The 105295-nt window shown below is 35.6% G+C and overlaps 4 protein-coding genes and 1 non-coding gene across 5 annotated transcripts; all 5 read right to left on the bottom strand.

Moving 5' to 3' along the window:
* Nucleotides 1-681: 681 nt before the first annotated feature.
* Nucleotides 682-8351, bottom strand: LOC132558104 (uncharacterized). Its single transcript, XM_060222631.1, has 4 exons — nt 8297-8351; nt 3102-3228; nt 1425-1498; nt 682-701 (listed from the first exon to the last, which is right to left on the bottom strand). Exons 1-4 carry the CDS (start codon nt 8349-8351, stop codon nt 682-684), a joined length of 276 nt encoding a protein of 91 aa, XP_060078614.1.
* A 9314-nt stretch (nt 8352-17665) lies between these two features.
* On the bottom strand, nt 17666-44131 carry LOC132558124 (uncharacterized). The gene is made up of 16 exons (XM_060222655.1): nt 43963-44131; nt 43057-43207; nt 42615-42772; nt 42109-42201; nt 39174-39248; nt 36599-36753; nt 35188-35271; nt 31154-31521; nt 29942-30012; nt 27481-27534; nt 23090-23247; nt 21384-21469; nt 19428-19580; nt 18946-19174; nt 18748-18827; nt 17666-17855 (listed from the first exon to the last, which is right to left on the bottom strand). Exons 1-16 carry the CDS (start codon nt 44129-44131, stop codon nt 17666-17668), a joined length of 2274 nt encoding a protein of 757 aa, XP_060078638.1.
* A 3936-nt stretch (nt 44132-48067) lies between these two features.
* LOC132558112 (homocysteine S-methyltransferase YbgG-like) lies at nt 48068-53567 on the bottom strand. Its single transcript, XM_060222641.1, has 7 exons — nt 53402-53567; nt 52892-52959; nt 51948-52117; nt 50240-50340; nt 49435-49596; nt 48971-49173; nt 48068-48289 (listed from the first exon to the last, which is right to left on the bottom strand). The coding sequence occupies exons 1-7, from the start codon at nt 53477-53479 to the stop codon at nt 48151-48153; spliced, it is 921 nt and encodes a 306-aa protein (XP_060078624.1). The 5' UTR covers nt 53480-53567; the 3' UTR covers nt 48068-48150.
* On the bottom strand, nt 53135-53208 carry Trnat-agu (transfer RNA threonine (anticodon AGU)). The gene has a single exon. It is a non-coding gene; the product is annotated as a tRNA-Thr (tRNA).
* An 8892-nt stretch (nt 53568-62459) lies between the features above and the next one.
* On the bottom strand, nt 62460-92582 carry LOC132558120 (guanine deaminase-like). Its single transcript, XM_060222650.1, has 13 exons — nt 92466-92582; nt 77241-77332; nt 76971-77142; nt 76699-76786; nt 76180-76282; nt 75186-75213; nt 67149-67256; nt 66463-66570; nt 65177-65274; nt 64328-64395; nt 63963-64112; nt 63075-63221; nt 62460-62545 (listed from the first exon to the last, which is right to left on the bottom strand). The coding sequence occupies exons 1-13, from the start codon at nt 92580-92582 to the stop codon at nt 62460-62462; spliced, it is 1365 nt and encodes a 454-aa protein (XP_060078633.1).
* Between the last annotated feature and the right edge of the window lie 12713 nt (nt 92583-105295).

The following is a 105295-nucleotide window of genomic DNA, read 5'->3' as shown; positions in this document are numbered from 1 at the left end:
CCAATATGACACTATACTAGGACACATGCCATCTCCCAATATGACACTGTCCTGGGACACACACCATCTCCCAATATGACACTGTCCTGGGACAAACACCATCTCCCAATATGACAGAAATATAAGAAACACTGGGATTCAATACAATGAGCTAACAACATTACCAATCATAGCTACAAAAATAGCTGACAACAATACTATATTCCTGAGTAGGAGGCTGTGTATTAGTAATATTATTATATAGATCTCTACTTCAAGTTTTTGGGAAAAGTCATTAATTAAGGACAGTATGACAACCATTAAGTACGATATGTAATTATTTATTGAGATTAATACGATAAAACACAAAGATCAGATTAGCTAGTAACATCAACACATGCCAGCTACAGTTTTCGATTTCACCAAGACAGATTCTAAACGTTTAAAGAAGCGACAGAGTTAAATAGATTTTAGCGCGCAATCATTTAACTGTTGGGTATATCAGTATACACTGTAACTTACTCCTACTGCAGACAAGGGATGATCAAACAACACTAACACTAAACCTTGATGTCAACAATATCATTCGTCTATACAAAAATCCTATTCAGCATGATGGTGATATAAAGATGCAAGAAAGACGGAAGAGTTGTATGCCTTCCCCACATGAAGGATTTTTCAGGACATGGGTATTCATATGATCTATACATTCCTGTTGCGGCCTGCAAAAGAAAAAACATGTTTACAAAAAATAATAATAATAATTCCACAATTTTTTTAACTAAGATTAAGAGTTAAGTTAGCTCTCTACCTTTGATGCCTTTTTGACAAGAACTTATTTAGTGCTGCTGAAGATTAAATTTCCATTGCGTATATATTCATCCTCGATACTCCAGGGGTTACACGCACTATCGCTCTCTCATCCTCGATACTGCAGGGGTTACACTCACTATTGCTCATTGCATCCCTGGAACATGTCATGGCAAAATGGAAGGGTTCCATATTTGACACCTTGTGGACAAGACTAGTATGATTCTTTGATGTACATCAAACAAATCTGGACGTAATGACTTTGAAATTGGGTGTCGCTCCTTTGTAATCTTCTAAGGAGTGTATCAACCTGTGATTAGTAAGTTCTGGAACCCACTATAGACCAATTAAATTACTTTGCTTGTGCCTTCAAGTTTTCCATGACATGTTCCATAGATGTAGAGAGCAATACCGACTTATCCACTGGAGTAAAAATAGAGGATGGTGTATATACTGGACGAATTTTTGGGCTAAAATAACAAAAATGGCCTTTATACCTTCTTCGACTCTGCAGGCCTGAAGACCTCAAGAAGGCCGTTAGAGTCTGAGAACAATGTTGAGTTTATGTTATTCTATTCCAATTATTCCTCCTTCTACCTCATTTTGATTGCTAATACGACATTTTCTATACTTACACTTCCTTCTGTATATGAAGAACGCGATACCGATTGCTAATACGACGAATCCAACACAAGGTCCAATGATGACACTGAAACAAAGTGTATTTATCAGGGAACAAATAGAGTAAAAATGAATCAAGGATGCACCCTCTCTTTTAACCGTTTAAATCCAAAAACAGATAAATAAGTCATTCCATGTTGCTGCTCATGTCTGACTGATGGAGCACCGCTTAGATAATGTCAGTTTAACACGAAACAATAATAAATACATAGTACTGAACAGCTGATATGACCTTTATAGGACGTATTACTTTTTACATTTATAGCAAATCGATGTGCCGTTTTAGAATTTCTGAAAAAGTTCACTGACAAATAAAAAATATGATTTTGAGATCTCCTTATGTATTCAAACCTGAAATACAAATTTCTGACTTCGTTACTACTTACAGTATCAAGCACAACGAACATTCATTATTGAATAATAGAAAAAATAGCAGTTTTACTCTGACGAGATGATCCTTGTACTTTTCGATCATAAAACTGGAAATTTGGAAGCGATTATTTTTTGTTGCCGTATATTTGTATAGTTTCTGTACCCTTTTAGAGGTTTGTAACGTAACAGGTGTGTTTGTATCAATAAATAATTAGTCTTCCGTTGTAAACCTTGATGTGTAGATGCTATTTGTTTTGGAAACTCATTCGGACAACATGTGGAGATTTTTGTAGCAATAATGGCTTTCGTAAGATTTGTTTAAGTCTATATCAGAACGTTATTTTTATTCAAGATTTTACTAAAGACACACAACTGATTAGCACCTTTCAGGACGCGTCAGTGATGCTAGGGTCTAATGCCTAGAGGCGAGTTAAGAATATCTAAAATGATCACAAGAAAAGTCAAAACCTAAATTGATGGGTACACTAGCTCGAAAATTCAATATTTGTAATTTTCATATACCTGAGAATGAAGAGTAACGTCAAGTTCATGTGTACATTCTGGAACATGTCATCAATGAAAATGTGACAAGCAGGTAATGGCAAACCTCAGGGACTTTAAGTCCACATACAATGTCTGCCAAGGTAATGTTCTAACTTTACAATGACAAAATGGAACCCAATGCCATAAATCTGAAGTTATTCGTTCCAACATTTCTAACATTAAGATAAGTAATATCTATATTGGCAAAATTCTTTCACAAACAATTTATATCCAACTTCTCAATTACCATTCTATGGTTACACTGGGTCCTATCGAAAAAAGCAACGAACATCTTAAAATAAAAAATCGTTTATAGTAGTAAATGAAATATATAGTGGATCTCACACGAGTTTCCATCTAAATGAGACTTATGAACGAGTTTTTTTTCATTTTATTGAGCCTCAACGAGGTAAAATGAGAAATTCGTAACGCGTGTCATAAAGTCCATAAACTATGGCAACGAATATACGACTGTGTTTATATATGTATTGCATTGTTGATATTCTTGTACAAACATTCGTGAAAACAGCATTTTATCAAATTGGTACTTAAATCAGAAATATTTCGTTCTTTACTTTTTTGTGATGTCACAATGCATATGAAGTCTCAAAGGAAACAATGACAACTTACAGCTGTCGTTTGTCACATTACACATGTTAAATAACTGTGCAATAGGGATTATAACACTGACAACATTGTAGTTATATGATATATACCCATAACTGATGCACGTGCCTGATCCAGTACACATGTACCCATCCTCACAACAAAAGGGCGTGTCTTTACAGCAGTGATAACCAGTCAGCAAACACTCAGAATCAGACGTACATACATCTAGCTGACCTGGCAGGCGAAAAATAAACACCAGTGTAGCTTAATGTAAACAAATGCATATCTACAAAGTAAGGAAAAAAGACAGAAAATATACGTTGTCATCATGTACTTAATTTCTGGGTCTTAAAATACACATTGTCATCATGTAATTAATTTCTAGATCTTAAAATACACATTGCCATCATGTAATTAATTTCTAGGTATTAAAATACACATTGCCATCATGTAATTAATTTCTAGGTATTAAAATACACATTGCCATCATGTAATTAATTTCTAGGTATTAAAATACACATTGCCATCATGTAATTAATTTCTAGGTTTTAAAATACACATTGCTATCATGTCATTAATTTCTAGATCTTAAGACACACATTGCCATCATGTAATTAATTTCTAGGTATTAAAATACACATTGCCATCATGTAATTAATTTCTAGGTATTAAAATACACATTGCCATCATGTAATTAATTTCTAGGTCTTAAAATACACATTGCCATCATGTAATTAATTTCTAGGTATTAAAATACACATTGCCATCATGTAATTAATTTCTAGATCTTAAGATACACATTGCCATCATGTAATTAATTTCTAGGTTTTAAAATACACATTGCTATCATGTCATTAATTTCTAGATCTTAAGACACACATTGCCATCATGTAATTAATTTCTAGGTATTAAAATACACATTGCCATCATGTAATTAATTTCTAGGTTTTAAAATACACATTGCTATCATGTCATTAATTTCTAGGTATTAAAATACACATTGCCATCATGTAATTAATTTCTAGGTATTAAAATACACATTGCCATAATGTAATTAATTTCTAGGTCTTAAAATACACATTGCCATCATGTAATTAATTTCTAGATCTTAAGACACACATTGCCATCATGTAATTAATTTCTAGGTCTTAAAATACACATTGCTATCATGTCATTAATTTCTAGATCTTAAAATACGCATTGCCAACATGTAATTAATTTCTAGGACTTAAAATACACGTTGTAACCATGTGATTGATATCTAGGTTTTAAAATCCACATCGCCAGCCTGTGATTAAATGTATAAAGGATTGTTATCATAGCTCCACTGGCGGTACAGAACCAGTATAAAGAATTGTTATCATAGCTCCACTGGCGGTACAGAATCAGTATAAAGAATTGTTATCATAGCTCCACTGGCGGTACAGAATCAGTATAAAGAATTGTTATCATAGCTCCACTGGCGGTACAGAATCAGTATAAAGAATTGTTATCATAGCTCCACTGGCGGTACAGAACCGGTATAAAGAATTGTTATCATAGCTCCACTGGCGGTACAGAATCAGTATAAAGAATTGTTATCATAGCTACACTGGCGGTACAGAACCAGTATAAAGAATTGTTATCATAGCTCCACTGGCGGTACAGAACCAGTATAAAGAATTGTTATCATAGCTACACTGGCGGTACAGAACAAGTATAAAGAATTGTTATCATAGCTCCACTGGCGGTACAGAATCAGTATAAATAATTGTTATCATAGCTCCACTGGCGGTACAGAATCAGTATAACGAATTGTTATCATAGCTCCACTGGCGGTACAGAATCAGTATAAAAAATTGTTATCATAGCTCCACTGGCGGTACAGAACCAGTATAAAGAATTGTTATCATAGCTCCACTGGCGGTACAGAACCAGTATAACGAATTGTTATCATAGCTACACTGGCGGTACAGAATCAGTATAAAGAACTGTTATCATAGCTCCACTGGCGGTACAGAACCAGTATAAAGAATTGTTATCATAGCTCCACTGGCGGTACAGAATCAGTATAAAGAACTGTTATCATAGCTCCACTGGCGGTACAGAATCAGTATAAAGAATTGTTATCATAGCTCCACTGGCGGTACAGAACCAGTATAAAGAATTGTTATCATAGCTCCACTGGCGGTACAGAATCAGTATAAAGAATTGTTATCATAGCTCCACTGGCGGTACAGAATCAGTATAAAGAACTGTTATCATAGCTCCACTGGCGGTACAGAACCAGTATACAGAACCAGTATAAAGAATTGTTATCATAGCTCCACTGGCGGTACAGAATCAGTATAAAGAATTGTTATCATAGCTCCACTGGCGGTACAGAACCAGTATAAAGAATTGTTATCATAGCTCCACTGGCGGTACAGAATCAGTCCACTGGCGGTACAGAATCAGTATAAAGAATTGTTATCATAGCTCCACTGGCGGTACAGAACCAGTATAAAGAATTGTTATCATAGCTCCACTGGCGGTACAGAATCAGTATAAAGAATTGTTATCATAGCTCCACTGGCGGTACAGAATCAGTATAAAAAATTGTTATCATAGCTCCACTGGCGGTACAGAACCAGTATAAAGAATTGTTATCATAGCTCCACTGGCGGTACAGAATCAGTATAAAGAATTGTTATCATAGCTACACTGTAGGTACAGAACCAGTATAAAGAATTGTTATCATAGCTCCACTGGCGGTACAGAATCAGTATAAAGAATTGTTATCATAGCTCCACTGGCGGTACAGAACCAGTATAAAGAAGTTAATTGTTACAGAACCAGTATAAAGAATTGTTATCATAGCTACACTGTCGGTACAGAATCAGTATAAAGAATTGTTATCATAGCTCCACTGGCGGTACAGAATCAGTATAAAGAATTGTTATCATAGCTCCACTGGCGGTACAGAATCAGTATAAAGAATTGTTATCATAGCTCCACTGGCGGTACAGAATCAGTATAAAGAATTGTTATCATAGCTCCACTGGCGGTACAGAATCAGTATAAAGAATTGTTATCATAGCTCCACTGCTCCACTGGCGGTACAGAATCAGTATAAAGAATTGTTATCATAGTTCCACTGGCGGTACAGAACCAGTATAAAGAATTGTTATCATAGCTCCACTGGCGGTACAGAATCAGTATAAAGAATTGTTATCATAGCTCCACTGGCGGTACAGAATCAGTATAAATAATTGTTATCATAGCTACACTGGCGGTACAGAACCAGTATAAAGAATTGTTATCATAGCTCCACTGGCGGTACAGAATCAGTATAAAGAATTGTTATCATAGCTCCACTGGCGGTACAGAACCAGTATAAAGAATTGTTATCATAGCTCCACTGGCGGTACAGAACCAGTATAAAGAATTGTTATCATAGCTCCACTGGTGGTACAGAACCAGTATAACGAATGGTGATAAAACCACGGAAATCAAATTTGCTGCTAATGATAAACGTTATCTACAGTATATCAGGGGAATATAGGGAAATATTTATTCTGGTCAGTATTTGGACTTTGTTTGAGATAAAACCTAAATTCTCATCTTTGTTGATGTCCTATGAAGACAAATTAAGCAAGACCCAAAACAGATTCTTTAACATATACTATATAGAACGTTATGTTCCAGTTCATTTGTTTAGATTGTTTTTGCATGTGAATCTAGCAAAGTTCTAAATTTACTATATTATGCGCAGGTTTTGATTCCTTATAAGATAAAGTTTCATTTGTTCCAAAAGTAGATATTTTATTCCACCTGTAAACCTCGAATGTGAGTGTATTGATACAATGCCACAAACGCCTTTTTTGGGAGCATTCTTATGAAAAAGGGAAAGCTGTAAAGTGAAGGTTTGATAGGAAATGAAATAATAAATACGTATAAAACCAGTAAATTAACATAACTATCTACAGGAGAAAGAGAATCAATGAAAGTCCAGCGATACACTCCGTCTCGAACATAAACAAAATCGATTTCAAACATGACAAGTATGAACGAGGCAAATATACCGAGACAGTGGAACAAGTACGAGGATAGTAAGACATTGTGTTTCTAGTGTCAATATGTTTTCATAGATTAAAACTAAGGTTAATATAATACAAGCGAAACGTCGCTGAAATTGTCTGCGGAAATTTAGTAGCATCATGATGGTCCAATATCAATAATTCATTTAATGACGTCACTAATTCTGGATATTTAGTGATATCAACCATTTGAATTAGTGGTATTTTTATTGCCATCAAACAACCGGGATTAGGCACAAGTTAAAACAACTTACTGACGCCTTCTCCCGAAAACAGTACATTAATCAACATATTTTCAATATAATAGACTTAAAGTTTGGTAATCAAAATAAATATATATCAAAACAGAGGGGAGTTGAAAAAAATGGAAAAGAATAGAGAAAGATTAACAGAGCCAGGGAAAAAGCAAAGATGAGAATATGATTATGAACAACGTATAAGCATATATTTTTATCTGCCATTGACCTTAAAACCGATTAGTGTTTTTTTTATAAAGGTATCAATACTTAATTTCATGATACCAATAATTCGATCTTTACTCCTTAAAAGTTCCTGTGTGATGATGGAGGGTTGATAAGGTTTTCAGTAACCATGCGGTATGAAAACGGCCTACATTGAACCACACTTATCACTCCGCATTATATACTGGCAAACATAATTTGTATTGAAGAAATAAGTTTTAAGAAAAATAACTATTTATAATTACCAAAATACCAACTTGCAATGTGTTGTTTATTCTAGAATACATGCTTCATTTATGTCAATTAAAGCATTGAAAATAATTTCAGGATTTGCCCGTTAAAATCCATATGTCTTTAAACTTCGATAAAACAGACAAAACAATAGAAGAAAACAATAAATTAAAAATAACAAAAAAGATGAAAAACAAAAACACAGTTGTACTGTGTAATACAGTATTCACTTTTAAAACTTTCCCTTGGATACTATGTCCCCTATGTCTCTTAATGAAATCGAAAAAAAATGAATGAAAAGATGAACGTGCAATAACGAGCGGTTTGCTTGTATCGGCTTTCCGTTAATATCAATTATTTTCCAACTGACCATTTAATATGAAGTTTGAGTGATAAATGGTTAAATGGTTGCTTTGAGTTTATACAAGAAACATCAGAACAGAACTACTGCTCGTTCAATCTAAGGAAAAGTCTCATAAAATCGAATGTGGAAATCTATATAGTTGTTTCCATGCGATATTCAAAAGTAGATAAATATAAAATAGAACTTACCTAAAGCAGCTGGGAAAAGGACTGCTACGAATGATATTAATATAAAACTGTTCATGTCTGTTGTTAGAGGCGGTGTTTCGGGAGTACTAAGATCTTCTATCGTCAGCTGACTAGTACGTGACCAGGATCAGACATGTACTGACACATACTAAACGTCATAACTATTTCACAATAAAGTCGTGGTCTTTCGAATTAATAACGGGAGTGTAAGCGTTTTAAATCTATGCATAGCATGTATTCATTTAAATGTTAGAAGATAGAAATGATGAACCAGGTGTAGGAGTTCGGATAGGTAAGTGTACAATAAAGCGTGTGTTTGTGTGTTCGTGCGCGCGCGTGCGTGTAAGGGGGGTGGGAAGTGTGTGTGTGTGAAAGGGGGGATTGTTCATTTTGGATGTGAATATGTTCAGAATTATAAAGAATCGTGACAAATTACATTATTGATGCTATATAATTTCAAATTGCCGATTCAAATAAATAAAGTATAGAAAAAAAGAGCAAGTAACATTACAACATAATCATAAAAAGGCTTGGGAAATCAAGCATTCCACGATACGCCCTGAAATTATTCGTCAATTGGAAAGACTGTTGTGGAAAAAATACACAATAGAAAAATAACGAAATGTCAACAGAATCTAGAATTCAATAGAACGAGGGCAAAATATTAACAAAACAAAGAATAACACATAAAGAGAATCATATCAATCCAAGGCATACATGCAACGCACACATTCAGCTTCATTTCTAACAAAGAATTAAAACTTCCCGATAGTCTTATCTTCTCTGGAAAAAGTAGACAATTTGTAGGTGGGCCTAATTATTTCTGTATGTAGTAAATATAATCGTGTTTGAAGAAAAGTGTTACAATATGTTTTATCAGCAGGCGCCATAATATATCTTCACCATGCATATCGTCAGGTGTTGTTTCAATATCACATATTCATTTAATATTTTAAGCTACCGGCTCTTTTGAGAATGGCAGAATAAATGGATTAATCCACACTGCATGAGAATCCTGCTCAGTGCGCTGTCGTTTCACTTTCTATCTGACATTCTATGGAATCCATTGATATTTTGAAATGGATATGCACATTTATGGAAGGGGCTTTTCGAAATTTGTGCCCTTCATGAAAGCTCTCGTAGCTGACGTTTTGTGTAATACTTTAATTGTGTCCAGTTGGGCCATGGTCTACATTACAACAATGTTATTTTAGCGTGTTTATATCAACATACATATAAGTTGCTCACTTCATCTTTTTGTGGGTAAGAATGTACATTATGCCTCCATTGTATGACCACAGAAGGTGACTAAATTTGGGATTATGATATTCTCTCTTCTTTATACCCCACTATGTCCTAATGCCTCGTCATTGTCTCACTTTAGGTCTTTTATTGAACATTCGCGCTTGTGAGAAAGACTTTCAGTTCTTTAATATGTTTTGCAGCTAACGTCATTGCATGGATTGACCAAGTTTTACATGGTGGGTATCGTCGGTGAAGTAGAAGACGTTTACTCTTTGGGAACACCTGGTCTTACTCGCCTTATGCTTTCAGGAATCTCCGTGTAAATCTTTCTTTTTCCATATTTTGCCCTAGTTTTATGGGATTTGTGTTTTGATTATGATTATGTTAACATGTTGGTATTTCCGTCTTGTTTTTTCGTTCGCCTGTGTGAGGAAGATTTAATGTTCAGTCCCAATGCTTTACAAGTCATTAATATTGTACCCAATCCTATCTGCTTGATGATCTAATTTTAAATGGGCTGAGCAATCAAATCGCGCCAAGTCCGATGTCAGCAGAGATCAGAGTGAGGGATTCTGTCAATATGTCCAAGACATAATATTTCGGTGACACTTTAAACAGTGACCCCTCAGATAAATCTGTGCCGGCTTTGAAGTTTGTAAATATGTTGACAGTAACTCTCTTTCGCGGGACCTCCAGACTATCATGACCGATATATAGTGTGTCATCTCAAAGTCCTTGTCAGAAATTAGAGGGATGTTGACTTCTTGATCAGTTATCGCGACCGAGTTGACATACATACAGTGTAGTTCTCGATAAGATACATTCATCTTAATTTACAATCCTCCCACTTAATCTCAAGAAGATGAAATAATTAAGCTATATCCTTTTTGGTGTTTGTTTCCGAATATCAAGAGAACTTCAATGTCTGGAGTTGACTCCTTGTCAAAAGTAAAAACGTCCTGACTATGTATTGATATTGTTATTTAGATTTACCACAATCAGAAAATCATGACGTGGCATCAAATCATAATCCAAATTCAAATTCAATAAAACTAGGGATAAATAAATAAAAAAACAGAAAAGTTTTACGCGCAGACTCCTGAAAAAGTACAAGGAGAATAAGACCAGGTGAACCGAAAGAGTAAGCGCCTTCCGATTGGTCAATCCAAGTGAGTGTCAGTCTCTCAAATGGTATACAAGGTATACAACAACGTAATTAACAGGCAAGTTTTATCAACCTGCATCTTTTGAGACACTGGGCTATGAGTTTATCAGTCAGCTGACGACTTCTTGTACGAAAATTGTGATGATGGTAACAGGCCTTTGAATATCGAATCAACTGTGACGTGTAAACACCAAAGGCTGGGGATGCAGGAATGTTGTTATCCAGAAATTCACGATAGAGATAATGATTTGATCATGGTTATCATACAGCTTCATGGAAAGCTGTCCATCCACGCTGGTTTCGTTGTAAGAAAATATCGAGATAACCGGCTGATTTAATCTCCCGTGTTCTCGATTTCTGATTCCTGTGGATATAAACGATAGACGTGGTAATGAAATTTCTTATCACTTTAAAGACTTTATCAATATGTATGGAAGTGAAATTAAACGACTTTGTAAGATCTCTTTGTGACCTGTATAGGTGCACTCTTCCATAATTAAGGTTTGTATGAAAACAAATATAGTCAACAAAGGGCTACAGTTAGTTCTCTTAGGTATACCAGTAACTTGTTGGAATATCCTATCAACAAACTCGACGAAGGTGTCGTCAACTAGAAACCTGGCCCATTTTTATGATGATTTGAACGCAAGTTTCACGAAAATCGTGGCGATACCAACAACTGTTTTTGAATTCGTATGAGGATTAAATTTGGCCTGTTTTCGGATTTAATATCCTGCATTTTTGTTTGGTACGATCATTGCCTTACGTACTTATAGCATCTATGGCGGTTAAAGAACAACCTCTCTATGTATTTCACGTGAGTGTGTGTTTGTGGGAGCCTGTGATATGGTGGTGTAATGTATGTCAGGTGAGTGTAAGTGCTGAGTGTTTGTGGGAGCCTGTGATATGGTGGTGTAATGTATGTCAGGTGAGTGTAAGTGCTGAGTGTGTGTTTGTGGGAGCCTGTGATATGGTGGTGTAATGTATGTCAGGTGAGTGTAAGTGCTGAGTGTTTGTGGGAGTCTGTGATATGGTGGTGTAATGTATGTCAGGTGAGTGTAAGTGCTGAGTGTTTGTGGGAGCCTGTGATATGGTGGTGTAATGTATGTCAGGTGAGTGTAAGTGCTGAGTGTTTGTGGGAGTCTGTGATATGGTGGTGTAATGTATGTCAGGTGAGTGTAAGTGCTGAGTGTTTGTGGGAGTCTGTGTTATGGTGGTGTAATGTATGTCAGGTGAGTGTAAGTGCTGAGTGTTTGTGGGAGCCTGTGATATGGTGGTGTAATGTATGCCATGTAAGTATAAAGTCTCCTGATGACAGCGACTAGTATATAGTGCTATCACCCTGAAGTGTACTGTCGAACGTCCCCAGCAGGATGTTACAAAGGTCATATTACAGTGAAAGCTTGCAAACAGAATGTTGAGATCACCATCATCTGACGATGGGCTTTTCAAATCGCCATTTGTTTGGGATATGCCCGAATGACCTAAACAATTAATCTGATTATAACTATAGAGAAGTATTGATTGGATTTACAACAACTTTCTGTGCTAGATCTACCTTGGTTCTTAGTTATGGATGTTTAACTTTGGAATAATTTGAACAACGAAATGGTTAAATAGACGGTCACATTGAATTTGGTTGGAGTTTATTTAAAGCTACTTCTTGAGAAGTTCCGGATGGATTTTCATCTAATTCCAAAAGTATAAAGTACAAGAATATTTTTTCTCTTGTAGTAAGTGAAGTCCCATCTTAGTCTGTTATTGTGCCTGTTCAATTTTAAATACTGACCAGGAAATTAAAAGACAACTGTTGGACATCTTGAAGTTCGTTTTGGTTTTTGGTTGGGTTTTGTCAGTGGTATTTTTTAGAACTATTTGTGATAATGCTCAGAGTTATGTAAGTTCCACTACTTAAGTGTTTTGCAGTATGGGACAGATTATAATAACAAAAAATGCCACCTTGGATTACGACTGCTGTCGTTGTCTAACGCTATATCTTGAGAAATTTAGGACGGATACTTCTCAAATTTCATATGTACAGGTTTCCAATGGCCCTTAGATGAGCATATACACTTCTTTGCTGTAGGTCAAAGTTCAAAATGTAGGTCACAATGACCTGCTTATGATACATGAGACACTGCCATACCAAAATAAACAATTACCCCATGTATAAAGTTCCAGTGACGAGTAGTGTAGGAAATAGAGCTCAGATAAACCTTTACTTTGATAAATGTGAAAGGTGAAAGGTGAAAATGTAGATTAGAGAAACTTACTATGACAATAATACAATGCCTCACCTGATGAAACCATACCCCAAGTCTGACATTCCAGTAGCAGGAAGTTAGCAGATGGAACCCAATTAAGATAGAGAAAGGACCGACAGAAGACAGAAATACAGACAACATGCATCAGATTCAGGTGCTAAAGATTAACTTGATGTGTAGATAATTGATAAAAAAACAAGTCTTAATCATTATTTCACATTTATTCAATAATAACAACACTATTTGTTGACTTACAGACACAAGGCCCAAGTCATTAAAAACAGGAGACCACTGAAGTCACATGACTGTTGTCCATCAACAGAAGTCAGAGGATTCAGTCACATGATTGTGAGTCACAACCCTGTCAAAACATTAATCAAATACAATATACATCTGTAACCAAAACTGATAAAGTTTTTTTTCTTACAAAAAGCTAAAATAGATGTAAATATCTAATATATATTAAATAAAATACTTGCTTCAAAAGAAACTGACGACAGAAAATATTTCCAGACTTTGGTGTAATGTAAACAATGAACTCAAAATTCTTAAAATCAAATGTTTTATCACTATTACAATAGATGAAAGATGAAAGTAGGGAGAACAAAAATTAATACTTCATAAATATTTTTTTCTTCAAACTCACCACTTAAAAAAACTTCAATAATTCTTTTTGGCCCCCTTCAAAAAATTTTAGCACTTAAATGTGTAGAGTGACATTGATTGTTCTATGTCTAAGGTATCCTTAGTTACAAGTTATATGTGTGACATCTAGCAGAGTTATCTCCCTCTCCTTAGTAACAAGTAATATGCATGATAGCTACCTCCCTTACCTCATTATATGTGTAGTGTGATGAAGAGTTATCTCCCTTACCTTAGTAACAAGTAATATGCATGATAGCTACCTCCCTTACCTCATTATATGTGTAGTGTGGTGAAGAGTTATCTCCCTTATTTTAATTACACATTTAGAAGTGTGATATGATGAAATAATATATACATACACATGTATACCATAATGCCAAACTTTCATAAGCATAACTTCATAATAGATAAAAGCATCAGACCTGAGGGGAAGTAACTCTGTATATAACTACATAAAAGGACAGCAGAAAAAAGCTGGCATACCTAAACTGTCCTAATCCTTATTTGGACGGACATCCTCACATTATAAAATCTATTGGAGTACAGGTAGTCATACACACAATGTATTTAAATTAGGTACAAGTAGCCATTAGTGCTAAACACTCACATAAAAACTGAGAAAAAATATAAAAGGGAACAAATTGATGGTATGATTTTGAAGGCTTAGGAATATAACAGTGAACAGAGTTTACATGAATCAACAAGATTCACTGTTTCTATAAATAAGACATCAATGTTGGATTTCTCTGTATAATTAATATTATCAACAGAATTATCCTGATTGAAGTAAACATGTATGACATTTATATACTGTAAAAAACATGTGGTGAGGGAGGAAAATGTGATGATATAAACCTCTACAGTGATAAACATTAAACAGTAAGGGACAGAATCACGCAATGTTTGAACAAATCAACAATACAATATCACATGTTTCCATATAGTGCATATTGTTTATATATATATATAATGTACAATGGTTGTTAAATTTCAGCAGTTTCAGCTAAAATTTATACATTTTTAGTCTTAAAAATAAAATTTCCAAAATTACATAACCTTGAAAAAAATCACTATTCCAAACTACAGTTCATGTTAGACATGAAAGTTGTCTGACTTTGTTTGGTTGTGATTTTGTACTCAGCAGCGTCATTAACATCATCAATATCAACACCAAGTGAAATAGTTATGCAATTGCTTAACTTGGCAGTTGCACCAAAGATTTTGAAAAAAAAAAATGTTTCAGATCCAAAAAAATCTCCATATAAAACAGCTGCTCATTTTCACTGTTATGTACAGAGAAATAAAGTCCACAGAAATTCAAACCGATAATGACTGATTGCCATTTCATAATGGACACATAATAAGTTGCTGGATAATTGTGAGACAAACTTTGATGATTTGTTACGGCGTACTTGTTAAAAAACATATATCCCTGACATCATGCCATCAAGTTTATTATAGAATAAGGTTTGATAAACATGAAAATCAGGGATATAAAATCATGATTTCACAAATATATCAAAATCTTGTATTAAACCTAAACATATCTCTTTGTATAAGCATTATTATCACTGGTATCTGAGATCTGCTGTCAATGTTTACATGTTTCTTACAATCATTTCAACAGGAAACAGAACTTCAATAACATGCAGAGAACACAACATACACAGTGAAGTAAACAGAGAACATACATGTTTTAATAACAAGTTCAAAATATTTTGGTAAACATACCATAATTTTGTACTATATACTATATATAATACCATGTGTACAGCTGCTTCTCATTTTCTATTCAAAAATGTTTTTAAAAAAATTAATTATAATGCTTTCTATTCTTCAGCAGTTTCCCACATATAATAATATAACTACTTATTCTTCAGCAGTTTCCCACATATAATATATTACTCCCTAATTCTTCAGCAGTTTCCCACATATAATATATTACTTCCTAATTCTTCAGCAGTTTCCCACATGTAACATATAACTACTTATTCTTCAGCAGTTTCCCACATGTATTATATAACTATTATTCTTCAGCAGTTTCCCACATATAATATATTACTCCCTAATTCTTCAGCAGTTTCCCACATATAATATATTACTTCCTAATTCTTCAGCAGTTTCCCACATATAATATATTACTTCCTAATTCTTCAGCAGTTTCCCACATGTAACATATAACTACTTATTCTTCAGCAGTTTCCCACATGTATTATATAACTACTTATTCTTCAGCAGTTTCCCACATGTAACATATAACTACTTATTCTTCAGCAGTTTCCCACATATAATAATATAACTACTTATTCTTCAGCAGTTTCCCACATATAATATATTACTTCCTAATTCTTCAGCAGTTTCCCACATGTAACATATAACTACTTATTCTTCAGCAGTTTCCCACATGTATTATATAACTACTTATTCTTCAGCAGTTTCCCACATATAATATATTACTTCCTAATTCTTCAGCAGTTTCCCACATATAATATATTACTTCCTAATTCTTCAGCAGTTTCCCACATATAATATATTACTTCCTAATTCTTCAGCAGTTTCCCACATGTAACATATAACTACTTATTCTTCAGCAGTTTCCCACATGTATTATATAACTACTTATTCTTCAGCAGTTTCCCACATGTAACATATAACTACTTATTCTTCAGCAGTTTCCCACATATAATAATATAACTACTTATTCTTCAGCAGTTTCCCACATATAATATATTACTTCCTAATTCTTCAGCAGTTTCCCACATATAATATATTACTTCCTAATTCTTCAGCAGTTTCCCACATGTAACATATAACTACTTATTCTTCAGCAGTTTCCCACATATAATATATTACTTCCTCATTCTTCAGCAGTTTCCCACATATAATATATTACTCCCTAATTCTTCAGCAGTTTCCCACATATAGTATATTACTCCCTAATTCTTCAGCAGTTTGCCACATATAATATATTACTCCCTAATTCTTCAGCTGTTTCCCATATATAATATATTACTTCCTAATTATTCAGCAGTTTCCCACATGTATTATATAACTACTTATTCTTCAGCAGTTTCCCACATATAATATATTACTTCCTAATTCTTCAGCAGTTTCCCACATATAATATATTACTTCCTAATTCTTCAGCAGTTTCCCACATATAATATATTACTTCCTAATTCTTCAGCAGTTTCCCACATGTTATATTTTACTACCTTATACTTCAAGTTTCCAAAATGATGTATATAAGTTGCTTTACAGTCGACAAGCAGCATATATTCTACAGAGGAATAGTATACAGAATTTCAACCTGAAGTCATAAGGTTTCTGTTGTCAGCACAGCATCATATCAACAGTGAGGTTATAACATATCTTAACTCTCAGTATTCTGTAAGTGTGTGCAAGATTTACATCAGGTAATATCACAGACATTCGTAGAATAAGATAAAAATACAAAACTGACAGAGCTACAAAGTTTTCACATATTGTAACATAATTCTTACATAATCAGACAGGAAAATGGCAACATGGGAATCTATACTCTGATTCTACAAAATCTATGTTCTCATCGTGTTCTAATACACAAAATAATCGTCAGATTTATCTTAAAAATGAATCTCAATAGAGCAATAGATTAACAGTAATATTTAATAAATCTATACAAAAAGATCTGACAGTTTCATAAGCTCCAGCTTAGCAAAGGCTTATCTGTGTAGGGTCAGTATCGCAGTCAAACTAGTATCCCAGTCACTTTAATACACCAGTCAAAACTAATACCCAAGTCAATTTGATATTCCAGTCAAACTAAGATCCGCGTCAGTTTAATAGTCAAATTGAAATATCTCAGTTTAATATACCTGTCTCTTTAATCAGCAAAAATTTGAATCTGAATTAAAATGGCTGTTAAATAAAGACTACAATAGACATAAGGATGATAAAGTGCAGGATGATGTTTATTTATCACACTGAGGTATTTGTATACTAGTTCAAGCATTTCCTCTGACAGATGACTATATTACCAGACCTATGGTGAGTCTACATTACATCTACTTAGTTGACTGTTACAATGCCAGGTTGTTTTGTTTTCTTTGCTTCCATAGCTGCAATCTGTTGTGCTCTTTCTTTCTTCATTTTCTCTGTCTTTGTTACTCGTGATGTTAGGCTTAGAGGTGGCAAGATCTTCTCAAGTTTGGGAGACTTGGGAAATTTAAGTAAAGTAGAAACCCGATCCAGCAGGGTCCTGTAATAGACAATATACTTCATAACACTTAATACTGGTGAATATTATATATCCTGCCACAAAGGTTAAGCCAGAAATTCCTCAAAATTCTCTGAACTTCTGGAATATTTTTCTGTTTGGAATTACCTCCCCTGAACAGCTCTCCCAATTGCCAAGGTACATAGATGCATGAAGAGCATCCATATACAATGGCAGATTTTCAAGCCTTTGCAAAAAACTAAAGCATGTGTTACCCAAACATGACAAACCAGGAGACTCAATTTTCTTGACTGAGTGACATGATGATATCTTTTATGAAATATCTTAACTAGATATATAGGTTTTGAAGGTATTTACACCAAGTCCTACTACATGTATACTGTATAGATTCTCTACTGACTATGAATGCCATCAGTCTTGTTAAGAGGGTAACACCAAGTCCTACTACATGTATACTGTATAGATTCTCTACTGACTATGAATGCCATCAGTCTTGTTAAGAGGGTAACACCAAGTCCTACTACATGTATACTGTATAGATTCTCTACTGACTATGAATGCCATCAGTCTTGTTAAGAGGGTAACACCAAGTCCTACTACATGTATACTGTATAGATTCTCTACTGACTATGAATGCCATCAGTCTTGTTAAGAGGGTAACACCAAGTCCTACTACATGTATACTGTATAGATTCTCTACTGACTATGAATGCCATTAGTCTTGTTAAGAGGGTAACACCAAGTCCTACATGTATACTGAAACTTGTGATACAAGTTCCATACATAATATATAGATTTGTCGAACAATAGGGTTTATGTTGCAGGCTTTCTGTATAGCTGTTTACAGTGTATAGTAAGTAATCATCCTGACAAGCTAAACGAGATGGAGTAGACTATGAATCTCCATACTTACTCAACACGGTTCTTCTTATCATCTAAAAATATCAAAGTGTCGTCTAGTTCTTTAGAGGGAACACTCTCTGGATTTATTAACTGTAACAGAAAAAAAAATATATTATAAAACTTTTAATTTTTCTTTCTTCGTTTTACTTTATTTTACATGTCATTACTACACAATGATGATCCGAGATTAAACTTTGGTATAACATACCTTAAGTTTAGCGCCTACATTGAAGCGACAGCTACGCTGTTTGGCACTGAGTGTGAGAGCTATCCTATCCTGGCTCATCACACGAACTCCTATGTATCGATTCAGACCAAAGTGGATTGGCTGGAAAGGAGGGGCATGAACATGAGTCTCTTGGTCTTTCCAGCTCCATCGACGTTTGCGGTTCCCTAGGGGATCAAGTTCTATTCCACCGATAGGCTCCATACACAATCTGATGACACAAAAAGATAAAACATTAACCTCTATATTCAGCTCATTATTATGTTTGGTGATCACTTCTTTCATTATATTTTAATTCAATAAATCTTTAAACATCGAGAGGGAAATCATATTGTTTATGTCAAACATCTACCTGTTATATAGGTTTGAATACTGAGGATGATTCTTAATAAGTCCAGATTGACAGGGTATTATTTTAAACACAACACTCTAGTTTTAACAGAAAGTATGGCTAACAACTTGACCTGATCACATTGTTAGGATGATAACATGTGGCGTATCCATTAGGTTCAAACACTGAGAGGACGATTGGTCGGTCTGTGTCCTCCTGTACCACGTAGGTGTACTGGCCCAAGGTCACAGAGGATATTGATATTGCGAGGTTCCCAGAGGGATAACTGAGCAGTGTTAAGGTAACTTCTGACACCAAATGATACTTTGTTACATTGATGGAAGGCAAAAAGATCAATCCTCTGTCTGTCACATCATCTTACTTAACTAAGTAGTGTTAATCAATCGCAGAAAATAATTTCCAACAAGAAAATAAAAAACACAAATTTCTCACATTTTCAACAAGAAAAATAAATTAGATATATATATCACAATTTCAATTGGAATGAAACAAGACACAAAATTCTCACATACTTCACAGGGTGATCCTGTGGTTGTTAGGGATAGGATAACTCTGACCCTGGACAGGTAAATCCGTGCTTTTTACTGGTCTGAGATTTCCTTGTCTCTTACCCAGGACAGGTAAATCCGTGCTTTTTAACGGTGTGAGATTTCTTTGTCTCTTACCCAGAACAGGTAAATCCACGCTTTTTACTGGTCTGAGATTTCCTTGTCTCTTACCCTGGACAGGTAAATCCACATTTTTCCCAGTGTGTGATTTCCTTTTCTCTTACCCTGGACAGGTAAATCCACATTTTTCCCAGTGTGTGATTTCCTTGTCTCTTACCCTGGACAGGTAAATCCACATTTTTCCCAGTGTGTGATTTCCTTGTCTCTTACCCTGGACAGGTAAATCCACATTTTTCCCAGTGTGTGATTTCCTTGTCTCTTACCCTGGACAGGTAAATCCACATTTTTCCCAGTGTGTGATTTCCTTTTCTCTTACCCTGGACAGGTAAATCCACATTTTTCCCAGTGTGTGATTTCCTTTTCTCTTACCCTGGACAGGTAAATCCACATTTTTCCCAGTGTGTGATTTCCTTTTCTCTTACCCTGGACAGGTAAATCCACATTTTTCCCAGTGTGTGATTTCCTTTTCTCTTACCCTGGACAGGTAAATCCACATTTTTCCCAGTGTGTGATTTCCTTTTCTCTTACCCTGAGGTGCAGGAAAAGTCACTGTTCATATGCCGTCTGTGTTCGACAACTTACTAATCTCCCCCAAGGGTTGAGAGCCCCTATATAAACCTAAAGGGGCTGAAAGATTCTATTATTCTAATCCATCTGACAGAAATATACACACTTCTGTTGAGGTTATGATATCTTTATCTAGCTGGGGTAAGACAGCTTGTACACACAGAACATAAACATGTGCTGGACCAGAAGTTAAAACTTTTGAGATGCAAGAGACGTGACTGATAGATATTGACAGTTTTGATAAACTTGATATCATTGTTAGACAGCATCTGATCATTTCTGTTTATTCAAACCAGTTTAAAATGCTTTATGACAATGATTTATTATTACAACTGTCTCTGTCGAATGTAAAATGAAGATTAAAAATCAGTCACAATTAAATCAAAATTCATTATTTGCCTGATTTCGTTTCCATATTTGTCAGCATATATTTGTCTTATTCCTATATTTCTAGTATGTTCTGGATAAGGGGTAGAAAAAGGATCTTTCCCTAGCTTTAGGGTAGGACCGAGAAATCTTCACCCTCCAAGGAGATTCCTGACAGTCTAAACCGAGGCTTTATAGACATTTGTGAATCTTCTTCTCGGGTAGAGATTAATTTGTCCTACCCTCAAACTAGGGAAAGATCCTTTTAATCATACATGGGGTAGGAAAAGAGAGCTGACTCAAGCTGACAATAGGACAGCATCGTCTTGTTATGTAATGTAACATGTTGCAGTTTTAGAGTCTTTAACTTCAATACACATTTCATGGTACATTGGTGATGGTGCGAGGAAAACGTTTTACAACAACTGAAGTTATAAAATGTTTCTTTTTTAGTATACAAAGGATACAAAACATTTCCAGTTCCATCAGGGAACATGGTTAGGAACTTCTGTCCATCTTCATAGAACTTCTCTATCAGGGGTCGGTCATACAACTGGAATTAATAAATCATAGTTAGATGTACATAGGACTTCTCTATCAGGGGTCGGTCATACAACTGGAATTAATAAATCATAGTTAGGCGTACATAGAACTTCTCTATCAGGGGTCGGTCATACAACTGGAATTAATAAATCATAGTTAGGTGTACATAGAACTTCTCTATCAGGGGTCAGACATACAACTGGAATTAATAAATCATAGTTAGGTGTACATAGAACTTCTCTATCAGGGGTCAGACATACAACTGGAATTAATAAATCATAGTTAGGTGTACATAGAACTTCTCTATCAGGGGTCAGACATACAACTGGAATTAATAAATGTACATAGTTAGGTGTACATAGAACTTCTCTATCAGGGGTCAGACATACAACTGGAATTAATAAATCATAGTTAGGTGTACATAGAACTTCTCTATCAGGGGTCAGACATACAACTGGAATTAATAAATCATAGTTAGGTGTACATAGAACTTCTCTATCAGGGGTCAGACATACAACTGGAATTAATAAATCATAGTTAGGTGTACATAGAACTTCTCTATCAGGGGTCAGACATACAACTGGAATTAATAAATCATAGTTAGGTGTACATAGAACTTCTCTATCAGGGGTCAGACATACTACTGGAATTAATAAATCATAGTTAGGTGTACATAGAACTTCTCTATCAGGGGTCAGACATAAAACTGGAATTAATAAATCATAGTTAGGTGTACATAGAACTTCTCTATCAGGGGTCAGACATAAAACTGGAATTAATAAATCATAGTTAGGTGTACATAGGACTTCTCTATCAGGGGTCAGACATAAAACTGGAATTCAAAAATCATAGTTAGATGTACATAGGACTTCTCTATCAGGGGTCAGACATAAAACTGGAATTAATAAATCATAGGTAGATGTACATAGGACTTCTCTATCAGGGGTCAGACATAAAACTGGAATTAATAAATCATAGTTAGGTGTACATAGAACTTCTCTATCAGGGGTCAGACATACAACTGGAATTAATAAATCATAGTTAGGTGTACATAGAACTTCTCTATCAGGGGTCAGACATACAACTGGAATTAATAAATCATAGTTAGGTGTACATAGAACTTCTCTATCAGGGGTCAGACATACAACTGGAATTAATAAATCATAGTTAGGTGTACATAGAACTTCTCTATCAGGGGTCAGACATACAACTGGAATTAATAAATCATAGTTAGGTGTACATAGAACTTCTCTATCAGGGGTCAGACATAAAACTGGAATTAATAAATCATAGTTAGGTGTACATAGGACTTCTCTATCAGGGGTCAGACATAAAACTGGAATTAATAAATCATAGTTAGATGTACATAGGACTTCTCTATCAAGGGTCAGACATAAAACTGGAATTAATAAATCATTGGTAGATGTACATAGGACTTCTCTATCAGGGGTCAGACATACAACTGGAATTAATGAATAAAGCCAGCTATTTTTTGTGCCAATTTCAATTCATGGCATGTCATTGTCCACATTATGACATCACAATCAATTTCTGATTGGTGCTGCTAATAAATAATATACGTCTAATTAGGAGTTAATCATTGTATAATGTCCATTGTTTAATCACTCACATTTCCTGAGGCTATCATGGCTGGATTAAGGGGCTCAGGGACAAATATGTCTTCATGTTCCTCTGGCAGCAAGGGGCTCGGAGCACGGATAGTCCATCCCTCCTCCAGGCATCGCTGGGAGGATAACATGTAGTTTATAGTCTTCATCTGCCGGGCCACTACAAGGAGGCAGATTTCATTTAGATGTATTTCAGTGAGAAATGTATCATATAGTTGAAGATAAATTCAAATTGATGAAATTGATTAAATCATAATTTTATTTAATGAAATATATTGAGTTTTGAGGGTAAATTAAAGATAATAAACATTTATACAGTTGTATAGTGAAGATGTAGAAATGACATGTCAAGAATGTTACAAACATTTAAAACTCTAAAATCTGATAAAAAGATAACATCACAGTGTATTTTCTACAGAAGACAAAGCTACATGAGAAATGTAAGGGAAACTGAATATGACTTAGTATCAAATGACTGAATCTGTATGGCATAATGTATAATGAAGGATGTGATACCTTCCCTAGAACCTCTCACACCATTCATATTCAACACAACAACATATCTCATTTCACTACCAAACACTTAACAATCACATAACTTTATACATACAAACATTTTAAATCATGACCTGTACTGATACCTTGAAATCCTGTTTTTCCCGCGAAAGATTGGGTAGTGCCCAAAAATTTACGTTTCGGCCCACTTTTGGGCTTGTCTGGTTTCACCCGAGGGGGCGGTTGCCGTGCCCTGTGAACTTTAGGTTTTGCCTTTTTTGTCTTTTTTGACACCTTGGTTTTCGAAACCGGTGAAACCGGTGAGGCAGATGAAGGCATCGGGGATTCAGCAGGTGATGCGATGCGTAGCTCTTCGTCTGAATCTTCTAGATTGTGTGATAAACATCTTATACTTCTCGAACTTTACTGACAAGTTTGCTATTCCTCAACTTTGTGAAATTGTAAATTTATTTTTCTCTGATCATGATGTTTACTCATTCAACAACAGATTACGAAAATAAAACTTTAACATTGCCAGCACTTTGTATTTAGAAAACACGATTTTAAATTAATTTCTCTTTCTTTTCAAAGTTCTTTCTTCCCAAATTATTTGATTTCAGTGAAATGATAATGAATAATTTAAACAATAAAATAATTATCTATTGTTATTATTAATAATTTTGGTAGTCAGTTTTATCATTATTAGGTTATAATAGTGTTGGTTATTGATTGTTTTTTATTTATTTATTATTTATTTATTTTTAATAATAAGCATTATCCTAACATCCTGTTACATTTGTTTATCGGGATATATACCCTATATAACCAGTTAAAGTGCGGGAACATCTGTACGGCCTCGTACATGAAAACATCTCTTTAGAGCTCGACTGAACTTGTTCAATGAAGTTAAATGTTAGCTGGTTTTTTATTTGTAATCTTGATTGTCATTGGTCAAGTTCAAATCAACAAAACTCAAAACAAGATATTTCGATCGAGGCCGGTTTTTATTTTAAAGATGTTGTTAATGCAGCACCGTGTATGATACTCACACAGAGACACCTACTGTCACATCCAACAACCAAGGAAAGACAACAAAGCGTAGTTTATAGATTCAGGGATATTGTTCCTTTGAACACTCTCATGATTACAACTTAGCACCAGGTCTTAAAATCGTCTTCCAAGTTTTCTACAAGAAAAAATCTTATTCACAACTTGTTAATTTCATAGGTTGAAATAGAGTTTTCATAACTTCAACCATTCAAATTAACTCAAAGGTTTGAATCTGATCTTTCATGAGATAGAAAACTTGAAGGAATATTAGGACCAGATATACAGGGTTGACTGACCACACATACACCAGCTTCACTCTCATCAATATTCAATCTATATACATACACTACCGTCCCTCTCATCAACATGTCATTCTCACCATTCAATGTTTGAAGAATGATCCTAACCTTCAGTTTCTTACTGATATGAAACCATGACCAGAAATATCATGTTATTATGACAGACTCTATGTTGATGCTATGATGGTGGGTAACGTAGTTCACTGTTAAAGATTCCTGTAGTGATCGTTTGTGCCCATCATGCTATGATGGTGGGTAACGTAGTTCACTGTTAGAGATTCCTGTAGTGATCGTTTGTGCCCATCATGCTATGATGGTGGGTAACGTAGTTCACTGTTAGAGATTCCTGTAGTGATCGTTTGTGCCCATCATGCTATGATGGTGGGTAACGTAGTTCACTGTTAGAGATTCCTGTAGTGATCGTTTGTGCCCATCATGCTATGATGGTGGGTAACGTAGTTCACTGTTAGAGATTCCTGTAGTGATCGTTTGTGCCCATCATGCTATGATGGTGGGTAACGTAGTTCACTGTTAGAGATTCCTGTAGTGATCGTTTGTGCCCATCATGCTATGATGGTGGGTAACGTAGTTCACTGTTAGAGATTCCTGTAGTGATCGTTTGTGCCCATCATGCTATGATGGTGGGTAACGTAGTTCACTGTTAGAGATTCCTGTAGTGATCGTTTGTGCCCATCATGCTATGATGGTTGGTAACGTAGTTCACTGTTAGAGATTCCTGTAGTGATCGTTTGTGCCCATCATGCTATGATGGTGGGTAACGTAGTTCACTGTTAGAGATTCCTGTAGTGATCGTTTGTGCCCATCATGCTATGATCTTTATCAAGTCTTTACTAGTCTGATCTTGTCCCTTTTTACCTCTTCTATCCTTTTAACTGCTTTGAACATTGCACTTGGACAATATCGCACAAAGGGAAACCTACATGTGTAGACATTGTTCCTTCTAGTGTTTCAAGTGTTGGTGATAACAAAAATTACTGTCAAAAATCTAACATAGCCAACAATCTTGGTGTTTTTTTCTATTGATGAATTTTTCTATTAATGAAAAATAAACGTGGAAAATAAATGTGTGACATGGGAACATGGGAAACCTTGATATAATATATAGGAATGTAGGTTTGTCCAGTAGTTCTCCAGAAACAGTGACAACAAACAATTACTATCAAAATCTACGATGGCAGCATGTTCGCCATTTTGTTTTTGCGATCAGTCCCAAAATGGATAAAGCATGACAAAGGGGAACCTATATATGAAATTTGAGAAAAAGCTGTACCATGTCTCTCTAAAATTATCAATAACAGAAATTGATTACATATTGGTGGACGGAAGGATGAATGAAAAGACAACAGATTACGGGTGAAGAGCAATTAAAACGGCCCATCGTCTGATGATGGCCGACAGGCTAATAATTACATCATCTAAAGACTATGAACAAACTCTCACATCTATGGTAAAGCATGCACGCATTATACATAGCTACATCACTTTATACTTCATACACACAAACTCTCACTACATTCAAAGTCTATGCATGTGCACACGATAGCTACATTACTATTGTATATACACAAATTCTCTCACATCTATGGTGTAAGCCTGCACACATGATACCTATAGCTACATCACTATGGTGAACAAACTCTCACATCTATGGTGTAAGCCTGCACACACGATACTTTTAGCTAGCTTCTAAGCATGCAACACACAACAGGTAAAACATATAGAAATGAAACGTTTTACCTGAACAGTAGATTCTGTTCAGTATTGAGCCTGGCCTGGTCACTCAATATAGTGTGATTATATAGCAGATATATAGCAAATAGCAAACACACAATGTATAGTATAAATATATATATAAACAGCTGGCCTACAGGTCACATCACAATTCAATACATCTTACACCAGCAGACCCCACACTTATATGGTACAAAGTTTCAAAAATCACCCTCTTCCTAAGCAGGGTATATGTTAATTTCTTGATAAAATCAATATATTTATATCATTGATAAAAATGTTCCCCAGAGTTGTGAATCATATGTGAAAAGTTGGGACATGCTCCTATGAAGTATCAAAAGTGCTAAAATACAATACAATATGCTGACACGAAGAGGATGTTGTGACATTCTGTACAGTACCTACCACACTGTCCTACTTTAGAACAAATCATTGGAGGAAGCATGACTGCCTTTATCATGCCAAGTTTTCAAATCTACAGGTGTATACAATGAAAGTTCAAACTCAAAGAGGATTAGTGACTGAAGTCATAAAAAGCAATGTTCATATGAAATTTAATAAGCAAACATCTACCAAAATGTCAGAATCTGGGCGGTCTAAGGTAAGGCATTTAACCCCTTAATGGATTCACCTCAGAACTCAGGAAAATCCTTAACTTAATATGGACCCTTGTGGTCAGGACTGACCCTTACATCACAGGGTATGACCCGTGTTAAAAAGCCTTGACCTTCCCCCAGTGCAGTGCATACAGGACGATAGAAGCGAGAGTGTATGACCCAGTGTAGAGCGCCACCTACCACTGTCTTTATACAGCTGCTGTCCAGGGAGGCTGCCCAAGCCTTTAGATTTTCCTGTCACACAAAGTCAAATCACCATCACAAAAACCAACATCTAGGACAAGCATGAGGAGAAATACGATCGTTAGGGACCGGTCAGTGCTGACCTTCCCAACCCACGTGACTACATCCAAAATTTTTTTATATGGAAAGTTGAAAAGTAACCATGTGGGTTAAAAAGATTAGTAAAGATCAAAAGGCTGAAATTAAAAAGAATTCAAATTTTATATTTTCCTGGTCAGTGATTAGCAAAGGTAATTGTAAATCTGACCAATGATCTCAGATAACCTGGCAGTCAAAAATATGCTGCTTCAATTGTTTAAAACACGTTTATCATCATTTTTAAGTTTAGCCTTTAGATGGAAAGTTACATGTATTAAGAAAGATAAACAACAAAACAGTGTGAAATTTCCCTGTAGAATTCTTAACCACAAATAGCAATACAAAATTATAAGAGAAGAAGACTTTTTTTTTAATTAAAAAAAAAAAACAAGAAAAAAACCACAGAGGAAGAATTCTAAGATGATTTTGTTTTTAATTACAGTAGTAGGGTAAACAAAGAAAAAAATCATGATGCATCAAGTTGTCCTGTTGTACTCCTGGGAGGAAAAGGAGGAGAGGAGGGTGATTTAGGAGGAGGAGGAGGAGGAGGAAGAGGAGGAGGAGGAGAGCAAAATTAAAATGCAAACAATAGAATAACTTGGGGGAAGGAGGATGAGAAAGAGGAGGAGAAGGACTGTAAGATTAAAATGCAAACAATAAATTTAACTCTATAATAACCTGTTTCAATAACAGATATTCAGATTAATTACATATGATTGCATAATTTTGCAATTCCTCTCAATATAATAGAGGAAAATAAAAGAAACATTTTATAAATGCCTTTTAAACATTTTAACTGTTTGTATTTGCTGGGGTTACCACAGATTTTTTGAAATTTCAGTCCATTTTCAGTTCATTTTTGGCCGTGCCCATCAACTCCGGAGGGGCAGCCATGGTCAATATGTGCATACCATCAAATTGTCATCCTAACAATTCTAACCAAGTTTGATCTATTACCAATAGAAAATAAAGCAAATTAAAATGTAATTTTCCTATATCTACTATAGTAAACTTTACCACCTCCACAGGGGAAAATGTGAGACCTGGGGACATGAAATTTACAATTTACAGGGACAACAATCTCACTCAGTAAAAAGGATTAGTTCCGAGATGTATTTCAGATTTCTAGCAAACCATAGCGTATATAGATATACATAAGATCTAGTACACATAACTGGCAATGAATCTTAGAAACTCTCTAATTCTAGCCAAGTTAAAGCAACTTCTCAAACCACAGCAAAATCAAGCGCTATTTATAGAAAAATGACCAAAGTAAGAGATAAAGAAGGAGACAGAGAAACATTGGCTGTCCTTGATCTGATGCTTCAGAAATGGGTAGGGTAGAATATCAATTAATAAATTGAGAGAATATTGCAGGATTATTGGGTAGGGTAGAATATCAATTAATAAATTGAGAGAATATTGCAGGATTATTGGGTAGGGTAGAATATCAATTATTAAATTGAGAGAATATTGCAGGATTATTGGGTAGGGTATAGAAGAAAATTGTAAATTATTAAATTGAGAGAATATTACAGGATAGAGGGGTAGGGCAGAATATCAATTATCAAATTGAGAGAATATTACAGGATAGAGGGGTAGGGCAGAATATCAATTATCAAATTGAGAGAATATTACAGGATAGAGGGGTAGGGCAGAATATCAATTATCAAATTGAGAGGATGTTACAAGATTGATGGGAAGGAATACCAATTATTTGATAGGGAGAATACTATAAGATTAATGGGTAAAGCAGAATATGAATTATTATGAATAATTATTAAGCAAAGAAATAACTGTATTTTACCTGAAATTTGAAATAGACCGTGTTATAGGAGTAATATTCAGTATAAATATGGGCAGGAATAGGTTATAAAATATTGAGTTTTGTAGAAACCTGTGTTATTTCTACAAAAGGGAGAAAAAATATCTATATGTATATAAACATGATGTAAACAATATTGTGGTATAAATAAAATACTATACTTTGTTTAAACTATTATGTTACTTTAGTTACATCTGTTGGTCCAATCATGTGACAGAGTTAGCAAAACTTGTATTAGTTTGAAATAATCAAAAATTTAGTGATAACATCAGAAAAGATAAATTGTTATACCAATGTGAAGGGAGTTAATAAACTTAATCCCAAACTCAAAACATGCAAGGATTTAAACACAACTTTGGTTGGTGGGTCACATGTTTAACCAATATAATGATCACACAATCATCAACATGAAGATTGTATTTCAGAAGTCACATGATCAGACTATCCAATCACGTTTCCTTGTCTATACTACATGACGACACAGTCTTTACGTACCTGCCATAAAAGCCTGCTGCTGCATACCCGATACTTCCTGTTGTCTGCGCTGCATTTCACGTTCTCTGATCCTGGGGACAGCCAAGAGAAATTATGACTTTACCATCCTGGTTACAACCAGGGGGTATTATGACTACAATTTCCTTGGGACAACCAACAGGTATTACGATTAAAATTTCCTGGGACAACCAAAGGGTATTACGATTAAAACTTTCTGGGGACAACCAAGGGGTATTACGATTAAAACTTTCTGGGGACAACCAAGGGGTATTACGATTAAAACTTTCTGGGGACAACCAAGGGGTATTACGATTAAAACTTTCTGGGGACAACCAAGGGGTATTACGATTAAAACTTTCTGGGGACAACCAAGGGGTATTACGATTAAAACTTTCTGGGGACAACCAAGGGGTATTACGATTAAAACTTTCTGGGGACAACCAAGGGGTATTACGATTAAAACTTTCTGGGGACAACCAAGGGGTATTACGATTAAAACTTTCTGGGGACAACCAAGGGGTATTACGATTAAAACTTTCTGGGGACAACCAAGGGGTATTACGATTAAAACTTTCTGGGGACAACCAAGGGGTATTACGATTAAAACTTTCTAAGGACAACCAAGGGGTATTACGATTAAAACTTTCTGGGGACAACCAAGGGGTATTACGATTAAAACTTTCTGGGGACAACCAAGGGGTATTACGATTAAAACTTTCTGGGGACAACCAAAGGGTATTACGATTAAAACTTTCTGGGGACAACCAAGGGGTATTACGATTAAAACTTTCTGGGGACAACCAAGGGGTATTACGATTAAAACTTTCTGGGGACAACCAAGGGGTATTACGATTAAAACTTTCTGGGGACAACCAAGGGGTATTACGATTAAAACTTTCTGGGGACAACCAAGGGGTATTACGATTAAAACTTTCTGGGGACAACCAAAAGAATTCAAATGACTGATACTTTATCACAAGACTTATACTGTATCATAAGACTGATTTCGTATCACATGACAACTGAGACTTTATCACATGACTGATTTTGTATCACATGACTGATTTTGTATCACATGACTAACACTAACGAAACATTATAACATGTTGTCTACAATGCAGACATGAAAATAACCTCCTTAAACTCAAATGTTAATCAATTCATTTTTCCATTATAACTGATTATAATGAATGATTAGATGGTGCCACTCACCTCCTTTCAGCTCGCTCCCGAGCAGCTTGTCTTGCTTGTTTGTCCCCATGGCGAGGATGAGACTTCACACTTATCATCTTGTTTTTTTTCTTGTGTTCCTCTTCCATAATAGCTGACTGGCTGGTTGCAAACTCAACAAACTCACGGTACTGATTACAACAATACAGCTCCTCTGGGGGCTGACTTTGTTGCTGTTCCAGAGATGGGAACCGCTTGATTTCTTTTTCACAGAACTCACAATTTCCTCCGAGCATGCCGAGGGAACGGCCATGTTCATCTACTGGGTAATCCTCTTCTTCCTCCGATACCAGCTCCAGAGCTCTAGGATCCTCCACATCTATGTCCTGCTTCTCCGATTCACGGATGTACTGATCAACAAACCAGAAAATATTACAAGACATCTCTTTCAATAGTTGACAAACACGAGTAACAGTGATTTTTTAGACTTAGATATTCTAGTCCTTGACTCATGCCTTTCCAGGGGAATTCCCAATGGGTCTTGAAAGTAATTTAAGTAACAGAATTCAGTAAAATTTGGAAAAATGGGATCTTGACTTACCTTGAAAATATACCCAAAAGTACTGTATAGAATTAGAGATAAAGGTATCAATTTATTCTCTTATAAACAAATGTTCTGCTGAACCCTTAAACAGACATGAGGAAAGACTTCAGTGATTCATTCTGAAGGTAACTATGGTTTACCATGAAATAAAAAAAATAATATTACAAGGATAAAAGACACAAAGATATCTGAAAAGCATGAGAATTCCAGATACATTACTAACATTGCCAGTTATACCATTATTGAATATAGATAATTTAGGTAAAATCCAATGTCACATTATCATTGAAGGATTAATTTGGATGTGTACACTGCAGTTTTGGTGCCATGGCTTCATAGCATAAAAGATATTTCAAGTTAATAGCTTTTTAGCTAATTACAAGTTTCTTTCAGTACAAACAATGACATCAATCTGATGTTAAGGGTTGATAATTTTTCTAAACAACAGAAATGTTTGTTGACAGCAAATAAAGTTTAATGATAACAAAGATAAATTCAATTAAATTCACTTTTGGATGATTTCAAAAGAACTTCAAGTATATGTGTAGCATCTTTCAAAATAAATTTAGAATTAGATACAGTATACCAAATTGAATGGAAGCAATCTGCAACAGTGTTATAAAGAGCAATTACATTAACAGAAGTGTTATAAAAAGTGATTACATTAAAAGGATATTACTGTGTATCACAAGATATTCTGATGTCACAACTACAATATTTAGTGAAGAGTTACATGCAGTAGACGAATTAAGATATGTAGCTGATGTAGTTGAAGGGTATGAAGGATTAAAAATGAAACTTAAAGGGATGTGATGCAGGATATATAAGTAATGAAAATAAACATGAAAGATAGATAAAGGAAAAGAAATCAGTGGAAAATCTCTATCTACAAAAGATAAAGTCACATGTAAGAATAAGCTATGGTATCAGGATCAGCTAAAACAGTTATCTGTGAAAAGAAGATTAGTTTGATTGACAAGCTATGGCAACCCTGTTAAAGAAAAGCAAAAAAAAAACCATCTGCTAGATAGATGTGGAAGGATTATCAGGCAGGACGAGCTGGAAGGATTATCAGACAGGACAAGCTGGAAGGATTATCAGGCAGGACGAGCTGGAAGGATTATCAGACAGGACTAGCTGGAAGGATTATCAGACAGGACAAGCTGGAAGGATTATCAGACAGGACAAGCTGGAAGGATTATCAGACAGGACAAGCTGGAAGGATTATCACACAGGACGAGCTGGAAGGATTATCACGCAGGACGAGCTGGAAGGATTATCAGGCAGGACGAGCTGGAAGGATTATCAGGCAGGACGAGCTGGAAGTATTATCAGACAGGACAAGCTGGAAGGATTATCAGACAGGACAAGCTGGAAGGATTATCACACAGGACAAGCTGGAAGGATTATCACACAGGACGAGCTGGAAGGATTATCACACAGGACGAGCTGGAAGGATTATCAGACAGGACAAGCTGGAAGGATTATCAGACAGGACAAGCTGGAAGGATTATCAGACAGGACTAGCTGGAAGGATTATCAGACAGGACTAGCTGGAAGGATTATCACACAGGACAAGCTGGAAGGATTATCACACAGGACGAGCTGGAAGGATTATCACACAGGACGAGCTGGAAGGATTATCAGACAGGACAAGCTGGAAGGATTATCAGACAGGACAAGCTGGAAGGATTATCAGACAGGACAAGCTGGAAGGATTATCAGACAGGACAAACTGGAAGTATTATCAGACAGGACAAGCTGGAAGGATTATCAGACAGGACAAACTGGAAGGATTATCAGACAGGACAAGCTGGAAGGATTATCAGACAGGACAAGCTGGAAGGATTATCAGACAGGACAAGATGGAAGGATTATCAGACAGGACAAGCTGGAAGGATTATCAGGCAGGACGAGCTGGAAGGATTATCAGACAGGACAAGATGGAAGGATTATCAGACAGGACAAGATGGAAGGATTATCACACAGGACAAGCAGGAAGGATTATCACACAGGACAAGCTGGAAGGATTATCACACAGGACAAGCTGGAAGGATTATCAGATAGGACAAGCTGCAAGGATTATCAGACAGGACAAGCTGGAAGGATTATCAGACAGGACAAGCTGGAAGGATTATCAGATAGGACAAGCTGCAAGGATTATCACACAGGACGAGCTGGAAGGATTATCAGATAGGACAAGCTGCAAGGATTATCAGACAGGACAAGCTGGAAGGATTATCAGATAGGACAAGCTGCAAGGATTATCACACCGGACAAGCTGGAAGGATTATCAGACAGGACAAGCTGCAAGGATTATCAGACAGGACAAGATGGAAGGATTATCACACAGGACAAGCAGGAAGGATTATCACACAGGACGAGCTGGAAGGATTATCAGACAGGACAAGCTGGAAGGATTATCAGACAGGACAAGCTGGGAGGATTATCAGACAGGACAAGCTGGAAGGATTATCAGGCAGGACAAGCTGGAAGGATTATCAGACAGGACAAGCTGGAAGGATTATCACACAGGACAAGCAGGAAGGATTATCAGACAGGACAAGCTGCAAGGATTATCAGACAGGACAAGATGAAAGGATTATCACACAGGACAAGCAGGAAGGATTATCACACAGGACGAGCTGGAAGGATTATCACACAGGACAAGATGGAAGGATTATCAGACAGGACGAGCTGGAAGGATTATCAGACAGGACAAGATGGAAGGATTATCAGACAGGACAAGCTGGAAGGATTATCAGACAGGACAAGCTGGAAGGATTATCAGACAGGACAAGCTGGAAGGATTATCAGACAGGACAAGCTGGAAGGATTATCACACAGGACTAGCTGGAAGGATTATCAGACAGGACAAGCTGGAAGTATTATCAGACAGGACAAGATGGAAGGATTATCAGACAGGACAAGCTGGACGAGCTGGAAGGATTATCAGACAGGACAAGCTGGAAGGATTATCAGACAGGACAAGATGGAAGGATTATCAGACAGGACAAGATGGAAGGATTATCAGACAGGACAAGCTGGAAGGATTATCAGACAGGACAAGCTGGAAGGATTATCAGACAGGACTAGCTGGAAGGATTATCAGACAGGACAAGCTGGACGAGCTTGAAGGATTATCAGACAGGACAAGCTGGAAGGATTATCAGACAGGACAATATGGAAGGATTATCAGACAGGACAAGCTGGAAGGATTATCAGGCAGGATGAGCTGGAAGGATTATCAGACAGGACGAGCTGGAAGTATTATCAGACAGGACAAGCTGGAAGGATTATCAGGCAGGATGAGCTGGAAGGATTATCAGACAGGACGAGCTGGAAGTATTATCAGACAGGACAAGCTGGAAGGATTATCAGACAGGACTAGCTGGATTGACTATCAAGCAGGTCAGTTAGACTGTGCTACACTCCACAACCAGTGTTAAGGAGTTCTACACAAACCAGATACCTGTAAAATCTGTGGAGGTCCAATACTTGGCATAAAATTTCGATCATCTGTGGTTTTCTTGTTGTATGCATCCTCATCAGAACTCTTTTGTTATAAGTAAACAAATTTAACTACCAGTATTATAAGGGACAAACATCAACTTAATCATATTCTACATCTGTACAGGATGAATGGCAAATATATCGATGTTTAATATAGTGTACTTTTATCAACAACACTCGACAGCCATTCTGTACAAATTAGTCTATGAAACTGTCGGATTGGTAAACAATTACAAATATTACAATCACCAAGGACACAATTCCTTCAGACATATCTTTTTTATTATCACTGTGAGACAAACTCTCAACACAGTGCCATGTGTTTAAGTTTACAGGATGTGTTCTCTGTCTGCAGAGCATACTCCAGATTTTTATGGACAGGATGACCGTTTTTACTATGTAAATATTAAAGCTGGCAGTATAACATAAAATAGAAATGTCACTGTTGTTGACTTCCAATAAAGTTGTTGATTTTTCCAAGTTGTAAGAATAATACAACAATAATGATCAATGAACTAGTCAAACTTCCTTACAATATAATGATACCATATGGGGCTTTTTTAATATCATATCCCTATGGCCTTGGGGGACTACATTACCTTATGGGAGTGTCTTCAACATCATATCATCCTATCAAATTTTCTTTAATATATTGCTCTATGAGACAGTTTTTAAAATCATATCACCTTACAGGATTGTCTTCAACACCATATATCACTCTATGGGACTGTTTTCAACACCATATATCTTTCTATGGGACTGTCTTCGACACCATATATCACTCTATGGGACTGTCTTCAACACCATATATCATTCTATGGGACTGTCTTCAACACCATATATCACTCTAAGGGACTGTTTTCAACACCATATATCCTTCTATGGGACTGTCTTCAACACCATATATCACTCTATGGGACTGTCTTCAATACCATATATCATCCCATGGGACTGTCTTCAACACCATATATCATTCTATGGGACTGTTTTCAACACTATATATCACCCTATAGGACTGTCTTCAACACCATATATCACTCTATGGCACTGTCTTCAACAACATCTCACCCCATAGGACTGTTTTTAATATCATATCATCCTACAGGATTTTTTTAAAACAAGATGTCACTCCTATGGGACTTTTTTAAACATGGTGTCATTCCTATGGGACTTTTTTAAACATGATGTCATTCCTATGGGACTTTTTTAAACAAGATGTCACTCCTATGGGACTTTTTTAAACATGGTGTCTTTCCTATGGGACTTTTTTAAACATGATGTCACTCTATTAGACTATCTTAGCTTCATATCACCTTAGTTTCGTGGCGATAACTTTGCTATTGTTTCTAAAATTAACACATTATACATACCGAGTCTGTATCACTGCTTAGTTCTAACATCGGGATTCCAAACTCGTCGTCAACAGCGAATGGGTAGGATGACCCAACTCCCGCTTTGTCATCTTTCTTACCATCACTCTCTCCATCCTTTCCTTTCTTCTGTCCCTCGGGTCCATCAGTTTTACCTACAGCACATGTCATACATAGAACACAGTGTTCACATATATACTCTGAAGATATAATGCTTCAACAGTACCCTTCAGTGTACCATTTTTACAGAACTTATACAACATATATCTACAACAGTGCAGATCTAAATGTACTCTTTCAACATCCATGGGTCATTCATATTTGATATACTGTAAAACCACTAATTTTTGTGAGGGATTTGTTTTTGTTGATTTCAGGTTTGATATACTTTAAAACCAATAATTTTTGTGAGGAATTTGTTTTTGTTGATTTCGTTGGTACTTTTTATCCATGAATTTGTGAGCCAACAAGTTTTTAAACATGGTATGAGTAGATTCATCTAGTTACATTTATTCATGAATTCAAGTATCCGCAAAAAAAAGAATTTTTTCGAAAACCATGAAAATTGAATATCACAAAATATACAATTTTACAATATCTTACCATGGGATATCAAAATGTAAACAGCAGTCAAGTACAGCTGCATTAGATGTGTCACCATAGAGAGAGAAAAACACAAAGATACAGAATATTTAACTACAGAAAATATCTACATGTCTAGGGCTACTCCAGATATATGGGTAAGAAGACACTATGTTGACTAAAGAACAGTCACAGTTATTGTTTCTTCCTTATATATCAACAGTTATCTGGACCTAATCAACAAATAAATACTTGGTAATTAGTTACTTTGTACTCAATAATCTCAACCCACAACTACACCACATTCATGTATCAGTTTCCCTACCCTCAACCTTATCTCTACCCTTACCCTATATTACAGTCCTTGAACTACCCTACCCTCAACCTTATCTCTACCCTTACCCTATATTACAGTCCTTGTACTACCCTACCCTCAACCTTATCTCTACCCTTACCCTATATTACAGTCCTTGTGCTACCCTACCCTCAACCTTATCTCTACCCTTACCCTATAGTACAGTCCTTGTACTACCCTACCCTCAACCTTATCTCTACCCTTACCCTATATTACAGTCCTTGTACTACCCTACCCTCAACCTTATCTCTACCCTTACCCTATATTACAGTCCTTGTACTACCCTACCCTCAACCTTATCTCTACCCTTACCCTATATTACAGTCCTTGTACTACCCTGCCCTCAACCTTATCTCTACCCTTACCCTATATTACAGTCCTTGTACTACCCTACCCTCAACCTTATCTCCACCCTTACCCTATATTACAGTCCTTGTACTACCTTCCATCCTACTTCCTTTCCACACCAAAGGAATAGCCCTTGCTATGTTATAATGCTACAAGGTTTCTACAGAAACATAAAGATACCTATTCACTGTTAATAGGTTATTTCTACAGTGAAAAGTTGGGCTAAGACAGAAAAAAAAGATTAGTATTATAGATGCATACAACATATTTAAACACATGGTAACCTTACTTGTACAAGATCTACTATGTATGTCTGAGTTACATATGTATGTACATCAATATGTACTATCAAACGATTACACTATGTAAGTAACTGCTCCATTAAATACAGTCACACCTGCATTATAGGTCATCTCTATCTATCTATAGAGGATGATTGTAGTTAACAAATACCTGTCTACAAAGGCCACTTCTATACACTAAATACCTGTCTTAAAAGGTCACCTCTATATAACAAATATCGGTCTATAGATGCCACTTCTAGTTAACAAATATCTGTCTATAAAGGCCATTTCTAGTTAACAAATATCTGTCTATAAAAGTCACATCTATATAACAAATACCTGTCTATAATGGGCACCTGTTTATACCAAATACCTGTCTATAAAGACCACCTCTTTACAATAATTGCCTGTCTAGAAAGGTCACCTAGTTTTAACTAATATTTGTCTATAAAGGCCACCTATTTAATGAATCCCTGTCTACAGAGGTCACATCTGTACAATAAATACCTGTCTATAAAGGCCATCTCTATATAACCAATATCTGTATATGATAGCCACTTGATTCTATTTAACACCTTTATAAACAGGTTCACCTGCATGTATGTAGTGCAGATTTTACTTAAAATGTCTGGTTACAAGTGACACCATTTGTAAGTTCCTCTTGGTCCTTAGTTCTGCATTTTTAATTGTGTGACTGATTTGACAAACATAATGAGATAGGTGTCTGGATTATTTCACTTGAGAGATGCTTTTAACTATGTATTAACATATATTCTTCGATATCTAAAATGGAACTATTTTGTCTACTAATCTTCTCTAAATAGAGTGTCTTATTAGCAATAAATGTGGTTAGCAGGTTATATAAAAAAAAAACCAGATAGGACTATTTGATAACATTATCAAATTCATAATAATATTAATAAAATAAATAACCTAATATATAATGATCTTATCAAAGTTGGTTTTCTCATAATCAACAGTCAAGTAGGTTTACGTTGTGAATTACCTCGACGACCTTCTTCGTCAGAACTACCTCCCAAGTCCTCCTTGGCTCCATGTTTACCACCCGGAGAGATGACGCCTGTAAATATGGAGTGGTCAGTGGGTGCAGATAAACCTAGAGTACTGCATATCAACGCTTGGTCATGTGTCATCCAGTCTCAACATGCCCACAAATCCAAAAACTATGTCTGATGATTAAATTTTAGTGTCAAAAGAATTGGTAAATGCTATTATGCTTGGCAAGAGTAAATACCAAATTTTACAATATCAGAGTTTTGAAACATTCCTATTAATAGTAAATTACATCAAATGCTGTTCTGTAACAAACTTTTGTATTTCTAAGGTAATAAAAAAAATGTTTTAGTTACCTTGGAAGTAAGATCAAATTCACCACGATCAAAATCTTCTTTACAAAGTTAATTCATTATTAAAACAATAATTTAAACTGGAAATGAAAAGCTTGTGTGTTTTGACGTATGACATCGACACGTGTGACATTGACCAGACAAGTGATTTACAGTAGTGTGAAGTTAACGGTGGAATTATTACACAAGACAATAGCAGGATCTATCATATGTAGCAGAAACTATTCAACTGTTTTTGTAAGGTTTCTGATATAAAATATTTCTAAGAGACATCACAATCAGTAAAATTTTGAAAACACTGAAGAAATTTGAAAAATAGCACTTTTAGGATTGATATTGGATTTATCTACTGAAAGATCGAGAAAACTTTTCTCAGAGCCGGTGAATCACTGAAGATTTACAAAACTTTAAAAGTAACAATTGTGTATTGTATATAGATCCTGCTATTTGTGTTGTAATGAGTTAATAAGGCAATCAGAACCAACACAGAATAAACCCACACACCTACTACCAATATAAGATCACACAATCTACCCAACACCTACACTGTGGGGTGAAACAGTTTACTCATAGATCACAAATATCACAAAATTAAGTAAATGTACAAAAAAAATCACAATTTTAACAACAATTGTATTTAAAAGTGATTTTAAATTGTTCAAATCCATATATATAGATAGCCATTTTCATTGATTGTTACCTGTCAATTTATCAGCTCAAAGATTAAGAATTATGTATAGAAATACTGTTAATGTAACTGTATCAGCTTGTTTCACCCCTTGTATACAGGTCATCTTACCACATAGAATCCACACACTCAACACAGGAGCTACTATACATCAATGTTACAGCACAATTCTACAGCAACCTCATCCTACAGGTAATACGAATCTGTGTCCAATTTTTCATTGTCCTACAGGTACTTCTACTCTGTGTCAGATATTTCATCGTTCTACAGGTACTACTAATCTGTGTCAGATATTTCATCGTCCTACAGGTACTACTACTCTGTGTCCAATATTTCATCGTTCTACAGGTACTACTAATCTGTGTCAGATATTTCATCATCCTACAGATACTACAAGTCTGTGTCAGATAGTTCATCGTCCTACAGATACTACAAATCTGTGTCAGACGTTTCATCGTCCTACAGATACTACAAATCTGTGTCCAATATTTCATCGTCCAACAGGTACTACAAATCTGTGTCAGATATTTCATTCATCGTCCTACAGATACTACAAATCTGTGTCCAATATTTCATTCATCGTCCTACAGATACTACAAATCTGTGTCAGATGTTTCATCGTCCTACAGATACTACAAATCTGTGTCAGATATTTCATTGTCCTACAGATACTACAAATCTGTGTCCAATATTGCATCGTCCTACAGATACTACAAATGTGTGTCCAATATTTCATTGTCCTACAGGTACTACTACTCTGTGTCCAATAATTTTATTTTTTGAAAAAAAAATGACAAAAATGGTAAATTTGTTTCTAAATAGATCATACTCAGAAATACAAAGACAATTCACCTGTAACTAATACTTGTAAATCATTGTCACATTTGATTAACAATCTCAATACTTTAATGTATCAGTGTAGTCCCAGAAAGATGTGACTCCCACCATATATAGGTACATTTGTATACATTTGAAAAGAATCTTTTTGACAGAGATTTATCGGCCCCATATCACACAGCATACCAATATATGAACATTCAGTTTTGGACCAAGAGTGACATAAAAAATTAGAAATTGATTTTCTGAAAATTGCCATGTGTGAAAACAATATGATAAATTTTAACAGATTTATGAGGGTAAATGACACCATGAAAGTGTAGTCACTGTAACAGTGTACAGACACTGTGACAGTGTACAGTCACTGTGACAGTGTACAGACACTGTGACAGTGTACAGTCACTGTGACAGTGTACAGACACTGTGACAGTGTACATCACTGTGAAAGTGTACAGTCACTGTGAAAGTGTACAGTCACTGTGAGAATGTACGAACACTGTGACAGTGTACAGTCACTGTGAGAGTGTACAGACACTGTGACAGTGTACAGTCACTGTGAGAATGTACGAACACTGTGACAGTGTACAGTCACTGTGACAGTGTACAGACACTGTGACAGTGTACAATCACTCTGAGAATGTTCGGACATTGTGACAGTGCACAGACACTATGACAGTGCACAGACACTGTGACAGTGTACAGTCAATGTGAGAATGCACAGACACCATCAGAATGAGTGCACACACAATATTACAGTGTCCTCTATCAGGCCAGTTTTACATCAATTTTTGTGTTTATTGTCTATAATAAGTGAACTGAAATAACATGATCATCTTCTAAAGTAAAGCTTTCTCTCTACTTCATCTTTTTAAACATTTTTATAAACCTGTATATAAAGTTATCAATTTAGTTATATTTAAACATAACAGTTAGCTTATATGACTTTCAAACTGGATATATTTCGCTGATAATGACTGAAGCTTATATAATACCAGCCCCTTATAGACATTGTGATAACATTGTGACAAACAACTCTGTGCAATATAAACCTGGTTTGGGTTGTTGTAGGTATATTTCGGTGTCAAGAGGTTTGACTTTTTTTGGTTTTTGTTTTTTTGGCTTTGGTTTCGGTTTGCTAGATTCTGAAATATGAAAACCATCAAAATAGAGTTATTTCTATCAAGTTCCACAGAAATGCTGTTATGAATGCATCAGACAAAACAATCTAGAAACCACTAGTTTATCACTACAAACATCTCCAGAATTACACAATGCTGAAAATTAGAAACTGATATATCAGGTATATGTATGTACCACAGTACTGCTAAATGTTTACACATTGTAACAGGTTAAACAGAAATCCTCTGACAATATCTACTACCATAACAAATTAATCTCAAATAGAAATAATGATTTACTATATAGCTCATGTTGCTATGGCACTTCTTGTTTACGATTCGTTTCTGAAATATTAAGGAAATTTGTGTAATTTTGGGTTTTTTTGTTTTGTTTTTTAATGGCTTAAGAGGATTGTGCATTGAGGCAGAATGCTTACTATCATTTGCTGTAAGTTGCTTCCCTTTGCCAGTCCTCTCCACTTCCTGAACCCAATCCCAGTCTGTTTGTACATCTTGAGTAATGAATGTAATCTCACGACCATCATATGTTCTGCGCTTGGTTGTCTCCCTTGCTGTGAGATTCTTGGATTTTCCACTTTTTTTTATAAAAAATTGTATATATCAATCATAATTTGAAAAATTAGATGCAGTCACTGAGAAAAAATTTACCAGAAATTCTTTACCAATTTTTTTACAGTAGTATACACAAAAATTGATAAAGGAATCTGAATGCAGATGTAGCATGTTTTAATACCAGAAATACATTTAGTGGAATTCATGTCCAATTGAAACTTTAAATCCAAACCTACTCGACTTTTATCTGATAGAGGCATTTTTAAGTGAATATTTGATGACATCAACTTTTATTTTATTTCTTACTTTTTTGATGGAAATGTCACTCCCCGTTTGGCAGAGACTGGTGAGTCACGACTCATAGCTCTGTCTGTTACGTCAGATTCTCGTCTGAATCCTCGAACAACAGCTGGACGGGTTTTCCCTTCTCCAGGCTGATCAAGCACAGCTGAAGATGCTATCAGTAAAACAAAATACATGTGGAATACCAGTTGTATCTAATTTCTTTAAAATATCTTGACAGTAAACATCTCTGTCATAATGATAAGAACTATTAAGTATGAAATAAATGAAAGCTGTATAGTTGAGATCAAGCACTGAGACACAAAATGTAAACAAATCAAACAAAGATAGAAAATGCACCAACACTGGAAATATATCCATGGGGAGTACTGGATGTAGATTCGTCTATCTGGATACAGCACCATGAGTAGAGATCAGCCAACCATTATCCATCCATCAGTGTTACTACATCGCTATCGACCACATAATGTATCCAACCATGTGACCTAATTGTTTCTAAGAGTGACTTTTATTGTTAATTGTTCTAGTAATGTGACTGAAAATTTCACTGTTATGGTCACGTGATTTTGATTGTAAATTGTTCTAGTCACATGACTTTGATGGTTGATTGTTCTAGTCATGTGACTAAACACTCTACTGTTCTAATCACATGACTTAAATTGTTCATTGTTCTAATCACATGACTTTGTTTGTTAATTGTTCTAATTTGATTAACTGTTAACTGTCATGTGACTATTAGTCACATGACCTGGAGTGTTATCTAGCTGTTATAGTCACATGATTTCGCTTGTTATCTGTTCATGACAAGTGACTAATTTTTTAACTGAGTCTTGTGACCTTAATCATAAATTATTAGAGTGACTTGACAGGTAACTTTGATTGTAAGAACTTTTCTATGTAATAGATTACCTGCTGATGTTGTTGATGCTTCAGATGCAGAGCTTCCAGCCCGCTGTAGTTGTAGGTCAGTCTCACTGTCGCTGTCATGGTTTGATATCAGGTCAGCCTCAGGGTCAGTAGATACTCGAGATGTTATGGGAGGCAGCGGTGTAGAATCAGACAAGTTCTTTGAAGCCATGTTTCATAAGTCTGGGTTTAGTGTCTGTTCTTTGTTTATATTACCACGTTCCTAACATGCAAATCAAGGAAAAACACAAAATACATTCATCATTCTATGCTGCTTTGGTACAAAGAAAATACCACAGCATAATTGAATCAAATATTTAGATACATTTTTTTAATTTCTAAAATTCATCAACAGTGATCAACATGAAGAAAAAAATAATTGTCTACAGAAAATGTACATACATATCCTCATTCCTTACAGAATCTACACAACCTGATTCCATTATGAAGAATCAGTATTAAAGACGTTATACACAATATATGGAGTTGCCGCTAACTTAACCAAAAACGTAACACAATTTTAAGCCAAACAAACTTCACTTTTACAGGATTTAGAAATATATGAAAACAACTTCTGTATATTTTGCATGTGTACTGAATTGTGTTGTATTTTCTCGAAAAGTGGTTAATATTTTCTTTTTCTTGGATAAACTTGTATGAAAACTAAATAAAAATTAAAGGATTATCCAAAACAGAAAAAAGATACTTACACAACTAAAATGATACAAATAGATATAAAACAACATATCAATGCTTGTCTAGATGTACATCTTATGAGCGAAATGGAATAAACAGTGACCAGATAGAAGAGCTGGATACAGTTCTTGACTACTGTATGATAAGTAGCTATAAGGCGATATCACGGTTTAAAAGATCTACACACACTTTGTTTGAGAGTGCAATAGAAGCCATTTAAAAGTGGTGTCCATGAGATATCGGTAAGATGATTAGGGTTATGACTTACAGAACTTAAATATTTACACAGACAGAAGTGATGATATTGATCATTAGCAGGACCTAAAAAGGAAGAGACATTTTCTTTACTTCAATCTAAATAATGAATTTGCCTACATATCTTCAATATTGACTTATTTTCTACAATATTAGTACACGGTAGCCAACAGAATAGCTCGTGCACGAGAAAAATGGACTCTCCAATAAGTAAACAAAGTAAAAGAAGACAAATCGTCCCATAAAAGTGAACACTTTCTCATCTGTTTGCGCGTGAAAACATTCGTGAATACCATCAAAGTTTATACTGACGATAGAAAATGCCTAGTGTGACAAACTATTATGATACAACGGGTACACAAAACCCCAAAGTTAGATGTGTCATGGTGTTAGTGTGATATACCTGTCGTGACCCCGAGACCTGCCTCCATGATAGTTTGTCAGTGGTGATAGCGACGGTCACGTGATCAAACAAATCGACAGGATTGGGAGTTCCACAAATCGGGATGTCGTAAAATATAGAGCAAATTTGTTTTACCGTAATTTTGTAATTGTTTCTATACAAAAACGTATCGGTATTCCTCTTGCATATAGCTGTACATTCATCAAAATTGAAACGAACAATTAATGAGTTATTTTCACGAAAGTAATTGCGACAGTGTTTGAAACTATCCCACAATGCAATATTTCGCAATACGTTTATGTAAAGCTTTGTTAGCTTCACCAGAAAACCTAAATAGTACCATGTATGTGTCTGGCTTCATAAATAAATTTCAAACAAACGGCAAATTTTAGGTAAAAGAACAAAAACATGTTAGGAATCTTTTAAGATGTTTTCACGATGCATTCTATGTCTTTTTCTTAAATTTAAAAGATAGAAGTTGTAAGAGAGATATTTCACGTGAAAAAGACAGGAACTATATTGAGTATTTATACCTATATAACATGGTCTCTATTTTTGATGCTAGACTGACAACCCTTTGAGAGAAGTTTCTGACGTCCAATCTTGATCTTGCTTTCTCCAAGCTGTATGTGTGTCCCCTTGTCCTTTTCTTATGATTTCTGATGAACAAATTTGCCGATGCCTAATTGTCATAAAATCCTCTCACAATCTTAAAAACCTCTACCCTATCACCACGATCACGTCTATATTTCAAAGATGGAAGGTTTGATATTTTTTTCATTCTATCCTTGTAGCAGCTTCGTGGCTGTTCTTTGTACGTTCTCCAGTAAATTAACACCCTGTATTTGGTGGGGATTCCAGATGCTTGTTCCATATTCGAGGTGAGGTCTTACCAGTGCTTTATACAGCAAACAAAATGACCTGTTATTCAGGTATGTGCTCTTCTTATCGTTCCCAGTATTCTATTTGCTTTGTCTTGCACTCTGGATGTGCTGTCTAACACTAAGCTTGTTATCCACTGTAATGCCTTACTCTTTTTCTCCTTCTGTACCTTCAGCTGACTTATACTATTAACCCTTTCGGTCTAGTCCTTATAGATATGAAGATTTGGAATATATGATCCCTTCCGATTCTCATATGGTGACATTTACCAGGGTGAAACTTCAACAGCCACCTGTCACCTTGAAGATTATCCTTATATCTTTACAGATTTATTTTCTTCCTGTTGTCACTGTACAGTTTCGCATCATCAGCAAATAACAAGGCTATTGAATTCACAATCACATCCAAGAAAACAAGAAAATATCGACATTTATATCAAGAAAATCTTGATGTTATTATTTCAAACTCTTAATCGATGATGGACGAGAGATTGTTGGAGTTCTTTGAAATGCACCATTAGTTACATTTCTCGAGTAAACTGTATGAAATAGGACTAACCCTATGTGACAGTTCTCAGGTAGTCAGAAAATTTTATAAAGGTTTGGCTGAACACTAGTCGATACTGTAATGGATTTCTTTACTGATTCTTGTGAAGATTTGGAATCTAATATAAACGTTGGAGGTCCGTATCTTCCTTTAGCATTGTGAACCAGTTAAATAGCACGTACAAGATACTAGTATAGTGTAATCACCTATGTAATGTTCATGTATCGACTTGTAGTCATGATACATTTCTATCATTCTAAAATTCAAGCCGAGATCTGGTAAGGCACAGTTGCTAGGGTTCACGAAAACAAATAATAAAACCCCGAGCTCATCACTTACTTCAACCGAGCTCTGGATTCTGGTACTTTTCCGATTCTGAATATATGTCTACGAGACATCCAAACATTTATACAGATTGTTGTCGTCAATTTTTAGAGTCACAATCCTTGGCTCAAAGAACACAATCTATGACAGCCGATCGTTTCTACTGAAATTAGACCTGGTTTAGTTTTTCAGCGAAAGGTCACAAAAACTCTCAAAACCAAATCTTATTTTAATTATTGCGTTCCTTCTGTAGACTTCTTTACACTGATATGTTTTGTACTTACAGCAGTTCAGGTCAAATGGTCAGCTGAAATTCCACACACCGAGGTAGATTAAAATTTCATTTTAATGTGTCATCACGCCGAAGTATCACGAAGCGGTATTTACTTACCCACGCCAGATCACTACGGACTAATAAAATCTTTCATTGCCATGGAGGCAGGATTTGGGATCTCCACCCGAGGGGAAAGATGATTGAGTCAGCAGACTAGAGACTTTATGTTTTCCCGGGGGCCGTGATCCCCTATTTCAAAGAGGTGAGTGATTGTTTTCTCTTACCCTCGGGTAAATTCTTTTGTTGTCACCGTGCTCGGTATAATGTCACTTACTTTACGTCATATACATTTCATCAATTCATTGAATTCCCCGTGTGAGAACTGTCCACTCTCGCACGCTAAAGATCCCTCTGTGGCTTTTCGAGAGAGAAAAAAAGATAACACCGGTCAGTAATGAATTGTCCAAGGCTATACGACTGTTTCTAAGGCATTTAACGGACTTCAAAAGCACCCTAACCTAAAACAAATCTATGTATGTTCCCAATTCTTCCGTTCAGCTTCTGGATATGTTTCAAACTGCTAGAGTTTGGATAAGCCAGCGTTAGGCCCTGGAGCCGTCTTCTAAAACTAGCATAATCAAATATTCAGCGCTTCAGACGGTTCCACACATCTGAAGGGGATGTAGGTCGCCCCCTCACGTCGCCTGAACACGTATAAGATAATAACATTCACTATAATAAACAGTTTTATTGGTATGACATTTTACTACACCTCAAACATGACGTCGTCATAGAAATAATCAACAATTGTTCAGGTTTGTAGTTTCTTTTTAATGTCGGCGATCTCTGACGGAAATATCCGACAGCATCCTCCGATCCATGTAGCACCAAGTTCCCTCCACTCAGTTACCAATGAGACCACCGGTACACACTTTTCTCTATTATAGAAGCTGAAACATATCATGTTTGATATTGTAAATTTGACAAAATATTAATACAGGTAATAATCAGTCACTAACGTAAACGACATTCGTCAGCTTTACTGTTGTCTCCCAGTCACCATGATGATAAAAGCAACAATGATCGATCCTTCCACTTGTCACATTCATTTGCTATGACCAGTCGTTTATACTTCATTGACTTCCCCGGTTTCTCTCTTATCTTGTGTAATTATCAATTAATATTATATCTACTATGGTCTTTCTATGGAGATAATTTACAAACACTTTGCTGGTTACTATTCTTGACAATTTTGTAAATAAAAGTGTTGAAATAAAGATAAATTCGCGGTACCTCATTCCTGAATAATGATATTGTTTTTTTTTAGCTTGTTCTCATTTTGGGAACGTGACATTGCTTATTTGAATTGACTAGGATTTACATGGCGGTTGTCGTTTAAGGACCAGAAGACGCTTACTCTTCCAGAACACGTGGTCTTATCATTTTGTGTTTTTTTTTATGAAGTCTCAGTGTAAATCTATCTTTTTTCCACAGTTTACCGTAGCTTTATCTGATTTGAGTTTGAATTAAGATTATGTTGACATGTTATGACTTTCTCTATTGTTTGTATAGCAATGCCTGGCCTCTTTACAACCGACACCAAACGATGGTGGCTCCCCAACACTACTCACCCTTTTCCCCTTTCCCAGTCTTCACCGCTGTTAGGTTTGACAATGATTGGTATCTGGAGATTTAGGTGCTGTATACTTTTTAGAAGCGGTGATATGTATTGAGGGTCAGTACAGTTCACACCCACAGCTTCGACGCCTTTTCGCTTAGCAACGGCCTCGATGGCGTCTGAGAAGATATCTCCGTGACAAGTGCTGCATCCGTCCTGGATGGTACACGATACATTGTACAAGATATGTATATGATTGTTATTTTATTGTATATTGTGTAAGAGCCCTTTAATTCAAATTCTGTATTGTGCTATTATCAAACTGCTTATTAAAGTAAAAACAAAAAAAAATTGGGTTGCAGGTTTACGGCAATTCTCTGGGACTAACACATAACATAACAGTTATAAGGCAGCGGTACTGGATTGGTAATACATAAAGTCAATCTCTCATTTTATACACATAACTCAACACCATACCTTACAGGTAAATGTCACCCATGCTTTGGCCTCGGGAAAGTCCTGGAGGACGTCCAGCACTGCGTCAGCCTCTTCTGTGGCCGGAATTGTCTCTATGGCAAGGATGTCTACCTTGCTGTCCAATAGAGCTTTGACACGAGGGCGATGCCATTCAGTGAGGTCCTGAGTGGAAAGATGCAACAGTTCAAATTAGTTGTCTGTATTTAACGTTTATAAGCATATTGGCCGCTGCTATTATTCTATCCAAGCTCGTAATCGGTGAAACGACTGCCAAAGAAAACAAACGAAAAATATACAAATATATTATTAAAATTACAAGAATGAAACCAGTGATTCCAAAAAGATTAGCGTCTTCTGCTTCCTAAATAACATCTGTCCTGTTAATATCTTGGTCAATCGAAGTAAGTTCTGTCGCGTTCCTAAACTGGGCACATCAACGAAACGATTGTCAACTAGAAACTAAATCTTTCCCACGATTTCATCCTCGTTCATCTGCTTTAGATACTAATGAAATATATCTTATGGTAAATGTCGAAATACACTGTATGTGTCAAGAAACAAAATGGTCGATTTTTAAAGCATAAAACCGTTAGAAATCTGATAAAACACTCCGAAAAATATATAGGAAAGTAGGAAGACTCGAGAGGGACTTCGAAGTAAACCTTTGATTATTAGCAAAATTCATGAGTTCATGGAGTCAAATAGATGCAAGCTTATGTCCCTTAAGGGTTGATGATGTAAACACAGACAGATTCAGGTTATCAAATGATCAGTTGACAAATTAGAAGCATCCACTGAGGTTTACCTCTCTAGACATTTTGTCCATGTATGCACCCGTGTACTCTGATCCGTCGTGTAGAAAGGCTCCATAGGGTCCCACGGAACCAGCCACCCAGCACTTTCTCCCTGTCATAACACAATGTAACGAACTACAAAGTTGTTAATCGTTAAAAATAAAATACCAAGGCGACTCAAAATGATATATAAATTATACCTCAGCAGTATATAGACGATTTCGTGTTTTGTTTCCTATCCCTATTTTTAACTATGTCTGCTCAGTCCTTGTCTTGTTGGCTTGTTTTCCTTACCAACCTTGCCATACCTGTCATCATTGGAATATAACTCCTCGGAGGTCCAAGATTACTTTTCTACCATAGTAAACACTAATTCTCCACAGCTAGAATACTAGTTATTATAACGATCAATAATTTTTCACAGCAGGCAAGAATTCTAAACTACGCTGGAAATAATTATTCTTAACAATCCAGCCTGAAAACCAATCTTCAGTCAGCAGACACCTATGTCAAAACCACACTCAATAATCTGCGGGTATGACAAACGATTTCTGTTTGAGAAACGGATTTGGGTTCTTTACGTTTTTTATGTTAATTCTTTTCGAAATACAAAACACTAAAAAATCGGACATTTTACAACTCATGAATGGTAAGGACACCTGTCATATTTTTATTTTGAAACATCAAATAACACAAATCCTCATAAACAATTCCTGAACGCTGCCTCGGCTTGTAATCCAACAATACATTGTTTTCTTATAGCCCTTATTTGTACGATTTCAATATATATCTACTTGCAAAATAACATCCCAAGGCATCATAATAGTAAAAAAAAAGTAATAATAATAACAAGAATATCTTGGAGATGGCTTGATATAAGATTTATAATCTTGTTGCCAGATCCATTTTCAATTTTATAATTTGTGTATGTGTATGTTGTAAATGAAAATCTGAAAATAAAATATTGTTTAAACCAAGAATATCAGTGAGACTGATGAATGCTGCCCGATAGCAATTTTGTTGGGTACAAAATTTCAACAAACGGCAATAATTATGTAATTAAGGGGTTTCGGGCCCATAATTTTAGTAAACTGCACATCATCTTACTATAACTAATGAACAGACATAGTTTCATTATCCTATCTTAAATGAAAGTAAAGTTATCTTCCAAACAAAATTAACATAGGTCAATGACTCTGTAATACAGAATTACATGCCCTGAATTAAGTACATAACACTACCGGATGACAAATGTATATACATTTTTCATTATCTTTGTTAAAATACAAGTGAAGTTATGCAATAACTGTAATTAAAGGACTGTGGGTCCTGAATCTAGTACACTGAACGTCGTCTTAATATGACTAGTGTATACATAAGTTTCATTATTTTGCTCTCGATAAAAGTAAGGTTATGCTCCTGACACGAAACTTTTACAAAGGACAATACCAATTTTCGAGGAGCATTAAGAAAGGAAATGATAAAAAAATCATTGAATAGTTCAATAATATGGGGGGAAAAGAATGGAAAAGAAAAGAAAAATCCGAAATGACTTGGAAGCTCATTTAAGATGATAAATTCATGATAATGTTTCTTGAAAAAAACAATCAAATATGTGCCACTATGGGATGTAAACGAAAATGTAACAAACATTCGTTTTTAGAGTACTCCCTCACAAATATTTTGAACGAAATCAACCACCTGATCACTCAAACATACCTGCACGTGTGCTCTCTGAAACTTCCTGCCACGCATCCCTCGCTATCTTTGTGCCTTCAGCCATCAGATGGACAGCCTCGTTCTCAGTAATGTGGAGCTCCTGACAGAAGCCAGCCACCGAAGCTTGGTATGTTGCCGTGACAACCAAATCAGATCCAGCTTCGATGAAACTACAATGACATAAAATATGTGGCATTCACAGTGTATGGACGAAAAGAAAAACTCAGTTATAATGTTGTTAAAAAGCGTTTGATCTAAGTCCATAAATAAGACTTCATCACAAGGATGTGTCTATCAACTATTACTATGGACACTTTCATTATAGTAATTTCATTTTTTTCAAAGTGACCAGTCGGTTTCAAATTATGTCGTTGACTAAACTCTTCTTTAGCATTAAAAATATCGAAAAGCTGAATGTGATTTAAAAGTGGTATGAAAGATTTCAGCATAGAACAGCTCGCCATACAGCGATCTCAAGGATCATACAGACACATGAAGAAATAGAAAGAATCTAACATAAGTTTTCACACATATGAACGTAATGGAAAGAATGCTTGGTTTTAGCGAGCTTCTGGCGAAGTAAAAAAAAAAAAAAAACATAACGAGTTTCATAATCCCATATGAAATGGAAACGCATGGAAGATTCTGTCCATCACATAACTTAGATACTTTAGTAAACATTAGTGAAAATACAATTTTGTTTTACCAATACAAAACCCATCTATGAAAGGTGACGTCACAATGCAGATGACGCCATAAATTATGACGTTACAATGGAAACGACGGAAACCTTCAGTCAATGATAGCCATATATACACATTGGGCATAATTTTACTGACAACAGCGTAGTTATTGTGTTAAAAAAATCCAACATGAAGTAAACCTACAATATGAGTAATGGAATATTCGCAAGGCGTTTTAGGAAACACGTAGAAGTCACTTACTTCTTGTGGGCTTGTTTGATAAGTTCCGGATTGGAAAGAATTAATCGAGCAGACCATAACGGGTCCTCCTAAACAAACAAGGAAACAAACAAATAAAACAATGCTTATAGTACAAGTGTCTACTATATCCTGTAGTTTTCAGGCTTAACCGATTTCGTCCAGGTAACACAACTAGCTCAGAGCATTTTACATTCTGTGCGAAAATTAAGTGGTACACATTTAATGTAAAAAAAAAAAAAAAGAAGGCTCCAGAGGGAGTCGAACCCTCGACCTCCAGTTTACTAGACTGGCGCTCTAACCAACTGAGCTATGGAGCCCTACGTTCAATCCGGCGCTTTTAAGAAGACCGTATAAATATTAGCGGAAACCAGCGTGTTTGTGCATCACTGTTGTTGTATGAATATAAATACGCACCTATCGCTCAAATCTGATCAACATTATTGATATCGATTACTAATTGCAACGTTTAAAATGCTGAGTCAATGCGCACGCATTCGACAAAACACTTACATTGATGGACGTTTCTCCCAATCGTTCAAGTTCTGTGGCCGAGCCCCCGTCGAGGATGACGACGTTGCCATTCGCCATATCTTTCTTGTTTGTTGTTGAAATCAGTTTCTCTGTAAGAAGGAATGAGGAAGGAGAGAAAACCAACGATATCTCTGAAGTCAGGCGCGTATATCTCCGTCGTTGTCAATTCAAAGAAAGACAACTCCAACTCAACAGACCTAGATTGTTGACTAATATCTTAGCCGATAAGAGCGCCTTGAACCAGGGTCGGCGATCTATGATTCTGCCAAACTAATTAGGTCTACAAGACCAAATTTTAAATAAATAATAATAATAATAAATTACTGTCATCACCTAGATTCCTGCTGTGTGGAAAACTATAAGCGTATTCAAAAGTCAACATGATTTATGATCATTTAAATTATATTGTACACAATCAAAAGTGAAGCCTTATTGCGTATAGGTTTCGTAGAAAGTTAGTCAGTATTTGCTTTCAAAACAGCTACTCCTTCTGAATGCTTGAATAGCTTTCAACAACATTTGGTGTGAAACATCAATGAGAGCGGAGAATCTATTCTTAAGTTCAGAAAGTTGATTTGACCCTAGGGACCTGGGGTCAGGCGGAGTCCCAAATGGGAAAAGTAGTCCATGTTTTGCTTCAAAATGCTATATTTTCTTAATACTTAATTGATTTCAACCAAATTTGGTGTAGAACATCATTGAGAGTGGAGAATTATTCTTAAATTCCGACCCCTAGCGACTCTTTCTTAATGTTTGAATGGATTTTAACCAAAATTAGTCTAAAACACCATAGAGAGTTGGGAATCAATTTTTAATATGAATTATCTGGATACGCTTTTCAATAACCAAAAGGCCCAGAGAGATGATATTAGGCCTGTAGCATGCTAGGATGTAGGGTTAGCAACTTTGTTAATATGAATGACATTGACCCACTTTCAAGGTCACGAGTATTAAATGTGTTAAAATGTCAAAACGACTTCTTCTCAATAATCAAAAGGCCTAGGGTGCTGATATTGGACAAACTTTCAAGGTCACAAGGGTTAAATGTATTGAAATGCTTCTTCGCAATAACAGAACATGTCTTTATGAACTAACAATGTCTTCTATGTAAGTCATAGAGTAGCTGATCAATTTCCTTTAGGCCTATTTGGCCTCTTTCATATGTAGGTCTTTATATTCAGATAACCGTTAAGGCCAAGCACCTCTTGTTTCATACTAGTGTAGTGAAGATAAGCACACACATATATAGATCTTTAAAAACTAGAAGTCATAAAAATTACATGTCATCAGATAAAAACTAAAGCTATTGACGACTCAGGATTTTATTCATTTAACATGTACTTGTTATCTAACTACATATATAAATAGAGAATTTACACGGGTAGTGTGAAATGTAGCATTTGGTTCAGTGTCTTCATTTGAAAGATACATTGTATTAAACAAATTTTATTATAGATGTAGGTTACGTAATAATTTGCTTACTAGAGATATATTTTGCTGTTAGGCTTTTACTGAAAAATGCTAAAGTATCAGACAAGTAATGTGATAATGCAGAATTAGCATTTCAGTACATCTAAATTATGCGTGCATTATTTAATTATCTGTCTCGAAATGAAAACTTACGTCTCGAAAGCTTCTAACAATCTGTATATTAGATAGTTTCTTTAAATACGTGGTAAGACCTGTCCAACGAGTGTTGATTCTATCATGCATAACACAGGATTTATTTAACTTTAAAGTACAAAACACTTTAATGTTGCAAGTTTCCCAAGGACTGATATACATCATGACGATATAAATTCGTGGTTTTCCTAAACATTTTTAATAACGACAATGGTCTACTTTCTTGACTTTGAAGAGGTATGATTTGCATGTCTAATATATAAAACTCAATGTATTTAAATTGTAAACGTCCTTTCATGATTGTAAACATGATATTTTTTCCTTTGCATCGGTGAGGTGTATATCTCAAGATGAAATAAAGAATAGGATTATAAATGTATTTCCTGACTACCTGTTTACATGTATATAAAATATCTCAAACGTACAACCTGAAGAGTTACATGTGACACCTTATTGTAATTATCCTTTATCTGTGATCAGTGCCCTCAGGTGTACCAGTAAATTCATTACATAATAGCAGTACATGTAAGTCTCAGTGAAGGACATCCGTAGCTGGTCAGCATTCTGTATGACAAGATGTAATTGAAAGTATATACCCATTTAAGTTTGACATATGAAATCAAAACATGTAAACTACACACTAAAACAAAACAAAACAAATAATTAAGTAAGTACTTATATAATAATACAGCGCTTGGAAGTCGGACTCGTCAGTGGATGCACAATATTTGTCATTTTGTTCTCTACTGTTATTAATTTAGTGGTGAAGTGTGTCGAAAAGCTGAGCCGAGGACCATACATGGCTTCAGGTATATGACAACCACCAACACAGGCCTTCGTGAATGATATGACGATAGCCACCAAGACTGAGGGATGACAATTCAGGATTGGAGACAAGACGATTTCAACTGTCTTAAAGTGCATTGGAAAACAATTTGACAACTCGCTAGCTAATAGAGATAATGTTGTATCTATGTTCGAACAAGCAAGGAACGGATGACAATGATAGAAAGGAGCGTGCTACCTGGAAGATTCGAGGCTTGGATTTTCCTAAACGGTGTGCTTCCACGGATAATATGGCCAATTCTGGTGTATGATGCACTTTTGTCATCAGTTGGGAAGATGGAACGTGTGTTGACAAACTACACAGATCGAGTACCATGAGGCTTTAGCAGCATCGGCTTGTAAAGAGAAGGTACCAACTGAATATTCCTCTGAAATATCTTACTGAGGAACATAAGGTGACCAAGGTCAGGCAACCTCTCTTACTGCAGAACAGCAAAGATGTAAAGTCAGGGATACAGAGGTGAAAATTAAGACCGGAAGGAAGTTGAAAGCTGACAAAACAATCCAAGAGGCAGGGTCGAGGCTTCGACATGGGGACGTCATGGGAAGTATAGCAGTTAGCAGCAAAGGACTGGGAACATCGACAAAACAGATGTAGAGTAACGCAGGGCAGAACAATGGAGAGAACTGGTGCAGAAAAAATGAGGGCAACGGAAGAGGAGAAGTAAATGATGAAGATAGCATGCATAAAGAAACAGGAAAGTTGGCTAAACTGACGGGGATTCGAGAGAGGAATCTCTCATGGAGTAAAATCTAGGCCATAGAGGAGAAACGCATCAGATTTCTTCTGGGATCTGTGTATGGTGTTCTGCCCAGCCTCACGAAAATTGTACATGGGGTCTCAGTGAAGATCTTGTGTGTGTCTTGTGTTAGAGAGTGGCGAACCTGATGTCTATCATATCATGATGCCCAGTGGCTCTGAGGGATGAGCGATACACCTGGCGTCATGACAAAGTGCTTTACACTTGCAACAACACTGAAGGTGCAAAGAAGAAACAAGCAAAAAAGGATCCAAGTTTGTCAATTTCATTCAAGCAGGTGAAATTGGAAACCGAAGAGTCAGGGGAAACAAAGATCATGGCAACAGCGGGGGAATGGCAGATGAAGGCAGATCTGAACGACAGAAATTCCCAGTGGAAATCAAAACTTCAAACTAGAGACCAGACATGGTACTCTGGTCTGCAATAACCAAAACGGCCATCATTGTGGAATGGGAAGAACGTACGGGGGAGGCATTCGAGAAGAAGAAGGCAAAATATCAGGATCCAGTTGATGATTGCCCTTAGTAGGGTTGGAGGGTATGGTCCTTCCCTGTGGAGGTTGGCTGCAGAGGATTTGCCGGTTAGTCGTTGTGGGAGGTCAGGAGGAACATAGGTGTCATCGGGAAAGACAGAAAGCATCTGATTGGTTCAGTATGCTAGCGAGCAGAGTCAGCATCAGTGAGACTGTGGATGAAGCGGACAGAATCGTGGGCATCAAAGTAGTGTTATGTGACGCTTTAGAATCACTCCAATGTAAACTTTGTTATTTGGGGTAAGGTATGTTCATTTATTTAATGATATTAACATCAATCACAAGAGAACTGTGACAACATCAGCAGTTGTACATGATGACACAGGCGAGATAGTTGCAGGCTGGGGTTTGATCACCCTAGTCGCCGCACATCTGGAGGTTGTAGTGGACAGCGCCGAAACAACCAAGTATAGTGGATCCACCTGAAGACGGACCGCATGGCATCAGGAACATCACGATATATGAAAGTAATGTTTATGTCAATGACCTTAGCGACCATACAACAACTGATCCGAGTACATATTGACTAAAGTGGATGATCTGACCACACAAGAATATTGTACAAGGTTTACTTGCCGAAATGTTTGCCATCAAATTTCACGGTTTTCAATGTCTGTTCGTGAAAGCTGCCACTTTGTTTGAAATGTGAGATCATGCACTAAATCATATGCGCGTTTGAAAAAATCAGTATCGCAAAGCTTCTCAAAGACTCAGAAACTGCTCCAGAAATTCATCGGCTGCTTTTCAAGTAGCAAACTACTGCCGGATTATCCACAGTTTAGCTGCTTATAAACTATTTTTGTAACCACATAGTTTTAAACAAAGAACTGATTATGGATGGAGGTTCGAAGCTCAGCTGGGAATATTTATTTTACCATGACCGCTGTATCATGTGTCATCTGATCCTTTGGCCAATATAAAGAAACATGTTGATGTATATATATTACAATTTCTTAGACACGGCTGCATTTAAATATATTATGTCCTGCTGGAGAAAATTGATAAAAACAGTGTATCATTTCTAGGACAAACGTCTCTGCAGCATTTTGGTTATGTTTAATAAAGTGGACTTGTACAACAGGGTGTACAATCAGATGTTAGAATTTTGACAAACTTCGTTGATTTTACAGCCACTGTTTGTACTGTAGGTTCATTAGGTGCACTGTTGTTCTGACTAATGTTCCCATTTTAAGTCTGCTTTCATACACGGGTCCTAGTTAGCACATCAGATGTATGAGGTACTTAAACTGGTAATTGAGGTGACAGACATTCTACATCGCCTGCACATTTTTTTCTGTGTCATTAGGTATGTAAAGGTTGTCGGGCAGAAGGACGCAATATGATATGGCTGGGTACCTCGACAAGATATATTATAATGCACAAATCCATTCAAATTCACACTCGTGCAGTGGAAGGTATGTGTTCACCTGACTGATCACATGATCTCATTTATGTATTGATAATAAGAAGAACGAGAAACTCAGTGGTGCGTTGATATTAGACAAAACAGTTAATATGATAGTAGTTTGTAGAATATTTTAATGAAAGAAAACATTAACGTATTACCTAGGATGTCACAAATTATACATGTCAAAGTGATCATGTTTCGATGTATCGTACATACAAGCTTTTTCGTCAGGCTAGATAAACATGTCATGATTTCGTAATTGTTCAAATAAAATAAATAACAAACATATAACATCGAAACCATAATATAACCCAAATATTCTGAATAACTATTAAGTGAATATATACAGGACTGTCTTGTATCTGTAACAGTATATCTGTACCTTCATCAGTAAGTAAAAGTACATCTACACTCAGGCCAGCCTATTAAGGGTATAGCGAGTTACGTGCGTCATTCATTCATGTCATTAAGGCAACACTCATTTTCCTTTCCAGTTTGGTTACATCTTCTCATGGACATGTTTGGATTTTTTTCACTCTCTACTCGGTTAACAAAAATATGTTATGAAAAAAATAAACTTTCGGAACTATATAACATATAAACTGGTGTTTAATGCACTATAATCCGATGCTAGATTACTCTTCTCTTTTCTCGGAAAACCATTATACGTCGTATTCAGTTCAAAGTAATCACTAGAAAAGTGTATAGGGTTGAAACGATAGTAGCTTTTCATATTCATATCGAAATCAATAAATATTACTATAATTAAGGAGTTAACAAATTTGACGAACAACTTTAATAGCATTTTATGGAGATCCAAATGAATGGTTCATTGGTACCTTAAAACATCATTTACTGTAAAAACACGTATTTTAGTGGGTCTTACAATGTTTTATACTCATTTCGTGGATAAATGTAGCTTAATAAATGTATATGTATTTTCGTCGATATATGAATTCGCGGATTGAGAGTATTCATATAAAAATCCCACCAAAGAATAATTGTGGAGTAAATTTTTACACCCAGAATGTAGTCAGAAACATTGTTTAGATCTTCAGTTATTTATAGATAATGTGGAATATGCAGCGTGGACATTGTTTAGACCTTCAGTTATTTATAGATAATGTGGAATATGTAGCGTGGACATTGTTTAGACCTTCACTTATTTATAGATAATGTGGAATATGTAGCGTGGATATTTACATGATCAACAGAACCTTTATAGCAAAATCTGAATACATAGGTAGCAGAAAACAATTAATTTGCATTTTCCCTGAAATTATCCTGTTAGAATTATGCAGGTACAGCATCTTGGTTATGAAAAATACATCATTACATGTCTATATATTTATAAACTACATAACTACGTTAATTACTTTTATAGTAGAGAGATTAAAATTGTTTAAATAAAAAATGTCCTCTGATTTCTGACATGTCATTGCCAGAGTTACCAACTGAAAAAATGCTTAAAATGCAAAATTGCTGCTAATTCCAACCTAACACTGAAAAAAATTCATTCCTGAACTATCTTAATCTCAACAATACTGTCATGGTAACAAACGCAGTTTCTCGGAATTTCTGGAAAATGCAAATTAACTGTTTCCTGCTAACGACACCGGTTTCGACGGTTACAATAAACTATAAAAAAAAGACATAACAACAATATGTATATACTACAATATATGTAAATATTCTTTGTAACAATTCATAACAATGTAGATGGTCCGAACTAAAGTTGCATATATAATCTACTGGTATACAAATACAGTTCAATAAAAATAACAAGGTGAGTAACAAATAACACAACAATGGCAACATTTCTTAGTGTAAAAACATTAAAGAATAACATGAAAGTTATCTCAACATACTAAACCAATAAGCCAGGTATTTCTCTTAGCACTTAAACCAATAAACCAGGTATTTATCTGAACATTCTAAACCAATAAACCAGGTATTTATCTGAACATTCTAAACCAATAAACCAGGTATTTATCTGAACATTCTAAACCAATAAACCAGGTATTTATCTGAACATTCTAAACCAATAAACCAGGTATTTCTCTTTACTCTCTAAACCAATAAATCAAGTATTTCTCTCAACACTCTAAACAAATAACCCGGGTATTTCTTTTCACATCTTTTTTTTAACAATCAGAAATTTGTATGGTTTTCATGCGAAGTAGAACATATCATGTTATGATTTTCCATTTCCGTGTCCTACATACCGAAAGTCTAATGTGAACAGTTAAGATTAATAAAGATTAAGGAACGGTTACAGATAGGAGTAGAATTTAAGAAAGAACCCAGAGAAGCAGATCATACTGAAAGCCAAGTGTGAAGAGTTAAGATTAATAAAGATTAAGGAACGGTTACAGATAGGAGTAGAATTTAAGAAAGAACCCAGAGAAGCAGATCATACTGAAAGCCAAGTGTGAAGAGTTAAGATTAATAAAGATTAAGGAACGGTTACAGATAGGAGTAGAATTTAAGAAATAACCTCAGAAAAGCAGTTCAGACTAGAAATTTGACGTAGTTTCTTTAAGCCAATTTAAATAAAGTCATAAACTGATCATTTGGTTAATTCTAACAGAATGTGAAAGACAATTACAAAATGTGAATTCGTTTACTCAAAAGAGAAGGTAAAGCGGGTAAAGTGAGATGGGTAAATATAGGTCGGTAGAAGGGAAATAGAGAATGTTTGTAAGTCGAATAAGGGTGGGGAATTAGTACACATATCAAACAGGAAAAATGTATTTCACATCTTAAACCAAGAAACCAGGTATTTTTCTCACCACCCTAAATCGATAAACCAGGCATTTTTCTTACCACTTAATCGGATATTTATCTGAAGAATCTAAACCTATAAACCAGGTATTTTTCTGATTAAATTGTTAACCAATAAACCAGGTATTTATTTTATTTCCACTTTAACCCATTAAACCAGGTATCTATTTTATTAATACTCTAACCAGCAAACCAGATATATATTTTAACATTATTAACCAATAAACCAGTTATTTATCTTAACACTCTAAATAATGTATAAGGTATTTACGTAACAATCTTAGATATGGCTATAAGATGATTACAACATACGCAAAGTGTATAACATGTACCCTGCTAGTGTCTTATGAGATAAGCTGTATTTTGGCGAAGATGAAGAAGAAGTGGCGAGCCATTTATCCTATTTATCCTGCAACGTTGATTGGAAACCAAAACTATGTCTATGTTTACCTGGCTTTTGTCCGATGGCGTAAGCCAAAACAATTGCTCCGAGCAGAAATATAGTTCTAAACTTCATTGCACGTGACAGCGATTTTATGAAGTTTTGTTTATAACCCTGTTAATGATAACACATAAAACCGCATATTTCGATGTAATTTTAAGTTATTTCAGAAAGTAGTTCTGTCGAATTAACGCACGTGCTAAAATACAGCTGTTTTCCTTCTCTGAATAAATGTATATATGGCAGGTATATTACGGCAATGGTGGCGCCAGTTCGTGTCAAAATAGTGTACAAAAGAAGCATAGGAGAATAGGGTGCACAATATGCGGGATTGCAGGTGGTAGACACTACTGATGGACTATTAATCCACGTTGTCTGCAATAATCCGCACACACTGTTTTAATTCCTTTGAACATTGAAACTGTATTATGTAACTTATACCTGTTTGTATCTACAGGTTTGTTTATTCTCCAATCAAATATCCAATAGATAGACAGCTTTATTCTGATCAAGTATTGCGGAAGTTCCGTAGGTCAAGGTTGCTTAAAGAATGTAGTTTTGAGTACATATCTTTAAACTTCGGGAAACAACAAATACACCGTTCTGGTGATTCCTCACAATGGAATGCTAGACTGATTAGGTTATGAAATATTCAACGGCTCGACACAGGATTTCTCTGACAGGTCACGTCCCGCAACAAATACCTTTAAGATGTTCCTGTCATCACCTGTGTAAATGTAAGATTTGAAGCTGACAACACTTAATCACTCAGAGACATGTAGATTCATATGTGGTGTATATTCATTCAAATATTGTTACCATTAAAGAGACAAAACTATCTTTAAACAGAATAATCAATAGATAAGATAATATATTGCCATTTATTTTACCAATTGGGATTTTTTCATATTAAATTTGTAAGTTCCGATGTTGTGAATACTAGATATCTTTTTCACTGTTTTTTCTCACAAATTAAAAACCTGATGTAAGATATCTATAAAACGTGAATAACAAGATGAATAAAACGTCAATCTACAAATTATACAATTATACAAAAACTTTTTCGCCAAGATAACATGCATCCTCGATTCTATAATACAAATCACAGATATGGTGTGTTATGTAGCGCAGATTGATATAAATGTGGCCAACGGTGAACGTGAAATTTTAGATTCACCCACCAACAATACAAATTGCTGAGTGTGTAGAATGATTTTGTATTTTTAAAAAAAAGATATTTATCGTGTTTTACTTACCGAGGAAGACGAATTTCTGTATGACATCTTCAATAGAGTCATTCTCGAACACATCAATGACACTGCCTGCTGCCTTTGGGTCTATAACAAGGGCATCGAATTCTTTCCCAACCTCAAAGTTACCGATAATGTCATCCATGTCCAACACTGGAATTAACAACTACATATTACTGATCCTGTCACACATGGTAATACAGTGATACATTTAAACGTTAACCTACGCTTCTTACATAGACATGAATAGTACTTTCAAAATGAAATTACTTGAATGGAACGTTTCTCACCTTTCTTAATAACATAATTTTAAATATCCGTGTATACATTGTTGAAACTTTTCAAGAACAGTCAGCGAAATATTTAATATAGAACCGTTGGATACAAATACACTTCTTAGTGTTTCGGAAGGTTTTGTTTTGTTTCATGAATTTACGGAGCTTAACATACACGTATCATCCATTGGAGGTCAGGTGTCAGGACAGCCACCAAGAATGAGAAATTGTGAACAAAAAAGAAAGAGAAAAAATGTTATAAAAAAACCCAGAATATCAAAATAATTGTACAAGTGCAATTGATCTATTTTGGTTGGGTCTCTCCAACGTCCCATAGTAAAAGTCAAAGAAGAAAATCTCTGATTCTGCAAGGTGCCACTTTTAGTCGCTTTCGACGAGCGTGCAGTAGGCCTAGAATACAGCTGCTTATATTATTTCGCGCTCCGACGTTCCCTAAATAAAAGGCATCGAAGAAACTGCCAAAGGGATGCCCCACAATTAGTAACCTCTTAGGACATCCATTGTGTATATTCTTTCCCTGTCTTTTTTGCATGGGTCTTATGAAGGAGAGCGTGATAGCAGAAGAGGTAGTTTCTTTAACAAAATTGCAAAGTATTACCTCTGGCGCCACCCAGTGTGGCCATTCGGAACACATCTTTATAATCCAATGGTGTGTAGCTTGGACCACGCTGCATAGCAATAGTGTTTGAGGTACTGATGGCGGTTCTCATAGCATCCATGATAGATGGACTGTAGCCCCCGGAGATATCTGTAAAAGGTAGGCAGTCAAATTATAAGTTTAAATGTTACACTTTATATTTTTAACTGATGGTTATCGAAAATTACATTTCATTGATTCCACATAGTTTACAATAGGATAAACACAACGTTATCTACTGTGTATGGCATCATTTAATTTAACAAATATAATAGTATCTTGTTTCTAATGCTACATAAATACAAGATCTCGATTCTTCTACATACCTGTACCCAAACCTACAGCGATATCATCTTCAAAGCAGCCCTTGACATCAAGAAGACCGCTTCGGATTCTTGAGAAAACAGAACAAATATTTGTTGTAATGAATGGCATTAAGGATCTGTATCAATAGATATTCAGAATATTTCTTTGCCTTTTCTTTCTCTTGTTCTTAATTACCAACTGTGCAATACTGCAAACGTAGTTTTGTTTGTGATGGTTCAAATTTCCGAGGTTTTACAAAAAAAGTTGATATAAAAAGAGTGGATTTTTTCACAAGGTTTCACCAATAGCTTCAAGTTAAATGGGCTTATTGTTTCACGAGGTTTGTCGTCAACTGACAATCAAGCTCATTACAGGGTTTTAAATGATGCTGGTTGATGAAATAATGGGAAAGCTAAAGTGGTCTCAATTAGAAATAGTCTGTTTCTTTGTGCTATATGATGTTGGGCGCGTTTGGTGCTCGTTTGTTGAATATATTTTTTTCTCATTTGAGAACATGACATTACTTACTTGGATTGACCAAGATTTCCATGGCAGGTGTCGTCGATGAAGCAGAAGACGCGTACTATTCCGAAACACTTTATTTTATTCTCCTTGTACTTTTTCAGGAACCTCCGAGTAAATCTTATGCTCTAGTTCTATTGTTTATATTTTTCTTCGAAAGCTTAATTTAAAAAGGACGTATTTTTATGGAAGCCATGTGACCAAGGCATTTTCTCTTGGATTCCATTTTGTACCAATCTTGATAACAACTGAAATATAACCTATAAAAGTAGTATCCATGGTATGTTGCCATAGTTTCATGAGATTTGTATACTAATTAAGCATATTCATTGAAATATCAGACTTACGACAAATTGGAGTTCGGACAGTGAGATATTCCTGATCGACGTTTCTTGATCGTCTCCCTTTCTTCCTTTGATAAATATATGCCATGAGCAAGCACAGTCTGTAAACATTAAGATCAACAGTAAAGTAACACAAATAGGGACGAATTACTCAACGAAAAATTTATATCAAAATCATCTTTCTGTAGCGAAATTCTGCAATATACAAGATACAACTTCCATTTGCATTTCATAATGCGAGGACCCCCGAGACAAATCCAGAGATTCCCTTCATTAATCGTTTTAACTACAAAGTAAAACACATCGGCGACATATACAGATTGCGTTCTGATACTTATAAATCAAGAAATTTCATACAGTTGAATGTGTGCTTACGTACTGAAGAAATCACGTGATGATCAGGCGCCCGTTTCTAAATATAACCTACCAGACACCAACATTGCTGACGCAGTGTAAATGAGACTACATGCACCATGCCGAATCGTGAATCTATCCAATTTCACAGTGGATCGAGTAACAAAGCAGTTAATGCAAAACGACACTGAATGATCAAATGATTTTACAGAGGGCAAAGTTATGGTAATTGTGGAATGACATTTATGATATATGTATTGCTTTTAAAGAGGTTGTCGTCAGTATTCACTAGACGTGTTACTTCATTTCGGCTTGTTCTTCAAGCAATGGTAATAAATGAAGAGATAAATAAAGTAACATGTAAAGGGATTGTACAAAACAAATAAACGATTTAATTCAAATTTAGACTTTAGAAGCAGTATATAATTAATCTAACTGCATCATCCAGCATCATAATCGCCCGTTAAGGACGCGTCAGTGATGTTAAGGGCCTAAACATTGAAACCTAGGCTGCGACTGAGGAAAACCAGAATTTTTCGATTGTTTTTCGTGATGACATTTAAGACTTGATATTTCTGTGTAGAGTTTAGATATGTCCTCGGTAAAATCAATGGTTTTTATTTATGTTTTGTAACGTTGTTTTACTTTATTGGGCGTACATTAACTGACTTTCCATGATTTTTCCGATTTTAGCTGAACTTAAAAATATTTCAAGGTTATTGTTGAGATGTTATGTAATTAATGTAATATTACGCTGATTTTCCTGGTATCTGTAAGATGTTGTTTTTTTAAACGTTCTTATTTCTTTACATCTTTTATACACATGTTACCTACATATAACTCTACACTTCAGTATAACTAGATGAACGATACAGCCAACTAATCTATACAACACACCAGTATAATTACGTAATTTGATAAGTTTGGTTTCATACCTTCTTTGTAAGCAGACCAGCCTGTTCGTACACGTCCGTGTAAGATTTACTCTCCGGGTAGAGCTTCTGAACCATAGTACATTCGTCCCTTGTCTCACATATATGGGTCTGTAGGATGCAGTAAAATAAATTGTGTATATATGAGAGAGAGAGAGAGAGAGAGAGAGAGAGAGAGAGAGAGAGAGAGAGAGAGAGAGAGAGTTTCAAATATTGTATACAATCTTGTATCATGTGAAAGATTGAACTATTTTAAACGTTTCCTTTATTTATTTGAGTCCCCCCTCTCTCTCTTGACGCCATTTATATTAAGTTTTTAACGATCGATTTTGTTACATCGTACGTTTTTATCATATAAAATAAAATTAATGTTTTAGATAGCGTTTGTCGCGACGTCTCCCGCCAATGCATTTTTTCGGTCAAGACAAATTAAATCAATATTAGTTTGTTAAGCTTGGAAAGCGAATTGATTTACTGTTAGAATTCAGTTTCATTTGAAACCAGCCATCTTATTGATGAAAAACGATAAGGAAATCGTTGTCTGTAACATTGTTTTTTTTTTTTAATTCACTACAAGACTACGAAATAATTCTTAAAACAATAAGAATCTGTTAAAACTACTGATGTCAAAATATTGCTTAGTAGTAAAACTGATCCATTTGCAGTTTAAAGAAGCAACATGACGATACCTGTACATGAAGGTGATGAGACCTCGCCAACTGTCCAAGCTGTTTCATTAAATCCATGCAGCAACTTATAGCAAACCTCGGGGTGATACATGGCTTCACCAGTTGGTACTACAAATAAAACACAAAGAGAAACTTCTAGCGATGTTATACAGCTACACTTACAAAACACCACAAATAAGAAACTTCTAGCCAATATAGTGATGTTATACAGCTACACTTACAGTTGTTACAAAACACCACAAATAAGAAACTTCTAGCCAATATAGTGATGTTATACAGCTAAACTTACAGTTGTTACAAAACACCACAAATAAGTTTTCTCTATCATATTCCAAAATAAAGAAATTGACAACACAACAATACCACGAGAGTTCATGTTAGGGATGGTGTTCCCGTATGATAACACCATTAATGCTTCGGAGGAAGCACTATTCATCATTAAAAGCAGCCAGGAGTGAAACTAATTGAATATATTCTACTTGTTAAAGATGTATTTTCATTTCGTTTTTGGCCGTTAGTTCCACGAAAGGTGATTAATGTACTTATGGTCGTTGCTTATTAAAAGTATTTCTAGTATTGAAGCCATATAACTTCTATTTCACAGACAATAAAATGTGTGCTTGAAAAGGAAAAGACAGTTCATTGTATAAAAGATGTAAACGTTTAAACAATAACTACGTTAATCATTTAAATACATGTGAATGCCATAATTCAGTGACGACTGTGTACAAAAGACACACAAGTAAAGAGCACTTTTTAATATAAATTCAGAGTTAGATACAGTAGAGCCAAACAATGTATTAAACTGCATCATATGGCTGTTTCGTTCTCCGGACTCGTCGGTGATGTTAAGAGCCTTAATACTGAAGCCTAGGATCGAAAAAAGTCCAAACCTAAATGGGAAGGTGCACTGGCCCTATGGTTCAAAACATTTCGTAGTTTTCATACACCTGATAACCTAAGATTGTCATTTAAATGACATTTTGCATAATTTTAAACATACCAGTATTCGGATGGATCAACTCGTGGCATGAAGATTAACGCGAACCTCATTGACTAAAGTATGATGTATAATCAATATGAATGCCATGATTCACCGACAACTGTATACATCAGTTGATGACATTGAAATACAAGCAGAAACCATTAGAATTTCACGAAAACAGTTATTTAATCCACAACACGATTAAAAACTGGTATTGATTACATTACATTTACATAAACATTATTTTCAGCGTATTTAAAGGCATTTATTTATTCTTTACATTTGGTCTATATTTCTCACATTTGTCAAAACAACACTGATTGTATTCCAACCTCATGTTTATATTGACGAGACTCTCCGACATAAAGATTTTTTACATTTTTTTTAAAGTGGATTTTTTTTGTGACCTTCGAATTCGACCTTGAGGTAAAACTATGTCTAGTTCTATAATAGAAACATTGTTGAACGTGTTGACTTTCCATTGGTTGATGTACACGTGGTTGAGTTTGACATTGAAAGATCATATATAGAATATCTTGATAATGGATTTACATTTAGGTGTATCGTGATATCAGACTCACGCCATATGAAGTTGAGAACAAAGTTCGCGAGACACAAATTAAAGAGACTAATCTGAAAGCAAGAGTTCCAGGTGGAATTATATTTTGGAATAATATAACATATACATAACTCTGTATAATGTCTCTTAGATATAAACAAAGAACATTAGCTCATACGAGTTATTACTGCACCGAACATAGGTACGGAGACGTCATAAAATCAAGGTACAATAAAGCACCATTAGATGTGATCACAGTTAAATAGCACAGACATTAAAACTGCAAAAATGTTGGAGACATAGGTTTACACTAACAAGTGAAAAAGACAAAATGGTGGAATATAGATTTTAGTAAAAACTGAACTAATGTTAACATGTATATAGTGTAAGAAATGTTGACAGAATAATACAAATGTTATAAAGACAATACACGCACATATATACTGCCATATACCATCAAACCTTCATACAACATCGGCAGAGACTAAAATGCTGACAAATTAAAAACTAATATCAATTTATGGTTACTTTGTCTTATTTTGACACTGCTGGTCGACTTTTCGTCCCGCGATTGGTCGTAACCTGAGCGCTACGTTTGAATTCATTCACTCAGTAGCATTGTTCATTGTATAAACCTACTTTGAAAGAGTGCGAAGACGCGGTTCAAAACATGACATTAAATAAAAGTCCAGGGAGTGATGGGCTGACGGCTGAATTCTATAAAACATTTTGGAATAAGATAGGTAAAACGGTAGTTGAAGCTTTAAATGATTCATACAGGAGGGGGGAATTGAGTACTTCTCAAAAAAAAGGAATCGTCTCTCTAATTTATAAGAAAAATGATGCTCTCAATCTACGAAATTGGAGGCCTATTTCTTTACTCAATACTGATTACAAAATTGCTGCTTATTCTCTGGCTAATCGGATAAAACCAGTAATGTCAAAAATCATAAATACTGATCAGAACGGGTATATACGCAATAGATTTATTGGGTATAACATCAGGCTTATTCAAGATATTATTGATTATTCGGAAAAGTTCAACATTGATTCATGTATAATTTTTCTAGATTTTTCAAAGGCTTTCGATACAATTGAGTGGGATTTTATGTTTACTTGTTTAGAAAAATTCGGTTTGGGGAACTCATTTATTAAGTGGGTTAAGACTTTGTATACGGATATCAAAGGCTGTGTAAAGAACAATAACTGGTTAACCGGAAGCTACAAAATATCACGTGGAATAAGGCAAGGTTGTCCTCTTTCTTGTTTACTATTTGTCATAGCGGCAGAAATTTTGGCATGCAAACTACGTTCTGATACAAATATTAAAGGTGTAAAGTTAAATAATAAATATGTAAAGATATCCCAGTTAGCAGATGATACTACATTGTTCATGAGGTATAGTGAGGTTAAAAGGGCATTGAAATTAGTTGAGGAATTCGGAAAAATGTCAGGATTAAAATTGAAAAAGGATAAGACAGAGGGTATTTTTGTTGGATCAAATAAAAATAAAGACAATTGTCATGCAGGTATCAAATGGGTGAAAACGGCAAAATCACTGGGTGTTCACTTTGGTATGAACAGTAAAGTATGCTCCAATCTTTGTTGGAAAGACAAAATTGTATCTATAGACCAATTAATGAAAAATTGGAAAAAAAGGAAGTTAACCTTGCTTGAAAATCGATAATAATACAAAGTCTAGTTATTCCAATGATTACTTTTCTCGTTAGTGCAATTGGAATCGATAATGACACGATTAAGGTTTTAGAAAAGATGATTTACACTTTTATTTGGGATGGGAAGCCTGATAGAGTAAAACGAAATACTATGATCTGTGATTTTGATAATGGCGGGCTAAAAATAAGAGACATCCAATGTCATATTAATGTCTTACGTATTTCTTGGATTAAGCGATTACTTAACCACACTGAAGCCAATTGGAAAATTTTGCCACGCTATTATTATGATAAATTTGGAGCAAATAATTTAATTTTTTAAATGAATACATGTTCAACTATACTCCTGCCAAAATATCAGGAATTACCGAAATTTTATTTTGACTTACTTAGTTCGTGGTTTACACTGCAGGAGGAAAATCGTAATATAAAAAGTTACAGGGAAATAAAACAACAGGTGATATGGGGCAACAAACATATAACATTGGGTGGAAAGGCTCTATGGTTTAAAACATGGATAGATTCTGGTTTGATTTACATAAACGATATTGTGGGAATTTATGGAAAAATAGATGATAATCTTATATATGATAAACTGCATTGTAAAAGTAACTGGTTAGTTGAAATTTTATCTGTAAAACAAGCAATACCACGATGTTGGATAGAAGAATTACATAGTGAAAAATCTAAATCGGTCGTTCAGATATTATGGAAGGATGTTTGTGTGTTTAATACAACAACATACAAAACAAAGTCATTGCAAAATATGTGTAACAAGGAAATGTATGATATTCTAAGGGGTAAAAAATCCCATACTACACATAGCTTCCAAGTTTGGAAAGAAAAACTTAAATACAAGGAAAATAGTAGAGGCGTGTTTACCAACTTTTTTGAATTTGTATTTAAGGTTGTAAGGGAGAACGACGAAAAAGTTTTTCGTTGGAAATTATTCAGTAATATTATTCCCAATGGCGTTTTATTAAAAAGATGGAATATTAAGTCACACGAGAATTGCGAAGTATGTAAAGTTAAAGATGACTATATTCACTATTTTATTGAGTGTATTTGTATAACTCCACTCTGGGATCACGTAAAAGAATCTCTTCGTAGAATAGGCTACACCATAAATATGAAATGTTTGAAATATATAGTTATTGGATATAAAATAACCTATTCTGCGTATGACTGGATTAATAGTTTGTTATCACTGGTTGGGTTTGTTATATATAAATGGTATCACCAAAGTGATTCAAGGACAAAGTACGTGGACATAGTAAAACTATTTAAGTATGAATTGAACAGAAAATTATGTTTAAAGTATTACCAAAAGATGACTTACTTGAAATTATGTTTGTAAAAATGATTACAGCAAACGTGACGAATCACTTTGAATAATCGTTCACGTAGTTACAATGCTATTAAAAAAAAAAAAAAAGAACACACTGTGATGAAAATGAAGCCAAAAGAATTTCAGCAAGCATGGTGACAGCGACATCGTTCTCTACACAAAAACAATAAATTGGTGATTTAAAATATATCTTAAAGTGAACCAAAATAATTCATTTCTTTTTTTATATATTTCTTTTTTATAACGTCCATACTATGTTAACAAATGTGTTATCTTTGATCTTCGATTTGTGTAGTTAAGAGAAAGAAACAGAGAGAGGGTGATTGAGAGATAGAGAGAGAGGGAAAAGGAAAGACAGGGAGGGGGGAGAGAGAGGAGAGAGAAGTGGAGAGAGAGGGAGGGAGAGATAGAGAAGGGGGGAGATAGAGAGAAGTGAGAGTGAGAGAGGGAGAGTGAATAAGAGAGAGGGGGATGAGAGAAAAGGGATAGAGGAAAGAGAAAGGAGAAAAGACGCGAGACAGGAAAGGAAAGATTAAGAGGGAGTGAGAAAGAAGGAGGGGAGAGAGGGAAAGACAGAACTAAGAGTGACAGAGAGAGGGAGAGAGAGAGAGAGAAGGAGAGAGAGGGGAGAGAGAGAGGTGAGAGAGAGATGGGGGAAGCAAGGAGAAGGAAGAAACAATTTTTCAGAAAATATGTACAGCGATATTAACAAAACATGAAAAAGCATAAACTGAGTCGCTATGTAACTATGTGAGACCTGCTGATTTGCTATTTTCTGAGTGTAAAAAAGAAAGAAAGAAAAAAAAAACCTACATGTATTCGATTATGGGACAAATGCACCTCTCCATCGGGATGTTATTCTTACGACAGATTTTAATTTTCCGCGGTCGCCTCTTAGTTCTCCAGATTTCAGCTCATAGCATAACCGAAGGATGAAATAGTTCAAAGCCATAGTTTATCTTATTTTATTCTACTGCATATTATTCTAAACTTGTATTGAAAGGGGCTATTCAGTTGCGTCTTTTGTCCAATGTCCAATGTTCTTATGGAATGTTATTTTAGGAGACCTATAACATTCAACCATGACACTACTTACATTTATGTGTTACATGAAAATATCACAAGAGAAAAAAATCACAATCCAAACACATAATTGATGAAATGAGGGAAAATTACGAACAAAAGAAAGATTTGCAAAAAATAACCAGAGGTATATAGGAAGGGTGATCGTCTTCTAATTCACCGACGACAACCAATTAGTAAATCGTAGTTAGTCCATGTAGGTAATGTAACATTCTCAAATGAATAAAAGGTTAACACCAACAGAACCACCATCAATAAATACTAAAGAACGTCAGAAATTGAACCTTGGTTTGGTCCAACCGTTCTACCAGCTGCACTACTTCACTGTTATAAAATCCACACTTGGTAACTGCAGTGCAGCATTACTACAGATATGTCAATACCGTTTTGTAAGTCACATGGAAGCTATATTGTAAAGAATCTGTAACCTTAACTATGATTGGATAATACCATGGAAGCTATATTGTAAAGAATCTGTAACCTTAACTATGATTGGATAATACCAATCAAAGATATAGATAACGAGGGCTCAGAAGACGTGAGAGCTAATGAACATGGAAGCTATAGTGTAAAGAATCTGTATCCTTAACTATGATTGGATAATACCAATCACCAATATAGATAACGAAGGTTCAGAAGATGTGAGAGCTAATGAATTTCGAAACAAATGATAAAAATTTAAAGCTAATCTTGTTCTGTGAATATCACATGACAAACAATTAAAAGACGAAATAATTTCGGTACCGTTTTCGTCTTCTTGTTGAATTAAGGATTGAGTAATGCTAACTATTTTCATTCACGAAAACCATCCAAATATATATGATACAAGAAAAGGTATTACATGGCAGTATATCCAAATCAACGTATAGAGAGGCATTAGAGTGACATGTGTGGCTAAATGAGGACAATTACCCGGAATGTAAAACATTTATCATTACAATCACGACACAACACTGAAATTTGATCGGGTGTTTGTTTATTCTGTAAGTTCCGAGTGATATTTTCAGGCCACTGAATAAATATTCGTGACATGGATGATTATAGATTTTTAAGTAATGGGATAGTTTCATCGTATGATGTTTGTGTCAAAACTTTGGATCCAAATGTATGTCAAGGCGATCTGATCTATAGAAAATGTATCACGTCAAAACTTGGTAAACAAGATATGCCCCTAACTAAAACTCGCTATTAAAACACAGGTAGGTCAATGTTTTCATTCTGCCTTAGAATAAGGTCAACTTAACAATTTCTTTACACGAAACAAGCTATATATCACATTTACATAAATTTTGTCGGTTAAAAGTACAATATGAAAATAAATCATATAAATTTAACGCTGGAATACAACAGGATATCAACAAAAGGTACGAGAGCTTTGTGTCCGGTATGTATGTATACACCCTAGGATAGTCCTATGGTTTCGTCATATGAATTGTTGTTGTTGTTGTTGTGAAATTAACTATATATTAGTATATAACATAAAATGTATCTGTTGATCTCAGAATGCATGCTATGGATTAGACTCTGGGAGTCACGTTCAAGCTACTGATACGTTCCCTAAATTTTTTTACCCCATCACTAAGAACATGTCAAAAATCAAACATTACTTCAGAAAAAAACCTGCAATGGAAATAAGGAGTTCGTTTTTATACAATTAAGAATGAATACATCTAGATATAGACTTATAAGAACAGTTATTATATAACTTTCTATAAAAATTTTTATTCAGGTATTTGCCTGGACAATACAACTAGGTGATTCGGAAGGGTAAGAGTCTTCTGTTTCATCGACGAATGCACCGTGTTCAATAGATTTAAGCCATGTAAGTGTTGTTACGTTCGCAAATGAGAATAAAATAAACAACTGAACTAACACACATACCGATAAGCATCAAACACGTTCAGTTTCATATCGCAAAAAGAAATAGACCATCGTAAATACTTCCTATCATTTTCATCAGGGGAAATAGGGAAATCAAAATCATCATGCTTAACATACAGTTAATTTCTTAGCTCAATTATTTCAAAACATGGCGTTAAAGTAATATTAAATAAAAATGAGGTCACCAACAAGAAAACCACCAGGCGTATTAAAGAACATGAAATATACCCAAGATTGTACAAAAGACACAATTAAATAGCGTTTTTATAATTAGATACAGTAGAGCCATATTAATGAATTAAGCTGCATCATGCAGCTGTCTCGTCCTCCTATGACTCGTCAGTGATAATTGCGGCCTGAATATTTTAATCAAGGAAGTTACTTTATATCACAGAGGATATAGTATTTCCCAAGGTTGGATGACCGACTTTTTGTCAAAATCCAGTGCCTTAACGTCAAACTAATGTTATTGTGCTGTGTAGTGTAGGTTACAATTTATACGTACCTCTCGGTTGATAACTTCATTAACATATCTGTAAAGATACAAATTAGTTGTAATTAATGAAAACGAAATGTTATCAATAAATCACAGGAACTAATGAATTCAACTGGTGTTACCACAAGGGCAAATAAAAGAATTCCTTTAAAAGTTTTCTTCTTTTGGGATGAGGTATTCAGATCAAATTTGTTCAGAAACAACACCGGGGAAAGAGGGACTTCACGACTCATTGAGAGCTGTTTTGTATTCTCAAAAATTCCTTCCCGATTCAACCGACGATTGCAGCGAAACTGTCGCCAGCATCAGTTCAAATCTTTATATTGTTTGATTTACAGTTTGGTGGTAGAGGTAGACATCGAAAACAATTTTAAGTATCAAATATATCATTACTTTATTTTTTTCCCATGGAAATATTACAGAAAATGAAAAACGGTTGATATGACCAGAGGTCAGATACGAAACATAATCGAGTTATGAATAATATCATTTTATGTTCATTTCAATTTTACCAACCAACCACTGGGTAATGGGATGAGTCATGACCAATCATTATCCAAATGCAAACATTCATTGACAAAGATGTACAGCATGTCGATGATCTCCATTATTATTCCATCTTTCATGAAAGTCATATATCAAACATCTTAAGTGTTTATTCACAAAACTATCACAAATTCACGGATGCCAGCAAAACATGTTTACAGTCTTTTCCCATCACATTAGGAATTAAATGTTTTGGACTCTAATAAGACCTCCTACTTTGGAGGGCATTTTTTCCCTTTATTTATTTTACAAGTGGCAGAAACATCTTTCTGTTGAAATACTACATTTTGATACCATACTTCCTCATGGAAACACTTTTTCCTTCTTTTTGTGCAATTGTTTCACGATTTATACATCACTACTAAACTAATGCTCCAACCAATAAGGACATTGGAGACATTTAATTTTTTTATTTAGATATAGCAATGGTATATTATATCTATTAACTAATACAAACCTGATTGTATTCTGAAAAGACTGGGTTGTCTCCTCTTTGTAAAAGTCTGGCGAGTTCTGATCCATGTTAACTTTTCCCACCACTGCACGCTGGCCGGCCTTGTCTGTAACAAGCAGATTTTTTGGACTGATAACTGAAGTTGGATACTTGTTTCTTTTTCATTCTTTCCTATTTACCACCACGATAGAAACAGTTGAAGCAGCATAATTAAAACTTTTTATTAGGAAGCCGAAGTTGATGTCATGGTAACTTACCTACTATAATGCAAACTGGGATAGTGGCGTCATGGTAATTTACCTTCGATGTCACGAAGTCGGAAAGACTGCAATGATGTCATGGTAACTTGTCTACTATGTCACAAAGTGGGAGAGTGGCGTCATGGTAACTTATCTACTATTTCACAAAGATGAATAGGGGCGCCATGGTAACTTACCTACTATTTCACAAAGATGAATAGGGGCGCCATGGTAACTTACCTACTATTTCACAAAGATGAATAGGGGCGCCATGGTAACTTACCTACTATGTCACAAAGTCGCAGTGTGGCATCTGTATCGATGGTTGCATAATAACATGCTGTAGTTGTGCCATTTTTTATAACTCGAGACTGCAAAGAAAGTTGAAAATAGTGATAAAAGTTCTATTCCATTCAATAGATATTTAACAATAATGTGAGATTTAATGCTGAAAAACGTTTTATCTTGACAAAGAGAATTTTTACATCGCTAGCAGCCATTCAGAGCTAAATACAGTAAATACGATTATTTGCCAAGTAACCGTAGATTACTTACAATAACTTTAGAATAGGTTTCAGTGGCAAACTCCAGATCTGCGAATTTAGCCTCGACTGGAAACGTGTATTTATGAAGCCATGACAACAACCCTTCGTCTAGTCCCTTGCCACAGTTGGGATACTGTGATGCATGGATGTGAGTATCCACAAAGCCAGGAATCAGAAATTGCCTTTAGAAATAGCAATGTCAATATTAATCAATTCATGTGGGAACAAATTCATGTTTCACATCTACGAAGTTAATTCATATAGGCATAAAGAAACTTACCTTTCTTTCAAGTAAATAACACTTTCAGGTAATATGTTGTGTTCTTGTAACAACGTCAGTAGATCTTCGTCCCACTTTTGGAGAAATATTATCTGTAACATAACCACAACTTTCTACATTTATAATGACCATGAATTTCATAACAAAATTTAAACTTAATAGCAGTCCATGTCCAAAATAATGAAAGTATAATGTGTCATTCATCATACAATAAATGATACTTCTTTTTGGTTAGGTTTTTTCCTCTTAATTTGGACAGGTATATCCATGCTTTTTTACGTTAGATTTCCGTGTCTCACCCTTGGGACAAAACTGGAGTGATCCCCTTTAATGAATATGACGTCACGCCAACTTTACGAACACTGAGACAATGAAAACACTTCCATAAAAAGGCAAGCAGGATAAGAGAAAAAACAAGGTATTCCTCCCTTTGTCAGTGTGATAGGGGAATCTAGGCAGTCAGAATAAATAATTCAATTACAGACACTCTACAATCCTCGTCTTTTCCAACTGAAGCATCCTTCCTCCTCGATTTGAGATCCTCCCTCCTGTCTTACCACTAAGGGGCATTCTATTGATCGCGGCAATACCATGTAATCGTATTTCGTCAAAATGTCACAGTGTTTGTGTTCTAACGGTACGTGATAGTATCAGGCCTTGTCAATCTTCCTGTTCTATTACTTATAGACTGTGTAGTACACACAAATAAATAACTCCGTTCAATATGAATTAAAGATTAGGTAAAGAAGAAGCCAAATAAGTCATTAAACTGTATCATACAAATGTTTTGTCCCCAAGGTTTGTCTTAACCTACATGCAACTTTTTAATTTATTTGATTAGTGGCACGATTCAGAGTAAACACGCGCATTTGACGTTCTTCTAAGATCATTTGGAATAGTGCACCTCCCCATTCCTCCTCTTGGCATCTCTGACGATTCCTAGAGGGACGAAACATGTACATGACAGCTTTAATTCGTTATTTGGCTCGACCACATCTTATCCAAATTTGTATATAATGGTGCTATTCATTTGTGTGTCCGTTATGTAAACTTAAAGGGGCCTGAATAGAAAAATCCAAAAGGTGGAGAGAAAAAACCAAAAAGCAAATATGCTTGGTTTAAAGATGTCTTGTTTTGATTCCAAACAGTGAACAGGGTGCTTGGGTACAAGGCTTATTAACATATTGAAACCCTCTCAATAACAAAGATATATATATATATATATGTCATGTTCAAATGTTTTACGCTTTACATTCATCTGACTGGGCTTGGTTTTGTTCATACAGATGTTAAGATGTTGTGTCATGTCCCCTGAGATGTGATCGGATGTGGTTATCAGTCAATAATGCCAAGGCTTACACAAAAGCCATATAACGTTTAAAGAGGAGATATTCATCATCTGACTAGATTTAAACCAAAATCATTTAGTAATGCCAAGTCAACTTGATATATCCACAGTTAACCTTACTCATTTGTTTCAATTCAACAAATTTTGTTAACTTCTCATATGTTGATAGAATCGCACAACGGGCTATGTAAGTCCTTTCCAAGTTTAACACATGAATACAATATATATATATTCTGCATTACATTAAACAGGTTAAAACAGGGGATGGGAGATAACTCCAGTTTGTTATGGAATATAAAGCACTTATGAAATATAGTTGGAAGCATGCATTGAACATTCCATATTAAGTATGCAAATAACACAAATTTGTTGAAATTTGTACAAAATCCTTGGTGTGATAGTAGACTAACACTTGTAGCTAAGGTAAAGCGTAGTCTAGGACAGTTCCGACGTATTAAACAGTTAATCAGTAAGTGGAAGTCTGAAACGGTCTTATTATTGTATATTTCTACATTCTGTGTATTGTTGTGATGTTTGTGGTTTCTATCGTCGCAAGAACATCGACTTTCGTTGGTAAGACGATACCCGAACACGTGAGAAGTCGCAAAGACGGAAAAGCAACCAACCAACCAAGGGTTACAGAGAAGGCTAGTAATCCCTGGAATATTAAGGATGACTGGTGCATGGTGGCTGATGCATTATTGTCATGCAAATTGTAATAGAATACATTTAACAATAAATATTTACAACATGTGAACACGTTGCACAGAAAGGATTTGACAATAGCTCATGATACATTTTAATTATTATTAATCATTCATTGGAACACTTTGTATATCCATAATTCATACCTTTGGTAAGTTATATGGAGTTTATATCTAATTTTAGTATGCATGTACATAATGTTTCAAGTCGTTTTCATTATTCACATGGATTGTTGACTACTGGAAGGGGAAATATGCTTTAACCTTATGTATTACATTACCTAATTAATATATAATTTTATTTCAACTTTTCAGTAGCATTTATTATAATCCAATAATGATAACATGTGGGGATGGTACAGAATAAGCTCTACATCTGACATATGTGTAAGGGATGGTACAAAATAAGCTATACATCTGACATATGTGTAAGGGATGGTACAGAATAAGCTATACATCTGACATATGTGTAAGGGATGGTACAGAATAAGCTATACATCTGACATATGTGTAAGGGATGGTACAGAATAAGCTATACATCTGACATATGTGTAAGGGATGGTGCAAAATAAGCTTTACATCTGACATATGTGTAAGGGATGGTACAGAATAAGCTATACATCTGACATATGTGTAAGGGATGGTACAGAATAAGCTATACATCTGACATATGTCTAAGGGATGGTACAGAATAAGCTATACATCTGACATATGTGTAAGGGATGGTACAAAATAAGCTCTACATCTGACATATGTGTAAGGGATGGTACAGAATAAGCTCTACATCTGACATATGTGTAAGGGATGGTACAGAATAAGCTATACATCTGACATATGTGTAAGGGATGGTACAAAATAAGCTCTACATCTGACATATGTGTAAGGGATGGTACAGAATAAGCTCTACATCTGACATATGTGTAAGGGATGGTACAGAATAAGCTATACATCTGACATATGTGTAAGGGATGGTACAGAATAAGCTATACATCTGACATATGTGTAAGGGATGGTACAGAATAAGCTATACATCTGACATATGTGTAAGGGATGGTACAGAATAAGCTATACATCTGACATATGTGTAAGGGATGGTACAAAATAAGCTATACATCTGACATATGTGTAAGGGATGGTACAAAATAAGCTCTACATCTGACATATGTGTAAGGGATGGTACAAAATAAGCTAAACATCTGACATATGTGTAAGGGATGGTACAAAATAAGCTCTACATCTGACATATGTGTAAATAAAATTCTTTGTGATTTGAAATTGTGAAAATCCTCTCCTCATACACACCAACACATAAATATAGTCTTATATATGCGCGCATATATACACGATCATCACACTGATCATAAATACAGTCACACACACACACACACACACACACACACACACACACACACACACACACACACACACACACACACACACACACAAACACACACACACACACATATATGTATATATATATCATCCTGTGATATTTACTAAGCATGTACATGCTTAATATGCATATGCATATACACATATATATTTGAAAAGAATAAACAGATCATGTGATATGCATTAAGCATACATAGTTTTATGTCTATATTGTTATTCTTTGATGAAGCACTATCATTACCATATGAATACATTATTCCTTCTTTCACAGTAATGAAAGCAATATATGACATGTACATACATCTGATTACTGGTCATTTTGTATCATACAAAATAACTTTCTTTAAATTTGCAAAATGATGTATCTTATATGTACATAAGCGCACATCAAAACAGATGTTACACTGCATATTCCGTTTCTATCTTCAAATATTTCACCAAAGGTTAGGTTGGTGTATGTTTACAATTCGGACAACGGAAACCGAGAGTGTTCATTTGATAGGACTGCAGAGTAAGAAACAATATATGTCTTAACCAGGTTCGGTTCCGTGAGTGAAATGAAATATGTAAAAAAGAAAATAGATTTACTTTTCTATCGTAATGACAAAATGAAACATAATCAGAAAGAAGTGGAACATAAAATAAAAATGGGCACCAATATTACTACCATTGTGACGTCATCTTTGTTGTTATAGAGACGGTGACGGTACAAAATGTCGTTTTAGTTGACGGATAATACTGTCTTTATAATTTAAATCGTGTTCGAAGCTGGATAAAACAATATATTCTGTCTGACGTGCTTAATATGGCACTAGTGCACCTTCCTATCTAGATTTTGACTTTTCTTTCGTTTTCTTCTGATTTTCCGCTGTCGACTCCTATGCTTTATTCCTGGAGCATATTCATGGTGCAGATGTATTATTAGGCCCTTGACATCACTGACAAGTCCAACATGTATGAAACAACTGTATAATGCATTTGAATTCACTGATTGTATCTAACTCTAGACTTGTATGAAAAAGATTTCTTTTCGAGATGTCTGATTACGTCAACACAGTCAAACAGAACATTTAACGGTTCTTTCAAATTCCAAAACAGGATATCAGCGCCATCGTATACACCCTGTACGTTTGCAAACAGTTCGGATTTATTCCTTGCTGCTATGTAGTTTGTATATCTAACTTGAGGTTTGACGGGATGATATGTAGTTTGTACATCTGACTTGAGGTTTGACGGGATGATATGTAGTTTGTATATCTAACTTGAGGTTTGACGGGATGATATGTAGTTTATCTAACTTGAGGTTTGACGGGATGATATGTAGTTTGTATATCTAACTTGAGGTTTGACGGGATGATATGTAGTTTGTATATCTAACTTGAGGTTTGACGGGATGATATGTAAATATATATCTAACTTGAGGTTTGACAGGATGATATGTAGTTAGTACATCTAACTTGAGGTTTGACGGGATGATATGTAGTTTGTATATCTAACTTGAGGTTTGACGGGATGATATGTAGTTTGTATATCTAACTTGATGTTTGACGGGATGATATGTAGTTTGTATATCTAACTTGAGGTTTGACGGGATGATATGTAGTTTGTATATCTAACTTGAGGTTTGACGGGATGATATGTAGTTTGTATATCTAACTTGAGGTTTGACGGGATGATATGTAGTTTGTATATCTAACTTGAGGTTTGACGGGATGATATGTAGTTTGTATATCTAACTTGAGGTTTGACGGGATGATATGTAGTTTGTATATCTAACTTGAGGTTTGACGGGATGATATGTAGTTTGTATATCTAACTTGAGGTTTGACGGGATGATATGTAGTTTGTATATCTAACTTGAGGTTTGACGGGATGATATGTAGTTTGTATCCATTGAGGTTTGACGGGATGATAACTTGAGGTTTGACGGGATGATATGTAGTTTGTATATCTAACTTGAGGTTTGACGGGATGATATGTAGTTTATTTAACTTGAGGTTTGACGGGATGATATGTAGATATATATCTAACTTGAGGTTTGACGGGAAGATATGTAGTTTGTACATCTGACTTGAGGTTTGACGGGATGATATGTAGTTTGTATATCTAACTTGAGGTTTGACGGGATGATATGTAGAACTTGAGGTTTGTAGTTTGTATATCTAACTTGAGGTTTGACGGGATGATATGTAGTTTGTATATCTAACTTGAGGTTTGACGGGATGATATGTAGTTTGTATATCTAACTTGAGGTTTGACGGGATGATATGTAGTTTGTATATCTAACTTGAGGTTTGACGGGATGATATGTAGTTTGTATATCTAACTTGAGGTTTGACGGGATGATATGTAGTTTGTATATCTAACTTGAGGTTTGACGGGATGATATGTAGTTTGTATATCTAACTTGAGGTTTGACGGGATGATATGTAGTTTGTATATCTAACTTGAGGTTTGACGGGATGATATGTAGTTTGTATATCTAACTTGAGGTTTGACGGGATGATATGTAGTTTGTATATATAACTTTTGACGGGATGATATGTAGGTTTTGACGGGATGATATGTAGTTTGTATATCTAACTTGAGGTTTGACGGGATGATATGTAGTTTGTATATCTAACTTGAGGTTTGACGGGATGATATGTAGTTTGTATATCTAACTTGAGGTTTGACGGGATGATATGTAGTTTATCTAACTTGAGGTTTGACGGGATGATATGTAGTTTGTATATCTAACTTGAGGTTTGACGGGATGATATGTAGTTTGTATATCTAACTTGAGGTTTGACGGGATGATATGTAGTTTGTATATCTAACTTGAGGTTTGACGGGATGATATGTAGTTTGTACATCTAACTAGTGTATTGACGGGATCATATGTAGTTTGTTCATCTAACTTGAGGTTTGAGGGGATGATATGTAGTTTGTATATCTAACTTGAGGTTTGACGGGATGATATGTAGTTTGTATATCTAACTTGAGGTTTGACGGGATGATATGTAGTTTGTATATCTAACTTGAGGTTTGACGGGATGATATGTAGTTTGTATATCTAACTTGAGGTTTGACGGGATGATATGTAGTTTATCCAACTTGAGGTTTGACGGGATGATATGTAGTTTGTATATCTAACTTGAGGTTTGACGGGATGATATGTAGTTTGTATATCTAACTTGAGGTTTGACGGGATGATATGTAGTTTGTATATCTAACTTGAGGTTTGACGGGATGATATGTAGTTTGTATATCTAACTTGAGGTTTGACGGGATGATATGTAGTTTGTATATCTAACTTGAGGTTTGACGGGATGATATGTAGTTTGTATATCTAACTTGAGGTTTGACGGGATGATATGTAGTTTGTATATCTAACTTGAGGTTTGACGGGATGATATGTAGTTTGTATATCTAACTTGAGGTTTGACGGGATGATATGTAGTTTGTATATCTAACTTGAGGTTTGACGGGATGATATGTAGTTTGTATATCTAACTTGAGGTTTGACGGGATCATATGTAGTTTGTTCATCTAACTTGAGGTTTGAGGGGATGATATGTAGTTTGTATATCTAACTGGAGGTTTAACGGGAAGATATGTAGTTTGTATATCTAACTTGAGGTTTGACGGGATGATATGTAGTTTGTATATCTAACTTGAGGTTTGACGGGATGATATGTAGTTTGTATATCTAACTTGAGGTTTGACGGGATGATATGTAGTTTGTATATCTAACTTGAGGTTTGACGGGATGATATGTAGTTTGTATATCTAACTTGAGGTTTGACGGGATGATATGTAGTTTGTATATCTAACTTGAGGTTTGACGGGATGATATGTAGTTTGTATATCTAACTTGAGGTTTGACGGGATGATATGTAGTTTGTATATCTAACTTGAGGTTTGACGGGATGATATGTAGTTTGTATATCTAACTTGAGGTTTGACGGGATGATATGTAGTTTGTATATCTAACTTGAGGTTTGACGGGATGATATGTAGTTTGTATATCTAACTTGAGGTTTGACGGGATGATATGTAGTTTGTATATCTAACTTGAGGTTTGACGGGATGATATGTAGTTTGTATATCTAACTTGAGGTTTGACGGGATATATGTACGGGATGATATGTATATCTAACTTGAGGTTTGACGGGATGATATGTAGTTTGTATATCTTACTTGAGGTTTGACGGGATGATATGTAGTTTGTATATCTAACTTGAGGTTTGACGGGATGATATGTAGTTTGTATATCTAACTTGAGGTTTGACGGGATGATATGTAGTTTGTATATCTAACTTGAGGTTTGACGGGATGATATGTAGTTTGTATATCTAACTTGAGGTTTGACGGGATGATATGTAGTTTGTATATCTAACTTGAGGTTTGACGGGATGATATGTAGTTTGTATATCTAACTTGAGGTTTGACGGGATGATATGTAGTTTGTATATCTAACTTGAGGTTTGACGGGATGATATGTAGTTTGTATATCTAACTTGAGGTTTGACGGGATGATATGTATGATATGTAGTTTGTATCTAACTTTTGAGGTTTGACGGGATGATATGTAGTTTGTATATCTAACTTGAGGTTTGACGGGATGATATGTAGTTTGTATATCTAACTTGAGGTTTGACGGGATGATATGTAGTTTGTATATCTAACTTGAGGTTTGACGGGATAGTTTGTATCTAACTTGAGGTTTGATATCGGGATGATATGTAGTTTGTATATCTAACTTGAGGTTTGACGGGATGATATGTAGTTTGTATATCTGTAACTTGAGGTTTGACGGGATGATATGTAGTTTGTATATCTAACTTGTTTGTATATATCTAACTTGAGGTTTGACGGGATGATGAGGTTTGATCTAACTTGAGGTTTGACGGGATGATATGTAGTTTGTATATCTAACTTGAGGTTTGACGGGATGATATGTAGTTAGTACATCTAACTTGAGGTTCGACGGGATGATATGTAGTTTGTATATCAAACTTGAGGTTTGACGGGATGATATGTAGTTTGTATATCTAACTTGAGGTTTGACGGGATGATATGTAGTTTGTATATCTAACTTGAGGTTTGACGGGATGATATGTAGTTTGTACATCTGACTTGAGGTTTGACGGGATGATATGTAGTTTGTATATCTAACTTGAGGTTTGACGGTATGATATGAGGTTTGACGGGATAGTTTGTACATCTGACTTGAGGTTTGACGGGATGATATGTAGTTTGTATATCTAACTTGAGGTTTGACGGGATGATATGTAGTTTGTATATCTAACTTGAGGTTTGACGGGATGATATGTAGTTTGTATATCTAACTTGAGGTTTGACGGGATTTGAGATATGTGTTGACTTGAGGTTTGACGGGATGATATGTAGTTTGTATATCTAACTTGAGGTTTGACGGGATGATATGTAGTTTGTATATCTAACTTGAGGTTTATGTAGTTTGTATATCTAATTGAGGTTTGACGGGATGATGTAGTTTGTATATTTAACTTGAGGTTTGACGGGATGATATGTAGTTTGTATATCTAACTTGAGGTTTGACGGGATGATATGTAGTTTGTATATCTAACTTGAGGTTTGACGGGATGATATGTAGTTTGTATATCTAACTTGAGGTTTGACGGGATGATATGTAGTTTGTAAATCTGACTTGAGGTTTGACGATAAGGTATCTAACTTGAGTTATGATAGTTTTGTATATCTAACTTGAGGTTTGACGGTGATATGTAGTTTGATATCTAACTAGGTTTGACGGGATATATGTTTGTTTGTTTCTAACTTGAGGTTTGACGGGATGATATGTAGTTTGATTCTGAAAGTGTATTATATTTTGTCTAACTTGTATATTTTTTCCGTTTGACGGGATGATATGTAGTTTGATATCTAGTTTGACACGGATGATATGTAGTTTGTATATCTAACTTGAGGTTTGACAGGATGATATGTAGTTTATCAAACTTGAGGTTTGACGGGATGATATGTAGTTTGCATATCTAACTTGAGGTTTGACGGGATGATATGTAGTTTGTATATCTAACTGAGGTTTGATGATATGTATTTGTATGATCTAACTTGAGGTTTGACGGGATATATGTAGTGATGATCTAACTTGAGGTTTGACGGTATATGTAGTCCGTTATCTGACTTGAGGTTTGACACGGTGGTATATTTTTTTGACCGGATGATCTGTACACGGTATATTTTGTCCGTTTGATGATCTTGAGGTGTTGACACGGTGGTATATTTTGTCCGTTTGATGATCTTGAGTGTTGACACGGTGGTATATTTTGTCCGTTTGATGATCTAACTTGAGTTGACACGGGATATTTTGTCCGTTTGATGATCTAACTTGAGTGTTGACACGGTGGTATATTTTGTCCGTTTCTGATCTTGAGGTTTGACGGGGTATATTTTGTCCGTTTGATGATCTTGAGTGTTGACACGGTGATATTTAGTTTGATATCTTGTTGACACGGTCCGTTTATATTTTGTCCGTTTGATGATCTGAAAGTGTTGACACGGTGGTATATTTTTTATGACTTGAGTGTTGACACGGATGATATGTATTTGTTTTGATCTGTTGAGTTTGACACGGGGTATATTATGTCCGTTTTATGATCTGAAAGTGTTGACACGGTGGTATATTTTGTCCGTTTGTATATCTGAAAGTTTGACACGGTGGTATATTTTGTCCGTTTTAACTTGATAATCTGAAATCACGGTGGGTATATTTTGTCCGTTTTATGATCTGAAAGTGTTGACACGGGTATATTTTGTCCGTTTTATGATCTTGAGGTTGACACGATATATGTAGTTTGTATATCTGAAAGTGTTGACACGGTGGTATATTTTGTCCGTTTATGATCTAAAGTGTTGACACGGTGGTATATTTTGTCCGTTTGTATGATCCTGAAAGTGTTGACACGGTGGTATATTTTGTCCGTTTGATGATCTGAAAGTGTTGACACGGTGGTATATTTTGTCCGTTTTATGATCTGAAAGTGTTGACACGGTGGTATATTTTGTCCGTTTGATGATCTGAAAGTGTTGACACGGTGGATATATTATTTCTGATCTGAAAGTGTTGACACGGTGGTATATTTTGTCCGTTTGATGAATCTGAAAGTGTTGACACGGTGGTATATTTGTATTTTGTCCGTTTTATGATCTGAAAGTGTTGACACGGTGGTATATTTTGTCCGTTTGATGATCTGAAAGTGTTGACACGGTGGTATATTTTGTCCGTTGGATGATCTAAGTGTTGACACGGGGGTATATTTTGTCCGTTTTATGATCTGAAAGTGTTGACACGGTGGTATATTTTGTCCGTTTGATGATCTGAAAGTGTTGACACGGTGGTATATTTTGTCCGTTTTATGATCTGAAAGTGTTGACACGGTGGTATATTTTGTCCGTTTTATGATCTGAAAGTGTTCTCACGGTGGTATATTTTGTCCGTTTTATGATCTGAAAGTGTTGAAACGTTGGTATATTTTGTCCGTTTTATGATCTGAAAGTGTTGACACGGTGGTATATTTTGTCCGTTTTATGATCTGAAAGTGTTGACACGGTGGTATATTTTGTCCGTTTTATGATCTGAAAGTGTTGACACGGTGGTATATTTTGTCCGTTTTATCATCTGAAAGTGTTGACAGGGTGGTATATTTTGTCTGTTTTATGATCTTAAAATGTTGACACGGTGGTATATTTTGTCCGTTTGATGATCTTAAAGTGTTGACACGGTGGTATATTTTGTCCGTTTTATGATCTGAAAGTGTTGACACGGTGGTATATTTTGTCCGTTTTATGATCTGAAAGTGTTGACACGGTGGTATATTTTGTCCGTTTGATAATCTGAAATTGTTGACACGGTAGTATATTTTGTCCGTTTGATGATCTGAAAGTGTTAACACGGTGGTATATTTTGTCCGTTTGATGATCTTAAAGTGTTGACACGGTGGTATATTTTGTCCGTTTTATGATCTGAAAGTGTTGACACGGTGGTATATTTTGTCCGTTTTATCGTCTGAAAGTGTTGACACGGTGGTATATTTTGTCCGTTTTATGATCTGAAAGTGTTGACACGGTGGTATATTTTGTCCGTTTTATGATCTGAAAGTGTTGACACGTTGGTATATTTTGTCCGTTTTATGATCTGAAAGTGTTGACACGGTGGTATATTTTTTCCGTTTGATGATCTGAAAGTGTTGACACGAGGGTATATTTTGTCCGTTTGATGATCTTAGTGTTGACACGGTGGTATACTTTGTCCGCTTTATGATCTGTAAGTGTTGACACGGGGGTATATTTTGTCCGTTTGATGATCTTAGTGTTGACACGGTGGTATATTTTGTCCGTTTGATGATCTGAAAGTGTTGACACGGTGGTATATTTTTTTCCGTTTGATGATCTGAAAGTGTTGACACGAGGGTATATTTTGTCCGTTTGATGATCTTAGTGTTGACACGGTGGTATATTTTGTCCGCTTTATGATCTGTAAGTGTTGACACGGGGGTATATTTTGTCCGTTTGATGATCTTAGTGTTGACACGGGGGTATATTTTGTCCGTTTGATGATCTTAGTGTTGACACGGTGGTATATTTTGTCCGATTGATGATTTTAGTGTTGACACGGTGGTATATTTTGTCCGTTTGATGATCTGAAAGTGTTGACACGGTGGTATATTTTGTCAGTTTTATCATCTGAAAGTGTTGATATGGTGGTATATTTTGTCCGTTTTATCGTCTGAAAGTGTTGACATGGTGGTATATTTTGTCCGTTTTATCGTCTGAAAGTGTTGACACGGGGGTATATTTTGTCTGTTTTATGATCTGAAAGTGTTGACACGGTGGTATATTTTGTCCGTTTTATGATCTGAAAGTGTTGACACGGTGGTATATTTTGTCCGTTTTATCGTCTGAAAGTGTTGACATAGTGGTATATTTTGTCCGTTTGATGATCTGAAAGTGTTGACACGGCGGTATATTTTGTCCGTTTTATCATCTGAAAGTGTTGACATGGTGGTATATTTTGTCCGTTTTATCGTCTGAAAGTGTTGACATTTTGGTATATTTTGTCCGTTTGATGATCTGAAAGTGTTGACACGTTGGTATATTTTGTCCGTTTTATCGTCTGAAAGTGTTGACATGGTGGTATATTTTGTCCGATTGATGATTTTAGTGTTGACACGGTGGTATATTTTGTCCGTTTGATGATCTGAAAGTGTTGACACGGTGGTATATTTTGTCCGTTTGATGATCTGAAAGTGTTAACACGACGGTATATTTTGTCCGTTTTATGATCTGAAAGTGTTGACACGGTGGTATATTTTGTCCGTTTTATCATCTGAAAGTGTTGACACGGGGGTATATTTTGTCTGTTTTATGATCTGAAAGTGTTGACACGGTGGTATATTTTGCCCGTTTTATCGTCTGAATGTGTTGACACGGGGTATATTTTGTCTTTTTTATGATCTGAAAGTGTTGACAAGGTGGTATATTTTGTCCGTTTTCTGGTCTGAAAGTGTTGACACGGTGGTATATTTTTCCGTTTGATGATCTGAAAGTGTTGACACGAGGGTATATTTTGTCTGTTTGATGATCTTATTGTTGACACGGTGGTATATTTTGTCCGCTTCATGATCTGAAAGTGTTGACACGCGGGTATATTTTGTCCGTTTTATGATCTTAGTGTTGACACGGTGGTATATTTTGTCCGCTTTATGATCTGAAAGTGTTGACACGGTGGTATATTTTGTTCGTTTGATCGTCTGAAAGTGTTGACACGGTGGTATATTTTGTCCGTTTTATGATCTGAATGTGTTTACACGGTGGTATATTTTGTCCGTTTGATGATCTGAAAGTGTTGACACGGGGGTCTATTTTGTCCGTTTGATGATCTGAAAGTGTTGACACGGTGGTATATTTTTTCCGTTTGATAATCTGAAAGAGTTGACACGGTGGTATATTTTGTCCGTTTGATCATCTGAAAGTGTTGACATGGTGGTATATTTTGTCCGTTTGATGATCTGAAAGTGTTGACACGGTGGTATATTTTGTCCGTTTGATGATCTGAAAGTATTGACACGGCGATATATTTTGTCCGTTTTATGATCTGAAAGTGTTGACACTGTGGTATATTTTGTCCGTTTTATCGTCTGAAAGTGTTGACACTGTGGTATATTTTGTCCGTTTTATCGTCTGAAAGTGTTGAGACTGTGGTATATTTTGTCTGTTTTATCATCTGAAAGTGTTGACACGGTGGTATATTTTTTGGATAATCTGAAAGGGTTGACACGGTGGTATATTTTGTCCGTTTTATCATCTGAAAGTGTTGACACGGTGGTATATTTTGTCTGTTTGATGATCTGAAAGTATTGACACGGTGGTATATTTTTTCTGTTTTATGATCTGAAAGTGTTGACATGGCGGTATATTTTGTCCGTTTTATGATCTGATAGTGTTGACACGGTGGTATATGTTGTCCGTTTGATAATCTGAAAGTGTTGACACAGTGGTATATTTTGTCCGTTTTATGATCTGAAAGTGTTGAGACGGTGGTATATTTTGTCCGTTTTATCATCTGAAAGTGTTGACACGGTGATATATTTTGTCCGTTTGATCATCTGAAAGTGTTGACACGGTGGTATATTTTGTCCGATTTATTATTTGAAAGTTTGACATGGTGGGATATTTTGTCCGTTTTATCATCTGAAAGTGTTGACACGGTGGTATATTTTGTCCGTTTTATCATCTGAAAGTGTTGACATGGTGGTATATTTTGTCCGTTTTATCGTCTGAAAATGTTGACATGGTGGTATATTTTGTCCGTTTTATCGTCTGAAAATGTTGACACGGGGGTATATTTTGTCTGTTTTATGATCTGAAAGTGTTGACACGGTGGTATATTTTGTCCGTTTTATCGTCTGAAAGTGTTGACACGGTTGTATATTTTGTCCGTTTGATGGTCTTAGTGTTGACACGGGGGTATATTTTGTCCGTTTGATGATCTTAGTGTTGACACGGTGGTATATTTTGTCCGATTGATGATTTTAGTGTTGACACGGTGGTATATTTTGTCCGCTTTATGATCTGAAAGTGTTGACACGGTGATATATTTTGTCCGTTTTATGATCTGAAAGTGTTGACACGGTGGTATATTTTGTCCGTTTTATGATCTGAAAGTGTTGAGACGGTGGTATATTTTGTCCGTTTTATCATCTGAAAGTGTTGACACGGTGATATATTTTGTCCGTTTGATCATCTGAAAGTGTTGACACGGTGGTATATTTTGTCCGTTTGATGATCTGAAAGTGTTGACACGGCGGTATATTTTGTCCGTTTGATGATCTGAAAGTGTTGACACGGGGGTATATTTTGTCCGCTTTATGATCTGAAAGTGTTGACACGGTGATATATTTTGTCCGTTTTATGATCTGAAAGTGTTGACACGGTGGTATATTTTGTCCGTTTTATCGTCTGAAAGTGTTGACATGGTGGTATATTTTGTCCGTTTGATGATCTGAAAGTGTTGACACGGGGGTATATTTTGTCTGTTTAGTATGGTTAGACTTAAACAAAGTATAAGTTTGTTTTTCACATTGAATCATGTTAACAAACTATCACCTAATCCTGAAAAAAAGTTAGAAAATACCTATGTAATAACAAAAACGTAATTCAAACTAAAAGGAAAAGGTTGCTAAGACTAGGTGTTCGGGTAGGACAGAGGATTTACCTGGTATTTGTTCAGTAACTTACCTTTCCATTCGCCACTCCAAGGCAATGATCCTGTAACGTAAGTAGTGACTGTTCATTAGACGAATGCACGAAAGTTCCAACGATAGCGAACCTCTGGTTTAATCTTGGCTCCGGCATATTTGATTAATATATAGGTTTAGTATGTGTTCAACTTAACACTACCAAGTCAGTTAAAGGATTTATATCCAAAGCAGTAGAACAAATGAAAGGCGAAGATATAAGATAGAGTACATCAACGCCCGTTTATTTATACATGTAAATGGGTGTTGCCCGTATCCACCAATAGAACTCAAGTGTCTTATTGGATATGCGCGCGCATAATTAAAATTACAATCATCATTCGGTGATCTTTCTGTATCATTTTGTATCAGTAAACACCACAAGCATCATATTTCTGTGTCAGAATCATGTAGAATAATGTAATGACCTAGTATGTAGCGATCTACCCGTCACGTGATTGTGAGTTCAGTAGGGTCACACCATCCCCATAACGTTAAGGGTTTGTATTACACACACACATGGAGAGTGGCAGGTTTGATGAATTCCTGGACTACAAAAGTACAAGTCTTAGTGACCCGTTTCTTCTCTAACCATGCGTAACACCATAAAACATAATAGATGAATTGAGGTCTAATGCTTTGGTAGTTTCATATTACATTTACATTGTACTCTTTAGTAGATTTGATGGTTTAAAATAAAAATCGAGAAAATATCCACATGATCATAATCCAAACTCAAAATATTATCAAAAGAAAATTTACACGATGACTCCTGGAAAAGTACATGCAGAATAAACATAAGATTACAAATATAACTTATGTTCAAGAAAGAAATCACATAACATTACATTTCTTATCGAATATGTTGAAAAGTCGGTATTTTTTAATACTTAGAAAAAAACCATCATAAAAATGATATTTTGTCATATTTTGGTAACATGTTGAAATGGTCTGCTTGATTTTGCCATATTTTGGTAACATTTTGAAATGGTTTGCTTGATTTTGTCATATTTTGCACCTTCAACTAAGACGTATTTTAACAAGATATAATGATATTACTTTTGTAGACCACCGTCTCTTTACAACTGGACGGTCAATGTAATTATGAGACTGTAATTGCAGCTGACCTTGCTTTATAATGACGTCACAATTTCTTCGCCGACCATTTCGTGTTTCTGAGGTATGTGTTTTCGCGCTCTGTATGACCAGATGTTAAATTAATATTACCCGTAACCTTTTAATGATGAAGCACTTTTTTTATTGTCATACATATTATAACTAGATGCCCTTGTTTAAAATCTTCCACGAGACCGTTTTCCTAAGATTCGCTCAAAGGTGACTTACCGTATTTATTCCAATAAACGCCCCGTCTCTAATAAACGCCCCCCACCTGTTTTCTCAGTAAATATCAACAACTCAGGAGTCGGGTTACAAAGCTTACCTTTTAATAAATTGTAAATTCCTGGTATCCATGAACATGAACAAATGAATTTTGGCACAAGAAAATTACACTGTCACGACATGTACACAAGTAACATCAATTTAATCCAAGACAACATTACAGCTTTATAGATGGGGCTTTACGATTCCCTGCTTTGGTTTTCTCAATGGGGCCATTGAAACACCATTCGTCATACAACTCTCCAAGTTTTTGTTTGAAGGGTTTATTCCACGACACATCGGCTGGCTGTAGCTTACATGTACATCCTCCGGGTATAACACAGATGTCTGAATTATATTTTTGACGAACCAGGTTTTTTACATCTTCAGTAAGATGACCACGGAAAGCGTCCCATATTAATAACCGCCTAGCTGTATTATTCACACCCTTGTGTTTTTTTTAACCAAAATTTTATACTTTCCTCGTTTGCCCAGGATTTTTGTCCGGCCCAGCACATGTATATGTAATATGAATTCCTAATAAATCCTAATAAATGTATACCACAATACCACTTGGTATGTCATCTTTCGGAAGGGGACGAATGCCTGGCATGTGCACAAGGGGGGCGATTTTAGTCCCATCGGCATATGCTGCCAGTGTCACCGTTATTTTTTGTTTTCCGTGGCCAGTACTGTAAACTCTGACCTCCTTTTCCCCCTTTATTGCCAATGTCGATGTTAGCGATATGGCTATCGGGGTATTCTCGTAGCCGACGCATTCTTAAAACGAAATAAAAAAAACTGTCAATACGATCATCAATTAATGAAACTTCATGTTGTGCCACATGCGTAGATCGCCTGAACGAAATGTTATGTCTCTTTTTGAATTTAGAAAACCATCCATATGAGGCTTTGAACGATTGACTACCATTTGCCTTATGCATACGCAGGGCCTCAAACCGCAATGCTTTCCCAGTCACTCGTATTCCGGCCTCCCGTCTGTCCTGTAGCCATCTCATTAGATTTTTGTCAATATCTTCATATCTGACATGCCTCCCACCTCCTTTACAGTGTTTAGATGTTTTAGAAAGATTTTTTAAAATTTTTCTTTGTTTTGACACCAGTCCCGCACTCGTTTTCTGTCAACACGAAACACTTTCGCGGCGGCATGTTTACCCTTCTCCCCTTCGAAGGCGATTACTTTAAGCAGTGTCGTAATTTCGTTTTGTCCCAGACATTGTTATCAGGTATGTGGGATTTATTAAGAAACAGACTGGCTTATATACCGCTGTGTTTTTTTATTGTGCTATGCAAACTAGGCCTACAAGCGATGATGAACATTGTACTTTTTTGACTGAAGCAAAAGAATTCAGGTTATCAGAATGCAATTGACAACAATGTTTAAAGCTACAATGATGTTGGAATTACTGCAATTTTCAAATGCATTCTTTGCTGAGTAATCCGTTAGTTTGTTAAACAATGTTTTTAAGTGGCAGCCATTGCATGTCATGACCAACAAATTATGAAATTTTGTGTTCTATTAATCGCCCCCTGTCTGAAAAAAATTTCACGCCCCCGGGGCGTTTATTGGAATAAATACGGTACTATCATTTCCACAATTAATATATATACAGTGTACTTTATTATTTAAATGATGCATACCTTAGCATTTAAACATCGTAATCTACCGTCATTTTCGTCGCTAATTGAACGTTGATAATCACCGGTCTTTTTCTTTGTATAAATCTTTAACAGATATTTTGCGATCTGAAGAAGTATTTACAAACCATGTCGTTAACGACCTTGGTACAAACTAGAAATTGTACAATACACACTGCTTTCTTTCTTATCATATATCTCATGTTAACAGTAATTTACACAGGGATACTGCATAGTTTTCTATTGCAGGTAAAATGCGAATCACGTTTGCTGTAAAAATATACACCATGAATTAGGAGATGCAGTAAAGTTGACACACTGTTACTTGAAAATCATGCAGTGTCGTATTCCATGCCACAGAAGCTTGTGTAGTCCTAACTCAAATTACCTGTGATACGACAATGAGATATACAAGCTAAGATAGGTGATTTTTGTCACATGTGTGACTGATCAACAGTTTATCTGATGAGCTATGAAGCGTAATTTGGTATTTTATAATTAAATATTTTGGAACAAGTAATAAATTCTTTATTAATATCATTCTGTTCAATATGTCCTAATGATATACACATGTCACACACGTAGGTTCGTGCCTACTTGACGATCCTAAGGTCATTACCTATTTAGCTTTTGGTCATTAAATGTCAAATTTACCTGGTTACCTGGATACTAAATATGTAACCTTATTCAGTACTCCAATCTTATATCAGTATATCTAACATGTTGGCGTGGTGCAGGTAATTTCTTATATAATGTAACTTCTTTTTCCATCTCTATAAAAACTGGTAAGAAATTGTATTAAACAGTCGATCTCTAGGACGTACATCCCTACGTCCGCACACCAATAAACTTCTTAAACAGTCCTGGGCTCAGTCATATTTACAACCGACACACAAAGAGAGCTAAAACATTATAGCTATCGCTCTTACAAAATATGATATCATATACTCTCATTAGATAATCATAAAAATACGTATGACCTAAACATGTAAAACAACACGTAGTGTAAAACCAAACCCGGAAACACGTGGTCTGAAAATATGCAGTTTGAGTTTCTCAGGAAGCAGAGAAAAGGGTCGATCTGTTTCTCTATTAGTTGTGTCCTGTGTCAAGTCACTCTACTACAATAATTGGTTGTTCATTGAGGTAGCCAACAGCTCTTACAAGGACACCACCTGTGTGTTCACGTAATGATAAACCCAGCAGGGACAAGCGAGCGACATCGTCAGCCTGTTTCTAATTATTTCTGTGTTAGCAGGCATTACGACACTTTTGTACTATCGCATTTACTTTCGAAGTTTTATCAAACCAGCTGAACAACAATGGAAGTCTTTGTTCTCTTCTATCTATATAAACCAATGAAATGAGGAATGAATAATTACCAAAAGACACAGTTAAAGATTGCCAAAAATACAAAATATCTATGGCATTGAAAATAAAAACAAATTTTCTCCAATCCGTCTTGGAAGAACTTTGCAAGATGAAATTGTCCCAGATGAAATGCAATCTGGCAATCAGTGCGTACCAAATCACCACCAAAACTATAATACATCTCTCACAAAAGCGCATCCCCGCCATTAGTTCAATTCATTTGCTTGTAGTTGAAACATTGATCAAATATACTGAAAGGATAAAGAAACGGAGGGTAATATTTATTCCGATATTTTGAAAACTCAATCTCCAAATAAAGTGAAACTATGTGGATTGAGTAATTAGGTCATATTACACATTGTCATGTATCGAAAATTTAGTCACGGTACAGTGCGCAGCTCTGGTAAATGGAGGAAGGAAAAAACAAGAATCTCGTGCACCGTGTTGTTCTGGTCTCATGCAGCGTTGGTCAAGTCACTCTTCGTTAGTCTTTATACAGACCAACTGCTTCCCTAAAATTAATTGAGAATTTGATTCGTTTTAAGAATGGCACGACTCACAGAAGTTCAGAGGGGTCAGGCCGTTCAGATGCTGATGCAAGGACAGCTGAAAAATCAGGTTGCTAGGCACTTTGGTGTTAATAGAACGTCTTGTAAGACGTCTTCGGGAAACTGGGCGATTGGCCGATCGACCTAGGTCAGGACGTCCGCGCGTAACGTCACGACGTCAGGATCGCTATATCGTCGTCTCTCATGTGCGTAATCGGCGCCTTACTGCCGTTGAGAGTGCACTTAATGTTCGTGGAAATCATGGGCGTCCTATAAGTCCAAAAACTGTAAGGAATCGATTACGAGAAGTTGGTGTAAGAGCACGTCGCCCCTAGGTAGGTCCACACCTGCTCGACGTCAGCGTCGTATGGCCTGGGTCGCTGCACATGCTCCATGACGGTTTCCACTGAGGCAGTGGAGACAAGTTTTCTTTACGGACGAGTCTCGATTCAGTCTTATCAATCTGACGGCCGTCAACGTGTCTACCGACGTCGTGGCGAACGTTTTACGGACGCTTGCGTTGTAGAGAGGGATAGGTTTGGGGGCGGTTCAGTAATGGTGTGGGGAGGAATCTCACACGGGTTAAAATCACAATTGGTTGTTATTGATGGCATTTTAACAGCAGCTAAGTATAGAGATGAGATCCTCCGACCCCATGTTATCCCTTTCTTACAGCAGCATAATCTAACCCTCCAGCAGGATAATGCTAGGCTCCACGTAGCAAGGATTGGCCAAGTCTTTCTGGCCAACAACAACATTCAACCACTAGATTGGCCGCCATATAGCCCTGATTTGTCCCCGATCGAGCATCTTTGGGACCAGTTGGATAGACAGGTTCGAAAGCGCCAGCCAACCCCTGCTACTCGAGAGCAGTTGACCAGAGCTCTGATTGAAGAGTGGGACAACATCCCCATAAGACGGATTAACGCTCTCATGAACTCTATAACCAGAAGAATAAGGGCCGTGACCACAGCAAAAGGCGGACACACAAGATATTGATGACTCAGTTCAATTTCAATTTCAAAATCCTATGGGTCCATTCAGTTTAATCGTTAGTACCTCTAAACCAATTGTCAGATGCAAAATACAGACTTTGGAAATTTTTAAGCTTTAATTTATCTGTAAATATACAAAATTTCGTTTTAAATGAAGCCCAATATCATACTTAATTTCTGGTTTAAAGTTCACCCTGCGTTTCTTTATCCGTTTAGTATATATTGTCATGTTTCTGTCTGTCTCACATTGTCCGTGCTAGCACAACACAAGCCACTGGGCTAAACGAAAAAATCATATTTCTGTTCTAAACCGCCTCTCGGATTCTTTTAGAACATTTAGCGGACTAGAAGCATTCACATATAAAAAGGATATCAAAGAGAAGACCACGGCATTGGTAATCGATACATCATCAACAGGAGAAGAGTTCTGTTGCCTAAATGAATAGTCTGCAATAACTAGAGTGTATAGTAGAGTAAAAAGAACACTCCCGAGTGATATCACAATAACTTTCATCTACCTGCATCTTTCGTATCCCTTTGTAACGAGTTTGTCTGTCCGTTAACGACTTCTTGTACACGTGATATTGGGAACACGCTCTTGAATATCGAATCAGCTATGACATGTAAATATCATTGGTTATGGACACAGGATTGTTGCTATCAAGAAATGGAAAATTCACTGTAGAGAAATAGAATAGTCTTCCCGAGAAATCCTTACACGTGTGTGTTGTTTAGAATAGTTTTCTTGAGAGAAACATACACCTGTGTGTTGTTTAGAACAATTTTCTCTAGAGATCCTTACACGTGTCTGTTGTTTAGAACAGTTTTCTCTAGTGATCCTTACACGTGTCTGTTGTATAGAACAGTTTTCTCGAGAGTTCCTTACACGTGTATGTTGTTTAATACACTTTTCTCTAGAGATCCTTACACGTGTATGTTGTTTAATACAGTTTTCTCTAGACATCCTTACACGTGTCTGTTGATGAAAACAGTCTTCTCGAGAAGACCTTACACATGTCTGTTGTTGAGAACAGTTTTCTCGAGAGATCCTTACACGTGTGTGTTGTTTAGAATAGTTTTCTTGAGAGAAACATACACGTGTGTGTTGTTTAGAACAGTTTTCTCTAAAGATCCTTACACGTGTCTGTTATTTAGAACAGTTTTCTCTAGAGATCCTTACACGTGTCTGTTGTTTAGAATAGTTTTCTTGAGAGAAACTTACACGTGTCTGTTGTTGAAAACAGTTTTCTCGAGAGATCCTTACACGTGTCTGTTATTTAGAACAGTTTTCTCGAGAGATCCTTACACGTGTGTGTTGTTTAGAATAGTTTTCTTGGGAGAAACATACACGTGTCTGTTGTTGAGAACAGTTTTCTCGAGAGATCCTTACACGTGTGTGTTGTTTAGAATAGTTTTCTTGAGAGAAACATACACGTGTGTTTGTTTAGAACAGTTTTCTCTAGAGATCCTTACACGTGTCTGTTGTTTAGAACAGTTTTCTCTAGTGATCCTTACACGTGTGTGTTGTTTAGAACAGTTTTCTCTAGAGATCCTTACACGTGTCTGTTGTTTAGAACAGTTTTCTCTAGAGATCCTTACACGTGTCTGTTGTTTAGAACAGTTTTCTCGAGAGTTCCTTACACGTGTATGTTGTTTAATACAGTTTTCTCTAGAGATCCTTACACGTGTCTGTTGTTTAGAACAGTTTTCTCGAGAGGACCTTACACGTGTATGTTGTTTAATACAGTTTTCTCTAGACATCCTTACACGTGTCTGTTGATGAAAACAGTCTTCTCGAGAGGACCTTACACGTGTCTGTTGTTTAGAACAGTTTTCTCGAGAGATCCTTACACGTGTGTGTTGTTTAGAACAGTTTTCTCTAGAGATCCTTACACGTGTCTGTTGTTTAGAACAGTTTTCTCGAGAGATCCTTACACGTGTGTGTTGTTTGGAACAGTTTTCTCGAGAGTTCCTTACACGTGTATGTTGTTTAATACAGTTTTCTCTAGAGATCCTTACACGTGTCTGTTGTTTAGAACAGTTTTCTCTAGAGATCCTTACACGTGTCTGTTGATGAAAACAGTTTTCTCGAGAGATCCTTACACGTGTGTGTTGCTTAGAATAGTTTTCTTGAGAGAAACATACACGTGTGTGTTGTTTAGAACAGTTTTCTCTAGAGATCCTTACACGTGTCTGTTATTTAGAACAGTTTTTTTCGAGAGAAACTTACACGTGTCTGTTGTTGAGAACAGTTTTCTCGAGAGATCCTTACACGTGTCTTTTGTTTAGAACAGTTTTCTCGAGAGATCCTTACACGTGTGTGTTGTTTAGAATAGTTTTCTTGAGAGAAACATACACGTGTGTGTTGTTTAGAACAGTTTTCTCTAGAGATCCTTACACGTGTCTGTTATTTAGAACAGTTTTCTCTAGAGATCCTTACACGTGACTGTTGTATAGAATAGTTTTCTTGAGAGAAACTTACACGTGTCTGTTGTTTAGAATAGTTTTCTTGAGAGAAACTTACACGTGTCTGTTATTTAGAACAGTTTTTTTCGAGAGAAACTTACACGTGTCTGTTGTTGAGAATAGTTTTCTCGAGAGATCCTTACACGTGTCTGTTGTTTAGAACAGTTTTTTCGAGAGAAACGTACACGTGTCTGTTATTTAGAACAGTTTTCTCTAGAGATCCTTACACGTGTCTGTTGTTTAGAACAGTTTTTTCGTGAGAAACGTACACGTGTCTGTTATTTAGAACAGTTTTTTCCCGAGAGATCCTTACACGTGTCTGTTGTTTAGAACAGTTTTTTCGAGAGAAACGTACACGTGACTGTTATTTAGAACAGTTTTCTCTAGAGATCCTTACACGTGTCTGTTGTTTAGAACAGTTTTTTCGAGAGAAACGTACACGTGTCTGTTGTTTAGAACAGTTTTTTCGAGAGATCCTTACACGTGTCTGTTGTTTAGAACAGTTTTTTCGAGAGAAACGTACACGTGTCTGTTGTTTAGAACAGTTTTTTCGAGAGATCCTTACACGTGTCTGTTGTTTAGAACAGTTTTTTCGAGAGATCCTTACACGTGTCTGTTGTTTAGAACAGTTTTTTTCTCGAGATAACTTACACGTGTCTGTTGTTTAGAACAGTTTTCTCGAGATAACTTACACGTGTCTGTTGTATAGAACAGTGTTTTCGCGAGAAACTTACACGTGTCTGTTGTTGAGAACAGTCTTCCCGGGAAATCCTTTCACGTGTCTGTTGTTTAGAATAGTTTTCTTGAGAGAAACTTACACGTGTCTGTTGTTGAGAACAGTCTTCCCGGGAAATCCTTTCACGTGTCTGTTGTTTAGAATAGTTTTCTTGAGAGAAACTTACACGTGTCTGTTGTTGAGAACAGTCTTCCCGGGAAATCCTTTCACGTGTCTGTTGTTTAGAATAGTTTTCTTGAGAGAAACTTACACGTGTCTGTTGTTGAGAACAGTCTTCCCGGGAAATCCTTTCACGTGTCTGTTGTTTAGAATAGTTTTCTTGAGAGAAACTTACACGTGTCTGTTGTTGAGAACAGTCTTCCCGGGAAATCCTTTCACGTGTCTGTTGTTTAGAATAGTTTTTTTCGAGGGAAACTTACACGTGTCTGTTGTTGAGAACAGTCTTCCCGGGAAATCCTTTCACGTGTCTGTTGTTTAGAATAGTCATTACGCGAAATTCTTACACTATTTCGTTATTTAGGACAGTCTAACACCGGCTAGGCTATTTGCAATCAATTAAAAAAAGATGTTTCCTCCCAACACTGTGCACTAATGCATCTCAATGCGGCGTTCTCGCATGAAGATTTCCCTTACTTCTCAACCAATGACAGATGAACATAGACACTTGTATATGTTTGTTCTTATCTTTTATTTCTTATTCGATTTGATTGTCAACCGTCGTAGAGTAAATATTACTTCAAGTTTCAACCTTCATAGAGTGAAAATATTACTTTAAGTTTCAACCGTCGTAGAGTGAAAATATTACTTCAAGTTTCAAACTTCATAGAGTGAAAATATTACTTTAAGTTTCAACCTTCATAGAGTAAAAATATTACTTCAAGTTTCAACCGTCGTAGAGTGAAAATATTATTATTACCGTTTTTTGCCACTCGATCATAATTTATTTGTGAAAACACATCAGGGGATAGAATGTCCTGAAACATCATGATGTCTTGGACAGGGAGATCCACACATCAGCGACTTCAAGTACAGAAGTATGGTGTCAGGTGATAAATATTCTACTTTCAAATAAATACATTATTTTTCACGACTCTTTTTTATTGTTAGATGTATTAAGCTTTCTTCATCAGGTGTATAATTTATACATTGTGAGGGTTTTTTGTTGATAAGATACCATGATTCAGGCTACTTATGTTTTGTCCATAACTAGTTCACCATGACGACCTATTTAAAAGGCCAACAAATGGCCGGACTTATAACGAGTAATATAATATCTATATTCCGCCATATTGTTAGTCAGTAAAGTGTTCGGTTTATTTACTTTATCTATTTTTTTTAGAAAGGTTAAGTTAACATTGATTCTGCCATGTAACTCTGCTGTGATGTTAAGACCTGTCATCATTATGTGAATAAAAAATGGAAATTAAAATCTGAGAATGATTTATCCAGTCAGATTTTTAACATCCATGGGTACACACGATTTAGTTGTGGTTTATCGGGAAGCTGAAAGTCATCGCCGTGTGACGCACCAAAACGTATAACTACTACTGTTACGACGCTAAAGCCTTCCGAAAGGAAAATCCAAAATTTACATTAAAATTCAGACAAGCAATGAAGGTATTAAAACCCAGATTAATACTGTTATGCACATTGAGCCAGCTTCAAATAAAAAATGTCTGTTAAAATCTAAGCTCTCTTAGTCTAATTCTTCAGGCCAGTGACATCAAATTCGTCAACGAGTTTAATCAAATAATATTATATTCTGTATTGAAAGATAATATTCATTATTTCACCAACATTTCTGAAAAATAAGTGATCAAATATGTTTTAATATCGCCTCATGTTTCGATGAAAACATAATATTTGTGGTGAATCTTCGTCATGGTGAATGGAAAACGTCTAAAGGACCTAAAAGGTCTATCGCCGAGGTCAGTTGTTGTCGCGCCAAAATGGACGCTGCGGTTTAGGCAACCCCTGTTTCATGCAGCCGTCGTGTTAGAGGTCGTTTAAGGGGGACCGTCTGCTTTTGGAGATGATCGGATGTTACCAACATAAACGATCCAATGACTAATTGATAAATACAAAATTATCGACATTGTTACTTCACAGTGTGGATACTGTCTACAACGCTTTCTGAATTTTGCACGGCTGGAATGATTTTAGTGATACGAACCAAAGGTTGGCGACGTTTAAATCTTAAACACCTTACGTAAAGGTCACAATTTAGGTTTCTTCGAATTCGTAGGTAAAGATTGAAAATTACTTATACAAACATTTCTATCAATATACAATATCAATATCGAAAAAAAAAAAGTAATCTGGTGGAGTGAAATTTGTAGTCAATTTCTTATATCACAAAAATCACTTTATTTTTAATGAATACACGAAAATACACGTGGAAGGATACATATAATTAACCTTTATAACGCTTACATACTGAAACGTTAAGTTTCAACAATAAATGGTTTGGTATTAAAACTAATATTTCATAGCTACCGTACTCAAATAAACTCTATTTAGAAGATAATTTCAACTAAGATTTAATTAAGTCGTTATCTGTATTGTGTATATTTGAATGCTGGAAACTAATATCTACACATGAATGGGGACAAATATTGTCTGAATAGTTCCCGACTGATCTTGCCGCTTACTATCATTTTATTTTAATTTGATGTTTCAAAGTGGGATCATTTGTTTTCTTTTCTACTCTGTCTATGATTTTGCTGTTTAATTGGAAAATTCCTCTTAACAAAGCGTGTTTACTTGTATAATCTTTAAATGTCAAATCCAAGATAGACATTTGTTGGCCACTGATCAGTCCGGTGTGTTCCCATTTCGCCTTAGTTACATATTTTGGTATAACACAGGTGGAAATGTGCTAAGGCGAAATGGAAATTGGGTTAAGGCAAAGTGGGAATTTAGGAAAAGTGTAGAAAGATAAACAAACAAATTACCTGCAACAGTTGTTGTTTTTACAATAATTCATTCTACAGTTAAATCTTAATTATAATTGACCAAAGGCCACATAGATTTAAGATATACATGATATAAAAAATATATATGAAGAAATAAAAATAACCATATTTTGTATTGGAACTATTAATACTAAATCAATTAAATATATTTAAATAAATATTGGTTTTTTTATAATTCAAAGAAGGAACAAATCTTATTTTAAAAACCTAGTTTTTCAATGAAATGTATGTTTATAAGCAATTTATATATTTAGTTATAGTTTTAGAATTATCTTCCAGACCGAGCAGCTGTAGAATGCAAGAAGATTGTGAACAACGTACGAACGAGAGTTAAAACCAAACTTCATCCACTACCAGCCATCTATGATGAAGAAATATCCAAACTCCGAACTACTCCATGGGATGCTCAGAGTATAGAGATTGCCTCTAAACTTCCAACGTTTGATGCCAAGAAGTCGTCATTCTATCGTAGCAGAAAGAAGACACTACCGCCAATTCCGAACACCAGACCAGAGGTACAACTTGAAGGTAAATTTACCCAGACCACCAGTGGAGAACAGTTTCTACAAGCAAATGATGGAGACAACGACAAAATACTGATATTCACAACTGACGAGAACCTAGTACATCTATGCTCTGCCGAGATCGTCTACTACGATGGAACCTTTTATACAGCCCCATAGATGTTTGACAGTATCTTC

This window comes from Ylistrum balloti, unplaced genomic scaffold, assembly GCF_031769215.1.
Source record: "Ylistrum balloti isolate Yb309-2 unplaced genomic scaffold, AGI_CSIRO_Ybal_v1 Utg370758, whole genome shotgun sequence".
In the NCBI taxonomy this organism is placed as follows: Eukaryota; Metazoa; Mollusca; class Bivalvia; order Pectinida; family Pectinidae; genus Ylistrum; species Ylistrum balloti.
The sequence above is the reverse complement of the archived record's forward strand: the minus strand, read 5'-3'. Positions and strand labels throughout refer to the sequence as shown.

What these genes read in the sequence shown, in the direction of transcription:
- LOC132558112 (XM_060222641.1), bottom strand. Translation starts at nt 53,479, where the DNA reads ATGGCGAATGGCAACGTCGTCATCCTCGACGGGGGCTCGGCCACAGAA. An exon ending in ATCAAACAAGCCCACAAGAA is followed by an intron (nt 52,118 to 52,891) that starts GTAAGTGACTTC and finishes ATGTCATTGTAG; the next exon opens with TTTCATCGAAGCTGGATCTG. An exon ending in TGGACAAAATGTCTAGAGAG is followed by an intron (nt 49,597 to 50,239) that starts GTAAACCTCAGT and finishes CTTTCCACTCAG; the next exon opens with GACCTCACTGAATGGCATCG.
- LOC132558120 (XM_060222650.1), bottom strand. Translation starts at nt 92,582, where the DNA reads ATGCCGGAGCCAAGATTAAACCAGAGGTTCGCTATCGTTGGAACTTTC. An exon ending in GTTATTTACTTGAAAGAAAG is followed by an intron (nt 77,143 to 77,240) that starts GTAAGTTTCTTT and finishes CTATTTCTAAAG; the next exon opens with GCAATTTCTGATTCCTGGCT. An exon ending in CGCTGTAGGTTTGGGTACAG is followed by an intron (nt 64,113 to 64,327) that starts GTATGTAGAAGA and finishes TACCTTTTACAG; the next exon opens with ATATCTCCGGGGGCTACAGT.
- LOC132558104 (XM_060222631.1), bottom strand. Translation starts at nt 8,351, where the DNA reads ATGAACAGTTTTATATTAATATCATTCGTAGCAGTCCTTTTCCCAGCT. An exon ending in CCTTTTCCCAGCTGCTTTAG is followed by an intron (nt 3,229 to 8,296) that starts GTAAGTTCTATT and finishes TTCGCCTGCCAG; the next exon opens with GTCAGCTAGATGTATGTACG. An exon ending in GGCACGTGCATCAGTTATGG is followed by an intron (nt 1,499 to 3,101) that starts GTATATATCATA and finishes ACTTTGTTTCAG; the next exon opens with TGTCATCATTGGACCTTGTG.
- LOC132558124 (XM_060222655.1), bottom strand. Translation starts at nt 44,131, where the DNA reads ATGGCTTCAAAGAACTTGTCTGATTCTACACCGCTGCCTCCCATAACA. An exon ending in CCTACAACAACCCAAACCAG is followed by an intron (nt 39,249 to 42,108) that starts GTTTATATTGCA and finishes CCATATTTACAG; the next exon opens with GCGTCATCTCTCCGGGTGGT. An exon ending in TGACGAAGAAGGTCGTCGAG is followed by an intron (nt 36,754 to 39,173) that starts GTAATTCACAAC and finishes CATGTGCTGTAG; the next exon opens with GTAAAACTGATGGACCCGAG.